The 137,309-nt window shown below is 36.9% G+C and overlaps 1 protein-coding gene across 1 annotated transcript; it reads left to right on the forward strand.

Annotated features, from left to right (window-relative positions):
- Window positions 1–21,059: 21,059 nt before the first annotated feature.
- Window positions 21,060–105,876, forward strand: glra3.L (glycine receptor alpha 3 L homeolog). Its single transcript, XM_018230778.2, has 9 exons — window positions 21,060–21,276; window positions 55,568–55,695; window positions 60,910–60,977; window positions 85,326–85,549; window positions 87,875–87,957; window positions 97,555–97,692; window positions 98,748–98,962; window positions 101,292–101,438; window positions 104,248–105,876. Exons 1-9 carry the CDS (start codon window positions 21,206–21,208, stop codon window positions 104,521–104,523), a joined length of 1,350 nt encoding a protein of 449 aa, XP_018086267.1. The 5' UTR covers window positions 21,060–21,205; the 3' UTR covers window positions 104,524–105,876.
- Window positions 105,877–137,309: the final 31,433 nt, after the last annotated feature.

Here is a 137,309-nt window from a genome sequence, read left to right on the forward strand (position 1 = left end):
GGGTGTTCAATGTAGATCATATTCCTTTGAAAAAAATTTGAGAAAAGTTAAAGACAAAATCCCAAGCCATGCATTTCTCCTAAACACCATTATATACAGCTCTGCAAAATATGTTGTTGCTATATAAATACATGTTAAAAATAATAAATTATAAATAGGACTACTTACCTAATACAATTTAAATAAACATTCCTGGGGTATGGCCTTGAGGCCAAATAGTATCCAGTCTATGTATCCAGTCCACTGCATTTTCAGTTTTTTTAAGCATAAGGATCCTGTCCCCATCTAGTCTCGGGATTTCTACCGAATCAATAACCTGAAAGCGTAACTGGCTTACTGTGTGTTTAGCTTCCTGAAAATGTGCTGAACAGGAAGGGCAGTCAACTGTTTGTGTGACCTGTTGTTCTAGGTGAAGTAGAGTAACATAGGGTCTTTCAGTTCAAAGGATTTGAAAGTTTATTATTGTATTGTTATAGTCTCCAAAGAGTGTGTTTTAAATTTCATTTTTTAATTCTTCTTTATTTAAAATTCTTCCTGAATAAAGCTATATATGTAATGATGTTCATGGAAAGAAATGAAATTATCTGAGTAGCGTGCCTGATATTAAATATGTTAAAAGTACCTATGAAATATTTTAAGCGAATAATATTACTAGCACAATGATAATATTATGAGAGTATCTTATAATTTAATTTTTTTTACTCTGAAACCATCATATAAGCAAAGGCTTACTGAGCTCAAAAGACGGAATACCTTTGGTCAGTGGTAGTGGAAAGGGGTTACAGGCTAAGGGTCAATTAGAACTAAATTTAACATTGAATCACTGTTTACTGTTCTGGTTATACCTAGAAATATAAAAATATGTGTTTTCTTAAGTCTGTCACCTTGTTCTGAGCTATGGGGGGCAACAATATTTAATTGCAAGGGGGGCTGAGTCTAAAATAAATGTGAAAACCTCTTTAAATGGTAATTGTTACTTACTTGCAGCTAAACTCCCAGCATATAACTATGAATGTGTATTTTTCAAGACTTTGCCACCAGTGACTTCAATTTAAGTGGGTCTCAAATTGTGGGCTCCCAAGGGAAGGGAAAATGAGTGTGGAAATTGGGAATGAGCTGTACAGGTTGGAGAGTAGGGATGTAGCGAACGGCGGAAAAAATGTTCGCGAACATATTCGCGAACTTGCGTCAAAAATGCGAATGGTTCGCGAACGTCGCGAACCCCATAGACTTCAATGGGAAGGCGAATTTTAAAAGCTAGAAAAGACATTTCTGGCCAGAAAAATGATTTTAAAGTTGTTTAAAGGGTGCAACGACCTGGACAGTGGCATGCCAGAGGGGGATCAAGGGCAAAAATGTATCTGAAAAATACATTGTTGACACAGCGCTGCGTTTTGTGCTGTAAAGGGCAGAAATCACACTACGTCACTCAGGTGATGTTTCTGGACACGGAATGTGAAAAAGCTCACACAGCTAGGTGGCACTTGGTTAAAGACTGGGCAAACAATGCCTGCAAGGGCAACGTATACAGTAGTGGGTACGGAATATATTATTGCTGCTGTAAAAACATCACTCAGGTGATGTTTACGGACACGGAATTATTATTGTTATTTAGACAGAATGTGAAAAAGCTCACACAGCTAGGTGGCACTTGCATACCTCCCAACTGTCCCTCTTTTGACCACTCAACCCCCTGTCCCTCTTTTGTACTGGAAAGTCCCTCTTTTCTCTGAACCGAACAGCCAGAAAAAAAACAGTTTCTAACTTAATTAGCTTTTGGCAGAGAGCTCAGAACAGCTAACAGGTGCAAATAAGATACTTTGTAACAATTTTGACTCTGGTTGGTGCTGGTAGTGGTGAACTACTAGGAGGAGCAGCACACCAGTCCCTCTTTTCTCTGAACTGAACAGCCAGAAAAAAAACAGTTTCTAACTTAATTAGCTTTTGGCAGAGAGCTCAGAACAGCTAACAGGTGCAAATAAGATACTTTGTAACAATTTTGACTCTGGTTGGTGCTGGTAGTGGTGAACAACTAGGAGGAGCAGCACACCAGTCCCACTCCCCAACACAGCTAGACTAATAGCACTGGGCTCTTACAGTAGCAAAGTAAAAAAAAACAAAAAAGAAAATAAAAGCAGTCCTTACAAGGACTATTGGGTTACAGGCAGCAGTCAGCAGATGAGAGATCAGCAGCAGGACAGCTGCCCACAGCAGCTACATACAGAGCACTGCAGTAGAAGGTAGATTACTAGCCAGCAAAGCTACCTAACCTAAAATGTCCCTCAAATCCCTGCAGAGTTCTGTCCCTACAATACAGAGCAGTATCAAGTAGATTACTAGCCAGCAAAGTTACTATCAACTGTCCCTCAAATCACTAACAGCTCTCTCCCTACACTAGCTCTTCCAAGCACACACAGGCAGAATGAAAAAACGCTGCAGGGCTTCAGTTTATATATGGAAGGGGAGTGGTCCAGGGGGTGTGGGGGTGGTCCAGGAGGGAGAGCTTCCTGATTGGCTGCCATGTATCTGCTGCTCTGGGGTGAGAGGGCAAAAATAAGCGCCAGCTAAGGCGAACCCAAATTGGCGAACGTCGCGCGACGTTCGCGAACATTCGGCGGACGCCAACGGTCGATGTTCGCGCGAATTAGTTCGCGGGCGAACAGTCCACGACATCCCTATTGGAGAGGTGGCATACATTTTCCATTAGTTAATTAAATAAAAGGCATGTTGCCCCAATATTGATTTACTATAGGTGTATTGTATTGTATTGTATTGGAGCTCAATGCCATTTATTTCACCAAAGTAAGTTTAAAGGGGTGGTCCACCTTTACATTAACTTTCAGTAATGTAATTACCTTTCAATTCTAAGTAACTTTTCAATTAGTCTTGATTATTTATTTTTTTATAGTTTTTGAATTATTTTGCTTTCTTCTTCTGACTCTTCTCAGCTTTCAAATGGGATTCACTGACCCCATATAAAAAACAAATGCTCTGTAAGGCTACACATTTATTGTTATTACATGTTTATTATTCATCTTTCTATTCAGGCCCTCTCCTATTCATATTCCAGTCTCTTATTCAAATCAATGCATAGTTGCTAAGGTAATTTGGACCCTAGCAACAAGATGGCTGAAATTGCAAACTGAGAGAGCTGCTGAATTCAAAACGAAATAACTCAAAAACCACAAATAATAAAAAATGAAAACCATTGAAAATGGTCTCAGAATATCACACTTTACATCATACTAAAAGTTAAATTAAAGTTGAACAACCCCTTTAACCAGCAGACTGACACATGGCCCTCATAGAGGTGAGCTCTAGAAAATGCAATAGCTTTCTATATGGGTTTTAATGGGTGAAATTCACTGTCCTTTTTGCTACATTATTAAATCAGCCTGCACGTCTCAGAGCACAACCTCTCTATCTGCCTTCTAAGTACTGAGAGTTTGGATTGAGATGATTGTGATAAATCAAGTTATATCACTTCATTTAAATAATTTTCCATCAGCAATTTCAGGCCAGGCAAATGATTTTGGCAATATGTCTGCTACAGTTTCCTGCATTAAACTGAAATATGTAATTTTTATTGGAAGCTGTATTCGTGCTCTAATAAATAGATGCCTTTATATAGTAAAAGTCACGTTCACATGGTATGCAAATATAAATTAGTATTCCATGAGCAAAAGATAAGCTTGAAACCTGAAAACTAGATACAGAGCCTAACATTTCAGTTTCTAGAACAGATTATACATTCTATAGACACTTTCCCTGACTGATGTGCCCCAAGAGCTTCAGAAGCATAATATTTGTGTTCATATAAACACACTTAGCTTGCCCTTTGCTTCTAGCCTTTTCTATGGTATAGATTCCCAATGAGAATATTTTATATTAAGATGCATGAAATGAGGTACTGTAACATACAAACTTGCCGTGTGAAGGCAAAAATAACAGGAAAATTATCTCTTATCCTACAACTGTAACCACAATTAAATGCTGGAGGTTATATCAAACCTTTCCCCTCAGATTACATAGCAACATAGAAGATGAGGTTAAAATAACCCACTCTTTAAAAAAACTGCATCTGGTATTGATGCAGTGCATGCATGCTGTACAACTAGAAACTAGATTCATGGATAATAAACCTGTGAAGTTGCATTACAGTGCACTGTGTATTTCTCACATGTGCCAATTTGAAAAGCTCACCTTCTAATTCAGTTCGACATTTTCCACTGCAAACATTTTCATGAGATAAACCATGAGACACATTTTCTCACTGAATTGAATCTGGTCCTTTTTGTGTATAATAGTAAGGAAAAAAGACCAAACAGACAATAAGGCAATCATGGGAACACACAACAGATCCTGACCTACAGTACCTGTGCTTAATTCACAATTGGATCACATAGTTATGAAGTTGTTGATCATGGCAGCTGCTACTATTTTGAGTTAAATTTGAAGTGCCTTCCTTGTCAGTTTTGAGGAACTAATGGAATGGAATTGATTGGACTTGTGCAAGGCTAAATAAATGCATTTAGAATTTGAAATGTACCTCTGTGTACAAGAGCTTTTTATTTTAAAAAAAAAAAACAAATGTTAGGAAATGTGGCTTCCCAACTCCAGGAGTTAGCAGAGTAGACTCTGGAAGAGATGGCAAGACCAAGGCAAGGTAATTAAATACTGAATTGTATTCCTCATCCTCACTGCATTGTCATGACAAGGAGCTGCCATTATGCAAATGGTCATTTTAGATATAGTCCTGTAGACGGTATATCTAGCTTGTGTCTCCAGACCTAAAAAGCAAACCATTCATGCTGTAAAGCTTAGTTGCACTCTTAAAGGAATTGTTTAGTATAAAAATAAATAGATAGATGGGTAAATAGATAGACTGTGTAAAATAAAAAAATGTTTGCAATATACAGTAGTTAGTTAGCCAAAAATGTAACGTATAAAGGCTGGAGTGAGTGGATGTCTAATATAATAGCCAGAACACTGCTTCCTACTTTGCAGCGCTCTTGGTTTCCACTGATTGGTTACCAGGCAGTAACCAATCAGTGACTTGAGGGGGGCCACATGGGTCATAACTGATTTGAATCTGGCCTGCATGCTGAGGATGAATTGCAAACTCACTGAACAGTTATGTCCCATGTGGGCCCCCCTTCAAGTTGCTGACTAACTCAGAGCTGAAAAGCAGGAAGTAGTGTTCTGGCTATTATGTTAGACATCCAGTCACTCCAGTCTTTATAGATTACATTTTTGGCTAACTAACTATATTAGAAACATTCTTTGTTTTGCACAACCTATCTATTTACCCAGTTTTTATTTTTACAATGAACTATTACTTTACACCAAATTTCTGCCTAACCATGTTTGGTAGACAATTGACTGCCTCTTTCCTATAAGTAAAATAAAAGCAATATACTGCAAAATCAATACAGGGTTCAATATCTGGAATATGTTTGTGAATATGTTTTCATTTGTGTCTGCTGCTCATCATCCTATTCATGCTAACCCCATTTACCATTTCAGTTCTATATTTCCATTATTTGTTTATTATCTGTTTGTGCACTGACATTATTGCAGCTAACAAACCAAATGCAAATTGATATCATGCATCTATTGATAGGCCACTCAATATGTTTGCAACTGTATGTGACATACTGTATATTCTAGGCAACAGAGCATGTATTTACTGCTGTGAGTTCAGAAAAATATGCTTTGTTGACCATTGCATTATTCACGTTCAAAATTACATTCTGATTTTTTTTTTAAAGAAAAATCCCAAGACAGAACATGGCAAATATTTTTAATAGGTAGAGATATGTCTGAAATTATCAACGTGATTAGATGTTCTTTCCCTCACACATTTGCCAGTTTCATTGGTTTTTCTGGCACTGTTCTTTGGAAACCCATGTATTGAATAGACAATTTATATGCAGTATGCATTATAAACATAAAACCAGATAGGAGACTCAAACATGGCCCCATGGTCCCTGGTCTCAATAATGAACCCAGACATGCATGAAATCTACACTTGTTCCATTAATGTATACAGGTGATGTCTTTACAATTTTAAGACAGGTCAATTGACATGTTTTTTAAAAGAATGAGGACTTAGTAAGCAAGTGGAACACCACTATACTTCTGCTATTCTTGTTTTCTGCATGAAACTTATACAGTGTCGGACTGGGACACCAGGGGCCCACCCAAAAACCTTTGACCAGGGGCCCAACAATTAATCTTAGAGCAGGGGCCCACTCTTAGTACTGTTATTCTTCGTCTCCTCACTCAACCTCTATTCTCCTAGTCTCTATTCTTTACATACTATAATCTATTATTCCATCTATTTAGCCTCTTTGTTCTCATAGAAATAGCGAATGGCCATGGAATAGGCCAAATGTTTAGCAGCATGAGGGCCCACTGACACCTGGGCCCACCGGGAGTTTTCCTGGTATCCCTGTGGGCCAGTCCGACACTGAACTTATATAAGACTAAGCCGAGAGTAGTATCCATGACATGCAACCCTACAGTAACTGCAAGAGGAGAAGCTAATCTGCCTTTGTAATACTTTAATTGTGCTCCAGGTTATATTTACAGAATACTTTATATTTAGATAGCATATCTTCTATACACAGAGCAACATGTGTGTAAAAAAAAATAATACAATATTTTTAAAAAAATTAAAGTTTCCCAGTTACATTATTGCCAAATGTTGATTCATAGGACCTTGTCCATAGACATTACAATCATAGTGGTAGGATAAGGTACAAATAAAAATTGAGTCATTGACAGTAGTTGTGCTTATTTAACCAAAAATGCCAAGTTTGAATTGTGTGCTGTGCTATAGTTCCAATTTCTGAAGAGGCATTTCAGTTTAGTTCAATAAGAAATGTAGCCTTCTGCAGGAGAATAAAAGGTTTAAGATGGGATATGACAGCAAAAATTGTTAGGTTAGAGAAATGGAGGAGACATCCAGGAATAAAATAAGATATGTTGTTATTTTTTACTTAATGGGGAGCCATGGAACATTTTTAACTAGTAGAGGAGTTAGTACATACAACTATATAAGAGTAAAGCTCTCAGCACTAGGGTGCCATATTATGGGCATGTTCTTATTTTGTAATCACAAATGAGTTTGTAACCACACCTTTAGTTTCTCTATAATGCCTCCAGTGGAATTGGCATTGACTTGCAAAAATGAACATTCTTAAATTAGCATGTTAGCAAGTAGCTTGAGGCATGAGTTTAGCCGTTATTGATTTTGTTGCATAAAACAATAGTGTTACATTGTTTCACACCAATTACACTTTCATTTTAGTGTTCACAGTTTCATGGCCTGCTGCCATATTAGATTCTTTTCTGGGATTTTTTTTTCTCTCCATTCACACATTTTCATGAGCTCTCACATGAATGCTTATGCATTCAAGCTTCAAAACAATTTCTTACAGCAAAAACTGTACTTGCAAGTCTGGACCCATGTGTTACTGAAATAAAAAAGCCAGCGCCAAAGGCACGGGAGACAGACAAACAGGCAAATAGGGTAAGATAGTTTTGCGATGTTGCCACCTCTTGTGTAAGAAACAGACCACTTGTTTCACCATATATGTGTTGCCCTCCTTTACTATCGACCTCCACCAAAGGGTTAAAAAACTTTCCTTAAAAACTTGTTTAGGTGGGTACTCACAAACAGGGAATATCAACTTGCACGTAAAATCATGAAGCGCTTCTCCTTGTATAAATTCTTTTTGGGTGCATCCACTAACCAAGCCACCTCCAAGCCAACCAAATTACTGTCTTCAATAACGGGATATGAAGGACACCATCTTCCGGCTTTTCCTTTAAAGGGGAACTTTTGTAGTGAAGCCTGTGGAAGCTGCTTTTCTTCAACCCTCTGGACCCATATTCAGTGTATTGTACATTGTATTTTTCTACATACACAGTATAGATACTCTAATAAATAGAATAAGCAAATAATGAGCAAGCAATTCTTGATTAAGCTTACATACATGTGGGACTAAACAAATCTTTAAACACTGATTCCACAAGAAGTCAATGTTCACAAAGATCCAATTATAGGTCTCATTCAAATCAGTATGTTAATAATTTCATCACAAATTAATTTTTTGTTATGAAAGAGAAATTAAATATAGAGCAAAGACACGCGACTTAACAAAAGCACAATTTTATACAAAATAACCTTGGTTTTTAACAAGGGTCAATAAAACATTTTCTAAATACAGTATACTTAGAATTTATGTTAACCAATTTATTTTAGAACTTTAATTAGTCCATAGACAGACTTTTGCCCAAGCAAGAAAAATAACAAAATACATTTATGGGGGTTATTTACTAAAACTCTAATTTATCTTATATTTTATTAAACTAATCTTGACTAAACTCCCATCCACGATTTCTTCTCTTTTATTAATAAATTAACTCAAACAATTTGGAAAAAAAACTTGATGAAATTTAGTGAAAACTCAAATTGCATGAATTTTTTGGATTTTACTGCCAAATTGCAAATCCCAAATTTTTCATATTATAGGATGAAACCCAGAGCAGACCACGATATCTTCAAATTGTAAAAGGGACATCTCCCATTGACTTAAACATGACCTTGACAGGTAATAAATAACCCCTTATGTGTATGATTGTAACATTCCAGTATTAATGTATCCCCTTAACATCAGCAAAGGGAAAGTCAAGTATGTCTTCTCCAGAGAAGTAAACAAAGCCAAATTCCACATAGTTTAACATTTGCACTTCTTTTACTAGTTTACCTACAGTTTACCAGTTTAGAAACACTCTTTAATCAATTTATACTTTAATATACGTTGTACCAATATTCAGACTACTTATAAAACCTTACAATAACTGTAAAGATTAGTTCTATTTACCTCTGTGGCTGTTAAGGGGACTCGTTCCAACTATGTGAATATCCACCATTAATATAATTAACAGTTCAATTAAAATTAAGATCAAATGAAAAGTTGCTTTCGCAATAGTGATTCTCAAAAAAAAGGGTATTACTACAATGTGGGTAACAACAACCTCTATTAAAGTAACATGTGTAATAAATGAATGTTTAAAAAAAACACAGCATTACATCTTACTGATATTTTCCCCTCAAAAATACAATTACAATTGATCCAACCTGATTACTTATTTTTAAAGGTGAATTTTTATTCAGTTTAAAGCACACATACAATGATAACAAACCAAAAATTAGTTAAATCAAAGTATAAACATAAGGGAACATGTAGTTTCTGGGTCCCATATGCATAAGAATGGTTTACATATTTGTTGTATTTCTTACTCTTACGGCATAGCAAAGTACCTGCTTTTCTCTATAAGATACCAGGTCAGATGCTTATCGGGTAGTTCTTCTAATTCACTTCATGGTCACACCAGGGACCCCAGACTTTATCAAATTTGTTCATAGAACCCCTATTTTCATATGTTAACTTGTACAATGGAATCGTTTTGTTGACTAATTGCTTCCAGGCCTTCAGTGTTGTAGGCGTAGTGCCCATCCAATGCATAGCTATTGTTTTTTTTGCGTAGAAAAGCAGTAGTCTAAATAATAGTCTAGAATGTTTTAGCGGGACTATGTCATCTAGGACACCTAGAAGGCATGTTGCTGGAGCGATTACTTTGGGAAAGACCAAGTTATTTGCTAGGTATTCTATTACTTTATTCCAGAAACGTTGGAATTGTGGGCAGGACCAGATCATATATAAAAAGTCTGCAGAGGCAGTACCGCATCTGCCGCAAGAATTAGTAGGTATTCTCTTCATCGGATACATTTTCATCGGTGTAACATACAAGATTACTTATTTAATGGAGATTCCCACAAGGGGGTATTAACATAGCATGTGCAAACAACTTAATTTTAAGGGGCCCATTTACTAAGGGTCAAAGTGAATTTTAGAATTCAAAAACTTTGAATTTCGAAGTAATTTTTGGGTACTTCAACCATCGAATAGGCCAAAATTCGATTTGAATTGAAAAAACTTCACAAATTCGACCATCCGAAAATCGAAGTACTGTCTCTTTAAAAAACTTCGACCTCGACACTTCGCCACCTTAAACCTGCTGAATTGCTGTTTAGCCTATGGGGGAACCTCCTATAACCTATATGAGCCGTTGGCTACGTTTTGAGAAGTCGAAGGTTTTTTTGTAAAATAGTACGATCGTACGATTAAATTATATGTATCGAACGATTTGAAGGATTTCATCGTGCAATCAAATGATTTTAATTTTAAGGAAAAAAACTTAGACTTCGACTATCATACTACACCTATTCGATGGTCGAATTTCGAAGTTTTTTCACTTTGAAATTCGACCCTTGATAAATCTGTCCCTAAGTGTCTAGTGCAATAACTTAGGTTATTCACTAAACCTTGATTTTTTTTCTGGTTGAGGTTTTTTTGGGCAAAAACTCAAATTTTTAGAGGGGAATTTTTGAAGATTTGTTTTACCCCGAAGCTGTTCAAAGTCCGAATCTGAAAATCTGCCATCTCAAACAGGTTGAGGTCATTAATAAGTCAATAGCAAAATGGTCTGAAATATTTTTGCTAGATTTTATCGAGTCCTTTCCCAACCCAAATTTGTCCAGTTTGGTTTAGAATGGTTTAATAAAAAGATGAGATAAATTCGAGTTTTAATAAATAACCCCCTTAAAGTTTAAAATATCACCACAGTATTTAAATTTATCTCTACCTAGCCAGACCCATCATTAAAGGTAATAATTGGAAAATGACTTTTCAGAAGGTGGAGATATCTGGAGAGATTGCTAGATCTTGGGTTACCACAAAGAGGGAAAACTTTTTAGGATAAAACACAAGTGCTTTCAACTCCTCTGCTTTTTATCTCAGCACTTAATAGTAATATATAAAGATATTCAAGAGATTGTATAAGAACAATACTAATAATAGCATGCCCTTAAGCAAGTTTTTCTTTCTACTTTCTCAAAGGTTCACCATTTCTGCTTTCTGCATTTCTGCTTTTCATTTGGTCATAATTTTAATTGAAGTATTAATTATATAAAGAAGGATATACGCAGGCAGTTTACCTCAACAACCAAAAGGATAGAGGGGAATAATCTGATAATTTCAGTCTTTTACCATTTATCTATAATTTCATCAAGAATATTCTTGTGAATAATGTGCATATTTGGATGCTCACTAACAGTTATTATCAGTTGCATATGGGTCTAATAAATCCCAAGAGGACAACTGCAAATCATAACAAAAAAAAAAGAAGAAAATCACATGTGGGACACACATTACTTACATATTCCGCTGATGCACACTGTACAACATTAAAAATAGAAAAGAAGCATATACAGTATAGTAACAAGAGACTCATTTCATTTCAATTGATTGATACATATTATCCCTAGGTCACTTCTCCCTAAAGGAGACCCTGTGTTGACAGCTGGGGTATTCAGTCTTCCAAACATGTGGGGTCTAATTAACAAATCAGAAGAGGCAAGTAGCTTTATTTATTTTTTATGATATGTGTATTAAATATAACCCTCAAATCACATGGAAAGCCAGAGTTTTATGAAAGATATAATATGCATGAAATATGCACTGCATTGTCAAACATTTCTAAAATTAGAAACACACATACCCCTTTTTTGTTGGGATTTTCCAAAGCTTACACAAATAGAGATATCATTTACTGTGCAGGCTTTTGAAAATATTTTTTAAGTATACTTTTAATATTTTAGAACATCTTTTTGACACATTGGGGCAGATTTATCAAGGGTCGAATTGAAAAATCTAATTTTTAAATTTGAATTTTGAGCTAATTTCTGGGGCAGATTTATCAAGGGTCGAATTTCAAGGGTTGAAAACCCTCGAATTCAACCCTCGAAGTAAAATCCTTAGAATTCGAATATCGAATTCAAAGGGTTTTGGCGCAAAAGGTTCTAACATTTTGAACGATTTTGAGCGATCAAGGATTTTTTAAAGAGACAGTACTTCGATTATCAAATGGTCTAATGGTCAAACGATTTTTACTTCGAATCGATCTAATCATTCGATCAAATTTGACTAATTTGATGTTCGAAGTACCCAAAAAATTACTTCGAAATTCGAATATTTTTGGATTCAAACTATTTGCTCCAGCTTTATCATGTACTGTCTCTTTAAAAATTCAACTTCAACTATTCACCATCTTATTCACCATCTTAAACCTGCTGTTTTAGCTTATGGGGGACCTCATAGAACCTATTTGGAATACGATCAGTTAAAAAATTCTATTCTTTTAATAAATTTTGGTTGGTCTTTTTTTATTCTAATTTCGAGGTGATGGGAGTTTAAAAAAACTCCCATCACCTTGAAATTCAACCCTTGATAAAACTGTATATATATAATAATGTCTATACTGCAGGAACCAATTTCCAACCCAACTTGGGTTAACAAAGTGATCCAACCCCTCCCTCACTTTGCTTCATTTTGAAGTGAAAGATTTTGGGACTTTTTGACATGAACTCATTCAGTTGAGTTTATGTAGAAAAGGAGGTGCATAAACACCATGAGAATTTCCAAAGGCTCACAGTATAAAACACCCCTTCTTTTACCTTTTTTAAGTGATGAATTCTGGGACTGGAAGTCCCTCTGTTTTCCAGAGAACCTACCCACCACGCACTTTGGAAAGCAGAGTGACTTCAAGTCCCAGAAGTCATCACTTCATAATGGAACAGGGTGAGAGAGGGTTTGCATTACACAAAGTGAGCATAAGGGGTTAGTAGGGAAATGGTCTTATGAGTACCAAGGGTTTGTGGGTGTGTGTAAAAAAACCTTAAGTGTTTATGTACCTTTTCTATGTACCTGTTCTCTTTCACTGCACTAGAAATATAAGCAGGTGTATACCACTGTAATATCTTGATGCATTATACAATATATATAAATATGAAGCCACTTTCAGGATTTGATAAACAGTACAAATCAAGGATATATGGTTTATTTTCATTGTTTTGATCCCCCCTGTGAATCCTTCTTACTGTATAAATGTATTTGTACACATTGTAAAGCCAGTACTCACATCAAACAAGAATCCAGCTGGCCTGGCTACAGTCCAAAGTTTCTCTTCTCACTGCAACTTTCTCAAACCTGCAGCAAATATTTTGTGCCCAAGATACAAGTGTTTTAGGCAACTAAAGTGCAACCCATTGCTAGTCTCTGGCTCAGAATAGCAGTTCACATACCTTTTACTACATTTTTTTTGCTGTGATAATGCCTACAAAAGATCAACAAAAATTAGATTTAACTTATACCGCTGCATATAATCTAGTATTTAGGCTTATCAGCATTTCTAAGACACATCTCTTTAGTGAGTCCTATCCTCACATAGGGATATACAACTCTCTGCTTCTGTCTGTATACTGAAATGAAACTTTATGTGTAAGTTAGAAGCAGTCTTAAAACCTTGATTAATTAACCCAATAACAATGGGTTTCAGAAAGAACTGATCAGCCTTCCAAGCTAACAAAATATTTCATTTTTTGATCAGCTCAGCCTGATCATTTACTGGCATATTAAACTGAATTCAATCACTTTTCAATGGTGAATAATCATTCACTTACTTTGAATGAATATGTTTTTTCAACGTAACTTACTATGTTACTATGTATTTGAAATATATAGAAATATATTTACTGAAGGCTGTTAAAATATTAATACCTCCCCAGTGAAGAAGGACTGACATGTTTGGGGCAGATTTATCAATGAATCTGGAGCAGGGATTGCACTGTCCCCAGCCCAGCATGACTGAAACAACTCAGGAAGATGATTTAATGGTGTCAGAGGGTTGCCTTTACTAAGGTTTACAGGGCTGGGGGGGCTTTTATCTGCTTATATTTCTCATGCAGCTTCTTTTCCCTGATACCAACATGTTCCTATTTGTAAAGAATGTGTCAGTATAACTTTAAGGTTCAAATTGTAAATTCTAATTTCAATTTCGAGTTGAATTTTTTTGTCAAAAGTCACAAACTCGAGTTGGGAAAAATCCGAACTCGAATTCGGGATTTATCATACTTCGACCCTGGAAGTAACTCAAATTCAAAAGATCGCAACATAAAGCCTGCCGAGTTCATGTGGAAGTCAATAGCAGAGGTCCTTTGACCCATTTGAAGAAGACTTCCTGACATTTGACATTCCATATGATATATAATGTAATATTCGTTCAAATTTTAGACGTTCAAGTTTTTTCTTAAATAAGATACATAACCATTCAAGTTTCTAAGCAATTTGGTGTAAAAAAAAACTCTATCACTCGACCTTTTATAAATAACCCCCTTAAACTTAAACTTCAAGTTTTCGGGTAGGTAATATTGGTTCAAATTTTAGACGTTCAAGTTTTTTCTTAAAGGGCATGTAAAGTCTAAAATAGAATAAGGCTAGAAGTGTTGTATTTTGTATACTAAATGTAAACATGAACTTACTGCACCACAAGCCTAATCAAACAAATAATTTATGCTTTCAAAGTTGGCTACAGGGGGTCACCATCTTGTAACTTTGTTAAACATCTTTGCAAGACTAAGACTGTGCACATGCTCAGTGTGGTCTGTGCTGCTTAGGGATCGTCATAAACAAAGCTGCTTGAGTTCTGCATGGCTGGGAAGTAAGGCGGGGGCTCCCCCTGCTGTTCATAAGTATGATTGTTTCCCTGTTCAGCAGTTAGGGACCATCTGACAATTCCTATCCACAGTAGTAAATGAAGGGAGAATTTCACTGCATACAGTCAGGTTTCGTATTAAAACGGTACACATTTTTTAACTAAAGTATATTTTCATTAAAGAAAGTAAAAATGGGATTTTTTTTGCCTTTAAATGCCCTTTTAATAAGATACCATTCAAGTTTTGAAGTAATTCGGTGTAAAAAAAAACTCCATCACTCGACCTTCCATTTATACCCCCCTTAAACCCTAAAATGCTTATTTTTTTAAGAAATAACTTTAATAGCACTGGCATTTTTTTTAAATATACTGTATATTGGAAAGTTGCTTAGAATTGTTTTCTTTGATAAGGCAAATTTTTATTTTGGGATGACTTGTCCTTTAAACATTTTCATAAGAATCCAGGGGACATAATGCAAGTTTGTTTTACTGGATATACTATATTACATTGAATATCATATGGTACTGAAACTGGCATTTCTCTCATCTCTAAGTGATTGAAAAGGGTCAGCACATAAGCTCAGGACTTCTTTGTAGTGATCCATTGACGTCACTGATCTATTTGCTAGTCTCTGCTGGCTGCTGCTGACTGTCAAGGGCATCAGTACTATCACATGGTTTGATTTTAGGTAGTAGATGCAATAACTTAACCCTAGACATAAAGTAGTATTGATTTGAGCTGAAATGTATGTATTTGTTATGGACTTGTGTGCATTGTACTGCACTGAGATAAGAAGCGTTTTAAAAAAAATACATAAATCTATATGTTCTTTTTATATACAAACCAACAAAAAAAAAGCCTCTCTCTTCGGCTGGATACATGGCTAGTGGACACATACATGGCTAGTGGACACATACATGGCTAGTGGACACATACATAGCTAGTGGTTGGGACTGACTCATTTCTTTATTCGTATGGACACTGTAAAAAAGAGAGAAAGGTACAAACAGTTGGGGAGGCTTTCAGCTTGTTTGCAATTAGAGTCATTTCAGAAATGAACCAGAATCATTCGCTGCATGATACCGGCAGTTTGTTACGTTACAACATTGTCAGTGGAAAAGCAGGTGAAAGGAAAATGTTCATTAGCTCTTTAAAAAATTGCCCAAAGGTATACATTCTGCAGTCATGTCTGTGGAAAGCACATATTGTTCAGCAACTAGTCTCTACAGAGAAAAATCAGATACATAATTCATACATAATTTCTAGGACTACATTGATGCTGGAAGTTATGTATAATTCTTTTTATCCAGATATGCTGCCAAGTATAAATAGTGGCATTTATACCAAATACTAGCCCTGATAATTTAATTCAGCACTTTCCACAATTTGAGTATCAGCCATTATCTGTTTCTTGATTATGTTTCTTAAAATGTTGGGGGGTATAGTAGGCTCACGTGTGAAAACTTGCACAGGTATGGGACCTGTTATCCAGAATGGGCTCCCAGTCTGACAATGTTTGTCGCCCAAGGTAGTGAAGATTTAACGGCAGGTGACAAACTTCCCCATGTGTCATGGCCCTAAAAGATGCCGCACTCCCATGAGAAATTCCATAAAGGAACAGTTCAGTGTGAAAATAAAAACTGTGTAAATAGATAGGCTGTGCAAAATAAAAAATGTTTCTAATATAGTTAGTTAGCCAAAAAATGTAATGTATAAATGCTGAAGTGAACAGAATCCAACTTCCTGCTTTTCAGCTCTATAACTCTGAGCGAGTCAGCGACTTGAAGGGGGGCCACATGGTACATTTCTGTTCAGTGAGTTTGTAATTGATCCTCAGCATTCAGCTCAGATTCAAAAGCAACAGATATGACCCATGTGGCCCCCCCTCAAGTCTCTGATTGGTTACTGCCTGGTAACCACGGTAACCAGTCAGTGTAAACCAAGAGAGCTGAAAAGCAGGAAGTAGTGTTCTGATTGACATGTTATACATCAAATCACTCCAGCTTTTATACATTACATTTTTGGCTAACTAACTATATTAGAGACACTTTTTATTTTGCACAGCCTATATATTTACTCAGTTTTTATTTTTACACTGAACTATTCCTTTAAAGCTCAACTCTATTGCTATTCTTTGTAAACTTCTTCTCTTAGCACCTGCAGACACAGTACCCTCAGTTTAACATTTACGGCTTTTCTGTACAGTGTAATTAAATTGTTCCTATTATGCATAGAGGTTTGCCCTTTACAGCAATCACAACATGTGGGCCTTTCTGGTGTCCCACTGCTAAGTTTTTGCAATCCATCATATATTTGTTCCATTTAAGTTCCCTCAAGCTTCCCCACATCATGCTGAATATTTGAACCCTTGCTGTGCCGTGTCACAGTGATTGAATTAGAATTCACATTCTAACACTGCCAGACTGTGCTTGCTGCTTAACCCCTTCCCCACGTGCTGATGATCAATACTACTCTGTCATGTCCAACGTTATTTTATCCTGTGCCATCATGAGCTACTAACAACTACTATTCATTAACCTTTCTTGTGACCTTTGTTGACAACAAAGACCATTACTTTACTAGTGAGTCCTGTCAAAATTTCTAGTAAGCTGTTGGCCTTCCTTTGAACCCTTTTCCCACCTCACTCCTTGCACCATGTGTTTTACATCTAAAAAATATTTAGTGCTTTATTCTGTGTGTCTCCAGTCTTGGCTACCAAAATAAAACAGAAGTTGTGTTTATGTTTGCAAAAACGTACCCACTAGGTGTTTCGAGTTTATCAAGTAATATGGTAAATGAAGAAGTCAGTTACGATCTGTGTTTTTTACCACTTTTTCTAAATAGATTTCATTGATTCTGAAATATCTAAGTCACTGCTTATATCAATAATACCCTTTCCAATATACAGCAAAGACATTAAATGCATTTCTTGCCCATCCACCACTTCAATGTACAGCATCATGAACGTCTTGTATTGTATTGTTAATCCTTTATTGAATTACGATTAAATAATGAAATAACAGCATTCTCTGCCACTATAAACTCTTATCCTATAATCTCAATTATTTTTCCTGTGACTTTATACCTGTCATGCTGTACAACCTGACACTCACAAAATGTATCAGTGCAGATACCGTTTTCTAAATCTCAGAAAATTGCTGGCATTCTGAACAAGTTGATTAGTAACTAAACCCTAACCATGAATATGGCTAGAAATGCAAGTGAACTTATTGATACAGTACCTCTATAGTAGTAATGATCCAGGGCTTTAAAGATGTGACAGGAGTTTCCCATCTTGGATTTTATTAGTCAGTGACACGCACATGCTCAGTGGGCTTTGAGCGGCTGATGATGTAGATGATGCTACAGGGCTGATTATTAAAAACTGATGCTAATTGTGCTGGTTTCTGAGCTGCCATGGACCAATAATCTGAATTATTTACTAAAAAGCCTTAGATTGTGAGATTTATATTATATATATATATATATATATATATATATATATATATATATATATATATACTTCCAAATGAGTATCCGCACTCCAAGGCCAATAGCTTCAGCAAAGAGAGGGGTGCACGGCCCAAGGGCATAGATACCATGTAATAATAAACAACTGAATTTTTATAACAGGGAGTGCTGGTCTGAGAATAATTGGTATATATATATATATATATATATATATATATATATATATATATATATATATATATATATATATATATATATATATATATACCAATTATTCTCAGACCAGCACTCCCTGTTACTTACTTAGGGACCGATGCACAATATACTGAATATATATATATATATATATATATATATATATATATATATATATATATATATATATATATACATATATATGTATATATATATATATATATGTATATATATATATATATGTATATATATATATATATATATATATATATATATATATATATATATGTATATATATATGTATATATATATATATATATATATATATATATATATATATATATATATATTCAGTATATTGTGCATCGGTCCCTAAGTAAGTAAGTAAGTAAATGACAGCAGCACAGAGCATGTGCAGTGAATTAGCAGAAAAGATGATGGGGCATCTTTGCAGGCACAAATCCTTACTGCTAAAGGGTTGTGAAAGCCCAAAACATAATGAACAACATTTCTGCCCCACTTCTTTAGTTAGGCTTTAGTTCTCCTTTAAAGGCACCGTTGGGCATTTTTGGACATCAGTCTCAGGTTGAGGCTTATTTGTGTTGCTTTCCATTGCAGTCAAGAACACATTCACCCATTTTAATCAGATGTTCCTTACCACAGGTTCACAAGTGTACATACAATACTGGTATTCCTTATCTGATGGTGAGTTAAGGTCTACATCAAATAAATGTATTCAGTAAATAAGAGATTTATCTATAGTTAACATGCTGCTTTTCTAAAGAACATACTTTAGAACAATCATATGAGAGGACTAACATATAGAGCCAGTAATCTAATCAACTCATTCAATTTTAGCTGGTGGGAAGGCAGTACAGGGAGATTAGTTGCCTGCAGAAGAGGAGATTTGTCGCTGGCCTACTAATCTCCCCATCTACCACTTGTCAAATTTTCTGAGATTTAGAGTGGCTACAAAAAATGGACTCTGCACTGATGGTTTTGTCAGGTGTCAGGAGTGTCAGGTTAAATAGCATGAGAAAAATAATTGAGATTATAGGATTAGGGTATATAATGGCAGAGAATGCTGTTATTCAATTATTTAATCTGTAATTTAATAAAGGATTAACATTACAAGACTTTTCCGATGCTGTACATTGTAATGGGGGATGGGCAAGAAAGGCATTTAATGTCTTAAACGGTTGCTTTAGGATAATCTGTGTATTGGAAAGGTTATTACTGGTGTAAGTAGTGATTTAGATAGGTCAGAATAAATGGAATCTGTTTAAAATAGGTGTTAAAAAAAAGACTGATATTTAATTTTTTTTCCCTTTGGCAGTCCATTTTTAAACACTGTAACAGACTATTTCAATCAACATATTATTTTTAAACTAGGATAAATTGGTGTGTGCACCCGTTAAGTGCAATGGATGATCCCCGGCAGATATACAGGGATCATCAATTTATTTTTTTTCCATTGGGTTTGTTTATATGTTAAAAAAGGCACAGCCTATATCTATGTCCAGTGTACTCTACCGTATATGAGTGGCTGACAGATGAAATTGCTGCATCTTTCCACAGCTGTGATCAGTCACTAGGAAGAATGATGTGCCCTTCGGGCTAAGGCAAGGCAGATGTTCATAAGTACAAGTGATTGATCTACTGCTCTTCTTGTGGAACCTATGGATTACAGTGGCCGTTTCACAAAAAAAGTCAGCAGTGACGCCACAGTGGTCATGACCTGTCCAACCCTCTTGGATCACTCACTGGAACTGGGCAGCCGTATAAATGCAGCTTTTTGCCAGCTGTTGCTATGGGAGGCATGTCACTAAGTCCACAGCTACTTCAACTGACTGCCTATAAGTGCAAAGCCTCACTGTTACAGTAAATAAATGATAAAGTACTTGCTAACAAGGAACTTTTGCTAGAGCAAATGGGCCAGGGGATTAGGGAAGTTATTATGAATGTAAATTCCAAATCCAATCCTTTGTAACAGAAACAATCTCCCATCTGGCATGGAAGCAATCCGGCTTAACCCAGGAAGAGAAAGTATAACTTTACCAGGAAAGTTTTATAAGATCAGAATGATACATGTGGGAGCTGTAACAAACAGAAAACTGCATAGGCTTTGAGGTACTGAAGGAAATTTCCATTAAGCATAGGGCATTACAGAAAACAGAAAATGACAAACAGTTTTTTCTGGAAAATCACTAAAAACTAAGTGACCATGATATCTATTATCCAGGAACCCATTAGAGAAGAATGCCATCCTATTTAAGCAAACAAGTCTTATTTTTTTGTGTGATTTCTTTTTTTCTCTGCAATAATAAGGCACTGCTTTGTAATTAAGGGCAATTTAGCTGCAAGAATCCAGGATGGGGGCAAAACAATCCTACTTTTTTTTTTTTTAATAATTACAGTTTTATTTTTTTTTTATACTAGTGTTAAGGGAGGCTGCTTTATAAATTGTCTTAAAGCTCCCAAGCATTTCAAACAACAGATCTTGCATTATAATGTGTTTTATTTAAGGACCTTTATCCTGGCATGTCACAGTTAAACCAATAAAACAGCAAAGAAGCCTGGGCAATGCAATGAATGTAAGAATTTACCAGCAATTCAAAAAGCACATGCTTGCCTTTAAAAAAGATAATCGTAATCGAGATTTTTCTCTTCTATTCGTGCATTAGGACCCTGTAGCTCTGCTTTATATACACACACACACACACACACAGCATTGAGCCACGCCCACCACAATGCCTGATGCGGGAGCTGACAGGTCGCACACACATGGGTCGGAGCTGTCTGTGGTGCTGAAACCCAACACGTTTTGTCTACGGCGATTCACTGTTCTCCCCAGGAGCCGGCCAACAGTTTGATGATTTTACTCACGCTCCCACATTCCAGCGCAGCACAACAATGGCCGGGATCAGGGGCATCTTAACGGCCGTCTCTGGATTTTACTTCTGGGAAGCAGCGCTACTGCTCAGGTATTGTGGCTCCAACTTCTTATTCAGAAGCATTACTGGGGGATGGCCAGTTAAAGGTGCCTGGTTTCATTCGGGAACTGTGTTCCCTTTAAATCACATGTTTCTGTCTATAACAAATACAGTGTACTTTAATTGATTATTTTGAAAAAAATGATTTACCATTACATTTAAAAAAAAAATCGGTTATATGGCTCTTTAGAGCTGGTTTGTTCCCCTACTTTATTAAAATAATATTGAAATGTGTGTTCTGTCTGAGCTTAATGCAGGCTCTGGGTATACCATGTGCAACACAGATTCTGCCTGATTTGATTGCATGCACGTATGCTACTGGCAACAATAAATGGACCATAATGATAAAAACAAGGAAAAGTTGACCTTCTTAGAAATATGAAAACGTTGAAACCATAACAACAGTAAACCGACCTTTTCATGTATTTAACTGGACCAGTTAAATTATTTGCATTGATTAATTGCATGCCTTAATTGAGGTCTTACAAGACTATATGATAATAATGAAAGAAATTAAGAGCAGGTTGTCACAGGTAAGGGGTAACAAAAGTTTTTTATTATAAAGAAAATGCTACAAAAATATTTTAAATGTCACTTTATCAAGGGTTAATTAAGTAATGTGCAACCTGCAGCCCTCTAGCTGTGTATGAACTACACATTGCAGAATCTTATCCAAAGACGAGATTCTGAGATGTGTAGTTCGACCATATCATCTAAAATGTGTTGAAGGGGATTCTGGGAGTTGTAGTTCAGCAGCAGCTAGATGACTCTTACTAATGCACAGGTATATAAAGGGAGTTTTGTTTTTCTCTCGTTGGACATTTTGTGAACATGTGTATGTAAATGCTAAGAACTCATTTCCATATGGAAAGTAACGCTGGATGGTATATATATATATATATATATATATATATATATATATATATATATATATATATATATATATATATATATATATATATATACAAAGAAGAAGGTAAGCACTCACAGGTCTTAAAATGTTCAAAAAGTGAAAATTTATTGAAGAATTTTTTGTATTTATTGTATATCCTACTATTTTGGCGCAGCACCCAGGCACCTTATACCCTACAGACGAGTAGTGCCGGCCCTCCTTGGACATTATATATATATATATATACATATATTTGAACAACAATGTCCACACTCTCAGGTCTTAATAAGTGAAAAAGTTATTTATTAAAAACAACTGACATATCAGCTAGCACTCTAGCCTTTATCAATATAAGTGCCGGCTAATTTTGATGATGATGATGACGATGATATATATATATATATATATATATATATATATATATATATATATATATATATATATATAGGATGGGGGTTCAATCAATATCCAGACCAATCCCGATTAGCAGAGCACTTAGTTAACCATTTTTCCAAGATAACTAATTACATAAGATCACTCAAATTTAACTAATGTGCAAAGAATTTAAATTGTACGGGATCAATAGAAGTCAATGGGAAATTCATTAGTGATTTATGGCATGTATGTGCATTGTTGATTTTTTTTTATATTCGCAGGTGTTTTTGTCTGATCTCTGTATTGGTTTTATTTTCTTAGATACTGTACAGTGCAATTTAAATGAGCAATCAGTATCATCAGTTGCCTGGACTCATTTGTATGCGCTGCTGGTGCAATATATATATATATATATATATATGTATATATATATATATATATATATATATATATATATATATATATATATATATATATATATATATATATATATATATATATATATATATATATATACAGAGTATTCTTAATGAAAAAAAGAGTATTAATTTGCCTTATTGCCTTACACTTATCTCTCTTCAAGTGACTGTTTTATATTATGTATTTTAATAACACTATTGGCTCATGCTCATGAATATATAATGAGCAATGAATGGATGCCCCAGTGGCTTCATAATCTAATTCTGGAGCTGAAGTAAGGAGGCAATACAGATTGGTCAAGGTCATGGAGAGCTCGCAGTATAAAGGCACACTTTCTGGCTCATAATTCTTTAATTTAGCCACAGGGTCAGTTCCAATATTATCTTTATAAGCAGAGATGGCTGCGCAGGCAAAGAATGAATGTCGCTGTCTTTCCTCTGCCGAAGTTCTTCAGAATGAAATGTAAAGGCATGCTCTGCTTTGGTCTACAGGTGCATTTATCAAAGATTACAGTGCATGCACCACATACTATGTCATTATTAAACATCTAGAACACAGCTTGTACTCATTTCACTACTTAATGGTATTCAGGTACTTAACCAGTTATTCACTGCTCTACATCTTACACATTAAATTGAAAACTACAAGCAGAAAATACTCGTATAACTGTGTAGTTACACCAGTTCATCCACACAAGGGGGAATTCACAAAGGTGGAGTACACTGAAATGAAATTAAGAAATATCTTATAAGAACATCAAATTCACTAAAGCCAGGATCCATTTTGTCAATATGGTGGTTTTGTACATTTAAATGATCATTCTAATACATCACTGTAGTGAATTTGGGCTACCACATTTCTCCATACAAAGCTGGAATACTGCTCCAAGTTGACGTCTAAGTTGGTACCATTAATAATGTTCAATTCAGCAAGATGGCATTAGGCTTTAAACACAGGTGTGTGTTTATCGTGTGTTTGAGACGCTGGTTTGATTCCATTATATTCTGTTTGTACTCAATGTATGTTTTTTTTGCATATGACGCATGTTCTTAAGGCAGTAGCATAGAGGGTTACATTTGGAACCCACAACATAGCATTACATCTTATGTAATAATGCATATAGACCCAATATACAGGTATGAGACCTGTTATCCAGAATGCCTGGGACCTGAGGCTTTCCAGATAAGGGAACTTTGGATCTCCATGCCTTAAGTCTGCTAAATATAATTTAATCATTCAATAAACCCAACAGGATTGTTTCCCACCAATAAGGAATACTTATAGCTTACTTGGGATCAAGTACAAGGTACTGTTTTCTCTTACGAAGAAAAAGGAAATATGTTTTAAAACTTTTAAATTATTTTGATCAAAATGGAGTCTGGATTTCCCATAATTCATAATTCCAAATCCTATACCTGAATTCATTTTCACACACTCAGGGGTATATTTATCAAAGAGTTAAGTTAATAGTGAAGTTCCGCCACTAGAGTGAAATTCCGCAGCTCTCAATTCATTTCTATGGGATTTTTATAGGCGTATTTATCAAAGGGTGAACTTTCACTTTCATCCATTGATAAATACGCCTTTCAAAATCCCATAGAAATTAATTGAGAGCTGCAGAATTTCACTCTAGTGGCGGAACTTCACTATTAACTTCACTCTTTGATAAATATACTCCTAAGCATGGGTTTTAAAATGGACATAAAAATGTCCATGTTTAAGAGCCCTTAAACTGGTCAAATTGCTTTACTCTTTGACCAAAGTAAAACATTTTGGTGTGTTCAGACAATTGTGAATTTGTCATTTTCTGGTGTAACCAAGCATGTTATGGCAATTTTATGCCACTCTTATGCCTTGCCATGTGAATTCCTCTTAAGGCTCATTCACTGATGGTAGGGCAAAGAACAAAAAAACAAGCACCAACCTTCATGTTTTTCTCCCTTTTGGCCCTGCCCCACCATGTGTGCTTCTGGCTGCAGGTCCTTGCACTCCATTCTGGAACCTGTATTATCCCCAGGAATACAGCACTGCCAAATGTAGGAGAAGACATAGGGGCCGATTCATCAAGAGTCGAATATCGAGGGTTAATTAACCCTCGATATTCGACTGGGAACTAAAATCGTTCGACTTCGAATATCGAAGTCGAACGATTTTGCGCAAATCCTGCGATCGATCGATCAAAGGATTTTTCTAACGATTCGAAGGATTTTAATACAACGATCGAAGGAAAATCCTTCGATCAAAAAATCACAGGCAAGCCTATGGGGACCTTCCCCATAGGCTAACATTGACTTCGGTAGGTTTTATCTACCGAAGTAGGTGGTCGAAGTATTTTTTAAAGAGACAGTACTTCGATTATCGAATGGTCGAATAGTCGAACGATTTTTACTTCGAATCGTTCGAATTCGATCTAATTTAACCAATTCGATGGTCGAAGTACCCAAAAAATACTTCGAAATTCGAAGTTTTTTACATTCGAATTCTTCACTCGAATTTTGTAAATCTGCCCCATAGTGTCACCCCTCCCTCTCCCTACCCATCTATTAACTTGCTCTTCAGTCAGATACACAAGTTAGAGAGTATAGGCTTTCAATGCCAAGAACCCTGTGCTTACCACTTGCCATAGGGTCTTGTGTCTTTGCTGCTGCACTCTGTGCCTCGTTTTGGATTTTTAGATGCAAAGTACATCTTTGTACAGAATATATCTACAAGAAGGCTTAGTGTTGTGTAATGTGCTAAAGGCCACAGCTTGTGAGCAATGTGTGTCCATATATCAAACGGAATTGTGCAACTGATAACAATGAAATAAAGCACACTTGAAATATCTAATGACTATTTGATAACCCGGGTAAAGCTTTAACTAGAATTGAGTTGTAATGCTGCATATCTCTAGAATTGAGTGTGATATTACAAGTAGAGTGCAAGGTCTATCACTGTGTTTGTGTGTATACCACTGTGTTGTGTTGTCTTTCTGCTGGTGGAACAGTGTTGCCTACACGTTCTGAGCCCTCCTTTACTCTTCCGTCAGCTTAGGGTTGTGTTGGTAAGAGTTAAGTAAAGAGGCAAGGCACCAAAGCAGATGTGGATTATTGTAATGGATTTGTAGTGTGGCTGCTTGAAGCTCAGAGCAGCATAGCGGCCAAGATACCTGCATGCCATGAGAGCTAATGCTTTGCAAATGTTATACTATTCATGGCATGAAGTTACTTTGCACCCCCAGTTAATATGCCTGTGTCACCCTTCTCTTCCTCCATCTATTACAACAAATTGATTCTCCCTCCTTCCCCCACTTCTAACCATTCCACTGTTCTGGTGCACATTTGAAGCAGGTGCTACTATAATCAGTTATTGGCCTATTAAGGGTAGCTGCCACTAAAGTTGGACACCTACAACCAACACATTAACAGAAACATGAAGATATATATTCCAAGTGACATTGGCTAGGCAGCATTATGTCTGGAGTTATATTCTTACTGGCATGATTGAGCACCTAGCAACTCCATTGGATTCTGAATGTCGAAATAGAGCAGAACCATTTAACACTGCACTGTACTTACAACCTGGAGGCTTAGAACATAACCCTCAATGTAGGGTATAGAGGTATAGTTTAATGCGATTGGCGAATCAGATTCACATGGTAACTCTGAATCAGTCCTGCTTCACACTCCCGAGACTCTGCTCTTATTTCCAAGATATATTTTATGCCCAAGAGGAGTGACAAATGAGCAGCTGCATAAATTATATATTTAGATGTATTAGAGAGCTATTCATGCATACATTCCATTACATTTAGAGATCATAGAAAAATGTCTAGGTTTGCTCTATTGAGGTTATATTGTGGGCAGTGTTGCTGCCCTGGGGGGCCATGCTGTGCAGTTTAGGGCCATGTAGCACATTAAGGAAAAATATGAGAATGTGTTTGAGAGTATTTTTTATGATCTATATGGTTTAACTGAATTCTCTTTGCCAGTTGGCTCTTCCTTAGTCCTTCCATGAATGTTACCCTACTTCTGTAAAGCCATGGATGCCTGGGGATGCTGATAGATGTCAGTACAAGTGGTGGGCTTCTGCATGCCCAAACAAAGTATGGGGCAGCACAGAAACCTCCAAAAAGGTCCTCCAGCTGCATTCAATTACGTACTCCTAGCAGTTGTTAACAACATAACAACAGACAGCTCTGGGATTGTTGGGAGTTGCAATGAAAGGATCATTTTATATAGGTTCGGAATCCTGTAGCACTCGAGCCATCTACTGACAGATGAGTGGGGTGAGGTGAACCATTGTTCCACTGTGTGGGGGCAGGGATGTTTTAAATAAATTGGAGGAAAAAAATCCATACTAAAGGGACAGATTTATGAAAGTTTGAACAGGGGAATCCTAATGGATTCCCAGCAGTTCAGGGTTTAGCACATTTATTAACACTTTCCTGACAGGAACGTGTTTTCATCAATTACCACATTTAGAGACATTGACAATTGTCAGAACTAAATCAACTGCTTGAAGCATTTACATTCAGTTTTTTCTGTTGAGTTTTATAGCTCAGTAGCAGTGCTCAAGTACCTACCCCTAACAAATTAAAGAGAAGTGCTTTAATTAGTTGTTACATTTACCCCTTTTTGTGTGTACTGTACGTTTGTATGTATGTCAATATATATATATATATATATATATATATATATATATATATATATATATATATATATATATATATATATATAGATGCAAAGTCGAAAGTAGCGACACTCACAGGTTTTGTAGAAGGTTTGAAAAAACAAAAAGTTGTTTATTAAAGCTCAACGTTTCGATCCCCCACAGGGATCTTCGTCAGGAGAGTACAAACAAACATTAAGACAACCCATAATGCCCCAGTATTTAAACCCAAACACAGGAAATGGCGCTTAGCAATGTTGCCTAGCAACCGTGTGAGCTGTCAGTCAACTACTGTACAGCTGTGCGTGCACAGGTGGAGTGCAAAGGAAAGAAGGGAAACAAGGGGGGGAACAAGTAGTGTAGAGTGCAGAGCAAGTGAAGGGAGTAAAATGCATACAAGCATGCAAGTATATAAATCTTTGATCCAACGCTACTATAGATTTATATACTTGCATGCTTGTATGCATTTTACTCCCTTCACTTGCTCTGCACTCTACACTACTTGTTCCCCCCCTTGTTTCCCTTCTTTCCTTTGCACTCCACCTGTGCACGCACAGCTGTACAGTAGTTGACTGACAGCTCACACGGTTGCTAGGCAACATTGCTAAGCGCCATTTCCTGTGTTTGGGTTTAAATACTGGGGCATTATGGGTTGTCTTAATGTTTGTTTGTACTCTCCTGACGAAGATCCCTGTGGGGGATCGAAACGTTGAGCTTTAATAAACAACTTTTTGTTTTTTCAAACCTTCTACAAAACCTGTGAGTGTCGCTACTTTCGACTTTGCATCTATCTAAACTTTTTGCTGGCACCCAGGTACGTGAACGTGGAAACGGTGTGCACCTTCAGACGACATATATATATATATATATATATATATATATATATACAATGTATAAATATAGGCTCAATAGTATGAGGGCTGACTAGTCTAGTCTAGGAGTCAGGAGTGTCAGAAGTGTAAGAGGATGCAAGGTGCTAGGGAGACCTGCTTACGGGTAAGCAAAATAAATAGCAATTATGTTAAAACTACATACTGCCTAAAAAAAATAAGATTAAAACATGTACAGCTATGGGACCTGTGCAGAATTCTCGGAACCTGGGGGTTTTCCAGATAACGGGCCTTTATACCCGGTCTACTAGAAAATTATGTAAACATTAAATAAAGCTAATAGGCTGGTTGTGCCTCCAGTATGGATTCAGTTTATCTTAGTTTAGAACAAGTACAAGGTACTGTTTTATTATTACAGAGAAAAAGGAAATCATTTTTAAAATTTTGGATTATTTGGATAAAATGGAGTCTCTGGGTTTCCGATAACAGGTCCCATACCTTTATCATGTTATGTATGGCATGTATCTCCTACTGTATTCAATTCTAATATATACCCAAGATTATTATGCAAGAGGAGAAGTGAATTAAGATTTGGAAACGCTCTTGATGTTTTATCTCTCTGGGAGAAATACACAGTACACGGGTCATGGTATCAACTACAGGTCAAGCTTTTTTCTTATAGGTAGTCTCTAATTATCTCAATAGCTTCAGTCCAGTGTACCCTTAGAATCAAAGCTTCCCTTACCAGGAAATGTACCCTCTTCAAATGATTTGATAGAAGGGACCTGGGCATTGTTAAGCAGGGTCGGACTGAGGGGCCCGGGGGCCCACTGGGGCTGCTGTCTCAGGGCCATCCTCCCAGCCATCTTCCCCTCTGCCCCGCCCCCGCATGGTGCGCTGTGACGTGATTTTGTGTGCGCGTACTTACAGCGCCCAGGAGAGCAGGGCCCACAAGAGCCAGGGCCCACCGGGTTTATTCCTGGTGTCCCACCGGACCAGTCTGTGAGGTATTTAAGCAGGAGTTTATTAAATACCCTTGTTTTCCTTCCTAGAATGTATGGCCCACGTGCAATGGTAGATTGCAGATTAGTTTTACAATGTTCCAGAACTATATGGCAAGACAATCCATTAATCCCCTCTATCATTTCAGTCCTGGAAGTAAAGCAGGTAGGGGTGTAAAATATCTTAAAGAAGTAGTTAATGGTGCAATACCAGTGGTAGATGATTTTATATGCCCTTTCCTTAAATACTGCACAGACAAGGCCCTGCCTGCAAGACTACAGATCACTAACTATGTCCTTTCAGTAGTAAACATGTCCTAATATCCTCCTCACCAACTATGCTTGGGTCATACTCATGCAGTCCAGAGATAAGAAGAAATATATAAAATAGACTTGATTGTATGTGCAGAAAGGTGACAGATTTTCAATTGTCAAGTGAAGAATTCCTCCCACGTGGGTAATAACTGAGTGTGTACAAAGTGCGTCATTGGCATTAAAATGATTGATTGTCTGTAGGGATGATCTATAAGACATAGATACAGAATTGTATTAGTGCAGTTACCCACTGCAACCAGATCATTGCTATCATTTTCTAACTTCTTGTAGTCTGTTCAGTTGCTACCAGATAATGGGGAATTCCCAATGATAAAGGCTTGTGCTGAAACAATTACCCAATAGTATTTGCTTTCTGTGGCTGCCAAGAATTTCAATTCCAAAAACCCTATCATTTGTGAAAATATTTTTTTCATATTATGTTCCTTTTTTAATTGTACTATTCTTTTCTTTTTTTAATTATATAATATTCCCCTGTGGTTGTAATTGGGAAACTGGAATTTTTGGTCTTTGCTCAATACAGTCAATACACCTCTGATAACCCCCTGCCTTGATTTAAGCTGGCCATAGACGCAAAGATCTGTTTTTTGACCGTGTGTGAAGAGTCCCGACATTTTTCGTCCGGCAGAGATCAGTCGTTTGGTCGATCGGACAGGTTAAAAGATTTCTGTTGGCTGCCGATAATATCTCTGCGTGTATTGCGATTTTTAGAGGGAGACTGTCACTAGCTTTGGTCAGACATAACTTTTGCACGATTTCTTTCAGGGGCAGAACATCGGCTGATCTGTTCTTTTGTACTTTATTTGATCGGAATGGTTAGTGGTAGGATGGGAGATGGGGAAGTCCAATCGTACATTGATTTCGTACGATCGGATCTTTGCGTCTGTGGCCAGCTTTAGCCTTGTGCAGTCTTCTCATTATTTCCTTCAACACTAGTAGATTGTATTGGTTTTCTATACCTATGAATGCGCTATAGGGCTATATGATGGAAACAATAATATAATACTGTAATACAGAATTTTGACTGCTCTGACCGCTCCCTACGTAGATAGGCAGGTACTCCTGGAAAAATGGAAGGGAGGGGGTTACTGTCCTGAATGTGGTAGACTTTCCTTTTAGGAACACTTTGGTGTATTTGGTCACGCTGCAAGTTGGCACGAGACCATCCACTCGTCCACCTGGGCAATTTTATTTAATGTTTTTTAAGGACACTGTCCAGCACTGACGTAGTTAACGCAGTGGGTTTTGTTTGGTCGTGGGAAGCTTGGCACACTAAGGGTGTGTGTGTGCTTTTTAACTATTAAGTTATTAAAAGTTATAATCTCAATAATTTCTCCAAAGCATGCTATTCAATAAAAAAATATTTTATTCACATCAGTAGTTAAAAAACATGTATAGTAATCCCTCTAACGCCTAACGCGTTTCATGCTTACCCAGCACTTAGTCATAGGCAGAATCAATTAAAAGTTATGTTTTAAGCTATGGGGAACTGGTGTTAAGCTATCACTAGCACTGTTGATGGCGGTCTGAACTAGGTTGCTGGGAGTTGTAGGACAGGTGTTCTGGCTATCAGGACACCTGACTCACACTTCAGTTGTTTTTTGAATGTGATATATTGTATTCAACCTTGCAGACCAGCCATCAAGCAAACATTGGAGCATAGTGGATGCTGAATTGAACAATTTTTACAGGTTGCAGGCTACCATTTACACACACATATGTGCTGTAATCACATTTATCCGATGTGATTTTTGCAAAATCCCTCAAGTGTAAAAAGTGTGGGTGTCTCACTTACCTTAAGGCAGACAGGCATCAGGTTCAGGAGGGCCACAGGTCAAGAGAAAGGCTGCCCCATGGTCCATGATGGTGAGGTGTTGCTGGGGGGCAGATACAAAGACTACAACAGACAATCTTTCCCCTGCTCTGCTGGCTGTCTAGGTGCCGAGTAGTAAGCTAGTTCTATGCTAGGTTGAGCCTTTACCACCTCACTCTCATATGATCTGTGGCAGTTAATTGGTTCAATAATCTGTGAGATAACCACTTATATTACTATGGCTAACTCAGCTCGCTCCACTTTGTGGACTGCAAAGTGCAAAATGCTTTTCTTAATTATGTATATACCGGAGTCTTATCTTTTTAATGCTGATAGAAAGGCGTGTACAAATCATAGAGACTAGTTAGAGGTTGTGCCCTAGGCACTGGAACAGATAGGAGTGTGCCCCCCCTTGGCTCATGTGCAGTACAGTTTGTGTCGCCAAAGGAACATGTACTCCTTCCCCCTCAGCTCCACTGAAAAAAAAATAGGGTACAATGGCTGGAGCTTTATAACCAGTGGGGTTTTGGTGGTCTCTTTGTTTGTTTGTACACTCCTGATGAAGATCCCTGTGAGAGATCGAAATGTTGAGGCTAATAAATTTTGTTTCTTTGAAGCTCAAATCTTGTGATTGTACAACCTTCTTGTTATTGTGTATACCTTTTGCTGGCACCCAGTTATTACTCAAAACTAGTAACATGCACAGAACCTCACATCAAACATTTACTTGTGCAAATTCACCACAACAAATCAGCTTAGTAAAAATACATAATCCATATAGAAGTGTTCATGCATAACAAACCACATGGCAGTGTGTCTCCCTCCCCCCCCCCACCCCTGTCTGCATACCTTGTGTCAGCCACTCCTTCCTAACGCGTTTCTCTGATGAAGAACCCAATGACGAGTCAGGAAGGAGTGGCTGACACAAGATATGCAGACGGGAGGGAAACACTGCCATATGGTTTGTTATACATGAACACTTATATATGGATTATGTATTTTTAGTAAGCTGATTTAGTAAGTTTTTCAAGGGTAGTTTCACTAAAAACTCGAATTTTTGGAATAAAATAATTTTTTTCGTGTGATTAATTATGCCCCAAAGCTGTTAAAACCTGCCTAGGTCATGTAGAAGTCAATGGAAGAGGTCCCTTGAACAATTTGGATATGTTTTTGTGCCTTCATGATTTTCTGGTTTCTTTACGGTGGTTTGTACTTGAAAACTCAATCAATTCAAGGTATTTGAGTTTTTTCCCCAATTGCATTGAGTCAAATTTTTTTACATTAAGGGGCAGATTCACTAAGGGTCGAATTTTGAAGTTAAAAATACTTCGAAATTCGACCCTCGAATTGAAATCCTTCGACTTCGAATATCGAAGTCGAAGGATTTAGCGCTAAACGTTCGTTCGATCGATCGAAGGATTTTTCGTTCGATCAAACGATTAAATCCTTCGAATCGAACGATTCGAAGGATTTTAATCCAACGATCGAAGGAAAATCCTTCGATCAAAAAAAGTTTAGCAAGCCTATGGGGACCTTCCCCATAGGCTAACATTGACTTCGGTAGGTTTTATCTGCCGAAGTAGGGGGTCGAAGTTTTTTTTAAAGGGAAAGTACTTCGACTATCGAATGGTCGAATAGTCGAACGATTTTTCGTTCGAATCGAAGTCGAAGGTCGTAGTCGAAGGTCGAAGTAGCCCATTCGATGGTCGAAGTACCCAAAAAATACTTCGAAATTCGAATTATTTTTCATTCGAATCCTTCACTCGAGCTTAGTGAATCGGCCCCTAAGAGTTTTTTTCATAAATAAGCAAACATTCGAGTTGTGAGTTTATTTGAGGTAGAAAAAACCTCACAAACCTCACGAACTCGACCTTTGATAAATAACCCCCTATGTTTTGGCCTTCTGTACCAGCCCAGGGTAAATACGGCCCTTTAGCAGGGAAGATCTATGCCAGTGATGATCACAATATACTGTATATACAGAATAGAAATGTCACAATATAAGGCTGATTAGTAAATAATTTAGATTGTTGGTACATGGTAGCACAGAAACTAGTGCAATCAGCATCAGACTTTAATAATTAGCCATGTAGCATCATCTTGTATTACATAATGCTTGTAAATTTGTGATGCCTCCTAAGCTTAGCTTCTCAACAGCTGGTAGTGTCACAGACACTTTCCAAGGTGGTTACCCCCTGTGACAAGTTTGAAGTTCTGGATCATTGCTATTATTGAGATGCTGAAACTTTAGGCTGGTACAATAAGTTCATTATGTAAAATATGACATTTTTAACCATATTTAACCACTGCCAGCAGGGACTTCGCTGATTTATTAACAGGTGCAGGCGTCACTTCGCTAGCAAAGGAGATTTGCACTCTATTGCCAGGCGACTTTTCGCTCTGGTGAATGGACGTTACACATCAAATTCACTAAAATGCGGGTTTTACCGAACGTTACCTCTTTTACCAGACTTGCCTTTGCCAGCTCAGACCAGACGAAGTGCAATGGAGTGCATAGTTCCTCAATCTTCAGTTACTTACATCATATTTTGTGAGTGGAAAAACTTCTAAGTTCCAAAAACGCTGGCGTTTTTTCCTTTTTTCAGGGTGATAGGCTGCAATAGTCCTAAATAAATGTTTTTTTGTGTAAATGGTTTCCCTCATACATTTTCTAACATGGAACATTATTTTATAGTGGGCTCATGTGTAGGGCATTAAAAAAAACTCTATTGACTTTATTAAGCTTCCCTGGACATCTCGAGTTATCAGTGTCAATGTAATGTATTAGATGCAACATGTAACAGAAAGAGGTCCAATCAACTTTAAATTTCCCGCCGTATGTGAATTTGCCTTAGCGCATCTTCACTTTGATTGGCTTGCATTGCTGAAATAACGCTAGGAAAAATTCGACTGGGTCCGTCGGCCAGGAAGAAACTTTGCATTACAGTAAATTAGTGTTGTCCCAGCAAATTTTTGCCTGGTGAAGTGTTGCAATGGGTGCGAAGCCATCATGGTGAATTTTTGCTGTTTAGTAAATTTACCCATTCAACATATGTACTTATATATTTATATATCTGGGAAATGGTAAATTGATAAGACAGCAACCTTAAATGTCATTTTCACTATCACTGTCCCCCCTAGTAATTCAGTTTAAATACACTAAATAAAACATGCATTCTGCAGAGCTGTATTGAAATATGTCCAAAAGGATTATTTCAGATTACTTCAGATTCCTCCCACACAGGAAGTTTAATTGGCTCCTAATAATATAGACCCTACTGTGCCAAAGTGATAAGGATGTTAGATTGTAAGCTTTACTGAGACAGAGCTGATGTGAATGATGTATCATCTCTGTAATGTGATGTAGAATATGCTGACACTATATAAATAATTGTTAATAAATATACTTATTGGTCAATTACTGGTCAATTACTGGTCAGTGGGCCTCGCTCCACACAAGGTACATCTAGATGTAAAACAATTTGAAAATAAGAGGAAAGGTTTGGATCCTGTTCTAAAAGGGTGTACCAGGAAAGGATTACACCGCATAGTCTTCTCTAGCTCTGCTCATGGGTTGCCATATAGGTCAGAGGTCACCTCATTCGGCAAGCTTGCCAAGTCATTTGATCTTTTAGTGTATGATCAGCTTAAGTGTAGGGTAGCAGGAGAATGCACATGAGAAAAAGCTAGCTGCTGTGCTTGCAAACAGCTACACTACTGCCTATGCAATCACAACCGCCAAAAGCAATATTATTAAAGCTGGTGAGGGTAAGATCTTTTTGTAGTGAATACCCCTAATAAAATGAGGGATAAAAGTAGCAACTCTTAAAAAAAAGTGATGGTGTCTTCAAAAGTAAACATATCAGTTATGCAGTGTAGGGATACCATCTTATCTTGGTGGTGAAGCTGAGCTACAGCTCCAACCAAGCATCAATATTTCTCTCAGTAATGTGATGCTGGTCAAATGCACAAAATTAATTGCATGTTCCAACTGATCGTATCTATCGATCACACTCATGAGCAAAACAACACTTTAATCAAAGATAGTGGAGTTTTTTCAGCCTCAGAAGTAAACCTTTAACTTTTAAAATAAATGATTTCAATAGGCTATTCACAGCAAACACCATCCACACCAGGTTAAATTAATGGAAACACAATACAATTATCAAAGTCCTCTTTATAGAAAGCATGTGTCAATAATGTTTGTTTACCTAAAGAGTCTAATGAAGAGTATGGAAAGAAGAAGAAATTGTAAAAGATCTCTACTGTATACACCAAACTTAATTAAATAGCCCAAGGCCACGCTGGCAGGGCTGAGACAATATCCATTGGCAAATGTTTTATACCATTTACAGGAGACATTACAAAACTGTATAGAATGTATGGAGAGTTTAATTTTTCTTAAATTGGTATTGTATATGTTACCATCTGCTAATTGAAGGGGGTACAGTATATCAGCAAAGGAACATTGCATGTAAAGTTTTGGTTACTTGATCCAAATGTGCTATAATAGTTGTTCTTGACTTTACGGTGCACATTTACTAAGGGTCAAAGTTAATACGAAGTGAATTTTCGAATTCAAAAACTTCGAATTTCGAAGTAATTTTTGGGTACTTTGAATAAGCCAAAATCGACTTCGATTCGAATTGAAAAACTTCAAATATTCGAATATTCGAAAACCGAAGTACTGCCTCTTTAAAAAACTTCGACTTTGACACTTCACCACCTTAAACCTGCCAAATTGCTATGTTATCCTATGGGGACCTCCTAGAGCCTACAGCCAACATTTGGCTACGTTTTTAGAAGTCAAAGTTTTTTTCTTTTAAATCGTTCAATGGATTGGTTAAATCGTTCTAATCGAAGGATTTAATCGATTGATCCAACGATTTTACTTCAATCGCATATGGCCATATTCAATCAAAAAAAACTTTGACTTTGAATATCAAACTATTGCAATTCGATGATCAGATTTAGACATTTTTTTCACTTCGAAATTCTACCCTTAGTAAATGTGCCCCTACATGTATATATGTATCTATAATACAATCATGTATGTATAATATATATTCAATTCATACTGGAGGCAACAGGAGGCACTGTATTTTAATGAATGAAAGGCTACAGTAAAACATCACATGTGCCATTAGACTTTGTTTCTAGGGGACGAGGCATTTGCAATTTACAGCAACTAAATAGCTACAACTAAATACGTAACTGCCATTTATAGGCAGAGCGGCTACTATGGCTGCTGAGTTTGTGAGTCGTGGTTTCAAAAACCACTAAAACAATGAATATGAGACTGATAATAAATAGGCCTCCACGTGTCTGATTCCAGTATGGGATTTTGTTTTTAAACCTATTGTTTCCCTCACTGGATTTGGTTATATAAATATCCCAAAGAACTTTTAGATTGGACTACAAGTTTGAAAACAGTATTTTCTTACTGTGTTTTGTGCTGACTCCGGTTAACAAATGTTTGAGTTGCATGTGCATAAGCAGACTTAGTTTTAATTAAATGGCAATACATAAGAGTATAAAAACACGGTGTTCTGCATTACTATAATTTTCACCTTACTGCTCCCAAAGCAACTGTTTGGAATCACCAATGAGTTATACGATACACACATGCCAAGTCAGTTTCTCAGTGGTATTGTGGATGATATATTTTCTTTTAAAACTTTGGTCTTATTTTAAATTACTGTGCAAACATAAGCTCTGTGCTTTATAAATGTTTAATATTCTTTGATTGCACGGAATTATACTATTTTATTTGTATGTACTGTCAGGTTAAATCTCTTACCAGAGGTAAATGTATAATTCAGTAAATTTATAATGCTACGTACAGTACCTTTAAAGGAAAACTATACTATACACAGGAACCATCTCCCAATCCCTGTATGGCTCACAGTGCAATGTAACAACTCCCTCACCTTGTTCCATTTTGAAGTGATAGATTATGGGATAATTTCCCAACCCTTTTAGTCTTACATTGTAGTATAACACCTCCCTCACCTTGTTCCATTGTGAAATGATGGATTTTAGGACCATTTCCCAACTCCCCTTAGGCTCACAGTGTAATGTAACACCTCCCTCACCTTGTTCCATTGTGAAGTGATGGACTTGTGGGACTTCCAGTGTTTATAAATATTTTTCCATAAATCCTACTGAATGAGCCCCTGTGCAAAAGGGAATGGTTAAGTGTTGTCTAGGTTAAAGAAACAGTTGAATATTTTACACAAGAATTGGAACAGTAGCTTCACAGAAGCCCAGGTGTATCAGCAATAAGCACAGATGGATCTGTCAGAATGATTCAGTAATTGATCCAGAATTATTACTAGTGATGGGTGAATTTATTCGGCAGGCGCGAATTTGCGCAATTCGCCGCCAGTGAATAAATTCGCAAAAAGCCAGCGAAAATTCGCCTGAAAAAATTTGACGGCGTCAAAAACGAGACACCGGCGTAGTTTCGCAAATTTTTCGCCGTTTCCCGAATTTCTTGCCAAATTTGTGAATTTCTCCCGAAATTCACTAATTTTTCAGCGAAACGCCGCAAATTCGCCCATCACTAATTATTACTTGCATGTTAATTCCAAAGATCGTCACTGCTTGTGGCATACTTTGAAAACTAACCCATGTTACTATCCTGCCCTCTGCAGCACTTTATTGGCCGATAATCCGAAAAAGTAATAAAAATGAGTTTTTGGAAAAATGATTGATAAATGAGTTCAACAAAATCAAGAAATTTGTTTTTATTTAAAATTTAGGCAGAACACATTTTAAATCCTTTTTATCTGACTCAGTCTGAATAATAGTATGTGCCTCTTTGTTTGGGTGGATAAGGCTTGTGTTGAACATACTTTCTGCCTACTATTTTAATTACGAGGCATCTATTTGTTTTTGTATTTCTTCCACTACAGAGTGCAGAAAATAACAATGAAACAACTTTCATTTTGCATCTCTTTGGTTCTTCAGAGAAAGTAGAAGGTAGATAATCATATTATTCCTGACAGTTAAATCCCTGTACAATTGATCCCTCCTTATCTGTAAACCTGCCACAGTCTGCAGCAGAGTCCATTATCTCTTTTAAAATAAAGTCTGATTGGCAGGTATTAAGTGAAAAATACAAACAAAAAAAAACAATCATCTTGAGATTTCTAATAGCAAAAACACAGCATCATTAAAAAGTATAGGCAAATATATTTTTAACAAAAGTCATGTTTGTTTTTGCTTATGTAAAACATATGGTAATTTTGCGCCTTAACAGTAAAAAGATGGCAAGGCCACACTGCCTCTGAAGCGTATAGAGTGTAATTATATGAAAAACTAGCAGAACTGCTCCATGAAAGTACAAAAATGTCATATACTAAACATGATTATTTAGAATAATTGAAATTAATTTGATCAAAGCTTCCCTTCTACACAGATAATTATAAGGATTTGTGGGGATTTTCTGAAGTCTCTGGGTATTTAGTAAACTCCGTCTGATACACGTTCTGCCATTCCCTTCCTTCCCAAGATTTTCTTTCTTGCCTAGCTAATCCCTGCTAAAGTAATGCATTATGGGGGTTGTATGAGATAAGATGACAGACATCTGTCCAAAGAAAAAGACTGTTAAATGAATACACGTTTTCTGTTCGCTATCATTTCTGACTGCTGTCATCTTCCAACTCTTTTATAGACCAATATCAAAAAAGGTAATATATTTAAAAACACAAATTGTTTAATCCAAGTCATTAAATATTTTTATTGTTTACATCATTTGAATTAGTTTCAAGTGTTTTAGCTGGACGGACAATGTGAGAGGATACATTTAATGGCATACATTCTAATGACGATGTGAGAAAGAATCTTATAGAAAAAACATCTACATGCAGTGTCTAATTGGGTTAACCCAGTTACTTACTGATGCACTTCACTCAGGCTAGCATCGTGACTGGGAGCAAAACATAAATGACGTCACGGTTATTTCCCCGTAAATTGCACAAGAGACAGGAAGAAAGTGACAGCCGCACACTTTGTAGCCTGTGGGTGGCAGATGGGTTGTGGCACAGACACGGGCTAAAAGCATATACTGTAAATCTGTCAGAATCTATGTTTCTATTTATCTTATAAACATATACATCCTGTACACGTTAAGAGTCCCATTTATATAAACCTTGAATTTTTCTGTTTGAGGTTTTTAAGGGGAAAACCTTTAGAGATTTATTATACCCTGCTAAAAATACTAAAATTCGCAATCTCAAACCTGTCAAGATCACTGAGAAGTCAATGGCAGATGTCCCTGAAGTTGTTTCTTGTGATCTGAGCTGGATAATCCAATATCCCCAAAGTCGAGTTTTCGTCCGTAACTCTGAAAAAGTGGAGTTTCCGCATCGAAAATTTGAAAAGTCGAGTTTGTGAAGCGTCAATCATACTATACAAATTGAAGCTCCATTTTGTCGCAATGTTTTGGCAGGTTTTTCTAGAACAATTATTGATAAATGAGTTAAATTCATGGAATGGAGTTTAGTCAGCTTTGTTTTCTGAAAAAACCGAGATAAATTCAAGTTTTACTAAATAACACCCTAGGTTATCATATATCTGACATTTCAGACCTCGATGAGAGTCCCTAGAAGGGCTTACACGTTGGATAATGAGCTAACTATGTTTGTTTACTTCTTTTACTTATTTTCATGGGAGCCATTGTCCTTTGATTGGGTAACTATTTTAACCATGCACCCTTCATCTATACCTAAACTATCACAGATACTTTGTGAATAGAGTGAATTATTCATTAAGAACTTTATTAGAGATCAGAGACTGCCCATGAGCAACCACTTTACCATAACATTTACAGTGGCGTAACTACAGCTAACTGGGTCCCCCTGCAAATACATCTGCAGAAGCCTGGCTTAGCCAAACACCCGCCGACCTCTCCTCCCCTCCAGCCCCCATGGAAAGCTTTGGCATGAATGCCAACCTCTTCTCGGCTCCACTCCCGCAGCTCAATTACTTGTAGCAGTGGAGAACATTGTGCAGGGGGATTTCACTTCAGCAGACCCCGAGGTCAGGGCCTCCGCAGAGTCTGCTGTATTAAAGTTACACCACTGAATATTTATATATCCATATATGTGTGTTTGTGTGGGGTTTTCCAAATAATTGATCTTTTTGTAATCTGGATCTCCATACAAGTCTACTAAAAACTCTTTTAAATATTAAATACACCAAAAGGATTCATTTGGGGGAAAAAATATTCGCAATGTGAAAAGTTATGCCTCTGTGAGAACAAATTTGCCTTTGTGCAAATTTAGTATAGCTTTTGCGAACCAGGAAACTGTTGAATTATATAGTTAGCGCCAGTGTGCAGTGAATGTAATAAAACTTCTTACTGAAAAAGTTGTTATGTTTGCTCCAAAAGATTACGACACCTTCAAGCACGTCTTAAAAGTGGGCAATGCGCAATTAAAGTTCGCAATTTAATAACAGTTTAAGGAAGAGTATTACATAAGGAAATTAAACTTCTTATTCTTATTTGTGCTAATTGTTTTGCTCTTTGCAACTTTTATTACATTCCCCCAATTATCTCTTAGCTGGGATCAAGTACATGGTACTGTTTTATTATAATAGAGAAATAGCCAGATACATACAGTGTAAAAGCCAAATTAAAAAGAAAAAACCCTTTTGGATGGTATTATCTTTAAGGAGCAAAATAATGTTCATTTTAATTTCTTCATTTCCTGCACCCCCTCTTTTATAGCTAGCCATGCACCGAGTGATAAAACGAGCTAACTCTGTCCCTCCAGACCATGTTGGTCAGGCACTTATCAATCAAGCAAATTTGAACATTCCATTGCATCATCGCTTTTCAGGTGGTCATCAATGAGTATAGGCCCACTATATGATTTAATTGTTGACCCAGGAGCTCATGGTCAGATAATCCTGATTAGACCCAGCACATGGGTGACCAGTCTGCTTGTTTGTAGACCTCTCCAGATGAGCAGATCTTGCAGTGTATGGCCACCTTTAGTGGTTCTATACAGTACTTCTTTCTCTTTAGTTGTCCTGCTGTCTCCTACCATTTTATTATACATGTTCCTTATTCTATGATCAGCAGCCAGCACAGTACTGAACCTGCTTAGACTCAGGGGCAAAAATCCGAAGAATTACTGGTGAAAAGTCTGCGATTAATTGACAGTATTCTTACTGTAAAGTGATGGCCGTAACTTTTTTTTAACCAGGAGCAAGTTACAGATAAAATGTGTGTTCTGCCTTTGTGAATAATTACCCCCACTCCATGTGCTCAGTAAATGGAGCCTGTCAAAATTCTTTATTCTGCTGGTATTTTGGAATGTTCCTTACATTCAGCAGGAAAGTAATGGAATCAATAGGAGATTAAACAGCATTAAACAGATTCAACAAAAATATTTTAGTTTATTAGATTATCAATAGACAGATACAACCCCTGCATAATGGTTTCTGCATAACATGTGAACCAAAACAGCCACAACAGATTTAGAGTCTTGTTTATATAGAGTTCATTATCTCGACTTAAACTAACACAGCTTATTACATTGAAGAATGTGCATTAATTTGAATTAAAGAACAGGCAGAAGACATTTCCAGCATAATTTGCATTTATTTTGTTCATTCCAAAAAGGTTTATATAGGTGTGTACTTATAGACATAAAACCTATTGGTTTTTAATTATATATTTTTTTAATAGTATGCCTCTGTAGTGACTCTGTCAACTGCTATTTTGTTTGATATTTTGTTTCCACCCCTTTGCACGTTTCTGAGTAGAGGCTCAGTAAGACAGGTCACTAATTTACTAAACTAATTTGATACATTAGTTACTGCCATTTCTCAGCAGCAGTGGCCCTGACTGGGCATGCTTCCTGACATAAAGCTTTGACAGTAATGAATGTATCAAACTGCAAATGTAATGGATCATTTGCAGGAACCGGCAGCCAGGCTTAATGAGCTGCTACAAGGAAACATGAGAGGGGGGGAATAGAAAATTAATTAAGTTTACTAAAGCTTACATTTTAGACAATATATCTGAAAAAACAAACAGAAAGAGAACTTTAAATGAAAACAAGTAATTCTGTGTTGTGTATCATTTGAAACCTGTACTGTTTGTGAAGATGAACTGTCCCCTTTAAAGGAAGCAATCAAATGGTTGCTCAAGATAAAACTTGCGTTTGGCTTGTAGGCAATAAAATCATTCATTTATAAATAGTAAACATCAGATAATTATTGTGTCTGAGGATGAACATGTAGTGAAAAAGGATCATCAAGGGACATCCCACACCGCTGAAAAAAATGTCTTCTCCAGCAGAGCCTGCAGTTCCACCGGGCTTCTGATAAACAAGGATGAATGGAAAGGATAGGAATATAATTGAAACATGACTTTAATACATTGTTTTCCCAACAGAATATTACAAAGCTACATTCTGTACATTCCAAAATGTCACACTAAGCATATATGGATCAGCTTCTTGTTTAATGAGGGGTATATTTGAGTGACAACTCTACCAACCCTGTAGCCCTAGTGTAACGTTCATGTTTTCAGGTGGGAATGATAATATCCTATGCCAAGAGCTTGCAGTAAAATTACAGGGTACCTTCACTGCTTGCAGATTTTGCCAAGCGCACAGACAGTTTCATTACCAATTCTGTTAACTCTCTTTGCCTTTGTTTTCCTACCACACTGCTCTATGTAAGTGCTCACCAGTAGTGTACAGAAATCAAATCACGTTGTAGCTACAGCATCATGTAGAACCTCGCTGAACTTTCCCACCTGCCACTTTTTCTGACAATCTCATTATGTTTATACTCTGTTGTTGTCAATTTAATGATGTGAATTCTACATTCTGTTTTTATATTCAGTCTCTCAAATATATAGTTACTTAGGGGCCTATTTACTAACATTCGGATTTCTATTTTTTTCACATATTGTATTTATTTTTATTTCTCTAAAACAATCAAATTATTTATCAAAGGTCGAGTTTGTGAGTTATACCTCATAGCTCAAATGTTTTCTTATTTATGAAAAAATCTGAATGTAGAAAACTTGAATCAGTGAATTTGGGGTGAAAAACCTAAATACTCAAATTTTGGGCAAAAAAACCCCCATGAATCGCTTGATTTGATTAGCGTAAACCACCGAAAAAACTCGAACATCATAAAGGCTACAAACATCTTCAAATGGTTGAAGGGACCTCTGACGTCTACATGACCTTGACGTTTTAGCAGTAGCGATCCTAGAGGGGGGCGGACCCTGGTGCGTGATGCGCAGCCGGTCCCCGCCCCCCTCCGTACGGCCGCATTTGTTAGTGGCGCACGGACTGCCGGGGGGCCCTGAGGGGGTGCGGGCCCTGGCACTTCCTGCTCCCCCGGTAGTTCCGCCACTGCGTTTTAGCTGGAGTATTTTCAGATTCAAGCTATTTCCAGCTTTGGGGTATAATAAATCTAGAAAAATTTGATTTTTTTTTTTTAAACCCAAAGTTTTTTTTTTATTTTTAACCCGAAACTTTAAGTTTTTACTGAAAACTACCCTTGAAAACTTGAATTTTTCTAAAAAAAAACTCGACCATTGATAAATAACCCCCTGAGTGTAAAAAACAAAAAAAAAAGCTGTAATACAAAACTTTGCAAACTAAAATCTGTCGAGGTCCTATAGAAGTCAATGGGAAAAGCGTTGATGCTATTAGAACTTTTTGAGCCATTTCCCCCATATGTAACAAAAGGCACTAAGTTAGCAGTAACCAATAGCAACCAATAAGAAAATATTTTTTAAACAGGTGACCAGTAAATGCTTCCTGCTGATTGGTTACTATGGATTACTGCTCCTGTGCAAACTTAGTGCCTTTTATTACATAAACCCCTTAGACTTAGAGGTTTTCAGATATTTTTTCACCAGTGATTGTCCCAAAAAACTCAACTCATTAGAGGTTTTTCATATTCATAGCTCATCATTTTATTCCATTTGTACTTTTTATATTAGGATCTTTTAATAACTTTCTTGACATTTGTGGTTTTACAGAAAATGGGTTTAATCATTGTTTCAAAATCTCTGAAACCACTAAAATTGGGCCTCAAAAGTTTTCTCTCTAGATGAAATGTATTATATTAGTCTTTTTGCGTACTATTGAAACACTACATTTTGCACTATGCAGTGTGTATGGTATACTGCAGGGCTCATTTTTGAATGTCATTTGGCATACAGGCAAACAATGGTACATTGGGGCAAAAAACATGAACCTTTTATTTGAACAGAATGAAGACCAGTGTTGAAAAACTGAAATGTACAGTGAACATTAACATTTTACCAGATGGCTGATTTACTGTAATTCAAACGGGAATGCTGAAGAACCTCCAGTAGTTAGGACTTATCTTATCTGGCAGGAAAAGTTTTCAATTCAGGAAATTGTTTAATGATTGACGCATTTATCAATGTAGATACATGTGCCAAATCATAAGAATGTGCACTCATATCATTTTGCTCCGCGAATTTTTTGCCGTTTTGCAAATTTTGTGGGAAATTCGTGAATTATTCGGCAAAGCGAAACACCACAGATTCGCCAATCACTAGTTACAGCTCCCAGAATTACAAAGGGGTATTAATTCTAACAACTCTTTCATTTTTTTTCTACTAAAGTACAAACCAGTAAGATTCATTCTGCACTGGAAGGGAGATAAATTTGCAGCTGTTTTTGTATTAATTGTGTTTTTTTTTGCGGTTATTTCGCTTTTTATTAAGCAGCTCTCCAGATTCAGTTTCAGCGATTTTTTTGCTAGGGTCAAAATTACCCTAGCAACCATGCAGTTATTTGACACTGGAATATAAATAGGAGAGGGCTTGAATAGAAAGATGAGTAATATGAAATATTAAAGGAAAACTATACCCCCAAAATGAATACTTAAGCAACAGATAGCTTATATCAAATTGAATGACATATTAAAGAATCTTACCAAACTGGAATATATATTTACATAAATATTGCCCTTTTACATCTCTTGCCTTGAACCACCATTTCGTAACTCTATCTGTGCTGCCTCAGAGATCACCTGACCAGAAATACTACAACACTAACTGTAACAGGAAGAAGTGAGGAAGCAAAAGGCAGAACTCTGGCTGTTAATTGGCTCATGTGGCCTTACATGTGGTTTGTATGTGTGCACGGTGAATCGTACGATCCCAGGGGGCGGCCCTTATTTTTTAAAATGGCAATTTTCTATTTATGTTTACCCAATGGCACATACTACTAGAAAAGTATATTATTATGATAATGGTTCATTTACATGAAGCAGGGTTTTACACGTGAGCTGTTTTACTCAGTATCATTTAATAGAGACCTACATTGTTTGGGGGGTATATTTTTCCTTTAATAACAATAAATTAGCAGCCTCGGGGGCGTGGCTGGCCGGCAAGCAGCGTGGACGCGTCTCTTAAGCGCTCCCAGGGTCCCTGCTCAATTCAGCCGTTATCCCCTGTATTAGGCAGCAGTCCCCCAAGATACAAGCTGCCTGGTGATCCGCAGAGTCGGCCGCTTCCGTCTGGGCGTGCATCCACCGCCCCAGCTGCCTCTACGCTGAAGCCGCGGTCTTCAGTACTGCTCCGCCCGGAGGCGCATCCGGATCGGCTATTCCATTCCGCCAACTGAGGCGGCGGCCCAAACGCTGCAGGGCACTCGCGGTGGAGTGTTAAGGGGGTGAGTGCCACGCTGACCCTGGGGGCGCCCCATCTCACTGTCCATAAGGCAACCAATTGCCCTTTCCACTTCGGGCTTCTAGGGCCTGAGACTGTGGGGCTTCCTGCCACTCCCTACATTGCAGTGATACTGATCTTGCCTGAGGCCCAACGGAGTATAAAAGCCTGTAGCTATAGTGTGAAGGCAGCCCTGCGCCCTGTAGTGGAGCACCCACTGGGCATATGCAGTTCCTTCCCTGGCCGGCTCTACTACAAGGCCCTAACACACTCATGCCCTCATGCTGCCTTATGGACTGTTCCCAACTGGGCACTGATCTAATGTAGTGCACCCGCACGTGAGCTCCGTGTACCGTACTTAGCCATTATTTTGGAGACCCTACTCTAGCAACAAGCACAGCTACTGATACAGCGGCACTTCTCTTTCCATGATGGGAGGCAGCAAAACTCAAAAACCCAAGTCTGATGCGGCATCTAAACTTGAGCAATTTGCCAGGCAACCCTCTCAAACTGGCTCTCAGCCGAAAGAGCCTCCTCCGGAGGCTGCGAGCTCCTCAGCTTCGCAACCTGAGGCTGCGACACAACTGCTGCTGGACGCAATTACAGACTGCAGGACCTCGCTGTCCTCTAAGTTGGAGGAGGTCAAAGTTGATCTTTCCCTACTGCGAGCTGACCTGCAGAATATGCGGGAGAGAGTGTGTGAAACAGAACACCGAATCTCGGCCCTAGAGGACACCTGTGCTCCACTCCCTGCTGCAATAACCCGCATGGAAACTCAACTTAAAGCCTGTACAGACAAGCTGGACGACTACGAAAATAGACAGTGACGAAATAATGTACGTATTTTGGGACTCCCAGAACGAGCAGAGGGGAATGACCCAGTGGCCTTTGCAGAGAAATGGCTGAGAGACTGTCTCCCCGCAGCTGCCTTCTCACCCTTCTATGTGGTCGAGAGAGCCCATCGGGTGCCAGGTAGGACTCTCCCGCCAGGAGCGCCTCCCAGGCCCTTTTTGGTTCGGCTGCTGAACTTCAGGGATCGGGACGCCATACTTCAGGCAGCCAGACAAAGCCCAGATATCTCGGTGGAAGGCAAAAAGGTATCCATATTCCCAGATTATTCTGCAGAGCTTCAGAGGCAGAGAAGCACCTTTGTGGCAGTCAAGCGTCGCCTGCGGGAGGCCAATTTGAAATATGGCATGCTCTACCCAGCTAAATTGAGGGTTCAAGCCGGAGACAGGGCCAATTTCTTCACCTCAGCTCAAGATGCAAGTGACTGGCTGGATGCGAGGGGTGCTCCGCCCCCTAGAGCCAGCCCTCGCCGGCCCGACTAGACTGTTGCTGGAAGAAGATGCTGCAGCGGGTGAGATCATTCTTGTTTGTACCTTTCTGACTGATGTAGCCTTGAATTATCGCTTGAGCCGTATGTAGCAGACTCCATTTACGGATGATAGGATGAAGGCGTTGCTCCACATGTACCCACACTGCTCAATGTTATATGGATATACCCTTCCCATCTTGCAGTGGCACATGGCTGGAACTTTGAGCCATGATTGCGGACTGGTTACTACAGACTATTCATGCATATACTTTTGAACTTCACACCCTCTCTGTGGAATACTCAAGATAGGGGCCTGCACTCTCCTTCAGGGTTATCTGTTGATACTACGCTAGAGCGTGTCTTATCCTGTCCACTGCACTATTGCCCCATGATATGGCCGGTCTACGGCAAGGGGACAGCTATACCCTGAGATTTACACTGTCTGCGTATGCCTATCTGTTGGGCTTATTGCCCATACTGCACTAGTACGTGATTTGCTTGGCTACCTCAGTTGGATCCTGCTGCAGTGATGGAACTTAGGTTCTCCCCGACATACATTCGATATATTAGGTACCACGGAGACTCGGACTCTACCTCTGTGCCATCGTATATTTTTGTTTGTGAGTTATTGCCAAGAGCTAGCCACTCCCCTGTTGGGATTGTTCGAATTAAGGGAAAATGTATCTCCAGGTTGGGAGGAGGATACCGGGTGGGGGGTATAATGTTAAAGGGTATACTTTTTGTCTGTCTTTCTTCTCTTTTCCCTTTTCCTTTGCTTTACTTGCCTCTGTGAGGGGAGGTTTAAGATCTTACAAATATTGCTGGTGGTGCGTGACATTGCTGCTGTCTGCTATCGATATCCCACGACACTTGAAATGTATTCTACTATCACCTACAAACGTCACTTTCCGGTTGGGTGGTCACGGTCCCCTGGGATCACCCAGGCCTCGGTGGCCCATAGTCTACCCTAATAATAAATATGACTCTGCATGGTTTTAATTTTCTATCCTGGAATGTGCGTGGGATAAATGATAAAGTCAAAAGGGCACTGGTTTTAGATACGGCCAGAAAATCTGGGGCGGATATTATTCTATTGCAGGAGACACATCTAATAGGCCAGAGAGTCCGTGCTCTGAAACGGAACTGGGTTTCGGTGGCATACCATGCGGACTTCTCAACCTACTCCAGGGGAGTTGCTATCCTGATTAGAAAGTCATTACATTATCATTTTCACGCATTGACCACGGATAGAGGTGGCCAATATTTAATTTTGAAAGCCCAAATTGCTGGTACCATTTATATCATTGTCAATGTCTACCTACCACCTCCCGCAGATATTCAAATACTAAATGAAATTCTACTAAAAGTAGCGGCAATGGGCGACCACCGTATGATATGGGCAGGTGACTTTAACTTGGTCCCTGATCCGGCTCTGGATAGACTTCACCCCTCCGCCCATGACACTAAAACTTTTGCCCGGTGGGTGGAAGCTACGGGCCTGATAGATGTCTGGAGATGGAGGCATCCTCAGCTTAAACAATATTCGTGCTACTCAGTGGCCTCAGCGGCAATGTCTCGCATTGATATATGTCTAGGGACAACTGAAATATTGCCATTTGTTGATTCTGTAGCATACTTGACAAGGATGTGTTCTGATCATGCCCCCCTGTTATTGTGTCTGGGTAGCACCAATCAGGTTGGGAGAGATAAATGGAGATTACCCCCCAAATGGATAGCTAACCCGAAGGTTCACGAACGTCTCCTCCCTCAGCTGCACCAATATTGGGAACTAAACCAAGGCACGGCAGCTGACCATATAGTGTGGGACGCCGGTAAGGCTTTTATTAGAGGTGCATATATCTCCCTTATTAAATTAGCACGTAGTGAGGGTGACCAGGCTCTCTCTCTGGCACAAGACAATCTAGCTAAAGCAGAATCAGAACTGACGCATAACGAATCCGATGTGACTAAACAGGCTATGCAATCAGCTCAGAGAGATCTGGACTTACTACTGGTTGACAAATATTCGCAACGAGAGCTGTATAGAGCAGCTGCCTGGTATGACAAGGGCGACAAAAATGGGAAGCTGCTGGCGCTACTGGCCAGAGGAGATGTGCCTAAGACCGTGATACCGGCAATTACGGATGGCAATGCTCTATATACAGACCCGACCCTAATGACGCAACGATTTGAGAAGTATTTTCAATCCACTTACCAATCACCTCCCGACACCTCTCCTGACAGACTTAAGGAGTTTTTAGATACGATTGACTTCCCAGAACTTTCTCCAGATATAGCCACGCAATTAGACCAAGATATTACCTTAGATGAAATTAAAGATGCCATTAATGGGTTTCCTGTGGGGAAAACACCTGGTCCGGATGGGATTCCGATAGAATGGTATAAGAAGTATGTTGATTTTTTGGCCCCCAAACTTCTTGCTCTCTTTAATGGCACCATTAGGACTGGGGTACTGCCGGACTCCTGCTATGATGCCTTTATTACCCTAATACACAAGGAAGGCAAACCCCCTGATAGATGTGATTCCTACAGGCCTATCTCCCTCCTTAACTGTGACATTAAGATCTTTGCCAAACTCCTTGCCAACAGACTTAAATTGATAGCACCTGATCTGGTACATCCGGACCAGACAGGCTTCATGCCCTCTAAGGCCACGGATATCAATGTGAGACGTCTCTTTACTAACCTAGCGATTCAGCATGACAATATGGGAAATAGAATTGTAGTGTCCCTCGATACAGCGAAGGCCTTTGACACGGTCCAGTGGCAATACTTATGGGAGGTACTGGCTCGGTACAAGCTAGGTCCTAAACTTCTGAAGTGGATTCAGCTTCTGTATGCGCACCCGAGGGCCAAGATATTGGTTAATGGACAAATATCCGATAGCGTTTATCTAGGAAGGGGCACCCGCCAGGGGTGTCCTCTTTCGCCTTTGTTATTTGCCCTGGCTATAGAACCCCTGGCCATTAGAATACGGGCGAATGAGGATATACAGGGCCTTTGTGTAGGTAACTTGATTGGAAAAATCTCCCTATACGCTGACGATATGCTTGTCTATCTGGCCAACTCGGGTGCGGCCCTTGCGAATCTCTTGGCGACTATTACTGAATTTGGACATTACTCTGGGTTGAAAATAAATCGTACTAAGTCGGTGGTGTTCCCCATAGATCCCCTTCCTCCGGATTCGCCGGACACCTTCCTACAACTCAAGGTTGTGAACTCCTTTAGATACCTGGGTATAGTGATCCATAACGATCTTGATAAGTATGTACAACTTAATTTAGATCCGGTAGTGCAGTCCCTGACCAACAAAGTTGCTGTTTGGCAGGACCTACCTCTTTCTTTACCAGGGAAAATTAATATGTTTAAAATGATCTTTTTACCCAAATTTCTATATACTCTCCACAACTCTCCCATAACCCCGCAGGCCCATTGGTTCACCAGGCTAGACAAAATAATTAGGAATTTCTTGTGGGCAGGGGCACATCCCCGTTTAAACTTTAAGATGTTACAGGCGCTGGCTTCTGGGGGAGGCCTTGCTTTACCTAACCTTAAACTATACTTCCTTGCGGCCCAGTTGGTCTATGCCCACTGGTGGATTGTCCCTGATAGAAGCAACTCAGCGGTGGTGTTAGAGGCAGCAATACTAGGCTCCTTTGAGGCCCTTGCCAAACTCCCTTACCGTGGTGTCTCCCCATATCACGTGACCACCACCCCTATGCAAACAGTGGTGAAAGCATTTCAGAAATCCGTAGAACTGGTCCGAGGATCCTCCACCACCTGGTCCCCCCATACCCCGCTATGGGGGAATATTCACCTCCCTCACTTATACTCACTCCCAGGTATCGCCAGGTGGGCACAACTTGGGATTAAAACTCTTGGTGATCTCGTCACGGAGGGGGACTGTAAGAGCTTTGACACACTCCAACAGGAATGTCACCCTCATCCAGATATGTTGTTTCGGTTTCTCCAATTATGTCATGCTTTCAATGTGCAATTCCCAATAAAGCCTGTGGCCTTGAAGGTATCGTCCCTTGAAACCTACCTGCGCAGGTTGGACTTGCCAAAACCCCTATCCTGGTTGTATACGATACTATCTACCGCAGGTCCCTCTCCCCTTGAAAGAGTTAAGAGCAAATGGCAAGCAGACATTTCTGACCTGGATGATGAAAAGTGGAAGGACGCACTACAGCTTGTACCAGTACTTTCAATATCGATGAGAGACAGGCTTATACAAATTAAATTTTTAAATAGAGCTTACTTAACCCCATACCGCCTGGCTAAGATATATGATACGGTATCGGACCTGTGCCCTAAGTGCAGAGTGGAACCTGGTACTATGTTTCATGTGTTTTGGTCCTGTCCATTAATTCAGAGGTTTTGGAGTGCAGTCCTCCAGTACTTGAATGAAAAGCTTGCACTCCCCAGCATACGTTCGCCAGAAACCTGTCTGTTGGGGATAGTAGGGGACTTGCAGCTGCACCCGTATACTAGATTATGTTATTTACAGCTCCTGTATTATGCTAAGAAAGCTATATTAATGCACTGGAAATCGCTCAACCCTCCCACGGTACAGTATTGGAGAACCTTGGTAAATGACTCTCTTTCGAGTCAAAAACTGACCTATCTCTCGAGAGGATGCCCCGCGAAGTTTGAAGCAATGTGGGGTACTTGGTTGACTGTCCAAGATGATTGCATGCCTATACGCTAATTTACTGGATGTAACATTCTATACCTTACCCCCCTCTCTCTTTCTCTTAACTTTCTCCCTGCTCTGTCTCTTTATTGTTCTTAACTCTGTTATGTTTAAAATTCTAAATAAAAAACTTTTAAAAAAAAAAATTAGCAGCCTCACAGAGAATTTGTTTATTATGTGGGGTCAGTGACCCCTATTTAAAACCTGGAAAGAGGCGAAAGAGCAAGACAGTTTGATAAAACATTACAAAGTTACCTCAAAGGTGACCCACAGCTTTACGTTCTATATCATCCCAGAAATTCATGGAAGCTGCTATGTTGGAGCGCAGGAGAAAACAGAACTTAATCTTCTATCATGGCAGATCTACCTGTGCTAATGGTAAATCAGTTATACTTTTATAAGAATATTCAAGAACATTTCAGCAGTACTTAAAGAATACAGATGACAGTTATAGTAGTTCCAAATATCTTCAATTTGTGACTCCAGCTGTGACGGAACTTCTTTTGCATCTGTGGAGTTTGGGAGCTTAAATTCCATAAATGCTGGCGACCCGCAGGTTACAGATCCCTTCGTTATATCATTTAAAATATATACAATTTACTTGTATTAGCATTACAAAAATACATTTGAGAAGAAGACTAGTGATGTGCAAATTTCTTTGCGAAATGGCAAAAAATTCACAAAAAAATAGTGAAAATATCGAAAAACGTAAATTGATGAAAAAGGCAATCGCGTAAATTTTGATGCTGGTGTTAAAGTCAATGGGCGTCTGAATAGTGTTAACGTGCGGTGATTTTGACGCAATCGATTTTTCGGACGCGAGTCCAGAATTTTTTGACGCAGAATTTTCTCTGGAGATTAGCAAATTTATTTGCTGGTGGCGAAACACGGAAATTTGACGCAAATTCGTGCCAGGCTAATTTATATGCCCATCACTAGAGAAGACTATTCTGTGTATTTGTAGCTTTATTTCAGCGCTTTATCCCAACTGGTCATGTAAGGTCACTGTCAGATGGCTTTGATTTCTTGCATGCCAAGTATTATCTTTACTCTTTTTCCATTTAATCTGTTGACAAACTGTATATAACACAACACTGGTGGAATATGTGACTGACATGCATTCTGCTTTCATCAGGTGTGCTGTTTTTTTTCTTTTAATTCCCCCATGACTTGTGGGATTTTAATTTTAAAGATTTCTTAAAGATCATAAATGGATGAGTGCTTAATGACATGAGTCTGGCATTAGTGTTGTCTGACAAATAAATCATTTTATTTAACTGCTACGAGTAAATAGGCACGTAGTCCATAACTATAGCCAGGGTTTGAGATGCCTGTTTAGTGGTTGAACCAGCCTGGTATCAAATCAACTGATATCAGCAAATGATGACTTTATATACTGTAGAAAATTGTGATTAGTGATTTGTGATTAGTGATAATTTATGCAAATTGTGGCAAAGATATGTTTTTAAAATAAAGTTTCAAAAGATGTTCAGTGTGCAATTTTTTTGTAAAAAAAAATTGTGAATAAAAACTGTGATATAAAAAAAAATTTAATTTGCTGCAAACCACAGCACAATCGCAACTTAGAATAAAATACATTTGCCCTAGGTTTATGCCAAATTTTTATTCTTGCCCATGTGTATTTTAATGTAACACAATTTTTGTAATTGAATATTCTTATTTCCCCTGCACCACCAATTGTTTATACCAAAGAACAAGCAATTATTTATTTACTGCAAAACCACAGATGCAAAGTACAACAATCAGGTTCCCTGGTTCTGCTATAATTATTGGAGCTTGCCGTCTTTGAACATTCAACATGTCTTCAGTTAATCAAGTAATATGTGCTGCTGTAAATACTTAAAGATGCCTGGTTACAGCATAACTGGAAATCAGATAATTATCCTGAAAGTTTCATAGATGGTGGGCCCTAAAATGATTTTCTGTTTGGCCTGATTACTTCTAGTTGATCCCCTGGATGGATTCCGTTAAGTATTTAAATTATATTCCCTTCATGACACCTCACTCCAATTCACCAGTAAATTCTGACCATTATATCCCCCATACCATGTGCCATGACTCTCAATTCTTGGAATCCTAGGATTTCATGCATGATTATGATGTTATTCTTGTTATGTGACTTTCTGCTTTTTAATGCCTGAAGAAGGGGTTATGCCACTTTTGTTTTATTGTTTTTACCTGAGTGCATGTGAATTTCCAATTCTAAAAGCAAAAAATATTTTGAGCCAATATATGAGAATACAGTTTTTTTTTAGATCCATAAATGGAAAGGTTCAGTGCTACCCTTGCACTGCTTTGTAAATTTCTATGAAGATTTGCTTCTGAATCTTGTTTTGAGAACTGTAATCATTACAAATGCAATTATTGTTTTGTAGATTGTGAGTGAAACATTGGTCTAATTCAGTAGACTACAGCAAAGCAATTTGTCAAAGAATGCATTGTAAGCCTTTGTTCACTGAATCTAGCAAGGATTACTATATGTCGGGCTATAGATTAGACAGGGCTTGACTTCCCTGCCACCCTCCAGAATTACATTTCATGGCATCCTTTTATTGTAGTCATCATTTGCTCCAATTATACACAGGGTGCTTCTTCTTGTGATCCGGTGTAGTGGCTGTTTTATATGCCCTACTACAGAAGAATGGACAAGTTAACAGATTTCTTCGTACCTATAGCATAGTACAATACAGTAGCCACAGCACCACACTGAACCAGTGAATGTAGATGAAGTGCTGCATGTTGTGCCTCACCTGCGTTTGGTGGTTAAGTACAAGAAAACAGATGGAACCTCTTAATTTAACGCTTGTTGTACAAAGATTTGCACAAGATCTTTGTTTTCATTTTCATGTACTTTTACTTTGTCATTATTAGCCAGTGGTTATCTGGTTTGTTCCTAAAAGCAGACGCCATCTTCATCTAGCTTTAAGATTGCAAAACTCTGGCAGTGATGAAATACCTTGTATGTTGTGTTGTGTCTCTCAATCAACATGAAAAATATATCAGTAAATTAAAATCAGAGTTGGAGGCACCCTAAACTTAGGAGTTGGAGTTGAAGGATTAACGGACTCTACAGCCCTGGTCACAACAGTTTTCCTGCAGGATGCTATGGGAAATGAATATTTAAGGGAAAATGAATCAATTTTAAATATCTAACAAAATATTAATTGAAATATCAATAACCAATAAGAATGTGATATTTAGTAAGCATATTTCATCTTTTCAGTTTGGTAGCTACAAAGGAAACAGACAGTGCACGATCTCGTCCTTCACCGATGTCACCTTCTGATTTCCTGGACAAATTAATGGGCAGAACGTCTGGCTATGACGCAAGAATACGACCTAATTTCAAAGGTAACAGAAACATATAAGACTGTATATAATTTAATATTGGAAAATTGGTGTTTTGTATTTTGATGTGTCTTTCATCAATTTAGGATGATTTAAAAGAAAGCATTTTAAAAAATGATTTTGTATACATTTTGGTAAAACAATCTGTCAAGGTCCTGTACAAGTCAATGGGAAAGGCACCTATCTCATTTTGAAATTTCCGTGGTCTGCGCTGGGTTTAGCCTGAAAGTCCGACCTTTTTTAATAAAATATTAGATAAATTGGGATTTTAGTAAATAACCCTCTTAGTCGCCAACTGAACCGTGTCATCTGTGTTTGGTTCTCCATTACCTTTTTTTTTTTTTTAAATAATTACTGGTTTAGTTACTCTGCACATCTGTTCAAAAAGGTTTCCATTGTCTTCACACTGAGGTTTGTTCTTGTGAAAACTTTACATCTGCCCCACAGAACCAACACATATAGGCACATTTGAACCAGATGAACAAGCAAAAAGAAGGCACTGGCAAGCAGTAAACTTACCACAAGCCTATTGCAGATCTGTCTTCCACCCAACAAGACATATGGTGCAAGTTGCTCTGCACAATTTTGCACCATATTTGTAGTGATGTGTGAATCTGTTTTGAATTGCCGAAATTCACAAAATGGCAAATATTTGCAAAACTCATTGAAGTCAAGGGGTGTTTTTTCATGCAACGTTCACATAACTTTTATTTTTTACTATACATTAGATTCCGTGGGCATTTTTTTCTTGGTGAAACCTTGCAAAAAAAAATTTGGCAATCACCTTTCAGGGCAATACATGATTCCTTACCCCTCCATCTGTAAGCCATTTGTTTGGCTCTATAAGCTTTCTTTAAAAGGTTTTGCATGTAGCTGTATGTATGTATGTATGCATTTATGTATAGCTTTATTTGTAAAGCACTGTTAAGGAGCTGCAGAACTGTACAGTACATTAAATATAAAAAAGTATACATGGGGGAGACAAATCACATAATAAATATAAACAGAATCATAGGATAAAGAGCTTAAGTGCTATGTGGTAAGAGACGTAGTGGGAAGGAGGTCCCTGCCCCATAGAGCTTACAGTCTAAGTGGATGGGAGGCTAACATAAAGGTACAAATTGGAGATGAAAAAGTGCACAAGGTAAGGCATAGTCAGTAGGGACAGGACTAGGCTAATGTTCTAGTGCTCCAAAAGGTACTGTAGGCTCTTAATTTTTTCTTGAAGAGATTAAGAGAGGATTATTTACGGAGAAATTCAGGGATGGAATTCCGGAGGTAAGGAGAAGCAAGATAGAAGGGTTTGAGACGAGAGGTGGCAGTGGATGTCGATGGTGTGAAGAGAAGGTGATTCTGAGAAGAGAGGAGATGACCATGAATGTATAGTGACACAAGAGAAGAAATGTAGCGAGGAGCACAGGAGTGAAGGGCTTTGAATGTTAGTAGAAATGGCAGGTTTTGGCAGTATTATTAATATGATTAGAGAAGGAGAGGGATTGGTCAAAGATGACCTCTAAGCAGCGTGCTGAGTTAACAAAGTGGTCAGCCAAGTCATAGGGGGTATGTTCAGGTGTTAGCGAATCATTTGTAGAGGGATTAAGTAGCGAGTAGAATATTCAAAACAAGCGTCGTGGGTTAGATTTATTGTTATTTATGAGTGTACTGTAGTGTTGTTGTTTAGCCTGGGATAGAGCAGTTCCAAGGCAGGCCATGTGAAATTTATAGTGGAGGAAGTCATCTTTTGTATGGGATTTCCTCCACATGCGCTCTGCCACTCGTGTACAGGACCTCAGAAATCGCGTCCGGTCGTTCATCCAGGGACAGGGATTGCGGGCTCAACTGTGTTGTGGCTGCAAAGGGGCATGGGTATTTATAGCATATATTATTAATCCAGTGAACTAATGGCCCCTACATCATTCAACACAAACATGCTAGATAAAGCACTTGGAAATCTGTGTGGTTGCACTGCTCAAAAAATCCTTTATTATGTTCATCAGTATCCCTTTGAAAAGTACAGCTTTCCATCCTCTCTTGTTTTAGCCTAAGGTTTACTTTTATCTCTATTCAACATTTGATATCACAGTAATAAATGAGTTATTGATATCATTTATATGTATTTCTCATTTTGTAGAGGGATGTTGATTCAAATATTAAAATAGCATTTTACCTTGTATTCCCTTAAATTGTATTAAAGTCATGTCTTCATTTGCTTTGTCATAAGCTTTACTCGCTTATTTCCCATGATATAATATTTGCTTTGACAGCTTGATGTGAAACTTTTTCCTGCCTTTTGCAATTAGTTATCATATTATTTGTGACATTTCAATGGTTTTACAGTTTATAATCCTACGAGCTCCTTTGACGAGACTCCAGCCAATAGGATGGATTGAAAATGCAGATAGCAAATCACATGTAGGATTTGTAATTGAGCTGAAGTAAGATGGTTCTGCACATTTCTCTTTATTTATTCAATATATGAGGGGTCTATTTGCAGGAACATTTTATTATTGAGTTTACAAAAAGCTGTTTTGAGAACAAGGTTTTGAGACCATATGGGTAAGAACCCCAATAGCAATCCAATAGTCTGTAAGACCATCCTTCAATCACAATGATTACTATGTAAATATCTTACAATGAAAACAGAGAGAAAAATCAGTAATCAATTAAGAAGTGAATGGCTTACACATTTGTTCAGTGTTGTATCTGTTTAAACATCTATTAAGCATACTTAAAAAGCATATTCATTTACCATTACCAGCTAGCATCACAAATTTGTAAAGAGTAGACTGTGCATTGTGTTTTTAAGCATCCCCAAACTAAAACTAGTTTGGCAAAGGTTTTTGCTAAGCCCATGTAGTAACATTTACTCTTTCTGATATTAATGATTTAATCTCCAGTATAACTGTTGTTGGGTATGTTGCCCGGGAGAGTAAGTTAGGTGGCAAGGACCACTAGACACATGCAAAGGCTATCATTTGGTGTCAGCTTTGCATGCTCTACTTTAATAGGTATAAAAGTAGGATGTGACCTAACCTGTACATGGCCTGTACATGGCATGAAATCCTAATATGATATATTTGTGGGTCAAAATGTTATAAATAAAGGCATAAATAGAAATATGGTGCTTAGTTATGAAATGTAACCATATTTAACCCAGATGAAAACCTTTGCACATTTAATGCAGAAGTGCAATGTTTCAGGGCCACGTCCCTTTGATAAGCATATGGAAAACAGTGTAACACTGTTTTTCCATATGCTTGACAAAGGGGCATGGTCCAGAAATGTTGCACTTCTGCATAAAACGTGCAAAGATTTTCACCTTACTTGCAGTAGTTCTGAGTGCTATTGAATTTATTTTACATTGAGGTTGCAGTAACTCTATCATTATGCACCGGGTTAATCACTTCTGGAGAGGATAAGGGTGTGTGGGTAACTACTTGTATCTCTAAACAGATTTAACCACCATGTTTCAATTAAACCACAATATACACAACTAGTAATGATTGAAACTGGCCCGTTTTGCTTTGCTGAAAAATTCACAAAAAATGACGTAGAATGCATTAGGGTCAATGGACAGTTTTTCACTGTGCATTGGAGAAAATGGGCAATTTTTCTCATGCTAAATACATTGGGGTCATTGGGTGTCAATGGGCATTTTTTCTTGCTTTTTTTCCCCTGTCCCATGCAAAAAATTAAGTTTTTTTTCTGGTGTGGAGAATGCTGAAAATGTTCTCCACTCACGATAGCATATATCCTGTGAAAATTTTTTTCATCCCTATCAAAGTCCATCTAAGTGACATACATCTGGTTTGTTATAAATGAATTGTGTACTTATAATGCATTACTTGGACTTCATTTATGAACTTAAAAATCTTTTTTCTTTCACTGAGAATTATGAGAATTATTATTTTTTTAAGATATTTTCACTGTAACAGGTTTACGTGGCAATTTAAGTATCTTGTTTTTATCCTTAATATGATCACAGCATATTTAAAAAAAAAAACCATGACCAAACTCATATGCCCGATTTGACCTTATTTATTAATTTAAAAAAACTCAAATTAATTGGATCAGGAAAAAAACAGAGAAAATCAAGCGAAAACCTGAATCATCATTTTTTCTAACCTTTTTCCAGAATCACACGATTTTGTGGGGGTTTTGCAGATTTTTGGGCTAAACCCAGGACAAACCACAATAACTTCAAATTGAGATTGGTGCCTCTCCACGTTGACTTGTACAGGACCTCGACAGGTCTGAGATGGCGGATTTTCGGATTCTGGCTTTTTGCAGCATCAGATATAATAGATTTAAAAAAATTTGATTCTTTTTGATTCTTTTTTTGCCCCAAAAAGCCCAACCAGATAAATTTGAGGTTTAGTAAATAACCCCCTAAATGTACAGAGGTGCATATAAATATATAATAATTTATATTAACCTCAATATTTTGTATTTATGCCTTTATTGATTTGCATTTTTAGAACTAGCACAGCTTTAGCTAGTTTCTTTTTGCCTTTTATGATCATAGTATTCTATGGCTCATATATTCATAATTTGCACTCAAATTTAGATAATAAAATACAATATTGTACTCTTGGGGCAGATTTATTAATTGCGATGTTCATGTTTTTCTGTGATTTTTGTATATTCTGTGAAATTACATAAAAACGCAGAAACTATCCAAAAACCAGAGGCCATCTCCCATGGACTCCATTTTAATTAAATAATAAAATTTTTTAAAAATGATTTTCTTTTTCTCTTAATAATAAAACAGTTCCTTGTACATGATCCCAACTGACATATAATTAATCCTTACTGGAGGAGAAACAATCCTATTGAATTATATGTACAGAAAAACGGGAAGCACTCCTTTTCCAAAAATAAAAAACACATTTTATTTTATATAATTAAAAATATTAATGTGCTACAATGGCGCTCAAGGCCTCACACGCTGCAGGTAATGACCCTCAATCATAGGCTGAAGATAGATATATATTGCTCTTTTTTAGTAATATAGGTGTCAGTTTGCACATATTAGTGAACCACAGCAACAATTCCCAGTCTAAGAATATGTTTGTAATTGAATGGTGTCATGTTAAAACAGTGTAAACAGGAGGAATTTTCATTTCTTTAAAATTAAAAAGACAGGGGGAGCAAAATATGTTGTCATAAGGAAGGCCAAACAATCAGAATTAATTAATTTTTGTATTACATTTACAGGTCCACCGGTGAATGTTACATGCAATATATTTGTTAACAGCTTTGGATCAATTGCTGAAACGACAATGGTAATGTATTATACAATGGAAAACCCTTATATGAATCTTACACTAATTTAATTACTGTATAGGGAAAGTCATCATATTATTTGCAAATCACCCAGGGCTTGAAGGCATTATTTTAATATTTGTTTTAGAAAAAACTGATTCTGAAACCTTATTAGAAATTACGTACATGATGTGAGAATTGGTTTTGTTGTGCATAAGCCTTATATTACAACGATGAAATATGTTGAAAATATGTCTTGATATAAGCAGATATAAAAATATATAATGGTCGGAGAATTATTAAATATACAATGTTTATTTCCGAATGAAAATTGCATTTCAAAATACAAATCAGCCAGAACTCACTGGTCATTAGTGTAGAATATAGAAATATTCATATGTAAAAAATATGCACATGGCAGTATCAATAGAAAGTATTCTATATATAGGTAATAAGAACCAGGTTTTAGTTTCCTACATGCTGATTATATATTACCCAAATGCTGGCACTCAAATTACAATACTAGTAGACAGGCAACCATTATTGATGTTTTCATGGCCAATATTTTTATATATTTATATATTATATACATTGAGAATGGTTGCCTGCTAGTTAAAGATTGACCACCAAATATGGGCGATTGGCAGATATGTTCTATATATGTTTACCATAGCTGCCATGAGTCGGGGGCCTTTACTTATAAAAACTGAACTTTATTGAACCTACAAAGAACACAATTTTGCCAGTTAAAATAAATTGTCAATAAATTGTCTCATATAGTCAGTAGGGATGTAGCGAACTGTTCTGCGGCGAACTTGTTCGCGCGAACATCGGCTGTTCGCGTCCGCCGCAAGTTCGCGAACGTCACGCGACGTTCGCCAATAGGCGTTCGCGTCAAAATCGTTCGACCATTCGACCATTCGATCGCTAAAATCATTCGATTTTCGTTCGATTCGAACGAAAATCGTTCGATCGAACGATTAAAAATCCTACGATCGTTCGAATCGAACGATTTTCGGATGTTCGAAGTTCGCGAACAGTTCGCGAACTGTTCGCATTTTTTGCCGGTGTTCGCGAACGGCGTTCGCGAACACATACTCGGCGGTTCGCTACATCCCTAATAGTCAGCAGACCAGTTCCTATTTGTATCTTCAAGCTCTGGCTGTTCACGGGGATGAACCCAAATAAAATATATAAACCAAACTATATTTCAGCCTGGACTTCAAATGCCTAAAAGTCCAACAGCATTTACAAAACAGAAACTGCCGATAATTACAATATGCAACCTAGTAAAGCTTGTGCCATGCGCCAGTGCATCATTTGGATCTTGTGTCCAAGAAAACCCTGTACAATGCATACAATTAAAAGCAGATATAATATAATGCAGCATGATTTAGATTTACTCAGAATGCCATATGAACATTTATCAGTCTGGTCGTTTTGGGAATGATGTAATATAATTATTGTTAATTTAATGTTTCGTCCTCCAGAGTAATAAGCGGTAGACTTTATCAGTACAGATCCTTTTCCAGAGCTGTCAACTCCCCCAATTTTATCGGGAATTACCAGATTTTCCTCTCTGTCCCCCGGTCTCCTGTCACTCTGATGCATTCCCCCGACTTCTGGCGATCTCTGGCGATTTTTAATGGGTGCATGCTGTCATTAGTCATTTCTCTAAAGGAGCTATACATTGGTCACCAGTGGTAAAGGACTTTTCTATATGACCTTAACAGTGACAGGTTGATTTATGAAACAGTGAATTTTCTCTGGTTTGTTTGCCAACAGACTATTATTATTGCTACATTGACTGCATATATGTAGATATGGGATGGTGATGAGGATTTGTTCTGAACATTTATTGTGTAAATCATTTATTTGAGAATGTGTTATATATATCCTCTATGTAAAGAACTTTTACTTTTCTATCTAACTCCACAAAATAAGGATCTCGCCTTCCACTGGTTTTCATGGTGCTCTCTTTTTTAAATACACACCCCAGTTCACTGCTGCTTTCCTGCTAAATTTATCTCTTTGTAACTGTATATATTTATATTCATTGAAATCTGCATTGCTCCTTTCAGTAGCATTATTGTTTTTAAAAATGCACAGAAATAATAATAAAGAAAATGCTTATTTTTTAATTCCAGACTTGGAGGCATAAAAACTAAGTATAGTGCCAAGTTGAGCCTCCTGTAGGCTGCCAGTCCACGTAGGGGCTACCAAATAGCCAATTACAGCCCTTATTTGGCACCCAAGGGACTTTTTCATGCTTATGTTGCTCCCCAACTCTTTTTACATTTGAATGTGGCTCTCGGGTAAAAAAGGTTGGGGACCTCTGCTTTAGGGTGTTTATAGATTCTTGAACAAGATATACAGGGGAATGTAATAAAAGTCGCAAAGAGCAAAACAATTCGCACCAATAAGACTAAAAATCCACATCTCGCAATGTAATATTGTTCCTTAAACTGTTATTGCATTGCGAATTTTAATTGCGCATTGCGAATTTTAATTGCGCACTCATAAGAAGTGCTTGAAGGTGTCGTAATCTTTTGGAGCAAACATAACGACTTTTTCAGTAAGAAGTTTTATTACATTGACTGCGCATTGGCGCAAACTATAAAATTAGCAAAAAGATCTTTCAATGTCGGAAGTGGTCGCTAAACAGTTTCCGGGCTCGCAAAAGCTATATTAAATTCGCACAAAGCAAAATTTGTTCGCGCAAAGGCATAACTTTTCGCATTGCGAATAGTTTTTCCATTAGCGATTTTTATTACATTCCCCCGTTAATCTTTATTGTTTTCTTGATTTAGCACCCTGGAGTGTAGGATTTTGCCTAAAAGAGGTGTTTCAAGTCATGTCTTGCGTTAGTGATGTGCGGGTTGACCCATGGGTTGACCACTGGTTGGGCAGATTGGGGTTGAAATTTGGCAAGCAATTGCAAGTTAAGGTTTGGTACGGGTCAGACTGGGGAAGTACATTCCTCCACTGCTCCAGAAGATTCCCTGTCTTGGAACCAGAGGTGTACAAGAAAACACAAATACAGGTTGGGTGTTGTCTACAATGGCAACATTTTGCAAATTAATGTTCTTTATGTGTTAAAGGGATTCTGTCATGATTTTTATGGTGTAGTTTTGATTTCTAAATTACACTGTTTAAACTGCAAATAATTCACTCTACCAAATAAAATGTAATTCCTAAACTAATAAGTGTATTTTTTTTGTTGTAATATTGGTGTGTAGGCAGCCATTTCAGGTCATTTAGCCTGGTCATGTGCTTTCAGAAAGAGTCAGTGCTGCACAAGGAACTCCTTTCTGAAAGGCTACTGTTTCTCCTACTCAAAATACCTGAAGGTGTTGCAGTGGGACATGAATTTTACTATTGAGTGCTGTTCTTAGATCTACCAGGCAGCTGTTATCTTGTGTTAGTGAGCTGCAATCTGTTTACCGTCCCATTGTTCTGTTGTCTAGCCCCATGTCAACAGTTTGCTCTTTTGAGAAATGGATTTCAGTGTAGAAGACTGCAGGAGCATCACTGATACATTTAAAAAAAAAAACATGTTTTCCCATGACAGTATCCATTTAAGGTTGTGTGGGTTAGGGTTGGGTGTGGGTTGAGTTTTTCCTGATCCGCACATCACTACTTGGAACTATTCTATAGTTAAGTTCTAATACATTCTGGAAGTTTACCTGTTTGCATTCCGGTAAACCAAGGGACCCTCTGCGGCATAAGTGAGAGAAACTGAGAATCCTGTTATTTATATGCACAGTAAGTCCACTTAATTGTTTTCAAGGAATACACCTTAATTGGTTTCAAGGAATACACCTTAATTGGTTTCAAGGAATACACTTTGGGGCTCCCACGGGGAATACAACAGAGCAACAACTATAAACTCTCTATAAAATATATGAAAAAAATAATAAATACATTGGATAAAACTTGATAGCTAGGGTACTCTCTATAGTCTTTTAATGGAGATAAAAGGCAGTTCCACATTGCAGTGTTGTAGCTCTTCTTTCTGTCTGGGCTCAGCATGAGAACCCCAAACCAGTCAGGGTAGTTTGTGTGTCTGTTTATCCATTCTACGTTCCATACTTTACTTTTTTAGGAATCTTAGTCAGACTAGCTCTTCTATTATTACAGTTGACTTGTTAGGATGGTATCTCACAGAATCCCCCATTAACTGTGTCTGCCAGTATACTTCCCCATTCTATCTGAATCCTTACAGCTGGTAGAAGCAAACACACATTAATAAATAACTACGATGAATAAGTTAGCATTGTAATGCATGCAGTATCACACAAGGTTGGTAATTTTTCATAACCTGTGCTCCACAAGGATATGTGAAGATCAAACTAATGGAGTGTTTTTACAGAACCTACATGCATAAATAATAACAAGAACACACACATGAGTGTCCTGTATAAATCAGCACATTGACTGATGGGGAAGCAAAGCATATCGGAATTGGTGGAAATCAGAGACTTTCATCAATGAAATGTTCAGTGAATTAATTGCTGCCACTATTAGAATAAGCCATGAACATGCTGACATGCATCCCTTTGACACACAGTCCTGCTGAGTTCACCGATTAATCACGACGTAACCTGCAGGATGGTGCATCGTACTGTGGATTGCCTATGGCCTGAATCAATTCTAAATACACAGCTTTTTAGATTGTACTGAACAACAGCTGCTTAGTTGCTGCATGGTCAAATTAATCTATTTAAATCCCACGGCTGAACCTCCCTTCTGCATGTTAATCTGACTTCACCATAACGCAGGCAAGCAAACCTTCTCACCCTCTCACTGCTGTACTACTGCATAATCAGTTATAGCACAAGTGACCGAGATGATTTCTTATGCAAAAAGCAAAGACGTAAGACTTATTCTGAGTAGATGATTTAAATAACCCTAAAGACTGACCCATGTGGTAATAAAATGAATATCGAGGAAACTGAACATATCTTTCCTGGAAAATGCACCTGGCAGCTCATGTTTTATTGCTGAGAGATACAGGCAGTTAAATCAGTGCTGCTCATTACGCCCAAGTGGAGGGTGTTTGGATGGGATTGATGTCTGTCTTTTTATATAGTGCTTGTTTATATTGTCTCTTTCCTATGTTTTATAACAATGATAAGCAACTTGGCGCTCCTCTTTATTTCACATGTAATTCTTTAATGTTCGATTCCAGCCAGGGCGCCATCCAGAGGCAGCCAAGCTAACAGTGTGCCCTAGGCACCCAAGCTGCCCATCTCAGCCCCACATGTGCATGTGCATTAACATACGTGCACATGTGCAGTGATGTCACAGGAGCAGAGTGGAACAGCAGCAAGAGCAAGAGAACATGGGCTAGGGGTAGGCAGAAGACTCTTCAAAAGGTACCTGCCAGGTGCCCCCTCCCATTGTTGCACCCTAGGCAGGTGTTTCTTGTGCTTGTTTCCTGTGCTTGTTTGGTTTTCCTCTGGGTACTTCCGGTTTCCTCCCACCCCAAAAACATACAGGCATGATAAACATTGGCTTTGAAATCATTAGGGATGCACAAATCCAGGATTCGGTTTGGGATTTGGCCAGGATTCTGCCAAATCTTTCTGCCCAGCAGAACCGAATACGAATCCTAATTTGTATATGCAAATTAGGGGAGGGAAATCACGTGACTTTTTGTCACAAAACAAGAAAGTAAAAATGTTTTCCCCTTCCCACCCCTAATTTGCTTATGCAAATTAGGATTCTGATTCGGTTTGGAATCAGGCCGATTCTTTCGCGAAAGATTTGGGGGTTCGGCCAAATCCAAAATAGTGGATTCAGTGCATCCCTAGAAATAATTATTAGTACCTGGAGGTGAAATAGATTTAAATGAGAATGAAAGGCTAAAATTAAGTTAGCTTTCAGAAACTGTCTATATAAATACACCTGTAAACCCTAAAAGCAATGCTGAGTCCTCTGTCAAAAGAAACACTACATTTCTTTCCTTCTATTTTGTAGACATGGGCTTCAGACTTCCTGTTTTCAGCTTAAACCTCCAGGGCATGGCATGAGCATGCTCAGTTTGCTCCTCTCTCCCTCCCTTTTCCCCCTCCCTCCTCCCCTCCCTGCTGTAATCTGAGCCCAGAGCTATGAGTGAGCAGGGAGAGAGTCAGACAGGAAGTGATGTCACACCAAGCTAATATGGCAGCTGCTATCCTAAACAAACAGAGAGAGCTTCTAGAGCTGTTTACTCAGGTATGGTAAAGCAGTCTGTAGAATAAATATAGTGTTATAGCTTGCACTACTGTGGCTAATCTTTTGGCAATAAACTGCTTCGGTAGCTTTCCTTCTCCTTTAAAGACATTATACAAACTGTGTATAGCTGGGCCTTTTGTAAAATTATTTTGAGTGAATTCTTTAACATCCTTGAATTTGACATTGAGAAGCTGCTGATGACAAATTCCCCAAGGCACTAACCTCAAGATCAGAAGGTGTCTCATCTACCGAGTGCTTGGTGACAGTCAGGCATAGTGCAATTAAATGGCAAGCGCAGTTTGCTATCATGATGGAGAACAAGATTTTTTGTGTGAGCCTTGTTGAAATTTCAGTCTTTAATCCCTTAAATACAATTTCTAGGCAAAAAATTAAGTTAACAACTCGCCCTATGCTTGTGCCTCACAGTTATTGTGGAAATCTATATATATAGAAAATTGATGAGACATACAAGAACAAGAATGTACTATATTTTATATGTATTATGCCTAAATGATATAAAGGTCAAAGGACTTGCAGGTGTGCTTGAGGTCTTAAAACCACTTAGAGGGCTTCAGCCTCCAGCCTTCCAGATAATCAACCCTTATTTGTGGGTTTTTATTTATCTGTCACCATCTGTTAAATCTGTTGTGTGCATTCACCCTGCTCGCACACATCTTATCTGGCACTTCTAGTTAGCCTTCTTTATTAAGCTTCTTTGCAGAAATACTGGCACCAATATCCTCCATGTTATTTATTGGATTTCCAGTTATGTTTCTCATATTCTCTGACTAATCAGGGTAAATCCCAGGGCCTCTATACTAAACTTAGCTCCTTGCCTTACAAACAGTACCCCCGAACCTCCGGAATAAGTAGTAATGGAATGTCTATTAATATTATAATGCTTTATGTAAGTGCATCCATATGAGTAAATCACTTGTGATGAGACAGAGCCGTGTGCTACTGTATTTTCAATTTATATGGTAAATATCGGCACCAATAGAAACATATGTTATTAGCATGAATATGGAAACTTAATCAGAATAACAATAAATTAGCTCATCCATCTATGTCTAGATAAGCCACAAGTTTTCCTTTATTTAGAATTTATGAAGGGTTTATTGTCTGCCATCATATTAACATATTAGTCCATTCCTGCTCACCTATTGTGCCTAAAATACATGCCTAAAACCTGCCACTTGCTTGTAATAGGTGTAATAGGTGTAACCCATTTTTCCGACCCAGGACTAGCTCCCAACGAATTTGTGTAAAGCATTGGTTACATTAGACCAACCTCCATGAACCACACTGCCATGTAAAAAAAATTGGGGAGCAACACAAGCATGAAAAGGCTCCTGGCAACTAAGGGCTATTATTGGTTATTTGGTAGCCCCTATATGGACTAGCAGCCTACAGAAGGCTCTAGCCAGTGAATTAAAAAATAAACACCTGCCACCGGGAGGAGCATCCAAGGGGTTGGTGAGCAACGTGTTGCTTATGAGCTACTGGTTGGGGAACACTGCATTAGACCCTCTGTTTCAGCAGGGCCCTCACATAAATGTGTGGAGGAAAGGAGAAGTATTGCAGAATTATATCTCACTTAATACATTCTGTTTTTTTTGTGGCTCTCTGGAATAATTTTCTGTGATTACAGAATTTTACAACAACATAAGGAATATACAGAATTAAACTACAACATTATGGAAATAGAATATTCATTGTAATGTGACAGCTTCAGAATCATGAATCCAAGGCAGTGTATATTTCATGGATCTTGTGCGTGGTTATTCAGCTTAGCAGGCAATATTCTGGGATTTCTAAGATTGTTGCTTCCACATAGATGAAATCAAGTGTTAGTCTGTTGCATTCTTCTTTCTGTATCTCATAAAATATTCAACTGGAATTTCTCACTTGCTATGACATATGGAAACTAGCCAAGAGAGATTTCATACTCTTAAAATTTAGAGGTCATTTAAATCATAGGTGTATCTGCTAGGCACTACACAGGAGTTGTGTTTATGGGATTAACATACAGTTACAGAAGCTGTAGCAAAATTGTTGTTTGAAATATCTTTAGCTCCTTAATTTTTTGTTACTAAGAGCACATAACATGGTCTAGCAGTCAGGTCAGGGTAACATTTAACTATAACTGTTATAAGTATTTTAGCCGGGATCCATTTTATCTGAGACAGGGTTAGTTCAGACAGTGCACATCGACCACATCTAAGTACAATAGACATTCTGACAAGAGCAAAAGATGGAACAGCATAGAACAAAATGTAATGTAATGCAATCCTTCTCCAGCACTATTATATATAGGCTAGTTTTGCTAGTATCTTGAATACCTTCATGGCATTGTTTCGCTAGTGTGAGTATAAGCAGCATTACAATGTTCGAATGGGGCCAAAACTGGGAACAAAGTGAGAACAGGTTAAATTGAGGACAAAAAGAATATGGAACCCCTTAATTGAATAATAATTTGTTTGATGGTTATATGCAAAGTTCTGACTGTTGTCAGAATAAATGGAACGCCAAGCTTTTCAATGTGCCTTGAAAAAGCTGTTAAGTGAAACACGTTGGCGTTCCTTTGACTTTTAACCTATCCTTTATTTTATTTACTCTCAGCATCTGTTTGTTCTAGAAGTACTGGGTATGTGAGGTCAAATATATCTTGGCATAATAAATCCATCTCTTTCTTTAATCTCTTAAAGCTTCCTTCATTTCTAAGGGGCCGTGGATTTGTGGCTTTTTAGGGTTATTCAGCTCTTCCTTAGTTTAGGGCAAGCTAATACATCAATACCCTGTCTTGCCTCCTACTTTGTGGTGTCCCAGGCCTTAGAAAACGACCAGGCAGTTAGCAGTTAGCACCCTCTATCCAATTTTTCCAATTTTCTTATTAACTCTAATTATGGATTTGAGCCATGAATTGTTCTTATCAACTCACCCCCATCTTTGGTCATTAGATTTACAACTATTTTTTAGACATTGAATGAACTTTAAGTAATCCTCACTATTTATTGCACTAGCACTTTATCCACTTAGGAACTGCACTTTAGTATTATATTGAAATTAATTGTAGTGATAAGGTATAGATCTATTAGTAAATGCCTGGAGCAGTATTTCTTAACTAATTTATTGGATCGCACCTTAATTATTGATTAGTACCTATTTAAAAAGAATTGACTTCTTATTTGATTTTGATTTAATATACAGTATGTTTGTTAGGAGAAGGAATTGATACATGCCCTAATTGGCACTTACATCTTTAATTAATTTATCGATCAGGTAACACACCTCAATTTTGGGATTACTACAAAATCCTGTTTGTTATATGTGGGGTTCTTTTCTCTTTTCAGTTTATTGCAATAGGTTAAATTGAGAATGCTTGAGACCTGGGGTCTTTATGTAATTTGTATCTCTATACTTTGTCTACTAAAAATTATTTAACCATTAAGGGGGTTATTTACTAAAATCTGAATTTATCTCATATTTTATTTAAAACCATGACCAAACTCCCATGCTCGATTTGACCTTATTTCTAAAAAAAAAAAAAAACAATTAATTGGATCATGAAAAAACTTAATAAAATCTCCCATTGCCTTATACAGGACCTCGGCAGGTCTGAGATGTCCGATTTTCAGATTCTGGCTTTTTGCAGCATCAGGGTATAATACATTTAAAAAAAATTTGCGTTTTTTGCCTTATAAAGTCCGAACAGATAAATTCAAGGCTTAGTAAATAACCCCATAAATAAACCCTGTATATTTGTTTTACCTCCAATAAAGATTAATTATATCTTAGTTGGGATCAAGAACAAGCTACCTTTTAATATTACAGAAGGACAATAATTTAAACAATTATATTAAAATGGAATCCATTAGAGATGACCTACCCGTAATTTGGAACTTTCTAGAGAACGGATTTCCAAACAATTGATCCCATACGTAGATCCTCACATATTAGTAAAAAACTTTATTGTCTCCTTTTATTATAAAGTTGAAAATCATAGCAGGTATGTTTAATTATTGCTATCTGCTCCTTGTATCTTATTGGCAGTGTACTAGCTTCTGTCTCATCTTTGCTAATATACTGCACTTCTTATTTCTACCTACAATTTAATTTTAATGTGAAAATTCTCTATAGGAAACAGAATGCGTGATGGAAAATGTGGTTAAATGAGTACAAGGTTTGGCTTAATTTCATATTACAGTACTCTCCACCAACAAGGTTTATCTGTCTCTTTAGCTTTTACCTGTTATTACAGCTGATTGCCTAAATGCGTTACATGGTTTGCAGACCTTTTATTAATTCTGGATATCTCATCAAGGTTTCCAATCATATTCTGGGTCGTTTATGTAACTGCGTAAATCTAGTTAACTGTAGTTTTATTACCCTGTAAAAATCTGTGGGAGATATATATAGAGAGCATGAAAATGATACAGCGCCCTTGGGAGAACATTCATTGTAATACTTTCCCTTTCTAACCACATAACCTGAGTAGGATTCCCACCAGACAGGTTTTTCTTTAGGTAGAGCTTTGTAATTTACAAGCATTATTTTCCCTGACTGATACAAATGTTAGGTTTTCAAATACTTCAAATGTGAAACATAAATAGTAAAATGTCAGGTTTAGTTTTAAGTAATTTTCCAGAGATTATATAGCTGTATGACACAAAATGTATTGCATTTCACATTTTAACACATTTTAATGTAAGTCAGAAAGGCATCAGAAAGGAATAAAGTACTGTACATGTATTTGTATAGACACACAAGAGAGCATGACAGAAAGCCCAACAAGGTGCCTTTATTCAGGGTAATGTTCCCTCTAAGGTTTGAGGCCAGCGTATTTGTGGTGCGCACAAAGAATTTTGTGTGAAAACACAAAATTTTGTATTAATCCTAACCTGAGCACACAGTTTTTAAAAACTGCACACAAAAGTTTAAAATGTGTGCTCAAGCCAAGAAGGAATTAGAAGGAACATTAATGCAGGGGATATGGGACTTCCATAAAAGATCTCATAGCCTTCACCAGCTGAAGTCTCACACTTAATTGTGGATGCTATGACCTTATATTATATAAGGAGATAACTGTACAATGGTGGCTTGCCAATATTACCTGCAGCAATATACTATAATATTTGAGAGAGTAGCACTCTTACTCTTGCATTCATGTATTTTTTTTTGTAACACATTTTTATTTAATTTAAAGATTTCAACAAATGCTCACATGCATTATATATTGAATACACTTATGTAAAACAAGGCTTGCATTTATTTATCTTGTTCCGATTCTTAATTCTTAATTATTTAGTGCTTTACTGGAACCTAAGACCATCAACACAGCACCATAAGCTTACAAAGTGGACATGAACTATAAAACTATATTATATTGCTCATCTGGCCTCTTTTCAGTGGTGACCTGTGATCATTAAGGCAGAGTGACAGCTTATCCTTTCACCACTGACTTCAGAGTGTACTCGAGTTACATACATCCAACTTACAAACAGAGATTAATACAATAATGTACTGTGGTTTGCTTGCACTTTATTAGCATTTAGCTTTAATAAACCACCTGCCCCAATCCCCTCTGGTGTGTGTTGTCTACTGCAGAGTACAGAAAGGTAAAACTACACATGCACAGAAAGGTAAAAAATAAATACTATGTTAAGACAAACATCTGTCTTGTTGCATTTAATAAGTAAATGTATATGTTTCACCTTACATACAAATTCAACTTAAGAACAAACCTACAGACTCTATCTTGTATGTAACTTGGGGACTGCCTGTATTTAGTGACACTGAAGAGTCACAAGTGAGCACTTTAGCTGCTGCGTGTGCATCTGCTTCTCTCAAGGGACCCTGGAAAGCATTTTCATTAATGTATGTGCTTCAATTAAAAGCAGCATACAAGTAATTGTGCACAAATGACACAATAATGAATGTGTAAAGCAAAAAATGCAGAATGAAACATTCCATTGGGAATCACTGGCTCATCATATGTGTCCAAAAATCACACAATGCAGCTATGTATTAAAAATACAGAAATATTCGCTTTGACAATTTTTTATATTGAAAAAGTACATAATATAATAATCAGTGACTCCTAAAACAAACAATAAGCAGACTATACAGAATATTCTGCATACGATGTTTTGGCTGAACCGTGTGTTATAGGATATAAGAGAAGAAGTCTATAAGGATATAGTTTACCTTTAAATTAACTTTTAGTCTGATGTAGACTGATATTCGGAAACAATTTCCATTCATGTCTTAATTTATTTGTTATTTTTCTCCAGTTTGGTATTTTGGCAGTTGTTTGGTTACTAGGGTTACTAGCAACAAGCAGTGGTTTGAATGAAAGACTGGAACAACATTGTAGCCTCACAGAGCAGTTGTTTTTTGGCTGCCAGGGTTAGTGACTCCCAATAGAAAGCTGGCAAGAATCAGAAGAAGTAGAAGGCAAATTATTTAAAATAAAAAAAAAAAAGATAAAAGCGGCTAAAGATATAAGAATGCTATAATATAGTTAAAGATAACTTAATGGTGAACAACTAGGGATGCCACCTGTCCGATTTTGACCTGGCTCAAAACTGCCTGCACAGTTTTCCGAATTTGGAAAACCGGGCAGGACTCCACATCATCAGGTAGTTTTACCTACAATTCCCTGTTCCCCTCCTCACAAGCATGTTAGTGTGTACACTAGCTTTAATGCTTTGGCACATAATATGTTTGTATATGTAATTTAGTTTGACCATATTTCTGAACTTATTTGTTTTTAAACAGAATAGACAGTAACAACAAGGAAGGCCTATAAAAAGATGTTTGTATTTTATATGTAGCTTTTTTTTCTTTTTTTAAGGGACCTAAATCTAAATTTGAATTTCTGCTGAACGTTTATAATTTCACACACTTTTATGATAACCATTGTGTTTTAACTCTGTATCTTTGGATATAGCAGTTGCAAGGGCTCTCTTAGAATAACTAGAGTGGAACATCTATTTTGTTGTAGTGTAATTTAATAATGTAATTAAAATGTCCATTGTGGGACTCAAACAAGGCTTTCCATCCTTTGTATTTCCAAAGCAGTGTGCCTGCTGTATCCTGTTCGATGACCCTACGGGAAAGTATATGAGTTATTGATTAGAGGAGAATTATATGACCTTGTAGTAAATCATAAAATGACGGAGATTTATCATGGGGGCAGCTAGCACTGAAATATATTACTAGCCTTGGTCTTCCACTGACATACGTTTATATACTTCTGTAGAATGACTTTAATCCCACATAACATATTGCTTTTTAAAAGCAGTTGCAATTATGGTTTGCATCCTGGTATTTTAAAGGACTGTTTTAAAGGGAAACTGTGCCGCAACAAAGCCTTTATCTATTTATAAGAATTGTAGCAGCCTAGATGAGGAATATTGACACATAACAATAAGTTACTGTATATCATATATACAAAAATGTTGTACTTATTTTGTGACAAAAAATCACGCGATTTCCCTCCTCGTTCCTAATTTGCATATGCTAATTAGGATTCAGTTTGGCCGGGCAGAAGGATTCAGCCGAATCCAAATCCTGCTGAAAAAGGCGAATCCCAAACCAAATCCTGGATTCAGTGCATCCCTACACTGACCGGATGCGTTACCCCTCGCATAAGCGCACATGTGTGCAAACAAGCGCAGCGACTAGGACTACAGACCGGACTGGGGTAGGCAGCAGTGGAAGGTATGTGCCTGGTGCCCCTCAAGCTTTGCGCTCTAGGCACGTGCCTACTCTGCCTACCCCTAGTTCCGGGCTTGCCCCTTGGGATTACACAATTCACGGTGCACAGAAATAAACCAAGGGCACACATACATGCTAGGTCTCATCAGACAATTAATGGACAACATTAAGGTCAGGTGATCTGTTAAGAAGCATTCAAACCATCACAAAATGGTGGCTCAAGGTAAAAGATAGAAAAGGCCAATATTACACCCTAAAATATCTTAAAATGTGTATGTGGCAAAGACTGGAGCCCTCAAGTCTGGTTTCATTTCAAGGTAAGGGAAAGGAAACCTCAATAGTATGTGTGAAAATGTTCATTTAAATGAATCCCTTCTATTATAGGAACAGTCTGTGCTGCCTATCAACATATTTTCAGTGTCCATCCAGCTAAAGGTTGGGGGCTGTGCATTAAATATGGTGAGCCTTATAGCTTATACTGAAATCCTTCATTTGGGCTCCATTGGAAATATGCACCAACAAAAGGACAATTGTGGTGTCTCATACCTCATTTAAAGTGCTTTGATCAATACTTGTTTTCAAGTACTTCTCCCTTTTTAAATAGTAATCCAGCTAAGCTGACATCTGCTTTACTTTGATTGTTGATATGGCTTTTCAGGCTTGGTGGGAACAGTCACCAGAGCATGACTGCATGTTAGCTGAGAAATTGAGCAGTCCCAATCAAGTCTAGAGAGACTTTTGTCCTTAAATAATGATCATTTGCAATAGGACTCAGTGAAGCAGTCTTGGAGCAGAGCCAGAGAACTGATTAATTGCTAACCTGAATAGGGCTGTTATACTTCTTATAACCAGTAAGTGATCCCAACCAACATGAACTGCATCAACTCATTATTGAAAAGCTCCATTTAACCACGAATGTCATTTCACATTTTCATGTTTCTTATCAGCCTGCAATTTTAAAGCATTAGATTGATTGTTGTGTCCATGGCAAAAGTGTGAAGATTTCAAAGCTGTAAATAGAAAATAATAAATGCCAATCTAAACTGCTCAAGCATTTCCTTGCTGGACTTTGCCTCGGAAAAGGGGAGCAAGAAGCAGTAGGCAATGAAGGATGAACACAAATGGGTATTATAGTACTATGTATCTAGGGCTGGGCAGAGCATCAGTCTTGATTATTAAAGGATCTATGAAGACCCCCCCCTGGAGGAGCAAGTGTTTGTGCAAAATGGTGTTTCTGTCAGTAGCTTTGCAGAACAGGGTAGTGGCTAGTCCATTACCCTCCCTGTATTTTCTAGACACTAAACTGCATAGTAAACCTAACTGGAATGGTTAGTGAGTTAAAATACTCTAGGCAAGCTAATAATTCTCCTGAGTAGCCCTGCCAAACCAGAAAACATTAATGTAGCATTTTTAGAAAATGATGGACTTATGGAAATATCATAAGATGGACTCATTTTCATATTCTGCCATGTACAAATTAGAAAATGAAGGTGCTACATTTGAACCCATAGCAGTCCCAGCTGTCTGAAAATATAACTTATCTTCAAACATTAAGTAATTGTGAGAAAGTGTAAGGTCAAGAGAACAGATAAATTCAATGGGAGGGTCCCTATTGGCCACATTGAATGCGGGATTGTTTTATGGCTGCAATACATTCCTCATGTAGAATGATGTATATGCTGGCATGTCCATGGATACCAGGAGGCACCCTTTGGGGATGGACAAATCCTGTAGTAGGTTAATCATATGGGTACTGTCACATAAGTAGATGTCCATAGCTTTAACACTAGATTTAAAAAAATAGTCAAGATATTTAGCAACAGGCTGGAACAATGAGTCCCTGGCAGAGAGAATAGGTCAACCAGTGGATGGGTAGTGGATTCATGAATCTTTGGAATAGTGCCTATGATAGGGACTTTAGGATATTTGGTGGTTAGAAACTCATAAGTAGAAGCATTTAGTCAACCGGAGTCTAGTCCCATTCAGAGCATAGCATCTTATTTATGTTTATATTTGTTAGTGTAATCCCTAGGGAGCCAGCTACTTGGTTCAATAGTTCGGGTAAATGTTTGGGTGATCTTATAGATGTCTTGCATGGTTTCAAAGGGGTCAAAATGGGTCAGAATAATGTGTGGGGATCAAAGATAAACCCTTTGCAAGTAGCAATTCCTTGTGTTGTATGTTGGTAGATGTTAAAAAATACTGTTTCTTGTTTGTTTGCTTGCATGATGGTCTGGGTGGCTTCCCTTTTGTGGCTGTAGTGGGTCTGCCCTTACTGTGTTTATACCTGTTTGTGATCTCCTCAATACAACTCCATGTTTGCTTCTAAACTTAGTGCTGCTCCAGTGCCGTTCTTGTCAAGTTTGGGACCAGCTGGAGAGAATGCGGCTAGGTTTGCCACTCTGTGCACACTATGTTGATTGTTATATCTCAGCAAGAACTTGTTGCACACTGAAATATATATGGGGAAATTGTAAAAGGAAGGTATATCCTTGTATTTGAACCTATATCCAATTTTTAACATACAGTAAACCAATTGCCTTCATGTCATTTAGCCTTTTGCTTTAGTACTTTACCATAAAGCGACTTTAATTTTCACAAAAACATGGATTCCAACAGTCATTTGGATGCTTGGGACGGCCCAAGCCCATCCAATCCCTGGGACTAATTGCCCCCATATGCAAGTTGGGTGGAGGTCAATATTCACCTGCAGTCCAACCCCTCCCTGACCTCTCAACCCAGTCCCGTCCCCACTACTGATGTTGCAGCACTTATACAATACTCATTCTTGTCCCGTCACCTTCAGTAATGTCAGTGATGGGTTGGTCATAGGGTTGCCCAGCCAAGGCCATAGCTGGTTTTACAAATTACCAGCCATGTTACATGGTTACATAGTTAAATCAGGTTGAAACAAGTCCATCAAGTTCAACCCCTCAAATGAAAACCCAGCATCCACACACACACCCCTCCCTACTTTCACATAAATTATATATATCCATATTTATACTAACTATAGAATTTAGTATCACAATAGTCTTTAATATTATGTCTGTCCAAGCAATCATCCAAGCCATTCTTAAAGGCATTAACTGAATCAGCCATCACAACATCACCCGGCAGTGCATTCCACAACCTCACTGTCCTGACTGTGAAGAACCCCCTACGTTGCTTCAAATGAAAGTTCTTTTCTTCTAGTCTGAAGGGGTGGCCTCTGGTACGGTGATCCTCTTTATGGGTAAAAAGGTCCCCTGCTATTTGTTTAATGTGTGACTTTTTCTCATTGCATTGCTGGGAGGAGGGTAAAGATACTCTTTTGAGTTTGCTATTGGGTTTACTGGAATGAGCTTGTTTTAAAAAGTTAATGTTCAGCCTATTAAGGTCAAAATGAACCTTTTGTTTTTTTGAAAGATAAAGTCGCCAGTTTTTAACTGGTTCACAAAAGTCTAGCAAATGAACATATTTGATTCAGTCAGATTCACAGCGTCACTTATACTTGTTCACAACCTAAATACTGTTACAAAACATCACAAGTTATCCCTATCATCAGCCAAACAGGACTGGGTCAGCCACCCCTTTCCTTATATCACTTCCAGGGAAATCCCCTTCCTTCTCATTGATACAGAGGGACACCTACAGTACTTTCCAGAACCCATCACAGGGATTCCTTGGCCTTTACTGTCATCTAGTGACTGAAACAGGTAAAAACTATAAACTATGAAAAAACATATTCACGTATTCACCTCTGGCTGTTTTAACATAGCAACGTCCCCATTGCTAACTATAAACAATCATGCACTCAAAGGACTTGTTAGGCAACTCCAGGGAGTAGCAATTTCCCTGCCCTCTAAGCACCCTGAGAGACGTATCACAAAAGCTACTAATATTATAGGCACAATACATGTATTTAAGTTTTTTCACTTATTTGGCTTGTGCTAAACATTTATGGTGTGTTCTGCCTCTTTAAAAGCTATGGCTTTTTTTATATTTTCTCCTTAAAGGTGGAACCATATAAAGATTAGAAAATTAATCAGCGTAAATCTTGATGTGGCATGATACGTGGCGATTCACGATGCAGAGATTGATTTGCTACTATTTTACCACCATTCACATTGATTTTTACCCTCCTGGAACACAACTAACCCAAAGTGAATAAATCAAAGTAAACTGTGATCTATTTGTCTTCTTCTAAGTATAGGGAAACATAAAATATTGGCACCAGTATGCATGGTTATAACGCAGGTAAAAACGTGCATAGCAGCTACAATTCTGTACAGGTATGGGACCTGATATCCAGAATTCATGGGACCTAGGCTTTTCCGGGTTAAGGGGTCTTTCTGTAATTTAGATCTCTATACCTTAAGTGTACTAAAAATCATTAAAACATTAATTAAACCCAATAGACTTATTTTACTTCTAATAACAAGTATTTGTTATATCTTAATTGCAATCAAGTAGAAGGTACTGTTTTATTATTACAGACAATTTTAAAAAAAGTGACAGAGCCACATACTCAGCCCTCCAAACAGGGGCGTAACTACCGGGGGAGCAGGGGGTGCAAATGGGCCAGGGACCGCACCCCCGCAGGGCCCCCCTGGAAGATCATGCGTGCTGCAACCGGCTGGAAAAATCGCGCAGACGAGGGTGGGGGCGGGCCCGTCTGCACAGCCCGCACCAGGGCCCGCCCCCACCAAGTTACGTTACTGCCTCCAAATGCCTTATTGCTCCCTATGCACTTTAATGTCTTCCATAGAATTTACAACAAATCTGTATGTGTCCCACTGCAATCCTGCATGTGAAGTTTGGCCAATTCCAATGTAGCAGCCAGTCTCCATTTAGGACGTGCAGTGAAGCTATTATGTACCTAGCTACATGCTGTGCTACTAAGTGAATCACACATAATATTAATTCTAATGGAAATGAGAAAATGGTTCTTTTTCTCAGAATTAATGTCTTTTAAGCCTCCGGTGTTTAAATGAAATTAATTATCAGGAACCAAAAAAAAGAATGTAAAGACATGAGATGAGATCTGGTAAAATGGAGCATATGCTAATATATTTTGCAGCACACAGGGAAACTCTAATCAATGTAACTTCTCCCAACAAAACTTGTCAATATATTCCTGTGAAGGCTTTGAACAATGACAATTCAAGTCAATCCTAATGATTATTACTCTCTACTCATTGGGTTTTTTTGGGGAGGTAGGGAGAAACTGGTGTTTTGAATGACAAGAAGGATAACGGTACATTCCATAAAATCCATACTATACCTCTTAGTGCAAGTGGGAGGTCATCGTGCAATAGGATTTCACAGGGATCAATCACATCACCCTCCTATATTCAGTGAGATCCAATCCAAATACTGTAATCTGACCATCTGTAAATGTGGTCAAGTATAACATGATCAGCAGATTTTATTGATTTCAGCCAGGATATTTCAGTTATAGACAATTCATTTTTTAGCCTGATCTATACCTACAGTACTGTATATAAACCAAGTAAAAGTCTCTATCAGTATAGACAGCAGCACAATGTAGCTGGCTACCTACAATAGAAAATTTGAAAAACCTAAGAATAGACAGCAGCTTGAGCTATGTCCAATACAATGTTGTTGTCTACATGATAATGTGCACTGTCCTGCAGGAGGACTTCCCATAAAAGTTAAAGGGAAAAAAATCAAGAAAAGCAGGAATATGCACAGCAGCACCACAAGCTAAAGCTAAATAGAAATATCAGCTGTAAAAAAGCATTTCTAGTCCAGATCATTGTCTCTCAGACAGGAAGTATTGGTGCTAAAATTACATTTGACATGAACAAATAGAAAATCTGAGAATTTAAATGTATGAAAATAAGAAGTATGAACTTAGGCCTTGGCTTTATATATTTTAATGGCTTCATATTTATTCAACGTTGCCACCCCATAAACGTCATTTAACACTCTTTTGGCCATTGACCTTTTACATTTAATATCTAAACTACAGTTCAGAGCACCTTCTTTTATCCCATTCTTGGAAGTGGTTTCAAATGAAAGACTCCTCGTTTTTAATAATAATAATATGCTCGATAATTTCAGTGTGATTATTTTTTAAATGTTAGCCTGCAGAAGGGACCTTATAGTCCAGAAAGCTTGTTTTTAAATATTTATATACAGTTAGCCATTAAATGCATCACCTTTACGCTACTCTTGATACTGTTTTAAATTGAATTATTTCTATTTAGCATTCCTAAAAGCATAGGCAACCAGAGAGAGGGTGGAAGAACCTTATTCATTAGGAATAAAAGTGGGACTACAGGTATGGGACCTGTTATCCAGAATGCTCGGGACCTGGGGTTTTCCAGATTAACAAATCTTTCCATAATTTGGATCTTCATACCTTAAGTCTACTGGAAAATAATGTAAACATTAAATAAACTGAATAGGCTGGATTTGCTTCCAATACGGATTAATTATATCTTAGTTTGGATCAAGTACAAGGTACTGTTTTATTATTACAAAGGAAATAGGAAATTATTTTTTAAAATTTTTTGATTAAAATGGAGGCGATTGGAGGTGCCCTTTCCGTAATTCAAAGCTTTCTGGATAACAGGTTTCCAGATAACGGATTCCATACCTGTATTATCTGCCCCACTAAATTGACTTGATGGAGTTATTGCATTGTTTATGGACATCAATTAAACATAGGAAGTAGTATACACATTTATCAGATAGAATTTGTACCCACTGTGACAGAATGCTCTGTTAAAGATAGAATACTGGTGTAGTAGTCATCCAGCTGCTGTTTCAGGAGTACCCAGTGCAGCAGATAAGCACTCACACAAAATCTTCCTCTACCTAGCGTTTATGCTGAGCCCCTTTAGGCCAGGACCAGATGATGGCAGAATCCATTGCCCCGCTGCTTTTCTGCTCCTGCTCTGACTGCACCTGGAAGCATTGTTTCTGTGCGGGTGCAGGCAGACATGGCAGATTTAGGTGCCGGAACACAACATTTTGCGCAAAATCCGCCCTGCACCTTAAGAATACAAAGGGAGCAGCAGGTCAGCGGATTCTCAGATTGACCTTGATAGCAAGGTTACAGCTATATAGAAACATTGGTTTATCAGCCTCCCTGCTATACTTTTAGTAGTATAGTCCAATAGGCCCAGTATATAAGCACTCTAATTGCCACACTAAGTTTGAATGTCCATCTATTGCACTACACACTGAACACATCAATCTGTAAGACTGAAGTGTTTGAGTCGAAATAAATGGATAACTGTATAACATCAGGCCTCAGATATAATGAGCTACAAAAAGCATTTGACGCAAACTGCATTTTTTTAAATTGTGTTGTGTTTCTTAGTAAATGAATTATTTCACAAATCATGAACTGCTGCCTGCTTTGAATACAGAAACTACCTTTAATATCATTATTGCAGAAAATCATTCTCTGACCTGATTTTTATTTTACGTCAGTGCACAGAATATGAGAGCTCCCTCTTGTGACTGAAATGATGCATTGTGTTTGTTTCTGTGCTGGACCAGTAACATCAAAAAAAAATTGAAAAAAAATTTGTTAGTATACATAGAAAAAAAAAACCAAGACAAATCAAACTTTAAAATCGCAAAGCCCTTATTAAGAAATAACTTACCGAAACTCTGCTTGAGCTCCTCTTCAGAAAGCAATCAGGCGATCCATCGTGTGGCGCTCGATTTTTCCTCCCTGCCTGCCTCCTTATAGGAGATAGCCAGGGAGGAGAAATCGAGTGCCGCATGATAGATTGTCGCTGTGTTGCCTTTTCTGAAGAGGAGTGGAAGCAAAGTTTTGGTGAGTAATTTCTTAATAATGGCTTTGCGATTTTAAAGTTTAAGTGTCTTGGTGTTTTTTTTTTCGATGTATACTAAAGACTTTTTTTACAATTTTTTTTTGATGTTACTGGTCCTTTAAAGACCAGGTTGCTCATTTACAATGAAGAGGTAAAGTTGAAACAGTTACAGAGCATCATGATTTTTGCATCTGGCCCCTTCTCTCATACAGGTATGGGTTGCATTATCAGGAAACCCATTATCCAGAATGTTCCTGGAAGGCCATCTCCCATAGACTCCATTTTAGCCAAAAAATCCAGATATTTATTAGATAAATCCAGATATTTATTAACTATTTCCTTTAATAAAATAGTACATTGTACATTATACCAACTAAGATATAATTAATCTTTATTGGAGGAAAAATCAGCCTATTAAGGTTATTTAATTGTTAAATTTTTTATTAGATATGAAGATCCAAATTACAGAAAGATGCATTATCCAGAAAACCCCAGGTCCTGAACATTCTGGATAACAGATCCCATACCTGTGTCATCTAAAGGCTCAACGGTTTGTGATCACAAAATAAAGTGTTAAGGGCGTATGTCTTCAGCATGTGGGTGGGCCATGGGCGTCCTGTGGTATACTCATACCCTACATGCCATTCAAGCACAGTGGAGCCCTTTTCTTACTTTTGCTAAAGGCTGTCTTTAACTGCAGGGTTCCATAGGGTTTATGTGAGCTGCGTTGAGGGCCTTGCACTAGAAATTGATACAGGTGCAGGTTCTTTTTATATATGAGACGCCTTACCTCTCCAGCACGTGTGTCTTTATCTGTGGTAAATGAGCATTCAAATGTATATACACACAATGTAAACATTTTTTTTTACAAAACTTCATTAACCAGAAAGTTGATGAGGTTGTAAGCTAATACAGAGACATCAAAAAAGCACCAGCACTCAAGATTTGCAGTTAAAACCGTTCAGTAATCTAATATGTGCCAGTAAAGGTCCCTGACCAGTTTTAAATAAAGTTTTCGATTTCTTTGGTTTTGGCTCTCCCTGATTATTTTCTATAAAGTGATTTCTCTCTTTTTTATAACTGCTAGAAGCACACACCAATCCCTTTATGTGCATACATAAAGGCATATAGTAAAAAAAAAATTAATTTTAGAAGAATTTGTCTCTTTCAAAAAGCATAATGGCTAATCAAGTGTGTCCTTTCTTTATGGTGCACTGTGTGGTGGCTCTGGTTAAACATCCCACAGGCCAGCTAATGCTGAATAATTACCAATAATAATTGTCTGCAGCCCAGGTAAACCACTTAGTGACAATTAGACTATAATGTGCCCAGCTAAATTAAATAAAAGGGGATTGGTAACATTTCTCTATGTCCTATTATATATATTATTATATTCTAAAGTGACCAGTTCCATTGTTCAGTAGTCACACAGTCAGTTGTCTAGAAAAGAGAAAACAAATCATGTGTGGGAGTGAAGAATGGCTGAAGGGATTTTTCAGAAGAAATCCAGCAGGACAAACTTTAAGGACAAAAAATATTGAGAGTTTTCTTTTCATATGCTACCATGCAATAAGTTCTTTTCTTAGCAAAACATATGCCAAATGCAATAGTTGGCCATTATAAGTGATAATTACCTTGTCGAGACCTTAGAGGGCAGACACTGAACAGCAAACATGCTGTGATTGCATGAAATAAAAGTGATTTATTTTTGTATCCTTTTTTCAACGAACACATTTAAAAATAAAACACAGCTTTGAAAAATATATGTCTTAAATTGTTTTAAACATGCAACATTTCTGTATGCTGTTTATATAGTCCTCTTTTGTTTCTCTTTGTGCTCTAGTAGAAAATCAATTTTCAGTTTATTAGAGCCATTGAATTAATTTGTCTTTTCTGATCTTATCAGCAAGTATTACTTGTTATGTTCATGATTGCACAGTGTAGTGCTGACTTCAGGATGGGGGAAAGGAAATTTACCAGTTAAACAATGTATCCTTTATCCTTTTTTAAAAAAAAAATCTCTTTCTTTACATGAGCTAAAATAATTTATGTATAGCTTATCAGTGACACAAATACCTCACACCCATACTAGTGCTTTATACTAAATAAATTAATCTACATATGATATTATGGACATGCGTATCCTCATAAAGGGCCAGATTAAATTCAGTGAGAAAAAGTTATCTCATGGTTTATCACGAGAAAACTCATGGGTGAGATTCAATTTGAGGAGAAAAAACTTTTCTCCTAATTCAGTTCCAGTTTTTTCCCATAGACTTCAATATAGTTTTCACTTGATAAGCAGTGAGATACGTTTTTCTGTATCTCAAATTGAATTTCATCCATTAGTTTTCACATGATGAATCTTTTTCTCACTAAATTGAATCTGGCCCATCATTAGTAATGTTAGACCATAGGTCACCTCTATTCTCTTGAGTAACATGACTGCAATCATCCTGATATTTATAGCAATCAATAACTTGTTAATTAATTATTAGTTATTAATTATCCAAACCATAGAGGTACATAGAGGTAACATAGAGGTAACACTGATACAGCCATCCCTGTTGAATTAATTTTCATATATTTGCACAGGGTAATACTAACACAATTATCTTTTTTCAATAGGATTACAGACTGAATATCTTTTTACGCCAGAAGTGGAATGACCCTCGCCTTGCATACAGTGAATATCCAGATGATTCTCTAGATTTGGATCCATCTATGTTGGACTCTATTTGGAAACCTGATTTATTTTTTGCAAATGAAAAGGGGGCAAATTTTCATGAAGTCACTACAGACAACAAACTTCTAAGGATTTTCAAAGATGGAAATGTTCTTTACTCTATAAGGTATGTAAAAAAATGCATTTTCTTTTTCAGCAATTCAACAAATGTATGCATGCACTTATCAGGAATGGTTAGCGTGGATGAAAGAAGACCAGCTCAAACACAGTGCCCTTAGTGGGCAAAGACCTCTGCAGAATACATCAATGAGCCTTGCAATTTTATACAGTTTCTGGAGACAGGAGTGCACAAAAATATTATAGAACTCTCTTTGTAAAATTATCCAAGTATAAGAATGCTTTTGGTGGTATTACCAGCTGGCACATGGCATTGAATTTAGAATTGTAATTACTATTTAAGATTGGATGAGTTTTTACTTTGTGCTTTCTAAATAATCTTGTAATGCATTCTGTTAATTTGTTATTGACCCAGTCTGAATTATATGCTGTTCTTGTTAAATCCCTTTTGTCCCTACTGCTCCTTCTGCAACTGATCTTTTAGATGATGTATTGTTCTACTGTCAGCTAGTTCTAAGCTTCATTTAGTTCCCTACAGCCTCCTGGAATAGAGAATCTTCCCGGCTGACCACAACTGTTTTCCTAGGGTTTAGTAACCACCACCATCCAACTGATTTTAAGAAAGCCTACTACTGCTGATGTCCCTCTCAGTTTAACCACAAGTGCAGGTCTGTGGTGCCATTCTGGGGTGTCCATTCTCTACCTGAGATACCCCCTTTCTGGATAGAAAATAATGGTAATGGTAAACATTTAGAAGTTTTTTTTTCTTTTTTAATTTCATGGAAGCTAGTCTTGCAAATAGTTTAGCTTTCCCTCATGGTTAGTTTAACGCAGAGAAGCAACACCCTTTGATATCTGATTTGTTTAGGGGTTATTTACTGAGGGTGAAAACCAACATGTTTATTGTAATTTTGTACACGCTTTCCCTCCTGTTCTTTCCTGATGAAGTGCTGCCTCTGTTTGGCAAGGCATTTAGGCATACCCACTCCCACCTCCTACCCGTCCCCTAAATTGTGCATCATTCATTAATTCACTATGAGTTTCCAATTGCATATCTGGACACACGTACTTAGAGAGCAAGCGCTAAGGATTGAAAATGTGTCCCTTGGTGCTCTAGCATAATAAGTAAATGACCCCTCTGGTCTGCAATCTTGATCAGGTTTGATGTTCCCTTTCTACTGTCTCTCTACTGTCTAGCACTCAGTGTACAGTTACTTTCCACCAATAGGTAGCATATACATGACCTTATAGATTAATGATGCAGCGTGATTTCGTTTTAGGCAATCAAGAATGAATTATCCATTGTATTATTATCTGTTTGTCAATAGGGATGAGCAAAATATACTTGCGTGTTTCGTTGTGAAAAACCGCCCATCAGCTAAAATGTATAGTAAAAAATAAAAAGTTGCGTTTGGCAAATTTTACTCTACGTGAAACGTGTTACATTTCTCCAGTACAAGGCCACACACAGGCAGTGCTCTGAACCCTATCATTAAAGGGCACCTATCACAGCCAAAATCAAACACATATTAACAATCTGACCAGTACAAGCTAAACACGTTTAATCAAACTACATATATAGCTTTTTGAAAAAACTGCAGGTTTTAAAAAAAAAAAAAATCCCTTACTTTGTCAAATGGGTTCTTTCACTGAGGGAGGCCATACTGTGACTATAACAGAGACTCTAATATACAAATTTCAGGAGCACGATCAGATTGTAACACTGCTTTGAGTATTCTACCCAGAATGCCTTGTTTAAGTAAACTCCTCCACTAGGATATTTCCCTATCTTGTCCCCTGCATAAATCATTATGCAAATGAAGGGCTCACACTAACTTCCAGCAGGTGGCAGCACTACTGAACAGCAGCTAACACAGAGGTTTGGCTGATTTGAAAATAGCTTAGAAGGGTTGATAAGCAAGCAAGGAATTTCAACTGAGCATGTGCGAGATTTCAGAGCTGCAGTTGGCTGGGAAGATATTGGTAGGAGGAGCCAGTGAAATCCAAGATGCCTGCCTCAGCTAGAACTGCAGGGGAGATAGGGGAGATCTTGCAGAAGGAATAGTGAGCTGATCATTTACATTATACAAACAATTCTAACTGTTTTAAAAATCGGATATCTTGAACTTTACTTAGTAAATGATTTTGGTCATGAATGGTGCCCTTTAAGGGAATCACCCTTTCACTTCTGCCCCGGGGGTCTATATAAATGACCCCTTATAAATATTTCAAGAAAATTATTTCTGAATAACCTTCTTTTCAAAATAAAACTTTTCCATTTTATTCCTTTATTCATATTTTCATAATATGACATATGTCAATTACCTTTTATTTGAACTTGAAAAGTAATATTTGATATATCTTCTCATTTCAGACTGACCCTTACTTTATCATGTCCAATGGATCTGAAAAATTTTCCAATGGATGTGCAAACCTGTATAATGCAACTAGAAAGCTGTAAGTGAAATTCAAGTAAAATACTATTTTATTCCTAAACTGTTTCCTGATTCAGTTAGAACCTGCATTACTTCCTGTCAGGTGATCAGTGAGTGACACACAAATCATTACAAAATGGTCTAAATATAAAATGCGTAAAAAGGACAATATTTACTGATAGGTATACATCTGTTTGGTAATATTCTTTAAAAGGTCACATATTATGATACAAATGAACTGCTGGACAAGTATTTGTTCTGAATGAATAGTTTTACTTTGTGTAATGTATCTTGCAATTAAAGCTATACAATAAGAATTAAATAATACATTTCCCAATTTACACCATTAACCATGCACCATTTACACCATTTAATTCTTTTTTCAGTTTGCTACACACTTACTTTGGCCAATTAAGGAACTGAAAATTGAGTTTCTACTGTATTGTTAACCTTGCACAGTGACAGCTAATCTATAAATCACTAGTTGTTGAACTTCAGCTACCAAGCATGTCAGCAGCAAGACAGTGCTCCTGTAAGGGCGCCGATAAGTCTCACACTGCTCTTTAGTACAGGGAAAGGCAGACTTTGCCACTCCAGATGCTACAGAACTCCAACATACATTTTATGAGCGCTCAGCTTGGAATCTGCAGTGTCCATGCTGGTTTCACGTTGTTAAAAATGGCAAAATTGGGGCATTATCTTGCTGATGAAGAGTTAGCTGTTTGAAAGACGTTGGCATAGAAATGCCATAGGCTAAACATAACTATTTAACTGTACTACTCTATGTCATGTAAATGCATAAATACAGAGGTCTTGATCAGTTGAGCAATGGACAGGATTTCTAAAATGTTCACATGATCTTCTTCATCCAGTAGTTTTATAATTCTGTTTTCCTTTGAGATCACTGGCATCAATTAATAAATAAAATATTTATAATATATATATATATATATATATATATATATATATATATATATATATATATAGTGTGAATTGCAACTGGTATAGTCAGTTTGGTTCTAACCTCTGAAAGTAATGGATTCCATTGTTACAAACTCTGCTGACTCCAATGTTTTCAAGCTGCTAAAGGAATTTGATATCACTGTGTGAGAGAGAGAGATGGGGGCAAAGGCTTTGTGCTAGGTGGATGGTAAATGTAAGAACTGCACACTTGTTAAAATCTCATATTACAAGATGTGTATAGGGGCATCTTTACAGCTTATGCTTTTGGCCTCCACTGAGACCTTTGTTAAGATGATCACAAAAATCCTGGATATAATAAAGCTCACGCAAACATTTATTCTGGTCTTTTTCTTAATTGCAATATCCCTGGGCAGGGAAAGGAGAAATATTATAATATTGAAGGAAGTATAAATCATTAACCAGCAACCAAGTATTTGCTTTTTCTTTTTTTTTTTAATATTCAGCCAACGTTAGTTTATGGATATTTTACCTGGAGGAATAGTAATGAATGCGATAGCACTAAAGCGATTGTGTAGATCTCAGGAGCTCTGAAAGAAAATCTATGTGCATTTATAGAATTAAAATACCAACAGTATAAAAGCGTCTGTGAAACTTGTTTTCATGTAAGCATTTCCATTTTCTTTAATGTCACTCTAGATAACTTTCTTTATTTCTCAAACCGTGACCTGAACCCAGTCTTCTGTTCTTTTAAAGTGGATTTTAATCCTCCTATTTATTTATTTCAGCTGATTTTCTCTGTAAGAATTTATAATAAAGAAAAAAAATGGTATGGGGCTTTTATCAGTTCATTTATAAATGTCATAGTTAAAGGAGAAGGAAAGGCTTGGTGCGCTTTGGGATGCCAAATGTTAGACACCCCCAAGTGATTTTATTGACTTACCTGAAAACCCAAGCTGGTTCTCCTATCAGCAGAAAACTGCACCGGCCCGGGGTTATACCAGTGAGCACCATGGTAGGATAGGAGCACAGGACTGGAGTTTCAGGTAAGTCAACACAATAACATGGGGTTGCCTAACATTTCACACCCCCAAGTGCACCAAGCCTTTCTTTCTCCTTTAAATATCAATGGAGTAGCAAACTCACCCCCATTAAAGGAGCTGTTACTATTATGAAAAATTTACGAAATACATTATGATTATTGCTCCTTACAATCATTTATATATTTAACAATATATAAAGATCCCTCAACCAAGCTTATATTACAACTAAAACCAACACACTTACATTGTGAGTCATAAATATTGCTCATTCTATCTGGCTTATTCCATCAATACACCGCAATATGCAATGAAAGACTGACAGCATGGCTGAATTTTTTGCAGTGGGAAATAAACGTTAGTTTGAGAAAGCAACCTAAAGATATATATTTCTCAGAAACTATAAGAAAAAAATTAGTCTATAATATACAGTAACCTATTTGTAAAAAGAATTAAGGATCCCTTACATTTTGGGTAAATGATTATATCAATGATGGCCCTAAGATGTGAATGTATAATTATCTCCCTGTTGCTTATATGAAGGTCCTGCTAGCTCTGTTTCAATCTCTATTATTCTGGCTAGCCTCAGCCATTTTGGCTTTGTGACCTCCCATAGTCCATTTTTGCATCATAATACCCTTACAAGAACCTAGATCGGAGGCATGGAGTAGCAGCAAATTGGGCATGGTCTGATGGAATATGGTTTTACTTTTTTTAATAGGCATCTACAAATATAGCTTCATCACTAATAACTTGTTCTTGATATTCTATTCTGAGAAATACCAAAAAAACACATCAGAATAAGGAACTCATCTCTACTAATTTTCCAGCTATAATGCATTGATGGCCCTTTAAATAGTGAGATATAAAGTATCTTTATGCACAGAATTGGACTGGGCCGGTGAGTTCCGGCACACTTCCTTGATCCGTAGTCCCTGTTGAATGTGGGGAGGATAGGCCCTGATGGCTACGAGGAGGGCCCTTGGTGTTGCAGCCTTGTGAGCCCCCAATGCCAGAGCTCAAAAAAACAGATACTATGCTAATTAGAAAATATACCTATGATTATTGTGGATTTTATACTATAAAAATAATCTTTTAAAGTTTTAGGATTGGTTGGATTTAATGGGCTATATTCTATGTGATCAGGAAAAACTCAACTCCTAATTCAATTCCAGAATTTCCTATAAAACCAGATGCAATTCATTGAGAAAAACGTATCTGGCTATTTATCACATGAAAAATCAGTTGAAGACTTTTGGAAATAAATAGAAATACATTTAGAGGAAGACATGTTCTCATCAAATTGGATGTCGCCCATATGTTTTAACCATAAAATAGTGTTTTCCCATGGAACTGAATTTGACTCCTATGTCCCTGCAGTTAAGTTTGAGAGAAAAAGAGAATAAGTAATATCAAAAAAAAGAAAAAAAGTAAAAGTGCTCAGTAAAGTGCTCAGTAAACGCTATGAATGCTAATGGCTAAAGGGACAAAAAAACTAAATTGACAAAAAAAAACAACAAAAAATGTTGGATTTAGCCTAAGACATTTACATTTTTAAGAATAGGTCATTAATTCTTATTCTGTGAAGTCTGCCAAGCAGAGTCAGTCTGAAAGGACAACATGACTGACACTTGGGAAGGACGCTATTCCACAGATCCTCTCAGAATGAAGCGATGCCAAACTCATGGTGTGTGTCCAACTCATTTATTTAGTATAATACTTTCCCGCAACTTTATGTCAAACTTTCATCCAAAATCATTGTAACATTCATAACAACATTTACAAGTTGGGCTTCTATATAAAACCTAATATATTCACATAGCTTGAGGTATAATTAGATTTTTCAGCCTGAAGTATAAAAAGTGTATTCATCTAAATACTTTACTTATAATAAGCATTATATTTAATATGAAAATACAAAGGGGAGTTTCATTGTAAAAATTTTGAATTTCATTATTTGTATAATTTTATATTCTGTATAATAGTTTAAGACCAGCATAAAGACAGTGTCTCAAAAACAATATCTTATTTTATATATATATATAGAAACTAACGTTTCGGCTAAGACAATAGCCTTTATCAAAGACTTTGATAAAGGCTATTGGCTTAGCCGAAACGTTAGTTTCTATTTTTGTTTAATAAATATTTTTGCCTCCATAAGACCTGTGAGTGCAAGAGTCTATTGAGCCTGTTCACGATTTTTTAGGGTTTGCACCCAGGCAACATACACTTCCACAAGTGCTGTGCTGGCATCCTTGAGTTATATATATATATATAGCAAATGTTTTGTTGCTTTGCAGTTGTTATATCTGGATTTGTTCCATTAGTAAATAGTGATGGGCGAATTTGCTGCGAATTTGCTGCGAATTCCCGCGATTTGCCGCCGGCGAATAAATTTGCGAAACCTCGGTGAAAATTTGCGGCCGCCAAAAAAAAAATGGATGCCAGCATCCGTTTTTTTGGACGCCGGCGCCATTTCGCCCAAAAAAATGGATGCTGGCGTCCAAAAAAACAGACACTGGCATCAAAAAAGAGATGCCGGCGCCGTTTCTCAAATTTTTCGTGTTTTGCAAATTTCGCTGGAAATTTGCAAATTTTTCGGCAAAACACCCCACATTCGCCCATCACTATAAGTAACTATAGTAATGTATTTATTGCAATCAAACAATGCACTAAATTTATTAACATACCAAATGTGGCGAAATAATATAAAGAATTGGTGTCAGGTTGGGAAGAGTGTTGACTATTAGTCTATTAATTACAAAGATACACAATCATCTGAAAAGTCATTCAGCCTTTCTTTTACACTTAAAACATTTTTTACAATTTTAATATTTAATTAATATTACTGTAACACATTTTGAGTAATTATTTAAGGTTTAAGTTCATGAAATATGAACATTTAAGGGTATACATTGAATGCAGTAATTTCCCATTCTTTATCAACTTTTCACAGAACAAACACTATGAAATAATAATGCTCAGATATCTCTTAGGAAAGTGTATTAAAACATTCATAGGGCTTGTATTTTTCTGCTTTTATTTATAAATTATTGGGCTAGATAGTTATTATACCACAGTCCCTTTTACTGTTCAAACTAGGCTAGAAGTAAATTACTTAAAAAAAACATAGATATTAATGGGGCCAACTTTCTACATTATTTGTAGACAGAAAAAAAATCTTATTGTGCGCCTTTAAAATATGTATATATCCTAGAAAGCCAGTTTGATAAGATTATATTTATTAATACAAAGATATTCATATATATATATATATATATATATATATATATTTAGATAAAGCAACAAGAACCGCACTCACAGGACTTTTGAAGGTGCAAAATCCCAAAAAATTTTATTTCAACGTTTCGGCTATTCACTTAAGCCGTCATCAGGAAGTGATGACGGCTTAAGTGAATAGCCGAAACGTTGAAATAAAATTTTTTTGGATTTTGCACCTTCAAAAGTCCTGTGAGTGCGGTTCTTGTTGCTTTATCTATGATTGATTCTAACCAGCACCTAGGCAGTAACAATTGTTAGGTGTGCACCAGACTTTGGTCTTTATATATATATTTATATATATATTTTTTTTTATTTTTTTTTTAAAGGGGATCTATCACAAACATGAGCATTTAATATAAGCTTCATCTTGCATACTGAAGAGTAACTTGATTATTTCTTAAACTGTACAGAGTTTTCAATTGATTGTATTTAGAAAGTACTTTATTTCAGTGAGATGAAGCTTATATTACATTTCATTTTCGCAATAGATCCCTCTTTAAGCTACTTAAGCTGCCAATTTATGTTTTTGAAGGGAACCAGAGCAACTAATAAGACCATTCAGCCAAAGGGAAAACATAAACATGAGAGAGAGAGTTGTGTACAAAGCTCTTTATTACATATACAAAATATAGTGTGAAAACCATCTGTCCAACATCTATTTGTTGAGCTAAGGCTATTAATATGAAGTTGGTCTTTCATTTGCTGCTGAACCTGCATTTATTGTACTTATTTTCCACTAGATGTTAAAACTATGTTGATGGGATTTGCTACCAAATGACATTGTGTAATTTAGCCTGGCTCACATCCAATTCATCCCACATGTGATGAGTTGGGTTCAGGTCAGGGCTCTGTGTAGACAAGCCAAGTTCTTCTACTCCTACAGTATCTTTGCAATCTGGTTCTGTATTATCCTTACTTTGTGCGTGGGTGCATTATCATGCCGAAACAGGAAATGGTTTTACCCAATCTCTTGTCACAAAGTTGGAAATACAGAATTGTCACAGGATGATGCAGTGGCCATGACGGGTGTGGTTTAAATAGACTGTAATACATTAGATGGGGGGTTTACATACTTTTGACAATTTAATTTCTTTAGGTCTAGATCTATTTTCTTTTTATCAAACACATTTAAAAACCCTTGAAATATTTTTTTTTAGATAGTTGACACCAGATGACTGGGTTGGACAAACAGAAAAGCTTCATTGATAAGAGTGCAACCTAAATGGAGGGATTAAATGTGAAGAATTGCATTCTACTTGTCAGTTCAATGACTTTGAATTTGGGATATTTCTTTTGGCAATAACTGACACACTTCACATGATAATAAGTTTCTCCTACAACTATTTTTCATTCGAGCCCTTGCTCTGTTAGTGAGTAGCAAATTGTTTTGACTTGGAGGAACTCTTGCTATATATATATTTTTTGTTTTTTATATATATATATATATATATATATATATATATATATATATATAGATATATATATATATATATATATATATATATATATATATATATATATATATATATATAGTGAATAAAGTACCCCCTCTTGTAAAATATAAGGATATTATAAGTCACCGAGGAGTTTCATGACCATATAAAAACACGAGGCCGAAGGCCGAGTGTTTTTATACAGGTCATGGAACTCCGAGGTAACTTCTAATATCCTCATATTTTACAACTGGGGGTACTTTATTTATTATAATACACAAGTTTCAATGAGTCATGTGACAGAAATTACATTAGAACTCACCGTTTATAACTGATGACATCAGAACTCACCGTTTATAAGGATATAATTTACAGGATATTCATGGCTTTTGTGTATTATATATATATATATGGGTTTCTGTTCAAGGTTCAGTGACCCAGAGCTCAGTTACAGATTCTATTACTTAATGTACAGTACTTATCAGCTTTTACGGGCATTCCGAGCAGCTAAACTTTCATCTACATTTCCTTGAACAGAAATGTTGCATTTTTTGGAGATGTCACCCAAAACATTGCAGCGATCATAAACTACCTCCCTACACCAGACACTAGCCAGAAATATTCCCACAAATACAAGTTTATCCCTCTTTTATTGCAAATGATAGTTTTATTTAAATATCATCAGTTATCATGTCTTTTGCCTTTAGAGTCTATTTTTTGTCTTCTTTTGCAACAGACACACTTTCTTTTGGTGAAGAAAATAAAATCGCTTCCAGTTTTTTTTTTGTTGTTAATCATTCTAAAAATTCTACCAAATTACAATTTTAATTACACAAGATTTTGGTTGAACAGGGAAAACAGAAATAGAAAGAAACAGAAAGAAATTTCCCTAGGGGTTTAGTAAAATAAATGACACCTGCAATTTACACGCATTAAAACACATACATACAAACCATGCACACAAATGAGTGACTCAGATTCAGAAGTGCATTCATTCATTACATGATTCATGTGTTCATTAATTATCCTTAAAGGGGGTGTTAACCGTTAAGTTAACTTTTAGTGCGTTATAAAATGGGCAATTCTAAGCAACTTTCAATTGGTCATTATTTATTTTTTTGGACATTATTTATTTTTCATAGTTTTTGAATTATTTGCCTCTTGACTCTTACCAGCTTTCAAATAGTGGGTCACTGACCCCATCTAAAAACAAATGCTCTGTAAGGCCACAATTGCATTGTTATTGCTACTTTTTATAACTCATCTTTCTATTCAGGTCCCATTTATATCCCAGTCTCTTATTCAAATCAATGCATGGTTACTAGCAATTGGAGCCTAGCAACCACATTGCTGAAATTGCAAACTGTATAGCTCCTGAATAAAAAGCTAAAAAACTCAAAACCAAAACCAATTGCAAATTGTTTTAGAATGTCACTATATACATCACACTTAGGGGGTTATTTATCAAAGAACGAATTTATCTCAATATTTTCTGCTACAAACTCCGCTCCGCTCTGGTTTTTTATGCTTATTTGTTATTAAAATTTTCACCAGAAGACTCCGAAAACTTCGGGGTATTGCACGAAACCCAGCGCACATCAAAAAATCATTGGGACTTCTCCCATTGACTTATATGCAACCTCGACAGATCTGAGAGGCCGGATTTTCAGATTCTGACTTTTCCATCCTCAGGGTTTCATAAATTCTGAAAAATTTGTCTGAAAAATGTCTGATTTTAATAAAAAAAACAAAATTTTTCTTGATTTTTGCATTGGAGTTCAGTAAATAACCCCCCAAAAGTTAGTTTAAAGGTGAACAAGCCCTTTAAAGGACAAGGAAAGGGTGATACACTAGGGGGGTTATCTACTAAACTCTGAATGTATCTCATTATTTTATTAAAAAAACACGACAAAACTCCCATGCCCAATTTGACCTTATTTATTAATTAAAACCCTTGATTTCATTGAATCGGGAAAAAAATAAAAATAAAATAGAGAAAAAATAGAATTGTGCAATTTTTTTGACTTTTTTCCCAAATCGCTTTCTGTTTTTGGGGTTTTGCCTGAAAACCCGGAATTTTTCAGATTTTCAGGCTAAACCCAGCGCAAACCATAACTTTAAATTGAGATTGGTGCCTCTCCCATTGACTTATACAGGACCGCAACAGGCCTGAGAAGTTTTTGCCCCAAAAAGCCTGACTAGATACATTTGAGGTTTAGTAAATAACCCCAAAGGAATGCTAATATGTTACCCGACAGATTATCTTTCTTATCTGGCACCAACTGTTTCCAAGGCTTCTTTATAGCTTTCCAGGCTTGTGTACACACAGTATAGTATAACTATAATTCTCTTAAATATGACAGTTTACATTTTATATCAGTAGGGTTGTAAAATGGGAGGGTGCTATAGTAAACTGCTCTATTATTAAACATTAAAGGAGAAATCAGCCTGTGGGGGAAAAACCCACCCCCCCACCCCAGGTAGATCTCCCTTCCTCCTACCCCCCCGGGGAAATGCCCCATACTCCATACTTACCCCTTGGCGCAGATTCTTCCAGCGAAGTTCCACGCGTCCATCTTCTGCATCCTCGGTAAGCTGACTGGGAGATCGGCAATTTCCGTGTAATTCCATGCATGCGCACTTGCGCAAACCAGCAAACTGCTCCAACTGCACATGCGATCTCGCAGTCATCTTACAGAGGACGCGGAAGATGGACGTGTGGAACATCGCTGGGATAATCTGCCCCGAGGGGTAAGTATGGAGTATGGGGCATTTCCTGGGGGGGGGTAGTTAGCCTGGGGGAAGGAGGGAGGGAGGTCTATCTGAGGTGGAGGGTAGGGTTTTTTTCCCCACAGGTTGATTTCTCCTTTAAGCTCTCTTAGAATATAATGCAATTAAATATGTACAGAAAATGCACATGCTGAGTTTATCTGCTTCTTCCAGTTGGATACACTATGAATGATCTCATTTTTGAATGGCAAGAAAATGGACCTGTCCAAATTGCAGATGGACTTACCTTGCCTCAGTTTCTTCTCAAAGAGGAAAAGGATTTACGCTACTGTACTAAACACTATAACACAGGTAGGTAATCCAGTAAACTTGCTTGGTATGATAAAGCTGTGTTTCTGTATTATTATGGTTCATGTATAATATTTGTTTAGAGACGAGTAGCCTTCTCCAAAAAGGTTTAATTTAGCATAATTATTTATAAGACAGAAATTGACGATAATAGCAGTATATAATAGCAAGTTATAAATGAACATTAACCACTATGTTACAGTATTTTTTTTTGCATTATGAAAGGAAATGTAAATATAACTTTATAATATACTTATAAACTTTTCAGTGGTTGTAAGGTTTTTTGGAAATTATAACCGAAAGCAGGATTTGTATTGCACCTGTTGGGGTTTACATCTGTGTTGTAAAGGGGAATTCTTATGAAAAAAGTTGTAAAATATTTAGTCATCGAGAGGACATGCAGGAATGGTAGACTGTTGCCTTTCTGCTTAAGAGATGGGATAATCAGTAGCTCAATCTCACGTGAGCCTACAGCTTTCTTTTAGACAGAGGAGAACCTGCACACAGACACCATGCTTCTCTTGCTTCAAGACATAACTTTAACACTTCTGCATTAGCAGACAAAGATCATGTCATATGACACTGTATCAGTATCAGATCAGTATGGGATCTGTATGAGAGCATTAATACATATCTTAACACAGAGGTATCATAGGTGGAGTAATCAGATTGGGTCACTAAGATAATGTGAAACCTAAGGAAGTGGTTAGAAAATCATGGGCAAATGGGAGAAAGTAGCAGACCCCTGCTGTATGATATGATGGAGGCCAGACAAAGGTTATACTATGGTAGCTGGAAGTTAGCAATAGAAAACGGCACTACGCATTAGTTTAATTGTGACATCTAAGTTATTTCAACTTGGCAGGCTACTGTAGGCAATTTCCCAATCAGTAACATACTTATAGTTAATGTGACAGCATGTTCAGGTTAAAAAATAATTTTTAAGCCTTGTAAAAATTTAATTCAAAACTGTGGGACATGTATCTTACTAATAAACAGCCTCTGTGTTTTGTTACTGCTGCTCATTTAAATATTTGAATTCATTTTTCTCCATTAAGGAAAATTTACCTGCATAGAAGTGAGATTTCATCTGGAAAGACAGATGGGATACTACCTAATTCAGATGTATATTCCTAGTCTTTTGATTGTCATTTTATCATGGGTATCATTTTGGATAAATATGGATGCAGCACCAGCAAGAGTTGCCCTGGGCATCACAACTGTACTGACTATGACAACACAGAGTTCAGGTTCCCGAACATCTCTTCCTAAGGTAAAACCCAAATACAGAATATTTCTGAGTCTGTGTGTACTTGTGGCATATTTATTGTTTAATACATATTAGTTTAGAAACTGTTGTTAATGGAAATATCTGTTACGGTACTACAAAATGTACTACAGGCCCTAAAAATGTTACTTCATAGGGGCATATGAACTAGTGCCCATGCTTAAAGGTAAAGTGTGTGGTTGCATTAAACTCTTAGGGGCTTATTTACTAAAACTAGAATTAATCTAATTTTTTTATGAAAACAAATCCAACCAAACTCTCTTCACGATTTTAACTCATTTATCAATAATTTTCCTTGGACAACCAAACATTACGACATAATCGAGCATCGATTCGTAATTTGACTTTTTCGGATTATCGATCGAAAACCCAGAATTTTCCGAACTATGCAGTGTAGATCATGATGTCAAGAAACAACTTCATGGACATGGCCCACTGACTTCTACATGACCCCGACAGGTTTGAGATGGCGTATTTTCAGATTTGGATTTTTAGCAGTTTTGGGGTATGATAAATCTCGAATAATTTGAGTTTTTTTTTTCCACAAAAAAAATGAGTTTTCCCCCTATAACCTTGACCAGAAAAAAAATCAAGTTTAATAAATGGGCCTCTTATTCTCTCTGCAAATGCTGCTTTCACTTAGTTGAATATAAAAATTCAGCATCTAAATGCTGGCAAATTCTTCAATTTTATTAGAGACTTGGTAAATCCATTGAAAATTATAAGTAAAATACAAATTCACTGCATTCAAGTTTTTTCATAAGTAAGCATATGTTCGAGTTTAGTAAGTTTTTGATTTTATTCAATAAAAAAAACCTCTATAATTCCCAGTTTATTTAAGAAGTATTATTGTGCTGATAACTTAAAATATATTTACAAAATTTACATATAAATAAATAAATATGTATGTAATAAAAACAAGTAGGTGGGATGTTATGAATTAATAAATAACTATTTACCATGTTATGTAAGAAAGCTGAAGCACAAAATAGCTGAGAACAGTTCTATTGCCAGTCTCTAGGGGTCCCTAATCTTTTGAACCCATGAGCAACATTCAGAAGAAAAAGGAGTTGTGGAGCAACACAAGCATGAAAAATGTTCTTGGGGTGTCAAATAAGTGCTGTGATTGGCCATTTGGTAGCCCGTATGTGGATTGTCAACCTACATTGACGCTCTGTTTGGTAGTACACATGGTTTTTATACAACCAAAACTTGCCTGCAAGCCTGGAATTCAAAAATAAGCTCCTGCTTTGAGGCCACTGGGAGCAACATCCAAGGGGTTGGAGAGCAACATGTTGCTCACAAGCTACTGGTTGGGGATCACTGCTCTAGACTCAAGACTTTGTAGCCTCTGATGACTACTTTCATAGATTCATAGTCCACATTTGTTGAAGTCTTGTTATGTGATCTAAATAGTTTGTCTCCAATGAACTGTTATAGCTGTTGCATGTATTCAGAATTGGTTCTTTCTGTTCCAGGATGTTTGGAAATTAGAGCTGAAGTTTGGGTCAAACCCAATATGGCTGTAGACTACCATTCAATACATTATTATGTGTTTCTTTAGAAATTTATAACAGAAACAAATGTGTTTATATAGCCCTGATAGTCAGTTCAGATGTAATGTGACTGTTTGTGTAATGTATGTTTTTGTGTATGACAATATTCAGTGCTGGGTGTAATATGGGACAAATACTCCGATTGTTTTGAGTGAAAGTAGCAAGCCTCAATCATATATAAAAAGACTGCATTGAAATGACAATTCCATTACTGTCGATACATAGAGGAAAGGTTGGTTCAAGGTCATAACCCTTGGTAATAAATGGATCTGACAGATTCATGAATTGTGTGTGGTCAAAGTGTGGTTAAATTCAGTTAGGTTGGATTTTATTGCAGCTGGACTCTGTAGAGTTTACTTTAACGGAGCACAGATTTATTTCTAATGATCCTGAATAGAACCATGACCGTAAAGCAAAAGCAGACAGTGGCATGATTAATGGCATTGTAGATCTTTTTTGACATTAGTACAAGATTAGTACTATCGTATAATTTGTAGAAGTGACAATGGGAAGATTGAACATGACAATCAGGGGCATATTTACTATGGTTCGAATATCGAGGGTTAATTAATTAAGTTATATTTTTGAGATTTTAAATCTATAGGAGCAGGGCCAACAGCAATAATGAATAAAAATATGTGGTTTTGCATGCATTAACATTTACCTTACCTTATGTAAATTGAAATATAAACTTTAAAAATTTAGTTCAAGTAAAACTTTACTCTCTCTTTAAATGCATTTGTTTGTTTTAATGACAGGTATCTTATGTAAAAGCTATTGATATCTGGATGGCCGTGTGCCTACTCTTTGTCTTCTCTGCCCTTTTGGAATATGCAGCAGTAAACTTTGTATCAAGGCAACACAAAGAACTTCTAAGGTTTCGACGGAAGAGAAAGAAGGATAGGGTATGCCAAATCCATCATATTGTTTTTTCTTCTTGATCAAATCTAGAACCAAGTGCAAGTTTCAAAACCAAGTGAGATGGAGATGTTACTCCGGTGTCCTGGAAATGTTATATTTGCAAGTACATTAAGCAAAGTACTGCCATATTAGTGCACCTCTGGGTGAAGGAAGTTGTTATTATATTTGTGGTGGAATACCTAATCCCCACTGTAGGATGATGAACAGAACAATTGTTTTCTATATTGTCGTGCGTTTGAATTTGTCAACTCCTCAAATACTTTAAAGGTACAGTTAGCTGCATCTGCTTAACGGAGCAGGAGTCTTCAACACAAATGTAAGCTATTTGCCAATTAGGTTGAAATCAAGTAAAATTAGTAAAAAATAGCATGCTCTCTGTCAGTTAACTCAGGACTCAACACTAAAGTTATATGTTTTTTTGCCACATGTATACAGTATTATATTTTGTTAAGTGAAGATATAGATTAGATACCCCTACACTTGCTAGCAGGGTGTAGGGGGAGCATCAAAGGTAGCTTTGTAGGTAGGGTTTGGGTTCACTGGGACACCTGTTGCTGTTTTAAGAATATCTAGAAGACAGCCAATGGTCTTTTTCCCTTAGCACAAACTGTGGTATGAGGGAAAAGGTTGGTGAATGGTATAACCCCTTGTCTATGGTGGTCTGACCCTGAAACAAGCTTTATAAAAGTAAGCAATCTGACAGCTAAATATTTCATTAAAATGCAAACTTGATTCTTTATTCCTCTCTACTAACTGCAATTGCTGTGAGCCACTGTCGTTAGACAGCATTAGATTTGTCTTACATTTGAAGCTTTCCATTTTTGTCAGAAGGCTCTATTTTAGTCTCAACAGACTGGAAAATGTATCTCAAAATCTTTTCCTGGACATTCAGCAAGTCAATTTCTTTTGACATCAATATGAAGATTCCATTGGTTTAGCATCCCATGGGATAATTAAATAAGACTGAAAAGCTAGAGCAGAATAAAAAAAGTCTAGCGCGCCAAGAGTAGGTATATATTCTGATGAATATGGAATCATTCTAGAGACATTTCTGAAGGATTATGAATTATTTATATTAAATTATATACTGCTGGCATTATTCCTAAGAAAAAGTCACAAAGGGTATGTTGGTGTGTCAACATGGAAGATGGTTAGCAGATAATTTCCTCTGCAGTTCTTTTGTTTTTCATGCTTTTGAAGGAACATTTATGTTTTATCAAATACAATACAATAATTAAGTTTACCTGTTATCAGCATGGATACAGTATCCTCATAATCACTATTAAAATACAATTTCAGTATGGTTGGATATGGCAATATGGCTGTACACAATATTAGCAGATCCTACCACATAACCAAAATATATTAAATGCAAGGTTTGTTTATTCTAAGAACTTAACGTTGAGGAACAGAGAGTTAATTAAAATAAGCAGTAGAGGGCACAAGAAGGCTGGTTTAGAAATCTGAAGAATAGACCTGCATATAAACATCCATGTTATACTACTCAGATTATTCAGATTATTTAAAATAAACTAAAAACTCCAGTGCATTACTGCTGCTTTTCAACATGCTACTAAATAAAGTTTTTATTTTTAAGTTATTTTAATCATATAATATATAAAATACGTTTAGATTGCAGTTACATTGGTTTATTAAGTTGTTCTGTATGCTCTATATACATGCAATTAAAAAGTGATCATGCCTCTTGTATTTAATCACTCACATGAAGAATCTCTGCTTGTCATAGGCAGATATCCTACTCATGGGCAATCATTAATGAATTGTATTTAAGAATTGCTTAGCTAATGAAAAGGTTACGGAAGCTCTCACTGTGTATACTTTTGAAAAAAAGGAGAATTCATGCACCCAATAAGACAGAAGAACAGAATGGGAAACCCCATTCTAAAAGAGGCCTAGTTATCCAAATTCAAATATGTGTATATTTAAAGATTTTTTTTTCAACTTTTCAATGTGAAAAACACTTAAAATTTACCTAAGACAGCTGTTGACTTATATGCATGACTAAATGATCTTGCATGCTTTTAGACGAAAACCCTAAGAAAGCCCCATTTTGGCACTGCTAATAATATATAGTAAAGAATTTTTATCAATTTGAAAAATCAATAGAAGATTGCTGTGTTCAATTTAATGCAATGTTTAAATATTAAATAAACACAATAGGAATGTTTTGCCATCAATATGGATTCATGTAGTTTATGTAGGATCAAGTTTCTGGACAACAGGTTCCCAGAGAATTGATCCCATATCTGTATTAATTAAATTGTCCAATGCAAATGAAAACATGTCAGGTTTTAGCCAGGGGTGGTGTTAAGAGATTATTGGCTGAATAAATCTGTTAAAAAATATTCTTAAAATGAGCCTTTAGTAACTAGGCCCTAGTGAATAAGCTGACGTTAAGTTGGTAGATACCATTTACAGCAGTGAGTCAAAAAAATTTTTGAATGAAAGGAGAAACTACTGACTAGACATTTTTAAGAGGAAAAACTATGCAACAGTCATACAAATTCTTCCAGTTAGGTAACTATAGCCATCAGTACACAATTAACTTAGGACAATCTAGCACTGAGAAAACAATGCTCATTATGGACACTTTTTTCTTCTGATTGGTGAAGGCTACTGTTCCCCTAAAAATGCAATCCAGTTCAACTTTGGTCATTCTATTGGTATTGCTTTGCCGGAGACAAATCTTATACTAGATTATATGTAGGCTTCAAAGCACAAATTACATTGACGTTTCATCTTGTTTTTTGGTTTATTTGTTCTTTTTTGCAGGATGGTGATGTAAGAGAAAGTGGTTTTAGTTTTACAGCCTATGGAATGGGACCTTGTCTACAGGCAAAGGATGGCGTCAATCCAAAGGGACCCCTAAATCCTCCTCCTGCACCAAGAACACATGAAGAGATGAGAAAGCTATTTATTGACAGAGCCAAGAAGATAGACACAATTTCTCGAGCTGGTTTTCCTCTAGCCTTTTTAATTTTTAATATATTCTACTGGGTCATATATAAAATTCTCAGACATGAGGACATTCACCAACAGCAAGACTAAAGGACTAGATGTTCTCTTGTAACAAATAATGCATTCAGTCATAACAGCATTTAAAAAAGTTAAACTATGAAATCTTGCACCCATGGAATATAATGACCTCATTTATTTCCTACCTTCTAAATGTGAAACACTTTTCTAAATAGGCCTGTGTTACAGCTAAACTATACTGCCAGTCATTTCTAAATGGGATCAAACCACAGTGTCTCCTTTCAATTATTATTTTCTATAGTAATTGTATTTTTGCATCTATTGTACAAAGCAGGACCAAACCAATCTACTTAAATATTAACATTATTACTACAAAATGGAAACATTTTTACATTTTTAAATCTTATAGAAGCAACGACTTCCTTTTGCCAAGAGACAAATTGTATTATGTCCTTTTTGTGTTAAGATAAATGTGATATTTTGTACAAGGCACAATTGTAGTCAGTCTTACATAAGATTCAGCTGGAAATGAGTTTCTTAGCAAACTTTAAATAAACATTCAGGGGAGTCTAATGCTGGTCACACATTAGACTGTGGAACCGGACAGCCTAAAGATTGGATCTGTAGCCAGTTCAGTCATGTCAAACCAAATTATCTAATAATGGCACAGAGCCAGTTATTGGGTTGTCAGGAAAATTATCAGAACACTGCCTTTGGCTATATACACAGCCTGATACAGTCAGTTGGCCAAATTAATGTATTGCCATGTCCAAATGAAACATTCTGATTCCAATTCTGATTGGAAAGTTTGGTCACTTTGCATCTAGGCCAGTTTGGCCATAACTGCCATTAGCGGCTGACAATATGAAACTTTATGTGCTCAGTTTTAACTCTGTTCATAGTGCATACATTCCGATATCCTTATGCTCTATAACACGGACAATATCAGATTCTGAATAGATTAATTACAGGTGCATTACCTCAACTGTGATATGTTTAATGTCTTATAAACTATTCCTAAATGTATCATTTTTTTATCAGTGATTTATAGTAATTGAAAAGTGACACGCTTTATATATGTCAGAGCTGTGTTTTGTAAGACCTTCATTAAGTTGTCAATTGAAAAAAATGCAAAGGTCTCATTTTATTAACAAAAGTATACAGGAAACAAAATGTAATAATCTGCATGCGCAAAGTGACATTTTAACAGCATTAGATGCTCATGGGCAGAGACACATTTACATGTAAAATGCATAAAAATTCAATTACATTTTCAATTTCACAAACAAAAAAATTGCAAAAGTTCTTTATTTGACAGAAGGTGAACAATACAAATACATAAACTGACTGTTTAAAACCACGGGCTGGCAACTGATCTCATCATTTATAATAGAAGACTTTTTCCCTAAATCTTTATAAAATGGCTACTGTAGTATAGATTTGCAGACAGGGAAAAAACTTCAGAAAGGACCTTTTATTTATTATTCTTCTTTCAAGAAGTTCACTATAGAGCTTTTATGAACTCATGAATCACTGTATAAAAAGATAATGGTGCCAATGTTAAGTACTTTTGCAAAAGGGGAGAAGTTCTAGTACAAAACGTTTATCGTAGAAAATTGTTGAAGCAATTTGGCTGTTTTCTTTAATGTACTAAAGATCTTTCTAAGTTTTCTTAGTTTGTATGTATAAACAACATAACAGTTAAACACATAGAAATATAATTTTTTTATTAAACTGTAAGTTCTTTGAAAGGGAGTTCAACTATTAACTATTGAAAAATATGTATGCATTATTTTTATTAATTCGTCTAAAACAAATTAAAACATATTTTGTAAAGCTTAACCTGATTTGTTGAATAGTTTAACCTGTTTTACAGTTTAATATTTGTGGCGCTCCATGTCTACAATGTTTTGGCTGATTTAAGGCCAATGATTAATATTATAGGATTATATGATTAAAATTTTGCGACGTTAGTCCTACTCAACAAATTGGTTTGCTTATTAGAATTGTGAGGGGTAAAATTAAATCTGTTAAGGATGAGATAAAATAAATTAATTTAAATATAATAAAATAATACTTATAAATCTAAAAATGAAATTGTTCACCAATGGTGTACAGGTATATTTATTAAAGGGCAAAAAGCTCACTAACAATAGTCAGGTAATGCATTTGGTAAACATGTTCAAATTGTTTATACATCCCATAAAAGGTGAAGGCATTCCCTAAAACACATTTGATTAAAGACAAAAATAAATAAATAAATAAGCTAACACATTTTTTAATTGTGAATTTAATCAAAGTAGAAAAAAAATACAGTAACACAAATCCAAATTTTAATAGGCCTCCCCATGTGACAGGTGCAAACATTTGTACAATTTTCCAAATGATTTAGGTAATCTATATTAATTACTCTTGTCATGTACACCCAAATGCATGAAATAATGTATGTTTCTGGTAAACTGATGCCTCATCTAGGTAGAAAGTTAAGTAAAAAGAAAATATAATGAGAAGAAAGTTTGGCAGCCAGCCTAAAAAAAAGGTTGCTAAATAGCTTAATCAGCTGTTTTTCTTCACCAACTAGTAATGAAAGGCCTTTAAAGAAATGTAAAGGCTATAAATTAAAATTTAAAAAACATACATTTACAAGCATTTGGCGCAAAATGGTTTGTTATTTTATATAAAATGTGAGGCAGATTTTTCAGGGGATAAGAGTTCTCCTTACCTAGATTTCAACAACAAAAAAATGTTTTTCCTGCAGATTTACATTTTTAATCAAATTTCTAAAACTTCAGGGTTCAGGAAATCCATTAAAACCAATGGACATCAGCATTGATTTGAAACAAAACATTTCATTCAAGCTAAGAAATCTTAATTTTTGCAGAGAAATCTTAATTTTTGCATAGATTACTTTGGCAATACACCTTGAGAATAGTTTTGTATGCACAGAATTGGCACAGGAAATGATAAATGTGCAACACAGAATCAGGAGTTCTTTTTGCCCTAATTGTGATTGTGATCAGGCTAGTAATACAGCCAGATAGAAATTATATTCCAATCATACTAGGATGACTTTATATGCCCTGCGTTTTGTTTCACACCTTATACCTTGAATTGTATGATTTGTGTTGTCTTTTTATCACCTTGATTAGATCTTGCTATATAGCTCCTAATGGTGGCTTTATAGCCTTTGAGAGACGCATCATAGACAAATGAAATGGTCAATGTAAATGCTGTGCTAAGCACTATGCCAAATTTCCTCCCTCGTGCCCAACTCAGAACATATTCCCCCTACTGTATTTGGCATAATATTATATAGACATTTTTTTCGAATATATAAATAACGAAGCCTGTAATTTTATACCACTTTATGCTGTTTGCTTTTAACAAATGTGCTGATGCTTGTAAATCTGAGATTGAGTTTCAAACAAAAAAAAAAAAATCTTACATTTTGCCAAGCCATTTCTATAGCATATAAATAGCAGTTCAGTACATTTGGCTGGTGAATTTAGAGTGCTCTGAAATGTAATCCTATGTCTATTGCCAAATCTTTATTTGAAGTAAGCAAATTAAAAATGAAGTATTTTTATGTTATTAGTATTTAGGAAAGAATAGCCTTTTCTGACTTTTATAGTATGGAATAATGCAGGGTGATTGGAAAAGGTGCAGAGATTAATTTTATTATAACAGATCAAAATGATTCAATTTAAACCTTATTCATAACTAGGTTCTCCATTTATTGTTAAGAACTATAATGCAGTGAGCAAGCTATTTAGTGAACACAAGTGTTGTAGATCAAAAGCAAATTTGACTATTTTACTATTATTTTATTGTAATATAATTGATAGACATTCAAATGTATTTGTAGATATTCCCTGAAGCTCTTATATATTTAAGAAAAACACTCTAAAAGCTGGAAGGTTAATTGGCTTCCGATTAAACGAACTAAAATGTGTGCTGCAGGAGTGCAATAGGGATAGTAGAGATTGTTAGCCTTACTGGGGCAGGGACTGATGTGAATAATGAACAATCTCTGTAAAACTGTGGGTAACAGGTGGGCTTTATATAAATAAAGGAGTATAACAATAAACAAAAGCATTTTTTCAGCTGTGCAATGCACATAAGCACAGTATAATCTTCTTTAAAGTAGGTCACTATGGTTCATTTAAGGACATTATTAAGTGATGGGTTTTTCCTGAAAATGCGCACTCTGACTTTGCAAAAATATCATACCTAAGACTCTGACTTTGCAAAAATATCATACCTAAGACTCTGACTTTGCAAAAATATCATACCTAAGACTCTGACTTTGCAAAAATATCATACCTAAGACTCAAACTTTTTTATGCATTCAAATGCTTGTGATTTGGCCTGTTGTACTGACTTTTTAGAGGAAGTTTTGGACATTTCTGTCCTCTCATGATGATTTTTCTCAACCCACACACAGACGAGCAACATATAAGTCATCTGTGCTTTTGTAGGAACTGCAATGTTTATCAGCAGGCACAGTCAATAGCCCCATTGTAGTACTAACCTGCCTGGTGGGCAAATGATCATGTTGGACATGCCAATAAATACTGAGAGCTTAATTTAAGCCTCAAGAATAGGTAACACATATAGGATGTCCTGGTGCTAGATTTTTCTTAGCAGTTGTATGAGGTTAATAATTCCGAATGTGATTTGCAATGAGTTTTGTTTAGGCTATACAAGTAAAATAAAAATTGTGCAACCTTGCATAGTTCAATGTTATCGGGTTTTCAATGTATATAAATCTCAATCTTCAAAATGGCCACTGACATGTTATTGGCTCCTAGTGCCTCTTAGTTATATGTTTATGAAAATTTCCCATCCTGCTTACGCTGTATCATAACCAAAATTAAATCATATTAATGAAGACTTGACCAATAGAAATGAAGAAATCAGAAAGTGGGCACAGCATAAATCAAAGCTTAAACAGACAGGAGAAAAAAGATACTATATAAACAACCCAAATAATGACCCTCAGAGAATAGTGGTAAAAAAACATGAAATTACTAAACTTGTGTGACTTCGCATTGTATGGTGTCATCATTCAACCCATGTGGTTAAACTATGACATCACAGAATTGGAAGTGTAGAAGGTGGAACATGAGTCCTCCCAGCTCGCTATCCACTGTAACATCAGCATAATGGGTTTGGTTTTACACATCACGTAAAAGAAGAGTTGATGTAGAACTACTGTGAATGGTATATTTAAGTCTTCCATAACCACTTATGATAAGCATTTCTTAAAACTATAGACATGAGTTCTATTTTAGCAATAACTGTAAATGAAACAATTCTATAGAGACCAAATGTATTTTAATAATTTAGAAATGTTGAATGTAATTTGGCAACAATAAGCCAAATGTTACTGACTACTGGAGAAGATGAGTAAATCAGCATTACAAGGGTGAATGAGTGGCTTACTGACATATAACAGCTGTAATGTAGCAGACAGCTGAAAAACCATTGCATAGGCCTAAAACATTTGTTATCCTCAAATACCAATTTGGGATTTGTAGGCTAACTTTGCAGGTTAGGGTTGCACATCAATTGCAACTAACTAGAATAGCAAAATTGTGTTCTCATCATTTACAAACCAGTTAACTCGTGTAGAGCAATATTTAAAGACCATTTAGTAAAGTATTTTCCTTTTTCAATTAAGTAACAAGATTAATTGTGCAGTTCATATTAATGTACATGGGAGTTTGTGCAACACACAGATTTTGCTACAGACTACAGTGAAATGCACTTGAAAGGCTTACATAATACACTACTTTCTAGATTGAAATATATCAAAGGGCTAAATAAATTGTCTTCCCCTTTGTTTGTGCCTAATGGAAATATTAAGAGGATTATGTATAACGTTTTTTTTTCTGGCTTTGTTCTTTTTAACTTTTATGAAAGTGTTAGTCTGCTTTTAGTTTTGGTCTTTGTTGACTGTCTCTGTCTGGCTGTCTGCCATCTACTTCCACATGTCCTCCCGTCCTCCCGTCTTTAATATCATCATCCTCTCAAGAAAACATCCATGTGAATTAGAGATTATGGTCTTGATATTATCAAGGGTATAATCAATCACAACTGCAAAACCCCTCGCATAAAGCAAACAGCCCCATACATTTAGCCTGTACAGTGGGATGGAATAAAAATATGAAAGGACAGTCTAAGTATTTCCTGTAAATACAATTTAGCAAGTGGTCCTTTAAAGGGGTAATCTGCATTTATTTAAACTTTTAGTATGATAACTGGTCTTAATTTTTTAAACTTTTTGAATTAATCACCTTAGGGCAAGGCCAGACGTGGCGTTTTTACGCTGCGTTTTTAAAAAAGCTCCGCCAGGAGTAAATAAACTGCATTACCATTGAAGCTAATGGAAAACGCACTATGGCAGTGTCGGACTGGCCCACCAGGATACCAGGAAAACTCCCGGTGGGCCCAGGTGTCAGTGGGCCCTCATGCTGCTAAACATTTGGCCTATTTCATGGCCATTCCCTATTTTTATGAGAACAAAGAGGCTAAATAGATGGAATAGTTGATTATAGTATACTAGGAGAATAGAGGTTGATTTAGGAGATAAAGAATATTAGTACTGAGAGTGGGCCCCTGGTGTAAGGTTTTATTTTGGGCCCCTGGTGTAAGGTTTTTGGGTGGGCCCCTGGTGTCCCGACACTGCACTATGGCAATTAGCAAAGGGCGCTTGCAAGCTGAAATCCCCCACAGGACGCCAGTATTGGCATTTTTCAGCAGAAATGCCAATAAGTCAAGAGAATACCAAATCAATAGATCTATGGGATCTGCAGGTTTGAAACCACACTTTGCGTAAATACGCAGCATATTTTAAATATGGCGTCCAAATTCTCAATGAGAACAATGAGAAGTGCATGTTGGGAAAAGAAACCTACGTGCTGAAAAACGCATGAAAAACGCATGTTGGCGGCGCATGTGGTTTCAGTGGTGTATTTGCGTCAGCGTTTCTTTTTTAAAAACGCAACGTAAAAACGCCAGGTCTGGCCTTGCCCTTACTCATCTGCCTCTTTCTAATTTAAAATGCTTTTTTTGTTGTTGGCGGTCCTGACCCTGGCAGCCAAGAAACAATTGCTCTGTGAGGCTACAATTGTATTATTAGACTTGACCTGTATTATTTTTATTCCTACCCGCTTCAGCAGTGTATGGTTGAACCCTAGCAACCAAATAGTTTGGTAGTGATATTTCCAATGAGAAATCTGCTGAACAAGCTAAATAAGTGGTAATGAAATTATATTTATATATATATATATATATATATACACACACATACACACACACTAAGTCAGATCTGCACTCTCAGGTCTTAAGAAAATTGTAAAAAATGTTATTGTTTAAATGCGAGCCTTTCTTTATATATATATATATATATATATATATATATATATATATATATATATATATATATATATATATATATATATATATATATATATATATATAGAAAACCTGCATATAATTTTCTAGTAGAATTAGGTACAGATTTATCAAAGGTCAAGTTGTTTTCCCAAAAAATTCAAGTTTCAGGTTACAAAAAACCCCTCCAATTTTTCGAGATCATATCCCTCAAAGCTGGAGATAGCTTCAATCCTTAAAATACTCAATCTAAAATCTGTTGAGGTCATGTAGAAGTCAATGACATTTGAAGATGTTAATAGTCTTCATGATGTTCGAGTTTTTGTCTGCGTTTTTTTCGAAAACTCGATCAATTCGAGTGATTTGAGTTTCCTCCCATGGAAAACTCAATTAATTTGAGTTTCCGGGTTGTTCACCCTGAATTCACTGATTGAAGTTTTTTCCATTCAAGATTTTTCTTAAATCGGAAAATATTTGAGTTGTGAGTTCATTCGAGGTATAAAAAAACCTCACAAAGCACTAAAATTCGACCTTTCATAACCCTTGAATGTATGAAGATCCAAATTTCAGAAAGATCAATTATCCGGAAAAACCCAGGTCCCTAGCATTCTGGATAACAAGTCCCATACCAATACATGTTTTAATTTTATTTTTTAGGCAGTATATGTTTTTAACATACGTGATATATATATATATATATATATATATATATATATATATATATATATAGTAAAGAATGGACCCGCACTCCAATGTTCTTAGTGAAAAAAAATTTTGTGTTTTATTCACAATGCATATCCAACGTTTCGGTCCACGCTGGGACCTTTCTCAAGAGAAAGGTCCCAGCGTGGACCGAAACGTTGGATATGCATTGTGAATAAAACACAAAAATTTTTTTCACTAAGAACATTGGAGTGCGGGTCCATTCTTTACTACATATGCAAAAAACTTGACCAACGCACCCATCATCTAAGAAATCCGGTAAGAGTGCGCTCACCACAATTGACTTTATATATATATATATATATATATATATATATACTGTATAACCCCTAAAAGTCCTTTAATGCTTTCAGTGCCTTGGCTGGGTTTTTGATTTATTCAGTGTGCTGCAATGTAAAGAAGGGCAAGGCACAGATCAAAGAGCTGACAGAACATTTCAGAACAGAACATACAGAATCTACATTTCACGGCACATCAGAGGTGGAGGTATGATTATTTTGTCGTTTCCCAATTTCTATAAATATGTAAAGAACCTTGATATATATCTAATCTCTGCATTCAAAAATGACAGAGAACAAATAGAAATTTTCTATTTTCCTTAGAATTAATACTCATTGAAATGTTTGTCTCTGTGCTCTTCTCTTGATGAGTTATGAATGGTCTTTAGCCATTGCTCCCATTGATGTTATTTTAAGGTTTAAGGAGAGACATGTCTAGACAGTGGGATAGCAGACAAAAGCATAACTCCATAATAGCAAGCCAGTAATGTTCGCTACATTCATAAATCACCTAAAACATAAGGTATAGGCAATGAAAAGGGTATCTAATGTGATACGGCTCATTTACTCCAAATCTAGAGAGAAAAAATAGAATCATCTCATATGCTTGTAATGCTTGAATTTTATTGCACTTATTCACTTTCATTGTCTGCAAATATATGCAAGAAATAAAAATCATTGCTTACATTTGTATTTTCATAATTATGCATAATATATATACCTATAAGTATATACGTATAAGATGGTGTTAGTTAAAAGGATTACTACTGTAAATGTTATTTTTTTTTTTTATTCCAATTTGTGTGCTGTAAATGCAAATGTGCCATAAGATGTTATCATTGACAACAAAGAAAAAAAAGAACCACGTGGAATCATCTGCCAAACTATTTCCAAATCTGTAGAGGAAAAAAATATCTAAGAATTGTCTTTTTTAACTATGTCTTTAATTTATTTCAAATCTTGGTACACCATTGAGAATTTCAATAAAAAGGTTGGCATGAGTTTGTTCTTCTATTTTCAATGCTAGAAATTGTTGCATGTTTACAATGTGATTATTTTTATTTCCCGTTCGCTGTTCTAGCATTGAAGCTTATGTCAAATTAAGTGTAGCTTCCATCCAAATCATTATGTAAATGTAAATATTTTTATTTAAAAAAAAAATTAAAGGACTTTTTTGGCTGTTTACTGTTGTCTACGTGAATTCGATAAGCATATTAAATGATCGCGATATTAACGTGGTCATTACTTCGGGCCTGAATGCTAGATATTGGATTTCGTTTTTTTGTGATTTGTGTTCTTTCTTGAAAACCTGAGATAAGGAAATGGGATTCAGATTTGTAGCCATAAATTCTCTAGATTTATTGAAATGATACAAATCGTACCACACATTGTTCCACATATCTTTTTAACTTTTAATCCAAATGATGGGAAAAAAATGCCTGTGATCAAGAAATTACTAAATATGGAAAGTATTTATGCCATAGAGTTTGTTGTTCAAATATTGGGCCAGATCCAATTCAGTGAGAAAAAGTTATCTCATGGCTTATCACTTGAAAACTCATTGGGGCAGATTCACTAAAATGCTAGCGACTTTTCGACAGAAATCCAATCCACAGGGACATTGGCAATTCACTAACAGGCACAGGCGACGATTTGATAGCGAACAGGACCCTCGCTAGCGTTCACTCGCACTCTATCGCCAGGCGACTTTTCGCTCAGGCAAATGGTCGTTGATCTGCAAATTCAGTAAAGTGTGGATTTTACTGAACTATTTTGCCAGAGTTGACTTCGCCACCTCAGACTAGACGTACCGCTAAAATGAAGCTAGATCTTCCTCAATCTGATGTCAGTTACATCATATACTGTCTGCCGAAAATGCATTAAAGTTTGATAAAAAAAATGGCGACTTTTGCTTTTTTTAAGCGGGATTGTCTGCAAAAGTCCTAACTTAAACTTTTTTTGGCTTAACATTTTTTGACCAACATTTGAGAACATATGGAACATATGGAGCATTCATTTTATAGTGGGGTAATGTGTAGGGCATAATATTTATTATTTTGTCTTTATTAAGGTTCCTTGGACATTTGTAATAAAAAGTGGTAACTTCAAGCATTTGCACCAACATTTCTAATAAAGACATTCATACAATAAAGGCTATAATTAAAAAATTTAACTCACTCCTTTTTATCAGGGTCTCAAGGCAAATTTATACAAATATGGCAACCTTGGGCACCTCTGCCCATCAGTTCGAGACTTAGTTTATCATCTCTTTCGGCATAGGGTTGATAGTCTTAGAAAATCTTTATATAACTGGCTGCAGGTTTATGGCAAAGCTGGGTCTCACAAAGATTTTAACTATATACTCTTCACTGGAGTTTGTTACTTAGCAGGACAGGGCTACATAAAAATCAAAAAAAAACATTGACAGAACTTAATACAGGTAAAGAAAAATGGGCAACAAGTTTGATTAAAGTTGTATGTTTATTATATTTGTATGAACAAATGTGAATACAACAGTCCTTTCATTTCTAATTGTACTTTTATGTTAATTTTTGTTTTCTGTAAACAAGAAAAATTCAGAGAATGTATTACAGTACCTGTAACAAAAATGAAATCTCTAATAAAAAGTTATATATAAAAAAAAATCCATACAACTTTAATGTACCCGCCCTAATCAAATTGACTTAAGCATAAGATCACTAGCGAATTTTCACTAGGCACAAACCAACGCTAGCGCATCTTCGCTTTGAAATACTGTCACTGCTGAAGTAACGCTAGCGAAAAGTCACCAGCGTTCGGCGCCTAGGCCACAACTTCGCATATTAGTAAATTAAGGTGCACAAAGCAGTCGCTGGTGACAATTTGCCCTTTAGTGAATCTGCCCCATTGATGGGATTCTATTCTATTCTCACTGCAGTGTGCTCTCTATGCTCTATGTTTATTGATGTGGCCTGTAAAATCACCAGCTTCTGACACCATGCAGTGTTTGTGACTGGGAGGTTTAAGCTACTCACAATTATACCGGAAATATTCTTGCTGTAAGTCAATGCAGTGCAGGTGGACTCTGAGCTTGGTAATGGAGATTGTTTAGTAGCAGCGCTTATAGAAAATTCAGGACCCAATTGTCCAGTGGCATAACTACCGGGGGAGCAGGGGTGCAACTGGGCCAGGGCCCGCACCCCCACAGGGCCCCCCCGGCAGATTGCGTGTGCTGAAGCCGACTGGAGTCGGCTGCAGCCGCAAAGTAAATTCGCAGCGACGAGGGTGGGGGGGGCCCGGCTGCACGACCCGCACCAGGGCCAGCCCCCACCTAGTTCCGTTACTGCACTTGTCCTTATGCAAAAAAGGATAATTAAACATAGATAAAAGCACGCTTCTAAGGCTTGACAATTCCTAGAAGAAAGAGGTGTCAATAGTATATTACAGGCTTTAGGACAGGTGGCTGTGATCTAAATAAGCCTATCTAGATTCAGTAGGAGCATTAACCAACGTTCGTATGCACTGACATCTTCGGCTACGTGTTTCATATATATACAGGTATACGTATATATATACAGGTATGAAACCTGTTATCCAGAATGCTCGGGACCTGGGGTATTCCGGATAACGGATCTTTCTGTAATTTGGGTCTTCATGCCTTAAGTCTACTAGAAATGAATTTAAACCTTTAAATTCACCCAATAGCCTGGTTTTGCTTCCAATACGGATTAATTATATCTTAGTTGGGATCAAGTACAAGCTACTGTTTTATTATTACAGAGAAAAAGGAAATTATTTTTAAAAATCTGGATTATTTGGATAAAATGGAGTCTATAGGAGCCATTCCGTAATTCGGAGCTTTCTGGATATCGGGTTTCCGGATAAGGGATCCTATACCTGTATATATATATATTTGTTCTGAAAGTACCCACACTCTTCCTTCAAAAAACAATAGTGGGTGCTGTGGTCAAAAGCCTTCAGAATGGACCCGCACTCCAAAAAATTCTTGTGATCAAACAATTTTATTAAGCATCACTTGATAAAGGCCCCAACATGGGCCAAAACGTTGGATACACGAGTGATGCTAAATAAAATTGTTTTCTGTAGAGGAGTGCAAGCTGAGTTTTGGGAAGTTATTTTTTAATAAAGAAGGTGATTTCATAGTTACAATTGTCTTTATGTTTTTGTTTCCTTGTATACTAACGAATTTTAAAAGACAAAAATCGTCGCCCTGTCGCCTTTTCTAAAGAGGAGCGCAAGCAAAGTTTTGAGAATTAATTTCTTAATAAAGACAGCGCTTTCAAAGTTTCATTTGTCTTTATGTTTTTGTTTCCTTGTATAATAACGAATTTTAAAAAAACAAAAAAATGATGTTACTGGTCCTTTAATCTGAATAAAAGTTTCTAATAATTATCAAACAAAGGAGTCCTTTTTACATATGACTGTTACCAATTTCTAAAATCTCACAGGAAACCAATAAAGCTAAAGTTTTGCAAAGAGCAACCCAGAGAGCAACGCCGGAGCCACCGCTTCAGAGAGACTGTCTGCAAAGAGGATCCGATACTCTTTAAGTTATGTCTATATGTGGGCCATATAATACTTCACCATTGCAGCCGGCAGGTCTATTCACTATTCCGGAGTCGAAGAAGTAAGTGCGCACAAACGTTGGTTAACGCACCTATCAAATAGTAGGCTTATTTAGATCACAGCCATCTGTCCTAAAGTTTTATATACTATTGGCACCCTCTTTCTTCTAGGAATTGTCAAGCCTTAGAAGTACACTTTTATCTTTGTTTTATTCTTGCTGTAAGGGATCTTTATTTTAGTCAGTCTAGCTCACTCCAAGATGGCTGCGGAACCTCCTACATCAACACGTTTCACTTTATATGCATAAACCTTTTTACAGTATTATCCTGTTGTAGCGACACATGGGGGCACATTTACCTAGGGTCGAATATCGAGGGTTAATTAACCCTTGTTATTCGACCGTCGAATATCGAAGTCGAAGGATTTACCTCTATTCCTACGATCGAAGGAATAATTGTTCAATCGATTTGAAGGGTTTTTAATCCAAGGATATTCCTTCGATCAGAAAATTGTTAGGAAGCCTTCCCCATAGGCTAACATTGGCCTCGGTAGGTTTTAGGTAGCGAATTAGGGGGTCGAAGAATTTTTTAAAGAGACGGTACTAACAAATTTTAGTTCGAAACGTTCGATTCGAAGTCAAAGGTCGTAGTCGAAGGTCGAAGTAGCCCATTCGATGGTCGAAGCAGCCATATTCGACCATTCGAAATTTGAACTATTTTTCCTCTATTCCTTCACTCAAGCTAAGTAAATCTGCCCCATGGTATGCACCACATTATATTACAATGATTAAATGGAGGGAGAAAGGTTTGTTATTCTAGGGGCTGTTTGGAGTAATTTTAGAGAGAGGAAAAAAAGGTTCATTTATTCTTAATTGCTTTGATAAATAGGCCACTTCTTAAACAGTATGATACATAGGCCACTATTTTACAGATAAGGGATCCTTTACCAGGAAACCCGTTATCCAGAAAGCTCCAAATTAGGAAAAGACCATCTCTCATAGACAATAAAAAAATATTTCCTTTTTTTCTGTAATAATAAAACAGTACCTTGTACTTAATCCAAAGTAAGATGTAGTTAATCCTTATTGGAAGCTAAGACAGTCAGTTGGGTTTATTTAATGTTTACATGATTTTTTAGTAGACAAGCTAAGAAGATCCAAAAGAGAATCTGAAAACCTGTTAACTATTAATTTTGGTTTCCTGACAAACACAGAACCTTACGTTATATATGCATTTAAAGTGCTGTTCAATTTACTAATTTGATCCCCTTTCATATTTTCTATTCCGTGCCTACTTGCTATGCTGGAAAGTTGCTGTGACTTCTGTGAAAGCTTTATCAAGATTAAAGGACCACTTACACCAAAGAGCTCATTTAAATCCACAATGCAGTATGCAACTTGCATGTTTCCCTGCATTTACTTGCATCAAAATAAACTCTACAAACTTCATATAGTTGTGCTTTGTGCCTATCAAGGCAGGGGAACTCAGGAGATACCTGCTAACCATGCAGTGGCTCCAGCGTTGCCTGCATACCCTGCATCAATAGGCGTAGTACAATTGCGCGTAAAGTATTGTCACCGTCACTTGCAAGGTGAACAACAAAAATTAAACAAACACTGGAATTGATGCCAGGCGGACATTAAAAATATTCAGTGCAATTTTGATAGGCATAGCACGGTTGCACCAAGCAAATCGCCTTGTTGTAGCCACAATGACACTAGAATCCTGGGGGAAAATGCTGCATTTTGGGGGAAAAAATATGGTGATTGCACTTTAAATTGCACTATGCTCACTGAGGCTCATTTGTAAACACTGGGCAAATATGCACCTGGGCAGTAACGCATATCAACCAATCGGTGAGTGGCTTTTTTCAGCCCCAGCAGGTTGAGCAGTGCAAGCAAACCTCTAAATGGTCGCCATGGGTTACTGCCCAGGTGCAAATTTGCCCGGTGGTTATAAATGAGCCCCACTATGTCTGGGTAAGCGAACTCATCTATAATATAGATGTAAAACATTTTTCAATGAGGTAGAAGACTTGACTGCCCGAAGAGGCCATGCAATAACAAACACTGGGTATTTCTAATTTAAAATATCATGTGAACAATCCCTGAGACCTAACTACATGATTACATCAATGGCAGTACTAGAACTGAAAGTGTGTGGATAGCTGTATAAAAGAAGTTAATGATTGATACCAGGAACCAGTTCAGTACATTGCCACATAACCAAGTCTATAAATGTCCAGCTGGGGAACTTTGCAGCCCCTAATGTTTTGCTGCCCTAGGCCTGGGCCTTTGTAGCCTCGCCACAAATCCGGGCCTGCTGCAATGGCTAATTCTAAGCAATGGGTTTCCGGATAAGGGATCCAATAACTTTAATACAATATGAAAAACTTAATGTGTAAAGATCTTAATTAAAAGCATTAAAATGCTAGTTGCTGTAGGTCAGAGTTCCCTGCATAGATTCAGTTATTCTGTAGTTCACATGAGCTCAAAAACCACAAGCTTAATTAATACTGTTTACTTGTTTTATGTAGACAAATATTATTCCTGGATAACAATGTATATCCGGGTGTGGAAATAATTCTATTATCAGCCTTTTCATAATACGATAACCATAGTGTAAAGTACAACAAAAACCAGATGTCAAAAGGCATTATCAAAGGCAATGTTACACTTTACAGAATAAATTATAGGACTTACCAGTTTCATAAAATAGAAGTGCCAATCATTGTCACATTTCAGAAGTATGTCACATGTTAAGAGAACATGCAGTTGGCAAGCCTTAAGGAACTACAGGTACCTGTAATATTTTTCTTTAGACACTTTGTTCATACTGTATATATCCTGCTTTTTGAAGCCACAAGCTTTCATGACACTTCCCATATACAATTCCATCACTTTGCAATATGAATTCAATATATATATATATATATATATATATATATATATATATATATTTTTTTTTTTTTTTTTTAATTTAATATGTTATCTATGCTCAGAATAGAACTATAACGTCTATTTTATTTGACTTCTTTCTTTACCCCCAAAGTGTCACTTAAGGTTAAGTAGATTGTGGATATATTATTTTTTTAAATCTCTTTTTATAGTAGAGTACGGGGAAGTGAAACGTAATTCTCTTTTGCAATTCCTCGGCCATCTGTGTTTTGTTGCTTGGACAGCTTAGTTGTCTGAATTTATTTTCGAAAAATTCTTGTGAAAGTTTGTTCTTAGCTTGGAATGCAAAGCGATTTTACTGGCTAACACCAACACAAATACAAATAATGATGTGTCTTGGTTGTTATGCATTGTACAAATTATATGGCAAAAACTTCTTATTTTTAACTCTTTTGAAAGGAGTGCATATCAGTTTATTAAGCATGGATGTCCAGCCACAGCCACATTTAGAAGCAGTCATTGTAAATTCTTGTGTCCAAAGAGACTCCTTGCAGTGCCCTATGTTTGTTCTTGGCACCACTGTGTCTGCTGAAGCTGGCAGTAATTTCAGGGTTCCCTCTGCAGGTTACATGAATAGGCACAGCATGTGGTACGTCAAACACAAACCCACAACTCAGCACTTGGCTGCAAAAATGCTGGAATTGGGAGCAAAACAATACATTGTGGGGAAAACATAGCAAACGGCATCAATATTGCACTTTGCACACTGCACCTGGGGTTTTAAATGAATCCTCAAATATGTTTAGATATTTCTATATTATCAAGATAGAGCCATTTGAGTCTCACTAGATAAAAAAGGAAATATGGACAATGCTGTTTGGCCATAGGGAAGCACATGTTATTGTTAAATGGCATGAATTTGTGGCAGGGAAGGAATTTGAAAAAAGTTAGGATCCAAACGCAACTTAAGTAGTGTAGCAAAAATGCAGGTGTTTTCAAAGTAGGAAGTTGCAAGTGGAGACCATTTTGTGTAGTAACATCAAGAATATAATAGTATATTTTATAGGGATAAGTTTAATGTTGTTTTCCCTTAACGGGGACCTGTCAACATGTTTTATCATGTTAGTTAAGCAAAATAAACTTCACTTTACACTATATAAATTGTTTAAATCTTTTTTTTTTGTAGTCTTGGAATTTACAATAACGTAAAACATACAGCAGCTATTTTGTGGACCCTGTTATTAAGGCAAGCTTTAGAACATGTAGACAGTGGGGAATGTGAGTAGTGCAGTGACATCTAGGGGGCAAATTTACTAAAGGGCAAAGTGGCTAACTAGAGAAAATTCGCCAGCGTTACGTCAATTTGTCACTTTGCCAATTTACTAACAGTTAACCTGGTGAAAATTCACTAGCGATGTAGATAGACTAGCGCAACTTCGCACCCTAACGCTGGCGAAGTTGCACTCTGGCGGAGGGGCGAAACTACGCAAATTTACTAAATATTTTCTGAACATTACCTCCTTCTCCAGAGTTTACTTCGCCAGGTCATAGCAGGCGAAGTTCAATAGAGTGGATAGGAATTAGAACAAAAATTGTTGTAAGTCCCCAAAAAACGCTGGCATTTTTTACTTTTCATAGGGTGATAGGCTGAAAAAGTACAATATTTTTTTTAGGGTGCCCACCTTCCCCCCTACATTTCCTAACATATGGCTCCTAAACTATACAGTGGGAACATGTGTAGGGCATTAGAACACCTCTATATCATTTTATTAAGTTTCCCTGGGCTTGTGTAGTGTAATGTATTTGCTGCAGCATACACGTCCATTCAAACATAAATTCCGCGCCAACTTTAGAACTTTAACTGGGTTGATGGTACTTATGTGCCATTTGCTGAGGACTGAATTCAAATCAGCTGAACAATATGAAAGGAAAGCATGATAATATGTCTCTGACTCATAGGAACTATTTCCCAATACACCGTAGGCTCACCGAGTCATGCAATTCCACCCCCCCAGCTTGTTCCAAATGATGGATTCTGGAAGTCCCTGTGCTTTCTATTGTATAGGCACACTCAAAACTGAAGACAGTTGCTAAACTGTTTCCTTTTCATTGGCCAAATACAGTAGCAAGTGATGCACAACAAATGTGGATTATAATACTGGGATTCTATTATTGTAAAGTCATGGCAAATTTAGCTTACAGATCATTTACTGTGGGCTGTAGCGCATGAGCTGGGATGCAAAATTGTACCCCTTCCAACACATACACAAATCACGTGTTCTATTACAAATACAAACTGCATTCTTTTGCAACTTTCTCAATATAGAATATTCTGCACAAAGCACATACCACACCACTCATAGGCTCAAAGGTGTCCTTAACTTAGCTTCTCCTTTCATCCCCTTGCACATCATAAATTTCTAATCCCTGCCTCTCCATGCTTTTTGCACTCCATCCAAACACAACTCCTTGGGGGGTGAGGGAGACAAGGTGCAAAGTGTAAAAAAGGTAGCTTGCACATTCTTATGGAGTTTGCCCTCGACTCCCACTATATCAAATGTGCCCTATTGTGTGGCTTTAGGAAATGAGACTGAATATCATGGAATAAACAGCGAACATGCTGTGGCACATCCTTTTGCACAGTGAAAAAAAGTGTTTTATTGAGGTCACACACAAGGCAACATTTTTGCCCTTTATCAAGTGCTGCAACTTATTCTTTCTTCTATGACTACTTACCCCTGGCTAAGGTTGGGCTGCATGAGCACCCATCCAGAAGGACATTAAATGGTGACTGCTGCACTATTGCAGCATTACCATATGGGTTTATGCAAGTTGATCAGCACAATCCAATAGCCATAAATTGAAATGTGATATAAAGTGCTTATATACTGCTAAGACAATACATCACACATTAGATAATATTGGTCTAGAGTTAGCTGCAGTATTTGCAGTTTGATAACAAACCTGGTGAAGATGTGAAGAGTACAGAGTAGTGATCCCCAACCAGAGGATCATGAACAACATGTTGCTCACCAACCCCTTGGATGTTGCTCCAAGTGGCCTCAAAGCAGGTGCTTATTTTTGAATTATTTTTGAATTCCTGGTTTGGAGGCAAGTTTTGGTTTCATAAAAATCAGACATACTACCAAACAGAGTCTCTTGTAGTCTGCCAGACTACATAGGGGCTAACAAATGGCCAATCACAGCACTTTATTTTTCATGCTTGCGTTGCTCACCCACTCTTGTTACATCTGAATGTTGCTCCCAGGTAAAAAAGGTTGGGGACCCCTGGTATAGATAGTGGAGAGAATTCATTAGTTGTTAATAGAATCTAGTGCCTCCATTCTTATTGTCTCCTACATTCTGTGCCCAACATAATGTACGTATATATTTTACATTATCTGTACCCATTCCTAACGTTTAGTACCTCCTAGATCTGCCTATATTTCTATCTGCCTACGTCCTTCTACCTTCATAAGTATGATTTGTGTATCTTCTGTGCTTCTCAATAAAATGTGTGTATTCATTCTTATGCTAATCTACTTTTTGTATCCAGCAATTTATCTTAATTTATGCTCTTCTAAAAATCTGTGTCCAAAATACTAGTATAAATTCCCTCCATTGCATCCAATTTAATAATTTTTATTATTATCCTGTATGTCAGGAACACTCCACTTTGGTGTCAAGATGGCTGTGCCCATGGCCACCATATAGGTTCTTCTTGAATGAGGTCCTGGGTGCTCTAAATTTGATATTTTCACTGATCCTTGGTTCCTGACCCTTCTGCCTATTTCTAACCATGCTGATTGCTGCCTGCATCTGACTTTTGCCTGGGTTATGTCTTTGAGCCTCTTAACCCTGTGTGTACCTCTGCTTGAACTGTTTCCCTCCTTGGTCCTGACTCCAGCATCGTAAGTGCTGCTAGGCCTTCTCAGTGTACACCTTAATAGTCTGACCCCATGTTAGGGACCACTATAGTGATTTGCATTGCTCCTAATGGATATTTATTTTCCCTGAGACCAAATAATTGGATGTTCTTCATGTTGGTTATCTCTGTTCAATAAGGATTATTCCCTTATTTCTTGCTTTATAGAGTTAATATAATGTGTATAGCAGGAGCATTTGAATATTTTATGTTTTAAAACTGTCATTGCTATTAAAAAAAAACCATTCAAAAGGCAGACCATCTGCACTCTATTAATCAATCACTGTAGGTCGCTCTGTGACTAGCTTCCTGCTTGACTTTACCCATACATCAAATGTTCCAAATGTGTTTGGCAAAAACAAACTACCTGGAAATAAAAACAGTACATTTTGTATGTTCAGAACTGCACTGATTTTTTTTTTTAACACTGTAGTTGAATATTAAAAATGAAGAATATTAAAAAAAAGTCAAATATTAAAAATGAAGTTGTAAAGATCCCTCATTTAAGGTTTTTTTTAATCATTTATGAAATACATATATCATTGTAGCAGAGTGTTACCATGCCTGAAGAAGAGCCATAAGCATTTCCAAGAGCTTGCATTTCGTAAGTTTGCCAATATACCTTTTTTTCCTTTTTCCCTCTCATAATTGTATCAGACAGACCTCCTTCCAGAAACATACAAGGGATTAGATTTGTTATCCTAGGAAAACATAATATATACAACAAGATAGTATAAAAAAGAAAGTGTTGACCTTTGTGCTCCAACATAAACCATGTGCTAGCCATATTTGAGGACTATAATGAGTATTGGGATCAGTCATCCGGAAACCCTTTATCCAAAAAGCTCTGAATTACATGAAGGCCCATAGACTTTATTTTAATCAAATCCTTCAAAGTTTCAAACACAATTTGCTTTTTCTCTGTAGTGATAAAACAGCACCGTGTACTGGATCCCAACTAAGATATAATTAATGCTTATTGGTGTCCAAACAATCCTATTGATATTTTAGTAGACATAAGGTATGGTGATCCAGATTACAAAAAGATCCCTTATCTATAAAACATTAGGTTTCGAGGATGCTGGATAACAGGTCTCATTCCTGTACTGTAATTGCTTCCAAATTGATGGGCTGCAGTTTAGTCATGGATAAAGTATTAACCCTTTGCTTAGCTGAATTAATATTGACATTTTACAAATAATATTTCATGTTCTGCTCAGTATATAGTCTGACAGCTGCCTAGAGCAGAAAAGAAAGATAGAGAGCTATTGGATACACAGATCTTTACTGCTATAGTGCAGTTGTGCCTTTGGGCTGGAACAAAATACATAACATAGGGTACAGAATGTATAGCCTAATTCTTTGTTAGTCTTTCTCATGTATTTGTATGCAGTCCATTTACATGGAAATAATGTGTTAAGTTGCCAATGTATTATATAATTAAGGAAACAGTTTATCAACAATGACGCCTATTGTATATGCATTCAGCCTTCTTTCTGCTTTATTAAGCAATATATCTTGCTGGCTTACGTTCATTAAGCTTCAGCTTCAAGTAACCACAGGATAATGGTGAGATATCTCCATTGATATGTTAAAACTACTTACTGTGATCCTGCTGTCAATAGCAGCTGTCATAGCATATTATGTAGGATATTTAATTAACTGGACACCTCCTTTTCACAAATGATTCTCTCTGTATTACAGTATGTCTTCTTATATTTAATTTAATCAGGCTTGGTTTTGTTACCTGCCAAGGCTGAAACTGTTTAATTTTGATTTGTGTTTATTCAAACTTGCTAGGCTTAATGCATTAACTGGGGACATATTCAATCTGTTTAGCCCAAAGCTGATCCTTGTCGACCCAAAATGATCAGTTTACCCAAACAGAATCTATAGCTTTTAGAAAGTTAATGGGGCCTTATATGGTGAAACATAGGTCAGCTGACAATTGTCCTGTATATGCCTATACCATATATGCAAAAATCATGTATGCTTTTCATCAGGTCTACCCAAAATATGGTTAATGTCCAGCCACTGAATCAATGGACCTGTCCCATTAGGGATGCAACGAATCCTGGATTCGGCCTGGGAGTCAGCTGAATCCAAGCAGGAGTTTAGCAGGATTTAGCCATATCCAAGAGCCTGTTTGAACCAAATCTGAACCCTATATAAAGCAAAAAATGTTCCCGCCTGCAGTCAGCAAATAATATATTGAATGCTGCCTTATCAGTCTGGCCCATCCTCAGAGCTGCAGCCCATTATGATACATGTCCAGATCTTGTTAGCATGTGGTCAGTTTCACACATAGGGGGGGACTGATTAAGCTTCATGAAAAGGTGATTCTAGTTGTTAAATATCTGGATGCTTGCCTTGCATATGTAATGGTTCTGTGTGCTGCATGTTTTTTGTCCTATTTTATGAAAAGTGACTTATTGTTTAGGCTTACTTTTGTTTTTTACATAGCCTTGATAAATGGTGCTCACATTTCTATCTAAATAAAGTTTAGATTTTTTATAGGAATAACACAATCTCTGCCTTAACCATCCTCGCCCTTTACTCCTTGCTTTTATTGTTGATTCTCACTGAAATTAGAATGCTATGCCAAGAATTTCTTCGCTGTCATCACAGCTCTTTTTTTTTTTTTTGGTTTTCCTTTTTCAGAATATTCAGCTGGATTTAGCTTGTTTTCTCCAATGTCAGGCGAGCTGTTTCCTGTACTTCATCACTTTGCCTGAATCCAGATTTCATAAAAAGACAGTGTTACAAATCAGAAATAGTGATGGGGGAATAAATTCGTCAGGCACGAATTTGCAGCGAATTTCCGTGTTTTGTTTCCAGCGAATAAACTGCGGCAAAAATTCGCCAGTGAAAAATCTGCCACGTCAAAAAAATAGTTGTGCGCCAGAATAGGCACAGATTCGCCCATCAGAAACTCCAATAATTAGTAATATTTTATTACTTACTGTGTTCTGCAGTGGTGAAGACAAAAATGGAATACAAACATATTTTTCTGTATTTGGAATTTGGGCAGGCTATTTAAAGTGTTCATTAGAAGGATTTTCAAAACTCCAGAGACTAAATAAGAGAATCATGTATAATACCCTATGATAACCTGCCTGGAGTTGAACCAGGGACCTGGTGTCCCTGTGTTGTCTGTATTAACACTGCTCTATACAAGCAGACAGATAAGGCCCTGTTTCACCCCTATTGCTTTGCTTGGTATTGCTAGTAAGCATGGCTTGTTTCACCTGTTGCCAATCTGGCCACAGAGGATTTGTGTAAGGGTGGTGGCACACAAGGCTACTGGGGGGGATTATTCGCCCAGTGACAAATCACCTCTTCTTGGGGTGACTAATCTCCCTTAAATGCCTTCCCGCCGGCTAGAATGTAAATCGACTTTGACCTTAGCAATCTTCTGCCTGGACTGACCCCTGCCTGTCTTTGATTATTCTTCGGATCCTGATTTGGTGCTGTGCTTTTGATCTGTGTTTGACCTTGGCCTGTGACCTCGACTATGCTTCAGACTATACCGCACTTTATAGTCTGTTTGGTAATGACCTTGCTCCTTGTTCTCTGTCCTATCTGTATACATTACGGTTCCCTTGTCTGCCCAGAGCTTCCCCCATGGTCCTCTCATGTTAAGTCCTGGTTAGCGGAGGGCTCCTCCCGAAGCCAAAGGCGGCTGCTACAGGCAGAAGAGTGAGCCGAGACCGGGACCTTGGGGGCTGCGCTGAGTTTTTGGATACCAGATGTTATAAAGTCAATAGTCGAGGCACCAATCTCAGTTAGGGTTTTTCCAATTCAATTTTTCCAATTCATTTGAGTTTTTTATTAATAAATAAGGTAAAATTGGGCATTGGAGTTTGGTTGTGGTTTTTTTAATAAAATATGAGATGAATTTGGAATTTGGTAAATAACCCCCATAGACTCATAGAGAGAACATAAATAAAAACAGGTCACACAAGCACAGGAGTATTAAATCATACACCGTGAAACATAGGTTTGGCCTTTGCCTCCAGTCTAGTTCAGCTGGAAAATATTCTCAAAGCTGTATCAGAATAACCTGACCTAGAGGGACCAATAGATAAATTAAAACAAACAATCTAAGTAATCTGTAAAAAGTCTCTCACGCATGCAAAAATATTACAAAAAAAATACCTCAAGTTGCTGAATATTTTCAGTGCATGCAATAAACAATGGGCATCCAAATAATTGCGCACGCCGATTTTGATCTGCGTCCATTTTTATTTTGATGTCAGGCAGAATGTAGCCACAGTTTTACAAGTTAATTCGCTAAGTAAATTCACCGCAAATTTGTGTCTGGTGAATTTATTTGCCAATCACTAGTCAATGACAGACTTTTCGAGAAGAATTATTGATAAATTAGTTAAATTTGTGGATGAGAGTTAGGTTGACTTTGTTTTAGAGATAAATGTGAGTTTTAGTAACCCCCCCCCCCCCCCCGTGTGTGTGTGTTTTTGTGCCAGACAAAGAATTGTATAACTTTGTGTATTTTGAGCATATTTTATAAATATGATGTGAGATGATTTTGTGCAGAAGTTAGAGACTGGATAAAAAGCATAGTAGCCATAGCAGCCTGACCCTCATGGTATTAGACCAATCGGTTCATGGGCTGATCAGATGGATACTGTAAAACATACCATATATATGCCTGACTATCCTTCTGTTGTTCCCTATTGTTTCGAACATTACATTGATCCATTGATCAGAACTGAAGGAGCCCCCAACAACGGAAATTTTCATCGGGCCAATAATTGTGATTGTAACCCCTCCATAAGTCAGAGAGAGACCCAGTCTATTTCCTGTTTACTTCTCTTACACATAGGGACAGATTTACTAAGCCTCGGGTGAATATTCGAATTTCAAAAAGTTCATATTTCAAAGTAAATGTTTGGATACTTCGACCATCGAACAGGCTACTTTGACCATCGAATTGGACTTCGACTTCGATTCGAACAATTCGAATAAAAAAACATTCGATAGTCGAAGTACTGTCTCTTTAAAAATCCTTCGAATTCCATACTTCACCAAGTTAAACCTACCGAATGGCATTATAAGCCTATGGGGACCTTCTACAAGCATTTTTCTATGTTTTTGGCATAGAATAAAAATCCTTCGATCAGTCGCTGAAAATCGTTCGAATCGTTAGATTCGAACAATTTAATCGGTCGATCAAACGATTTTTATTTAATCGATCGAATGCTTAGGATATAATATACAGGATATTCATGGCTTTTGTGTATTATACACAAAAGACATGAATATCTTGTAAATTATATCCTTATAAACGGCGAGTTCTGATGTCATCAGTTATAAACGGTGAGTTCTGATGTCATTTCTGTCACATGACTCACTGAATCTTGTGTATTATAATAAATAAAGTACCCCCAGTTGCAAAATATGAGGATATTAGAAGTTACCTCGGAGTTCCATGACCTGTATAAAAACACTGGCCCTTTGGCCTCGTGTTTTTTTATGGTCATGAAACTCCTCGGTAACTTATAATATCCTTATATTTTACAAGAGGGGGTACTTTATTCACTTTATCATTTAAAGGATATTTATGGCTTTTGTTTTATATAGTGAATAAAGTACCCCCTCTTGTAAAATATAAGGATATTATAAATTACAGAGGAGTTTCATGACCATATAAATACAGGTCATGGAACTCCGAGGTAACTTCTAATATCCTCATATTTTGCAACTGAGGGTACTTTATTTATTATAATACATGTGACAGTAATGTGACAGAAATGACATCAGAACTCACCGTTTATAACTGTTGACATCAGAACTCACCGTTTATAAGGATATCATTTACAAGATATTCATGGCTCTTGTGTATTATATATATATATATATATAAGAACATGTAAATGGCACAGGTCAATCAGTAGCAAATATTGGGGCATGCACTGCCTTCTACAAACTAAATGAAACCCCCCAAAATATAAAAGGAGGGCAGATAGGCACAAGTTTTGTAAATCAACCACTTGATTGTTCAAAAAAGTTCATAACTATGTATACTTGGGGCAGATTTATCAATCAAAGTGAAAATTGAAATTTTGAATTCAAATTAGAAAATTGAAATTTTATAGTTTATTTTAGTGTAATTTGACTAGGGAATAGTTAAATAGTTGTTTTTAAAAAAAATGTAATTCCAAATTCAAAATGTATCATGTACTGGGCCCTTCGAATCAGTCTATTTGCCACCTTAAAAATGCCAAATTACTGTTTAAGCCTATGGGGGACGTCCTGGAGATGTTTGGAGACATCCTGAAAATCAAGTTTTTTTTGGTGAAAAAACTTGAATCTAATTAGATTCAAATTTGATTCAATTTGAGTTTGCCGGTAAATCCCATTCACCCGAATTTGAAAAATTAGATTGTTTTGGAAAATTTTGATTGTTCATGGGAGTTCATGGGAGTTTTTATAGACTCCCAGGAACTCGAAATTCGACCCTTGATAAATCTGCCCCATAAGGTATATTGGTTTTGGTTGTCCCCCCAAACTTCCTTCTATTCAACTTTTGCAGCCACACAAGGTTATACACCTAAAAGGGTGGCCAAAAGACATATTGCCTAAAATAAATTACTCTGCAGACACTTAAGTCTATTACCCCAATCAGGGACTGGCAACTCCTGGCACTTTATATCACACAAAACTACTAGACTTTGGGCCATATAACTTACTTAACACTTTTTGGTGTGTAAAATCTTGGGATGTAATAGAACCAAGAAGTGGCTGCAAGGATGCAAGTGAATTTTTCGTAAAAAGCCATGAAGTTCTAGTAAAAGTTTATAAAAACCTGGACAGTTGTAAAAATTGCTTAAGATATGTAACTTTGCCAAGTCTATTGATGTGTATCATTTTGCTAAATTTCCATCATAACTCTGGCATGCACACTTTTATAAATAGCACAACCTAAACCTTAATATGAAGACTTTATGCCAAAGTGAAAACTTGGCAATAGCTTTAATGTTGACATTTAATAAATGGTTATTTCATTTTTTTATCTTGTTAAATGTTTTTGGCATTTATTTAGTGTGTATTTTTAAAAAGAGGCTCAGTTAAACTTGTACTTCTCTAACTACAGGATCTGTTATCCAGAAAGTTCAGAATTATGGGAAGGTTGTCTCCTATAGAGTGCATTTTAATAAAATAATTCAACATTTTACATATTCAAACATATTTCCATTTTCTCTGTAATAACAAAATAGTACATTGTACTTAATCCCAGCTAAAATTTAATTAATCGTTATTGGTGGCAAACAATCCTTTTGGGTTTACTTAATATTTAAAGATTTTTAGCAGACTTGAGGTATGAAGTTCCAAATTATCGAAAGACCCCTTATCCGGAAAACTCCAGGTCGTGAACATTCTAGAGAACAGGTCCCATACCTGTACTGGGGTGGCAAAGGCTATAAATTCATGCAACCTCTACAGCATGCCAATACTTCCCTTCCCAGTTATGCACCATTTGGCACTTCATTTGCAAAGCTTCATTTGATTTTAACCATTTGACTACCGTATATACTCGAGTATAAGCCGACCAGAGTATAAGCCGAGGTACCTAATTTTACCTACGAAAACTAGGAAAACTTATTGACTCTAGTATAAGCCTAGACACAACTGCAGCCCTGTCTCCCAGCAGCGCACATTCCGCCAAAGCGACCCCCCCAGCGATCAACCGGACTTCTTTGCAAAGTTGATGGTGACAGAGAATTGCCAAACGGATTACTGTGTACATTGTCCCACTGTCCCACTACCATGTGCAGAGGGGGCTGTGTGATATTGCCATCACTGTTAATCTTTCGTATAACCAACAGAGGGCGCTGTGTGATATTGCCATCACTGTTAATCCTTCATATAACCAACAGAGGGCACTGTGTGATATTCCAGTCACTGTTATTCTTTCATATAACCAACAGAGGGTGCTGTGTGCTATTGCAGTCACTGTTATTCCTTCATATAACCAACAGAGGGCGCACTGTTATTCTTTCATATAACCAACAGAGGGTGCTGTGTGCTATTGCAGTCACTGTTATTCTTTCATATAACCAATAGATGGCGCTGTGTGATATTGCAGTCACTGTTATTCTTTCATATAACCAACAGAGGGCGCACTGTAATTCTTTGATATAACCAACAGAGGGCACTGTGGGATATTGCAGTCTCTCCCCAAGTGAACTGTTGGTATAGGAATGATTAAAAGTGACTGCAATCTCAGCTACTGCCTGCTGACCCGAGTATAAGCCGAGGTAGACTTTTTCATCACATTTTGGATGCTGAAAAACTCGGCTTATACTTGAGTATATACGGTATGTACAAATTTTCCAAGATTCTTCTCCATCAAAGATTTACTTAAGTCCCATAAGAGCACAGGTTTCCAAACTTAGGTGAGAGACAAAGCCAAGTTTTGGGGGCTGAGCAGAATAACAATTAGGGCAAGATTTGGCACAAATGCTTCTTTGCTGTCCTAAGTATTAACATTGATTCAAATTTATGGTAAAATCTTTTTTGATGTCCTAATTATCTATGGAATTATAGCAGTATACAATAATGTTTTTGTATGATAGTAATCTTGTTATAAGCAGCTACTGTATTATAACATATAATGATCATTTATAAACTTAGTTGTAAAAAGCCACCACACAATCACCATATTGTAATTTTTTTTAATACAGGTATGGTATCTGTTATCCAGACTGCTCGGGACCTGGGGTTTTCCAGATAATGGATCTTTCTTTAATTTGGATCTTCATACCTTAAGTCTACTAGAAAATCATGTAAACATGAAATAAACCTAATAGGCCGGTTTTGCTTCCTTTAATGATTAATATCATCTTAGTTGGGATCTATTGATGGGCGAATATATTCACCAGGCGTGAATTTGCGGCTAATTTCCACATTTTGGCGCTGGCGAATAAATTTGCGAAACTCGAGAAACGTGGGAAATTCGCCCATCACTATTGGGATCAAGTACATGGTACTCTTTTATTATTACAGAGAGAATGGAAATCATTTTTAAACATTTATATTATTTTAATAAAATGGAGTCTATGGGAGACAGACTTTCTATAATTCAGAGATTTCTGGATAATGAGTTTCCAAATAACGGATCCCATATCTGTACTGTCATTAATTACACTGTATTGTAAAATAAATTAAGGCCAGCCCTTTGAACACTCCTTGCCGGAGCATTACATGGCCATCTTAGTACTGTGGCAGCGCCCTAGCTAGGTTGTTCCCGCTCTAGCCCTTTTCCCTTTGATTCTGCATTGTCCTTCCCTGCCTTGACTGGCTTTACCTTACATTGTACTTTCCCAGCCTTGACCTTGTCCTGACCCCTGCCTTGCCTGTTCCTGATTTCTGCTTCCTGTTCTAACTTTTACCTTTCCCTGACTTCACCTTGAACCAACCTTGCCTTTCCTGTTCCTTATTTCTGCTTCCTATTCTGCCTTGTACCTAACCCATACTGCTCTCCAGTCCTCTTGCTATCCTGCTCTCCAGTCCTCTCTTTCTGCTCCAGTCTCCTTCTGCTCCAGTCTTCTCTCGATATGATGTCCTCTCGCTGTCCTGTCCTCTCACTATCCTGTCCTCTCAATATCCTGTCCTCTCGCTATCCTGTCCTCTCGCTATCCTGTCCTCTCACTATCCTGTCCTCTCAATATCCTGTCTCCCGCTATCCTGTCCTCTCGCTATACTGTCCTTCAGATCTACACTCTCACCGTCCTGTCTCATCCTTTCAGTCTGCCCCCGATCTATGTCCTCACTGTCCTATCCAGTCAGTTCCTGTCCTGACCTTCTCCCTTCACCCATTCCAGCCTGACTCATCGCCCCCTTCATCCTGTCAAGCCAATTCCTGATCTTTGTCCTCTCTGTCCTGCTCCACTCTGCACCTCTTCCAGTCTGAGTCATCGCCCTTGTCACCCCATTCCTGCCTTTCCTTGCCATGTTCCCTTTGGCACAGACAGCCCCTACCTCAAGGACTTCCCTCATCAGCCTCCACAGTACCCCCTACCTAAGCCTTGACAGATACGAATTGACATCTGGTTTTGTCACATTTTGTCGCTCAGATTTTTTTCGAGAAAAAAATTACTGACAAATTAGTTCAATTTGTGGAAGGGAGTTTGGTTGATTAATTTGAGTTTTAGTAAACCAGCCCCCCTAATGTCCACCCCGAACAAGGCATAGAGTGCATACGGAAATGAGCCCTGTGCACTTTAATATCATAATATCAAATTTTTTTCTTTAAAGGGAAATGTTTAGATAAATTCTAAACCTTCCAAATATTGCAAAACCTTTCAGTGTTGCAACATGCCCTTTAATATGACAGCACTTTTCAGCTGCCATGCGCACATTTACCCAAGGGCAATTTTCACACTGTCACAACATGCTGATCTTATTGGGTATAAAAAAATAGAGGTTTATTTGTTAAGTAGCTGTTTCAAAAGAAGCTTATGATATGTGACGTACTTTTAAAAAGGCCTTTTATTACTCTGAAATATGTCTAATCCATATCTTTAATCACATAAAAACAACTATACCTGGTCAAACCTTACCATGTTACTTTGATGATACTGATGTAGCTGGAATTCTAAATATGCGATTTTCACTCTGCATTTTTATATATTTTTGTGAAATCAAAATGAAAAAACACTCAATTCCAAAGAGTCCAATGTATTCTGCACAGAAAAGGTCACGGTGGAAAAGGTTATGGTCAAGAGAAAGTTGGTGTGAAAAAAAATGCACATTGACTTCTATGTGCTTCACAATTTTTTTTGCCATTTTGAAATTTTTCCCACAGTTTTGTTTAGATTCGCTGATCAGTAGCCATGGTGAGCCAAGAACCCACAGGAAATGTTTTAATTTGGGGACTTTCCTCTGGGACTTGGGTTTGTTTGGGTTATAAAATGTTGTCTTCCACTAGGTGTTTTACCTTCCAGTAGTGGTTCTTAATGAGCATACTGTAAATATACTATAACAAGGTCAACATGTTGATTTCCTTTGAGTGAAATCCAAGCAACACTGGCCATCACTATACATCTCACTGTGTATTCGTATACTGCTGAGATGACAATAAAGTTTACTTTGACTTGACTTTGACTATGGGAGTGGAGGATAAGAAATTTGCAATGACATTTGAAAAGGAAAATAAAATGCCTAAGGGCAGTGTAATGAATGATTTATCTATGCATTCAGAAATTATAGATGTTTTTGGCTGGTGAAGACATCCAATGTTATTTGTTCAGATAGAAAGTCTTATTGCCATAGGTGGCAGTACCAGAAATAGCCCTCTCATTGTATAATTCCTAATTACAGTCTTTTTTGTTTCCTGTCTAATGATGGGCGAATTTATTCACCAGGCGCAAATTTGCGTCAAATTTGCGCGATTCGTTGCCGGCGAATAAACTCACAAAAAGGCCACTAAGAAATAAAACGGACGACGGTGTAAAAAATGGATGCCGGCGTAAAAAAAAATGGACACCGGCATAAAAAATGAGATGCCGATGCAGTTTTGCTAATTTTTCACTGTTTCGCAAAGCCAAATGGCGCAAATTCGCCCATCACTATTCCTGTCCCCAAGTAGGGTCCCTGCATGTCTTTATAGCTTTGCTGTGGGAAACTAGTTGTAGGAACTAAACTATAAATCAACAAGCAGATGTGGATCTCAATCTTACGGGAAAATCAAACCTGTCTGATCCACATCTACTAGATTTTTAGCCAGATATTGGTCAGATGGGCCCAATGGAGGGCCCCAAATATGAAAACATAAGCTGCTGAATTGATGTGGAGCTTCAATCTGCCCATGTATGGCCACATTTACATTATGGAAGAATTATTGATTCAGTTATCAAAATTGTGGACTTCTTTACATTGGGTTTAGGGAACAAATGATATTTTCTTCAGACAATGGCAAACATGGGAAGGAATTTTTTCACCACCCACGGGATGTGTAGCTCTGAATTGCGTGACCAACAAGAGTACTGTGTATGTGTGTCCAAATGATCATCATCATCATTATTTATTCATAGAGCAGCAAGTTACGCAGTGCTAGATAACACATGAATAGAGGGGAATTCAGAACATTTATACCTCCATCTAGCACCTAGAAAATAAAAAGTGGTTTCATGCTAAAATGGCAAATGTAGTTATTTAAAAAAAGAATGTTTATAAAGCTGTGTAAAATGATCAACACCCTCCAAAAGAATCTGTTTAAAAAGTGGTGTATTTACTATAGTAATGTACTGCACATATGAATTAATGCCATGCAATTCCAATTATGGAATTAATCCATTACAAATATCTACTTATAACATTTATAAAGGGAAGACAATTGTGGAATCAATACATTACAAAGAAGCAATTGTGATACTTATGAAGGTAAGTCATTAATTTGAAAGCATACAATTACAGGTATGGGACCTATTATGGAAAATTCTTGGACTAGGGATTTTCTGAATAAGGGACCTTTTTGTAATTTGGATCTCCTCACCTTAAGTCTACTAAAAGAATTTAAATATTAACTACAGTTAACCCAATAGGATTTTTTTTCCTACAACAAGGATGAATTATAGTTTAGTTGGCGTCAAGTACAAGGTATTGTGTTATTATTAATACAGAGAAAAAGGAATACTTGTAAAAATGTCAAATTTACTTAAAATGGAGTCTATGGCACATGACCTTCCCCTAATTCAGAGCTTTCTGGATACAGATAATGGATCCCAGACCTGTACTTTTATATACTCCATTTACATAATTTTATACCACCTTGGACTTGGAACAACCTATTATTTATTGAGACAGGCGGCATATAAATAACAAGGATTTTATACATTTGTAGTGTGAAATTAATATTCCATGCTTGGTGTATTTTACAACACATATTTATATTAGGGATGCACCAATTCCTTCATGAAAGATTTGTCTAAAAACCTAATTGAATCTGAGTTCAATATGCATATGCAATATATATGAATTCTAAGTGGCAGATTTATCGAGGGTCGAGTTTTTTTAAGTGGAATTTGACTAGGGAATAGTTAAAATC

The sequence above is a fragment of the Xenopus laevis genome, chromosome 1L (assembly GCF_017654675.1).
Source record: "Xenopus laevis strain J_2021 chromosome 1L, Xenopus_laevis_v10.1, whole genome shotgun sequence".
Lineage (NCBI taxonomy): Eukaryota > Metazoa > Chordata > Amphibia > Anura > Pipidae > Xenopus > Xenopus laevis.

Coding starts and splice junctions, on each gene's coding strand:
- glra3.L (XM_018230778.2), top strand. CDS start 21,206: ATGGCCGGGATCAGGGGCATCTTAACGGCCGTCTCTGGATTTTACTTC. Junction 60,978..85,325: donor CAATTGCTGAAACGACAATG/GTAATGTATTAT, acceptor TTTTTTCAATAG/GATTACAGACTGAATATCTT. Junction 98,963..101,291: donor CCCGAACATCTCTTCCTAAG/GTAAAACCCAAA, acceptor TTTTAATGACAG/GTATCTTATGTAAAAGCTAT.